The 109,226-nt window shown below is 46.0% G+C and overlaps 3 protein-coding genes across 8 annotated transcripts; 1 reads left to right on the top strand and 2 right to left on the bottom strand.

The window, feature by feature from the left end:
- Window positions 1-2,476: 2,476 nt before the first annotated feature.
- Window positions 2,477-55,510, bottom strand: Nod1 (nucleotide binding oligomerization domain containing 1). 5 transcript variants are annotated; one of them, XM_027429675.2, is made up of 13 exons: window positions 55,344-55,510; window positions 51,962-52,021; window positions 29,207-29,525; window positions 27,782-27,956; window positions 23,108-24,932; window positions 19,817-19,900; window positions 18,648-18,731; window positions 16,973-17,056; window positions 14,215-14,298; window positions 13,389-13,472; window positions 11,291-11,374; window positions 6,244-6,327; window positions 2,477-3,524 (listed from the first exon to the last, which is right to left on the bottom strand). In XM_027429675.2, exons 3-13 carry the CDS (start codon window positions 29,405-29,407, stop codon window positions 3,452-3,454), a joined length of 2,862 nt encoding a protein of 953 aa, XP_027285476.1. In that variant the 5' UTR covers window positions 29,408-29,525; window positions 51,962-52,021; window positions 55,344-55,510; the 3' UTR covers window positions 2,477-3,451. The 5 variants fall into 5 exon arrangements, 4 of the variants coding, with proteins under 4 accessions (XP_027285476.1, XP_027285475.1, XP_027285474.1 ...); XM_027429674.2 differs by lacking the exon at window positions 51,962-52,021; XM_027429673.2 differs by lacking the exons at window positions 51,962-52,021; window positions 55,344-55,510 and adding an exon at window positions 34,104-34,244.
- Window positions 55,511-60,226: 4,716 nt separating this feature from the next.
- Window positions 60,227-70,612, bottom strand: Ggct (gamma-glutamylcyclotransferase). 2 transcript variants are annotated; one of them, XM_027429679.2, is made up of 4 exons: window positions 70,373-70,609; window positions 66,819-66,964; window positions 65,426-65,561; window positions 60,227-64,304 (listed from the first exon to the last, which is right to left on the bottom strand). In XM_027429679.2, exons 1-4 carry the CDS (start codon window positions 70,511-70,513, stop codon window positions 64,155-64,157), a joined length of 573 nt encoding a protein of 190 aa, XP_027285480.1. In that variant the 5' UTR covers window positions 70,514-70,609; the 3' UTR covers window positions 60,227-64,154. The 2 variants fall into 2 exon arrangements, with proteins under 2 accessions (XP_027285480.1, XP_027285481.1); XM_027429680.2 differs by lacking the exon at window positions 65,426-65,561 and having other exon boundaries at window positions 64,247-64,304; window positions 70,373-70,612.
- Window positions 70,613-70,760: 148 nt separating this feature from the next.
- Window positions 70,761-78,521, top strand: Pudp (pseudouridine 5'-phosphatase). The gene is made up of 2 exons (XM_027429681.2): window positions 70,761-70,864; window positions 75,031-78,521. Exon 2 carries the CDS (start codon window positions 75,048-75,050, stop codon window positions 75,735-75,737), a length of 690 nt encoding a protein of 229 aa, XP_027285482.1. The 5' UTR covers window positions 70,761-70,864; window positions 75,031-75,047; the 3' UTR covers window positions 75,738-78,521.
- The last annotated feature ends 30,705 nt before the right edge of the window (window positions 78,522-109,226 follow it).

Raw genomic sequence — 109,226 nt, 5'->3', positions numbered from 1 at the left:
TCATGGCTCTCCCCACTCTGCCACAGCCTGCCCGGTGCAAGTTAAAAAGACAAAAACAAAACAAACAACAAAGAACAGAACATGAGTCTAGGTCTGCACCATAGTGCTGTTTCTCTGCAGTGGAGACATGGCCACCAGCTGTAGTCAGCAAGTCCACACTTGGGCTGCAGCGCCCTTCCGTAACTCTGGTGAGGACTAGCTGCTGTCTTCGTTGGCAGAGCTAGGGTATTTCAGGAAGACTGATGTCCAGCATTATTGGGGAGGGGATGAGAGCATGACTGTCCTGTTTGACTTTGCTGCGAGGCCCAGGAGATGGGAAGTCAGGTTTGTGGGAACTGGTGCCACTGAGTGGGGACCCTGTGCCCGCACTGCTGAGTGCCCTCCGTGACCTCCGTGACCTCCCTCCCTCCTCCTAGCAGTTACCCTCCTCAGTTACAACTCTTAGGTTCTCCTTTTTCAAGGAGGAAATCAAGATTCCAGCAGTCTTATGCCTGGCACACAGTCACCAGGCAGGCTGTGGCTAGAGGGTGCTGCTAGAGGGTCCCTAGAGGTCACTGGCCCCCAGCATAGCCTATTCAGTGAGTTCCAGGCCAATGAGAGACCCTGTCTCAAAAACAAGGTGCATAGCACTTGAAGAACAAGTCCTCAGACTTCTACATTCACACATGCACACATACACAATAAGTATTTTTTTTAAGAGAAAAGTTCCAGAGAACACAACTGTGAAAGATGGGAACTGTGGGTTTTTTTTTTTCCTCCTTAAATCAGCCAGAGCATCCTATGGAAATAGAGTATATTCAAATTCATATAGAAAATTTCCATTGTCATTTATGTTTGAAAGGGAAATAAATTCTGGGGATGAAACCCAAGACTTTGTACCTCCTGGGGAAGTCTTTCCATGCAGCTTAGTCTGGCCTTGAACTCATGGTCCTACCTCAGCCTCTTCAGTGCTAGGATTACAGGGATGAGCCACTGGAAGACCCATTTTCCTTTCCCTGGATTATGTGGTGCCTCTACCTACCTGCAGACTCAAAACCTCTGCTATAAGTAGGGAGCTGCTTTCCTTTTCTGAGAAAGCCGAGCCCTCCTTTTGCCACCAGGAGGACTGAAGAAGGATAGGCTTGAACTCCAAACCCACACACATGCCCAGGCGCTCCAGGTCACAGTTCTGATAGCCACGAGGGCAATAATGAGTACATTTTAGCCTCTCAAGGGTTTCACTTTGGCTGTCAAATAAATCTAGGCTTTGTCCCAGAGAAGTTCTTGTAAGACGTGGTGAGTGTGCAGCCTGTTGCAAGCATCACTGATCTGCAGCATGCCACTGCTTCCTGTACTTCTGGTAGATTCCTCTCAATCTGGCTAGGGGAATGTTGCCACCCCTGAGGGGGAGTATTAAGTGGATACTGTGGCCTGTAGTGGGGAGGGGTGGGAATCCCCACAGTAGTGCTTTTAAGGGAACTGCCCTTATGGGTTTGGCAGCCCCTGCAGTACTACCCCGAACTTCCTCACCTTCACCCTTCCTTTCAAGCTGCCACACAAAACCAAACTCCGGGACCAAAAGATGAAGCCGGAGGGTACCCTGAACTGTCTCTGGCTAATCCTATTGGCTCAGTGCCTCTTGCTTGTGCCTCTTGCCACAAGCTCACCTGGCCTTCCACCCAGCACTGAGCACCTAAAGACAGTAGTAAATCTGGCCTGCAGAACCTGTAACACAAGAAATAAAAGGACCCAGTGACTGATATTGGGGTTCAAGCTTCAAGCTGAAGATCAGAAAAGCAAAGCAGCCAAGCCACTAGCTCTCACCTGTAGCTCAGGCTGAAAGGGCTGATCCACAAACAAGCTCTTCACCAAGCCTCAAACTGCTGCCTCTCCTCAGTGTGGTTGGAGAACTAAAAAGCCTCTCTGAGACCTTGCTTCTATCTTATATACGTCCCTAATGTTGGGATTAAAGGTGTGAGCTATAATTCTCTTTTAGACTGATTCACTCTTGTGTAGATTTGGGTGGCCTTGCACTCACAGAGATCCATCTACCTCTTAATCCTGAGTCCTCCAAGCTTCTGGCTGTTGGGATTAAAGGTGGGTATCACCACTGCCTGATTGCTATAGCTCCAGGCTGACTCTGCTTTTCTGAATCCTCAGTCAAGTTTCAATAAATCATAAACAATACATCACCACAAGAACCTGCTGTATGTTAGTGATGGTGTGACATGGGGTCTGCTCCACCCCTACATGCCCATGTGTCCTGACTCAGGACAGCAACTGGATACTGCCTCCACTTTTCTTGTTCCTTGGTGGATAGTGAAATCTGGGAAGGATCAAGTTGGTGCCACCTCTGGCTTCTGTTTATCTGCCTTCTGTAAAGCATGACACCCCAGAACACCCACTGCAGTGATCCAGGCTGAGGCTGAAGGCTCATAGCTTTCCTTCCAGGCAAAGCCCCTTCAGAAACCCCCAGATTTAGCCATTAGAGACAGTGAGCATTTTCAATATTTTATTAACAAATGAGGTGGCAAAAGAGCATGTTATCTGGCAACATCCCCAACCATCCGGCCCACCATGGTGGTGGGTATGTGCCATGCTTTCTAGTCGAGCTATCAGCCAGTCTGAGTCTGGGCTGTGCTCAGTCACCATCCAACTGCTGAGGGCATGGAGATACTTCCTGCTCACAGGCAAAGGAGAGTTCTGCTTGGGATCTCAGGACCATTGAGGCAAGCCATGCTGCTGTGGAGGATGGGAACTGATTCTCCCTCCTGGAGCAGGTGGAGATAGGTAAAAACTCTGGGTGGGACCTCAGTACTCTTAAGACATAAAGTTCCTCAGAGACTGATTTAGAGGGCGTCCTCTGACTCTCATTTGCAGCCAAGGAGAATCCAGAACTGAAACCAAAGTCTGTGATGAGCCCTTGACAACCAGCTCGGTGTGGGCCCTTTGATGAGCCCTCTCCACAGTGGGCATACCTCAGTAACCACGGCTGTGAGGAAGAAACAGATGTACAGTGTGGGGTTCTGAGGAGAGGAAGGAGGTTTCAAGATAGTTGTGTGGTCACCCGGTGCCTTCTTTCCGAAAAGTTGCTGTCGGCTCTGCCCAAGTCCCCAGCTCTTTCCTGAAGGTGACATTGGTCCCATGAGTCCTTCTTCAGGCAGGCATCTGTGGGAGCTGAAGTTGGTCCCCTGTGCTTCTCATTCCTTCATCTTCAGACATCATTGCGTATATGCAAGGACAGCTCTTCATATAGAAAATACCTTGCTGGTTTTGAGTGGTGATGGTGGCTCCTAAGACACTCTACTCCTGCCGTGTCCCAGCCACAGCTCGGGTGCTGCCAGTGTGAGCATCTGCAGGGGAGGGCTCCTGACAGTCCCCTTGCTGCAGGCCCTGCATAGCATCCGTGTCCCCGCTGACTGCACAGCGCTGTCTGTGGCTGGGGAGCAAAGACTCAGCCCAGGAATGGCCATCAGAAACAGATGATACGCTTCTCGTTTTCAAAGACCTTGGCCTCCTCCTGATTGATTAAGTTTCCATTGAGACTAGCGAAAAGGAGAAAAGGCACATTTTACACAAAGTGTTACAGAATATTGTCCATCCCTTCCCAAGAAGTGACCCCACACGCTGTGTGCCTCATAAGGTTAATACCAGTCTTCTCCAGCTGCCCTTGCTCTATTTACTGGACCTCACTGGGCCCACTAGCAGCTTCTATCAGCCCAAGTTTAGTGACATTTCCAGGTTTCACCTTCCTTCTGAGCCTTCATCGGCTTTTGCTCTCTTGACTTTGTCTTCCCAGAAGCACTGTGTCCTCTCTCATGGACTCTGGTTTTTCTCCTGTCTCTGGTTATGTTCTTGGCCTGCTCTCTCATGCTCTCATCTTTAGTACTGGCCTCCTCCGAGGCGGGGGACCAACTGGGCCCTTAGCTCCTGGCCTCTTTTCTCGCCTCAGTCAGGTGAGCTGGGCAAGCTTCCTCCTGACCTCTTTCTCTGGATGTCTTCATACACTTCACAGTTGCCACAGCAGCCCAGAGTTCCCAGCTCAGTTAAATAGTCCCTCCCTCCTTCCAGCTGTCAGGTCCCCAAGGCCTGCCTCCGTCTTGCTAGTTCTCTCATGAAGTTCTATGTTATTTCCTAAGCAGTGCCGGCATGGCACTCTGACCCTCTGTTGCCCTAATCCCACCAGAGTGCTCTGAGTGGCCGGGGCCTTCTTTGGGCACAGCAGGGTCTTACTGACTGTTCCAGCAGGGGTACTCTGGCCTGGCCACATCCGCTTTCTCTTCACACCCTTCACTAGATTTCTCCTGCTTTCAGTATAAAGGTTGAAGTACACCATCTGACTGCCAGACCTCTCCTGCCTAGGCTCTTCCCATCTCCTCCGCCCCCTCCTGCTCCTCTCCCACAACACCCGAGTCGATGGCACACCAACTTACTGTGGATTGTTTTGAGACAGAGTGTATTAGCTGCTTTTTCTGTTGTGTGACAAAGACAACTTAGGAAGGAAGGAAGGAAGGAAGGAAGGAAGGAAGGAAGGAAGGAAGGGTTTATTTTAACATGCAGTTTGTGGGCAAAAAGACATGGTGACCGGGCATGAGGCAACTTGTCACCTTGCATCTGCAGTCAGGAAGCAGTGAGACATGAGCACTGGCACTCTGCGCTCTCTCTCTCTCTCTCTCTCTCTCTCTCTCTCTCTCTCTCTCTCTCTCTGATTGTGTGTCTGTCTGTCTGTCTGTCTGTCTGTCTGTCTGTCTGTCCATCTGTCTGTCTACCTATTTGTCTATCCTTCAGCCTGAGGTCGCAGCCCATGGGATGGTGCCTCCCACACTTAGCATGTGCCTTCCACACTACTTAACTCAACCAAAACAGACATGCCCAGAGATTTCCCTCGCAGGTGATTGTAGGTCCTTTCAAACTGACAGCCAATATTAATCACCACACAAGGGCCCCTTTATATAGCCCAGGCTGGCCATGACGCTTCTGCCTCAGTTTCCCTGTAGATCAAGCTAGTCTCAAACATCAGGCCATAGTACCCCTTCTGGAATGCTGGGGTTAAATGCATATGCCATGATATCTGGCTATTTGTAGTTCTTGGTGGACACTCTTTCAAACTCTAAGCCTTCATGTGTGCCCTTCTCCAACACGTAGCACTTTCAGACCTACTCCAACTTTTCAATTCCCATCCTTCCTTGGTGGCTTAGTCTAAAGTCTCTTCTTCCTTAGGAAGCCTGCCCTGTGTCCAACCCATTCCTTGCCTTGCCTGATCCTGCAGCTTCCATGGTTACACTTGACTATTTCCCCCTCTGTGCTCCTCCCTGACCTCAGAGTGAGCCCATGAGGACAGTTCATGTGTGTTCACCATTGGATTCTTAGCAGCAGCCCAAGGCTGGCATTCCAGCTCATGTTATTCACTGATGATTGGAGACACAGCACCAGTGCCTGGGAATCTCAGGAGGTAGGCCTGCTCCTAAGGCACTAGTCAGAACTCCTCACAGAAAGCTTGGTCTTAGCACAACTGCCACATTATTCTCTGTTGGGGTGGGCTCTAATCTCAGTGACAGCCTTCTTCATAAATGTTTGGCTATGTGTAAGAGCCACACTCTATGTGATGGTCAACTCAAAAGGATCTAGAATTACCTAAGAGGCAACATTCTCAAACCAGCATTTAAACAAACTCGTCTATGTGCACACCTCAGGCAAGGTGGGTGAGATAGCTCATACTCTGCTGGTACCCTGTCCTTCTTGGTTTCACTTCAAAATAATGCTGGCTGAAGGCCCTGGAATAGTTTGTGATTCAGTGGCATTTCCAAGGCAAAGCCAAGAACACCTTTCAGGAATGGGGAGGTCTATAGCTCAGTAGGTCTTGGGGCTTGAAATTCTTTTCCCCACTCACACGGAAGAAAGTGGTAAATGGTATCCACCCCCTAAACTTGGTGCTTCATTTCCTGGTGAGGCTGCTCCATTAGCCTCAGAGAATCCATGGCACTGTGTCCTCACCAAGAATTTCTTCTGCCCACTGCAAGCTTCCACGGATCACACTGGGAGGGAAACCCTCAGGGCTGGGTTCCAGGACACATTTCCAGAGTTCCCGTGAGTATTCAGACCAGGCAAACAAGAGCTTTAGAGAGCTGGGGTTCCTCCTCCCCACATTGTCCTCACAGGCAAGAAGAAAGTGGAACGGGACTCCATGACCCCATAAAGTGGTCAGTGGCACTTACTCAGGGACCACGAGACTGAGTGCTATGACGTGAGCATGCATGACCTTACCAAATCTCTGTTATGGTGGAGTTCTTCTGCAGTGCCTCAGCCAGCTGGGCTGTCCCCTTGACTGTGATATGATTCTGAATAAGCCTGAAAGGAGAGTACACCTGTGTCAACACAGAAGGCTGGGTCAACCTGGATCCTGTGGGGTCAGACTTAGGTGGCAATAGCATCCCCATACGTCCTCATTGGACTAACAGTGCCTCAGATACATGAGAACAATGAACAGCCCTGAAAATCTTTAATGCTTGTCTTTTACACAGTGGTTGTGATGTATTCATACTCATACATAGCATAATTGTAAACAGATCTCTCTCTCTCTCTATCTCCCCCACCCCATGTGTCCTTCATTGCTGGGATCCCCAACCCAAAAGGATTGGAGACCACCAATCTGAACACCAAGAACATGCAGTCTGCCATCTCCTTCCACATGGTTAGACAAAGGCAGGGCAGAATTTAAGAGTTTTGGTATTTAAGTTTAGAATTTAAAGTCGCTACCAACTTGTCATCAATTCTTTGGGAACCCAAAGGCTTGTAAGATGGTGACAGTTCCTCCCAAAAGTCTAGAAAGGTGGGCAGGGAAAGGGTTCTGCTGTGGCTGTCACTCATGGTACAGTGACACAGCAATGATGAACAGGGCTTCACAAAGGATGTGTGCTGCAGACAAGACATGAGCCAAGTCAAACAAAGTACATGCAAGGCTGGGGAGATAATCACTGCCCAGAGCCCTGGTCTGCAATCTGGAACTCTGGCTTTAAGGCTGGAGATCTGGCCTGGAGCCTGGAGCCCCAGCTTGAAGGCTAGAGCCCTGGTCTGAAGCCTGGAGCCCTGGTCTGTAGCCTGGAGCCCTGGCCTGATGCCTGGAGCCCTGGTCTGAAGGCTGAAACCCAGGCTTGATGCCTGGAGCCCTGGTCTGCAGCCTGGAGCCCTGGCCTGATGCCTAGAGCCCTGGTCTGAAGCCTGGAACCCAAGCCTGATGCCTGGAGCCCTGGCCTAAGGCTGGAACACTGGTCTGTAGCCTGGAGCCCTGCTCTGCAGCCTGGAGCCCTGGCCTGATGCCTGGAGCCCTGGTCTGAAGCCTAGAACCCAAGCCTGATGCCTGGAGCCCTGGCCTAAGGCTGGAACACTGGTCTGTAGCCTGGAGCCTTGGTCTGCAGCCTGGAGCCCTGACCTGATGCCTAGAGCCCTGGTCTGAAGGCTGGAACACTGGTCTGTAGCCTGGAGCCCTAGTCTGATGCCTGGAGCCTTGGTCTGCAGCCTGGAGCCCTGGTCTGAAGCCTGGAGTCCTAGCCTGAAGGCTGGAACACTGGTCTGCAGCCTGGAGCCCTGGGTTACATCCTGTACTCTGTCCTACAACCTGGAACCTGGTTCTGTAGCAATGCTTTCACCCAACCAGAAAATAAATTCAGAAAGAGGTTAGGATGTGTCTACATTGTATCAGGGACTCTCTTCTTCACCAGGCTGTGGGCACATGAAGCTACTGATAACCCCAAGTCTTAGAAATTCTGGATACTAACCCATGAAGAAGCTTCTGCAGGAAGGCAAGGGCTCTGCTAGCAGGGTGGATAAGAGCTTAGAGACAGCAGGAGCCAGCCTCCCCTTACAAAGGTAGTGTAGCAATGTGGTCAGAGGCTTCTCCCATCACCCTGCTGTTTAGCTACAGAGCACTGATGAGCCTCCTGTGTCCCTGTGTCTCACCTGTAGGATGAAATAACTTGTACAAGATTGCTCTGCATGCTTGGTATGTGCCATTTCAGGAAAAGAATGAACATAGTGACCAGAGGGACAAAGCTCTCCTCAACATTGTACTGTGAGATGCATAATAAGCTCTAGGCCAGCCTGAACTATGGGATAAGAGCCTGCTTCAAACAAGCAAACAAAAAACAAAATAAAATAACAAAATATGTGAGAAGAAAACTAGAAGAAGAAGCACACCTAGTGTACTAGAGAGAGCTGGCAGAACTGGGCACATCTGGCTGCCACAGCCCTACCTTCAGTCAGGGCAGCATGGCTGTGCATCAGCTCTCCAGGCCTCTCAGGCTCTGCAACCTGGAGGACCTAGCACCCAGAGATGGAAACAGGGGAAATCTGAAGATTAAAGAGAAAAGGAAGAAAGGAAAAAACTGACTTTTTTTTTTCAGAAATTGACAAAGTGATTCTAAATTCAAATGCAAGGGACTCAGAAGAGCCAAAACTGTCTTGAGAAAGAACGAAATTGATTACAAAAGAACAGTGCATCCAGACATGGTGATGTATGCCTGTAATCTCAACACTTAGGAAACTGATGCAAGAGGATCCTGGGCTTGAGACCAGACTGGTCCACATAAGGAGGTTCTGGTATAAGAATAGACATGCAGAATGACAGGCTAGAATCTGTCTGAACATGTAATCAACTGTTGGACAAGCATGTCGTGAATTTGATGGAGTCTGCACAGCAGATGCTCCTACACAACTGGATGACCACATGAAAATGATGAAAACAGATTTCTGCCTCATACCGTATTCTAAAGTGAAATCAAAATGGGGGGCCTTGGGAGATGGCAAGTAAAATGCTCGATACTCAAGTATGAGGACCCCGTTTACATCCCTGTCACTCATATAAAGAGAGGTTTTCTGGGACTTGAGGGTGCCAGTCTAGCCAAATCAGTGAGCTCTAGGTTCGAGGGAATATTTTGTCTTAAAAAATAAGGTGGAGAATAATTGCGGGGTGTTGGTGGTGCACGCCTTTAATCCTAGCACTTGGGAAGCAGAGGTAGATGGATCTCTGAGTTCAAGACCAGCCTGGTCTACAAGAGCTAGTTCTAGGACAGCCTCCAAAATCATGAAAAACAAAAAAAAAACAAAAAAAACAAAAAAAGTGGAGAATAATCAAGAAAGACACACACACACACACACACACACACACACACACACACACACCTCAAAATGTTCACAACTGTCTACCTAATTTGGGAGGAAAACTAAAGGGAATAACAAAATGTACATTTAAATCTGTGTGACCTTGGGTTAGGCAATATTTGATCAAGTAAAATCTCTCAAACAGCTACAGAAAAGGTAGGCAAATTAGGCTTCATCCAAACCAAAAATGACATCACTATTAGGGAGTGAAAAGTCCAGGGAAGGAGAAGATGCCTGCAAACCTATATACAAAGTGTCTAGTACACAGAATCAGGCATTCTTAGAGCTCAACAATAAGTAGACAAATGACCCAACTTTTAAATGACCCAAGGGTGTGCCTTTGCTTCAAAGGCAGGTGACCAGGAAGAGAGGTGTGGTGATAGTTTGTTTATGATCTAACAAATAAAGGTTGCCTGAAGATCAGAGTGCAAAGCTGGCCACACTAGTTAGCCATAGAGGCCAGGCATATACACCTTTAACCCCTGCACTCAGGAGACAGAAGCAGACAGATCTCTGTGAGTTCAAGGCCACCCTGGGCTATATGAAATTGATTCTGTCTGAAAGAGAAACAGCTCACAGCAAGTTGATCCCAGCATTTGGGTCACACACCTTGGTGAGATACAATACTGTTTGTAGTGGGTAACCCTTAGTGTAGTTTTATAACTGGTCGGTGTGCTGAGAACAAGTGGCTGCTAAGTGCTCAGCCCTAAATAGAGCATACATACTGTCCCTCTGAGGCTTAGGGACCATCTTGGTCAGAGAGAGTGTAAGAGCTGGAAGATGGAGAGTGGTGTTGTCCTCTGTATATGACATGGCTGTTTCACCCATGAACTCATAAGCTATGGCAAGCTTGTGTGGCACAAGACCCACACAAGACTGGACCATCAACATTCCATCGTGGAAGGAAAGGGTCTGAAAAGACCCTACCTCTCCCAAAGAAGCTGATACACAGGCAGCTAAGGGTTGCAGGGGAACAGAGAGTCATATTCCTCAGTGATGCAGCCAGTGTGCCCAACTCAAGTAAGCAACCCTCCACTAGTGTCCTTGACAGGAATCGTAATTAAACACAGAGGGACACACACACACACACATACCATGACACAAAAGGAGGAAGACTTGGGAAGAAGAGGTTCTCTGGGAATGAGAAGGAACAAGAGAGGATAATTGGCACTTTGCTCAAAGAACAATTTATATGTGTATCAAATTAAAAATAAACTACATGAAAAAAAGCAATCAAACAAACAAACCAATAAATGATTCACTTCAAAAAAGGAGAAGCAGCTTTGGGTGGGACTGGGAGAAAGTGACCCTCACAATGCTGCCTTCCATTTTGGAAAGCTGTGTGGCATTTCCCCAGAAAGTTAAACATGCTCACTCCCTATGCTATCAGCAAGTCTGTGCTTAAGTATGTACCCAAACAAGATAAAAGTGCACCCTTGCAAAAACATGTGTGAACACTCATGGAAGCATTAGTCAGAATAGTTAGGAAGAAGAAATGGTCCAATGTCTATCAACTGATGGTGAGCAAATGTCATATCTCCATCCCCTGGAATCCATGTGGCCTTAAAAGGCAAGGTAGTGCCGATTGATGCATGCCTGCCTTGCATGGGCTAACCTTGGAAGCTGTGCTAATGAACACAGATGAATGTCTACATTTATATGAATGCCCACCACAGAGACAAAAGTCAGAATTGTGTCACCAAGGAACAGAGATGGTAGAACAGGGCTTGGGAGACAAGCAGCAAACATGGTCTAGACCCACACAGATGTAGCAGTACAACTTTGTGATATAAAAAACCTCTAAACCTCCTTTTTTGTTTGTTTGTTTGTTTGTTTCTTTTCTTTTCTTTTCTTTTCTTTTCTTTTCTTTTCTTTTCTTTTGAGATAAGGTTTCTCTGTGTAGCCCTGGCTGTCCTGGAACTTACTCTGTAGGTCAGGCTGGTCTCCAACTCAGAGCTATCTGGCTGCCTCTGCCCTTCCTGAGTGCTGGGATTAAAGGCATGCACCAATACTACCCAGCAAAAAAGCAAACAAACAAAAACCTTGACCAAACAAAACTCCTCCAAACTTTCAAAGGTTGAATGCTGTGCTGTGTAGATTTTATCACAAGGACTATCCATGGAAGCAGAGTCCAGGCTCTGGCCCCATGAGTTACCATAAATGCCTCAGCGTCTGGTTGACTTTCAGCATCTCAGCGAAGCACTCTGCGGCCTCATCATTAAGTTCATTTTTTGTCAGCCTAGAAGAAAGGAAATGTTGAGTCAGGAGTGCTGATGGACAGATGTTGTTTGTGAGTTCACAGAGTCTGTTTGGGGCCTTCCCTCCAGCCCTGGATCACATGCTGAGGGCCAGGCTCCCAGTCTACACTGAAACCCTGCATATATCATGGCAGGTAAACTCGTACAAGAGCACTAGCTTCCAGTCAATCCTTTCCTGAGCTCTGTTTCCTGCCTTCATTCCTTCAGTGTAGTTGCCCACCCAGACAGAGCCCTTGGATTTTGTTTGTTTGTTGAGACAGGGTTTTTCTATGTAAGAGTCCTGACTCTCCTAGAACTCACTTTGTAGACCAGATTGACGCGAACTCACTGAGATCCACCTTCCCCTGCCTCTCAAGTGCTTGGATTAAAGGTATGTACTACCACTGTCCTTGGATTTTATAGAAGAGATGGCCCTACAATACAAGGAATCCCAGGTCAGTGTCCAGCCCCTGAACCTCTGAATGCCACTGGCAGCACACTGCCCGGGTCAGGATGGAGACCTGGAAAAGCCCTGCATGATGAACCATTCTCAGCTGTGCTCTGAGGCTACTGTGAAGGACAAGGACTCCATGACAAACTCAGGGAGCCTCTTGATTGCTCTAAACCCAGCAGCCGATGGGACAAAGCACTAAAGCTCCCAGATGTCAACAGCTCTTGCTCCAATGGTTGAAAGAATAAGAAGACTGACCTAGAACTAGCACTGTTTAAAAGATCATTCTTTGCAAGGCAGTTTGGACGCATCTCCCCCAATCTTAAATGTATTTCATTTTAAGATGAAAGTCATCAGACTAGAAATTCACCCTGACGTTGCAAGATGGTCATCAGAGCTAAGAAAAGAGGCATCTGTAATTAGACACAGGGGGATCTTGAGTTTGAGGCCAGCCCAGGTAACTTAATGAGACTATTTCAAAATTTAAAAAAGACTTTAAGGACTGCAAATATGCACAGTTTCAGAGTTCTTGTCCAGCATGCCCAAAGCCCTAAGTTTGAACCTCAGTGCTGAAAAGGAAAAAAGATGAGCAGCAAAGTGTCAGGCTGGTGTTAAACTTGCGATTCTCCGGCTTCAGCCTTTGAGTGCTGGAGCTACAGGTGTTCTCCACTACACTGGACATAACATGGGATTTTCAATAACTATGTGTAATGGCTTCTACTGATAGTCAACTTGCCAGGATCTACAATCACAGAGGAGATAAACCCCTGATGTGGGGAGTTCCTAGATCTGGTTATCTGAGGTAGATGTGGGTGGCATCATCCCAGGGGCCAAAACACCACAGTCAATCAAAAGGAGAAAGCAAATGGAGTATCAGTGCTCATCTCTCTGCTTCCTGACAGTGTGAGCGGATGTTTCGTGTTCCCGCTGCTCTGCCTTCCCCGTCGGGATGAATGGTAGCTTCAAACCGTGAGCCAGAGTAAATGCCTCTCTCCTGGAGATACTTTTGTCAGGCATATTCTCATAGCAGCAAGATAAGTAACTAATATTATGTTAGCAAGCTCTAATGAGCACTGGAGCCAAGAGGATGACACGTGGGGTAAGGCAACTTGCACACAAATAAAGATAAGGAAAAACAAAGGATTAAATGGCCTACCAGAAAGGTGGGAGTGACTAAAAACACCATGGGATAACATCCACTTAATAAATGTAAGGTTTCTACTGACAGGAGGCCATCTAGGGCATGGAAGCCAAATAGTGATGTGTGCACATGGAAAGAGGCAGCTGCATGGCAGTGCAAGAGGGGGCGTGCAAGAGGGGGTGTGGGCACTTTGAATAAGGTGCATGAAAGCTGGGCCTGGGTGAGAGTGTTTGGAGGGGACTTCTGGCACCTTCACGAAACTGAGGGTGACAAAACCTGCTTCATCTCTGTGTTAAACCCGGTGTGTGGAAATGGCTGGGGAAATTTAATTCTCCTTTATAATGGAGAAGCGCTTTTCAGTTTAGATTCCATAACCTTGGGACTAACGACCAGCCCAACCCTTGGAAATAACTCGAAGTGTTACCAGAATATTGTCAGAGTGGTGTTCTGCTTCAGGGCCTGCGCAAGGCTCTTCCCTCCCTCTGGGGAGATGCCATTGAATGCAAGACTAGGAAGACAAACACATGTGATGGATTAATTATTACAGGCACATCCACAGATGGCCTTGCCTCTCACACTCAGTCATCTGGGAAGTTTCTCTCTGGACACAGTCCCAGGCAGGAAGCAGAGTGCTTGGCCCATCAGCAGGTGCCTGGGCTTTGTTGCCTGGGAGTGTGAGGGCAGGCTTATGGCTATTTCTGAAAAGACCAGGTAGAAAACAAAGGCAGAACTCAGGGGTTTTCATATGAGCTGAAGGCCAAGGAATTCTGGTGCTCCCAAAGTGTGCCAGGCTCGTATGTGTGAGGCCATTCATGGGGCAGCTCAGATCATCTGAGTTTCAGAAGCCCATAACAAGACCTGGGACGGTCTCTTTGGCTACAGTCCTGGACCCCCTTTCCATGGTAGAACTGATAAAGACACCAAGGTGCTGGGATCAGGCCAGGGTGCAAATGGAAGGCTGTTCACTATCTGAGAAAGAGGAAGGGGCAGCAAAGGGGATAGTGTCCCTTTGGTTTTATTGGGATTTGAAAATTGCTCCCAGCCCCCTCCTCTGAGGGCACACATCAAGATGGCTGAGGGAGTGCACATGTCCCTGTTGTTCCCTGAGCTAAGTACCTCACTGTATGCCTCACACCCACTGAGAAAAACTTTAGCAAGAGAAGCCATGTGCCAATCAATCTTGCCAGCCACCCCACTCCCAACAGCCCCTCCCTGGGCCCCTGGAGCCCACATCTCAGAAGGCATGTTACCTGAGGTTGGACAGGCTGGGGTGGTCCCTCAATGCCTCGGCGAAGGCCTTTGCCCCTTCATCCCCGATCTGATTGCCCCACATCCTGAAAGCCGAGGCAAGAAATGGACGTTACACAGCCACACCTCTGTCTGATGTCAGCTGCCCCTCTTGATCATTCTTAACAGGCAACTAACTCCCAGAGGGGTGACCTTGGCCCCAGGCTGCAGCTGCACAAACAGCCTGCCCTGGGCTCCCACCTACAGTACAGACAGGCAGATCAGCAGGTTATATGGTATGAGACTAGCCTCTCTGAACTTGGCGAAGGCTCCAGTCTGAGACCCTCAGCCTTCAACTGCCCCCGAAAGGAACTCCTAGGCTACCCTGGCCTGAAAGCAGGGCTGTGCATAGGAGTTGGACTCCCACCCTGGATCAACAGAGGGCAAGCAAAGGGACCACCACTGTAGATGATTTCCGCCTCCCGGGAAGTCAAGGCCTGGGACTGTGGCTGAAACAATACTAGTCATCACCCTGCTTGTATGTGGCGAGGATGGTGCCTGCATCAACCTCTGCCGTTGGGAAGAGGAATGCCAATGCCTCCATCAGATGGACCTATAGGAAACTCTGTAAGGAACTTCCTTGACAGATGATTGATGTGGGAAAACCCAGCCCATTGTGGGCGGTGCCACCCTTGAGCAGGTGGTGCTGGGCTGTCTAAGAAGTGCGCAGGCCGAGCGAGACTTGGGGAGCTGAGGGAGCCAGGAAGCAGCATTTCTCCGTGGTTCAGTTCCTGCCTCCAGGTTCCTGCTTGAGTTCCTGCCCTGACTCCTCTTGATGATAGACCGTGGTGGGAAAATATAAGCCAAACAAGTCCTTCCCTCCGCAAGCTGATTTTGGCCATGGTCTTTATCACAGCAATAGAAAGCAAACTAAGACAGCCAACTGCTGTCTGTGCAGCCTTATATAAACATTAAAATGTCTTGGGCCTCAGTTTCCTTCTCTGTCAAATGGGTTAATGAGGGCATTCTTTGCAGAGTAGTGAAGAAGATGTTGTGATTTCATAGATGTGAGCGCTTAGAATAGCGCCTGGCCCAGAAGGGTGTGCTGTTCCCAGGAGGAAGAGGTCCTCTGTCGCCATGGAGCTGAACAATGTGCCCCGCCCACTGAGCTCTGCAGCAAGATCCAGCCGGTTGCTTTCAGGTGTGGGCTATGAGACCCCAGTTTTCAGTACTTTGCTGAGAAAATGTGTGCACAATACAATTGAGTGGCACCAATTTTGTAATAAAGTGTCAGACTATGACATGAGACTAAGTGAAGAATGAAGATAAAATTCTGTCCACATGGGTTGGTTTCTGCTATGTAAAAGGAGTCATAGGCGGACAGAAGAGAAAGAACTGAAAGGAGTTTACAGGATCTCAATGTCAAAGACAATTCTCTTATTTAAATAGCCCAGGTTGGCCTTGAACTTGATATACAGCAGAGGCTGATCTTGCCTTCACCCTCCAAGTTCCGAGAGTACAGACATGTCCTGCTATATCCAGCTTAAAGGCAATTCTGGGAAGACAATTTTTTACTATTGTTCAAATTCCCCATAGTTTCTCAAGAAAATCGCCTATGTTCTTTTTATACTCCAGGAAAAGTTACAATGCCACAAGGAGCCTTTTAACCACAGGAGACTCCACTCCTACCGTTAGGATGGCTGCTGTTCACAAAACAGAAAAAAAGCAAGGCTGGAGAAGAGGTGGAGAAAATGGAACCCACATGCACTGCTGGTGGGAGTGTAAAATTATGTGCTGCTCTGAGGAGCACTACGTGGGAGAAATCAGCAGAAGGAGTAGAGAGCTGGCTCTGAGGGTCAGACAACCTGGCTTTGATTCCCAGCACCCACATGGCAACTCACAATTATCTATAATGTTAGTTCCTGGGTATCAAAGCCCTTTTTGGCCTCAGTGACACTAGGCACGTGAGTGGTACACAAACATATATGCAGGCAAAGGACACACATCCATAAATTTTTAAATAAAAAATATAATGAACAAAGAAATCAAAAATTGAATCGACCTCCTACTGCAACCCAGTGGGAAGTTTAACCGCATTTGTACAACCCAAGATTCCAGTGACAGAGAAACCAATGAGCAAAATTAAGTGCAGATATCCAGATGAGAGTCAGTCTGAAAGGAAGGGAACTCTCATATGTGACAGCAGGAATGACCCCTGAGGCAGAATGAGCCTTGGGGGTGTCATGTTAAGTGAAATAAGACACCACAAAATAGCCTCTGCCGTGTATTCACTTTGGATTTGGATGCCTAGGAGTGGACAGCCAGAGCCTAGAAGCGCCTTGGACAAAGGTGGTGTAATGACTTTGTACCACTGAACTACATAATTAAACGTGGTAAAGGTGGCTGAGTTTATATCATGTGAATTGTACCATAATTTTTAATATGAAAAAAACCAAAGCTAACCAAGGATCGTAAATTCTTAAAACCAAGACTAACCCTTGGCAGTAGTGAACACACAGAGCTAGCTCCCATGTCCCAATCGCAATGACACTGACTTCAAAATAAGTAATTAAAAGTTTTTGCAGCCCCTATTGTCACTGCCTCTGGGACATTTTTCATGCAGAAGCCATCAGGGTCCAGCCCCAGGGTCCTTCTGGCACACGGATGTTCAGAAGAGCAAGTGCTCACATAGACAGCAGGCTGAATACACCGTGTGTGTGTGTGTGTGTGTGTGTGTGTGTGTGTGTGTGTGTGTCTGTGTAGGGGGTCCCTTCTACTTACCCAACATCAACGATGGAGGTGCTGTTCTTCACAGCCAGAGCCACACACTTTCCCCCCTCACCTGTTATTCTGTTTTTTCCCAGTCTGCAGAGAGAGACATGCATGGTTAGCCTCTGTATAGGGACTCCACAGTAGGCACCCTTCTTCCTGACACCGAGCCCACCCAGGCCTTTTTGCCAGTGTGATCTTGTTCCTGGCACACATATATTCATGTCTGGGGCCTTTATTCAGGGAGGAACCCACAGCCTGGGATCAGCCACCAGTGTCCACCCTAGGAGGTAGCCCATGCTCTCTGCTGGTGGCCAACCATTAGAGCATTTCCTGGGGTTCTCTGGGTGACCCCAGGACCATCCCTCACTTTAGCAGGCTCGAGAATGCTCATATTTATTGACAATGGTCAAGGTAAGTGTTTCCATTACCAGGAGAGCTGGATGATCTTCAGCCTGAAGGGTCACACCTACAATGGTGCCAAGGATCAAGCTCCCTGGGAGAAGAGGATCTTTCTCTGGTTTCCCAAAAAGGACAATAGATACAGCCCTTCCTTTCAGCCAGTAGTTAGGGAGATTAAAGTGCTAATTCCCCAATACCACCAACAGGCTGCTCTTCCACAAGCCGAGCCCCACCCTGGGTCATATTTCCACCACAAAATAAGCACACCTGGTCAGTTGGACCAGTATGGCCATGGTGCTGAGAGAGGCTTTAGGGTAAAGGAAAATGTGGTCCAGGTATTTAGTTTTTCATGTTTTTGCTTTTGCTTTTGTCTTACTTTTTATTGCTGATATAAGACATCATGACCAAGGCAACTTGTAGATGAGTTTATTGGGGCTTATCATTTCAGAGGGTGGGTCCATGGACATCATGACTCACAGCATGCAGGCAGGCTTGGTGCTGGAGCAGTAACTGAGAATTTACCTCTTGATCCATAATCAAGAGGCAAAAAGAGAGATACTGGGAATGATGGGGGCTTTTGAAGCCTCAAAGCCTGCCCCCAGTGTCTTGCTTCCTCCAACAAGGCTGTACCTTCCAATCCTTCACAGATAGTTCTGTCAACTAGGGACCAAGAATTCAAACACATGAGCTCATGGAGGCCATTCTCATTCAAACCACCTGAGCTTTCACTCAGCTCATACATAGTCTAGTGGGAGACAGATACCACACAAATGACAGTACTGTGATGAAAAATCCTAACTGGGAAGATATGAGACATGTCTCAAAAATCAAAATAAGCCCAAAGAAATGAACAAATTATCCTAAGTACTATAAAGCGGAAGGGCAGATTGCTAAGAGTGAGAACATTAGGAGGGCTCTGTTTAATATTCTGGAGTAGCTAATAAGAACTCTAAAGCAGTGGTGGTTCCCGGCCTTCCTAATGCTGTGACCCTTTAACGTAGTTCCTCATGGTGTGGTGACCCCAACCACAAAATTCTTTTCATTGCTACTTCATAACCGTAACTTTGCTACTGTTATAGATCATAATGTAAACACTTGTGTTTTCCAGTTTTTTTTTGGGGGGGGTCACTGTTCTAGAAGAAGCTGACCTTTAACCTGGTCTGAATTTGAAGAAGGAAGAAGTAGCAGTCGTGAAACCTAAGGAAGGGATGAGGTGATCAGGTGATCCAGGTATTTGTAAAAAGGGAAACTTCTAAGAGTCCCCGCCCCTTGCCCACTTACTTACTTAAGGTGCGTGAGGCCTCTGCATTCATCCAGGATTTGGGCCACATACTTGGCTCCAATATCAGTGATCTGGTTGTTGTATAAACTTGGAGAGAAAGCACAGCCAGAGGCCTTTGTAAGTACTAGTGTCACACGAACACCTCCTCCTATAGTGAGAACATGCTGCCTACTAATGTCACTATCTAGGTTGAAAGGGGAACTCAGAGACCAGAGTTTGGGCTCCAAAGCCAGCTCCCTTATTTCCCTTCTGTGCTGAATCCATACACCTGTCACCCCATGGTCACAGGGACTATACGACACCATGCACAGCCCTAGCACACAATGCTCAGTAAGTGCAGGTGGTAGAGATTTAGGTTTTCTAAAGTGTTCTCTATCTATCTATCTATCTATCTATCTATCTATCTATCTATCTATCTATTTTTAACCATTCTGATTGAAAAAATAAGATCAGAAAAGCAGCAAGGCTTCTCTCCGCTATCTGTCATCATACATAGCAGAGAGGATCATAGGACCTGTTGCTTCTGTGTCCCCATGCCCCAGTAGTCCAGGGGTACTCAGCAACTGCTCCAGTGACAAAATCAGCAGCAGCCATGGGGCCTCATGCCCTCACCTCAAACTCCAAAACTCAAAGCTCTTTGTCACTGATTTAGCAACTGACTTGAGTCTGTGAGTGGTTTTCACTTAACCCTCCCTGGCTTGAGTATTCACTTGTTTTTCTGCAGCACTATTGTATTTGAGGAGGGTACTACCTAGAACTCTTCTGGCTGTGCCACTACTATTCAGTGTATATGCTCCTGCCCTAGACTGAGGAACAGATCCAAAGTAGTCAAGTCTAATGTATAAACAGGTATTTTAGCATCTTCAAAACCTATCCCCACATACTCTCTTCATAGCCTCCAAAATAGCTTGCCTGGATTGGGACCCAGTTTTACAAGTAAGGAAGCATTGTGATCTCACTCCAATTCTACCTAGATACCAGTTGAGCCTAGAACAGAACCTGGAGCCATGTGTGGCGGTGCATGCCTGTAAGCCCAACACATGGGAGGCTGAGGCTGGAGCATGCCAGCACTGGCCATGGTTTCTGTCACCAGTGAACCACATGGAAGTCAGTTTTCTGCCACTTAGAACTATGACAAGGTAGTAGGTCCAATATCCTCCAGCAAGACTTACCCCAGGAATGTCACAATTTTGTACTTGGTCAGCTCCTCACACAGCACCTTCACCCCTGTGTCAGTGATCTGATTGACGCTGAGTCTAAAACACACCAGCAAAGACAACTGTCAGTCAGGGCAGAGGAACTTCCAGGAGAGTACTCCGCCCAAGAATTCAGCTGCCTAGAGGCCTCCACCAACAACAAGGCCCAGCCCTGAAGCAAAAGAGTCACAAAGGCTAAGAACCCGGGCACCAGCAGCCAGCTTCTCCAGCTGTCTCCAACATCCTGCATTTGTGTGTTGCTTCTCCACTGTGTGTGCACAGTGTGGGGTCATGGAATCTGAAATGTGAGGGGCTACCTTTAGGGATCACTGCTACTGGGGGTACGCTTGCATTTTAGGAGTGGAGTCAGGCCATGAGACAACTTGTACAGGATGGAAAGTCCCCATTAGAACTGACCTGTCTCAAATGCCGGAGGAGGCCTGACATCCTGCTGCCCGGGGAAATTGCTCTTTTGAAGCAACTCTGGGTTGGAAATCTCAAGAGAAAACTAGTAGCTTTCTGGGAAAGGGTGGTTCTTGGCAGCAAGCCTCTCCCAGTGCAGATGCTGCCTGTGCGGGGCAGGCTGAGAACAGGCATACTGAAGAACAGGAAAATGGGGCCCTGTAGGTCAAGGGCCAGCCACAGACTGCAAATTCTCTAGAAAAATGCCTGAACCAGAAAAATAGGTTTTCATGAGCAAAATGTGCATGTGTGTATATATTTATTGGGTGAACAATATATGCAAAGTTCCAGGGGTAGAACCTAGGGCTAGCAGCATGCTAGGCAAGTCTACCACCAAACTACCAATAGCCTTCTTTTTTTCCTCTCCCACCCCTCCCCATTTCTCTTTCTCTTTCCACCCCTGTACACCCAAGCAATCTCTGTAACAAGCTATGCTGACCTTAAAGAAAGAAAGCAGCTAAGAGACAAGGTGAGAGCAGGAACCCCATGAGGGGACCAGGTTTGTGGAGGGCTGGCAGACTTTCTACACTAAGACCAGCTGGGAAATGGTGAAGACCGTGCTGGGCCCAGTATAACTGCTCAACCCTACAGTGTGAAAGCACCGAGAAGTAACCGACAGGTATGGCTGTGCTCCAATAAACTTTATTTACAAGCACAAGCCACTGGCTAAGTTTGACCCCAAAGCTGACATTCATGGTAATTAAAACGAGAACAGAAAAAGCTTCATTACTAAGCAACATCAAAAAGATGAGGGCAGCCTCACAGGACCCATCCCCTACAGTATCAGACTGGATGTATACACAAGGTACACATTGCACAGCTATCCCTGTTAGGTCTCAAACCCAGGACAAAATGGCTGAGACCAAAGTGGACCCTAGCTGCCAGGTTCTCCCAGCATCCCTCACTCAGTCCCTACCTGTTATAGGGTCCTCCTGGTTGGCATGCTCTACCCCCTACCCTGAACTCTACAGTCCAGGGTCTTGGCTGCTCTTCTTCCAGCTGTCCTTCCTATGTAATTTGGCCATTTTGGTTACACTGGTCCTTTTTACCCTTTTGGCTTCTTGGTCTCCTGATCTTTTGGCTCTTCCCATCCCCTCCTCACATGGCCTGGCTTGATCTTCTGGTCATGTCCACTCTGGACTTTCCCAGATGTCTCTGCCTCAGGCTATGCTTTTCCTCAAATCTACAACAAACCTTCTTCTCTACCAGACCTGGGAGCAGTCATGTCCTCCCTTTTATTTCATGTTTTCCTTCGATCCTGACATGGCAGGTGCTTCCAGTATCTGTGTGTTCTTAGCAACACAATCCTCTGCACTCCCCTCCTCTTTTCTAGCCTGGCACACTCAATCAAGTCCTGCCTAAAGAAATCTAATCTGCCTAAATCATTGGAAACAGCTTTTTTAAACTGTTTGGGGTGTTCAATAGTAGAGTGCTTGTGTGTCATGCATGATATCTCCAATTGGCACTCCCATACTGAAGAAAAAATTAAAAATAGGACATATCCTTCTTGTGATTCCTTCTGGGTATACTAAGTAGTTAGCTGGAGCTATCTTGGGCAGCCATGTTGGCTCAGGATGTAGATGCCAGGTAAAATAAGAGGGAGCCTGGGTTCTGGTCAGACAGACAACATACCATTCTTTGTCTACTCCTAGACTTTGCTCCAGAGAGAGAATGAATATATATATATATATATATATATATATATATATATATATCCAATATTTGATGTTTTCTCCAATTCTTTACTGCAATTAATCCTACCTGATGTCCTCGGGGAATTCAAAGCACTTCTATCTGGTCAGCATAAGCCCTATTTTTGTATAAGCTGCCCTTTCCTTTGCTGGTGTGGAGAATAGCCAGGCAGGGCAAGATCCCACTCTGCTGATGAGTTCGCCCTCACAGAGCTGGCATGAGCAGTGCGGGGTGGACACTGCCAAGGAGAGTGGATGACTTACAGCCCAGAGGACTGGTGCTGGCTTTGGTTCTAGGCTGCCACCTTCAGCTTTGTATACCCCAGTCCACACATGATTTCCACTCTGGCTCCCATGCCTGAGAATGGGCTCCAAATCCCCACTGTTCTGCAGAACTGGATGAGCCAAACTGTGGCAGAATAAAGTGCTGGCAGAGACTAACAAGGTTTGTTTCACACAGGAAATGCTAACAGGAGAAGCACCTAGGCCTCTCTTTTCTACTGTCAAGCAGGAAAACAGCTCAAGACTGCTGGCATGCGGCTACATTTTTCAGGAGAAGCAAAGCAAGTACTTCATAGCCTGCTTTCCCTGGAGCAACACCAGACACCAGGAGCCAAAGGCCAGAGACTGATATTTTTGAGCCTCAGGCTAATCTTCAGGGGATGGTCTTCCCTTGTGGCCACACCACATCTCAGCTATGGGCCCCTGGAGCAATTCATTGACTTCTCTGTGCCTCTGCTTCCTATTGCCTAAATGGGCAATAATGTTCTAAGCCAATAGTGGTCCCTGTCTTATAGGGGAAAGAGCATTGAGCTGGATTACAACCTTAATGCACTTCACCCACTTTCAGTATACACTGGCTATTGCCTTGGTCACACTATGACAATAGCAGCTCTCTCACCTGGGGCTCCCCCACATTACACAGTTACAGAACACCCAGCTGAAGCTAAACTGGTCACCTGACTCACTTTCCTCCATGTCTACCACACCCTATCCCTAGACAGAAGGGTTGAGTCCCTGTGTAATGGGGAGACCCAGAATATTGACCCATGTTACCAGTCCTGTGACCTCCAAGCCTATCTTGTCCTCCTCACCAGGTGCCTGGCAGCCTCACCTGATAACTGTGAGGCGGCTGAAACAAGGCTGAAGCTCCTGCACTCCATAGTCATTGAGGTTGTTGTTGTCCAGATCCAGGGCCAGCTGCCTGTGGAAGTGGTGCAGGACGAAGGACAGGGCGCTGCAGTCGGCAGAGCAAGCATTGCAGAAGGCCAGCTTGAGGTAGTTGGCACTGATGCCTTTGGCGGCTAGGCGCCCCACCTTCTGGCTCTGTGTCTCGTAGATACAGCGCAGCATCCACAGGAATGTGGGCATGGCATGCACCTGACTAAAGCCTCCACTCTGGACCCGGGGCAGACTCTTCAGGTAGGAGCGCAGGCTGGCAAACAGGTGAGCCCACAGGGCCTTGCGCTTCCTCCTCAGGGTAGCCTTGGGCACCAGCTGCTGAAGGAGTTTCTGTCTGGCCTTGGCCAGCAACCCGCACAGAAACAGGTTAGTGAACTGGAAGTGGTCTTTGTTCCTGAAAGGATCAGGGCCCAACCGGCTACCGCCACCCAGGCACTGGAAGGAGAAGAAGGAAGGATAGCAGAACGTGCTTGGTGTCTCCCCGGGAGACGTCCACTCTCGAAAGAACCTCAACAACTCCCGGGTGCCAACTTTGTCATCTGCCACCAGGAAGAAGGCGGTAAAGAAAGATTGGAGTGTGAGATGGAAAAACTCATAGGACTGCTGACCCTGCTCTGGGCCCACGTCGGACAGAGCTCGCAGGAAACCCAGCTGCAGATCCCCCTCCTGCAGCTTCGAAGCCTGCACCTCCTCCTGGCCAAACACAAAGAGGCTCCTGTCGGTGCCTCGGTGCGCCACCTGGCCCAGCGCGTGCAGCGTGCGCCAGCCTGCACGCAGCGTCTCCGCTGGGCTGCGCGTGTTGCGCTGCACCAGGCTGCTGGGCTGCGTCCTGTTCAAGTGCACCTCAGTGACCAGCAGGAAGACATCGGTCAGGGTCACGGCGCAGTCCGGGAGCTGCGAGGAACCCTCAAAGGCCGTGTGGAAATGCTGGAAGCAGCGGAAGATGATCCAGCAGAAGAGCGGCACGGCACACAGGCTGCAGAGGTTGGGATTGGCATCCAACTGCTGCAGCAGATGCTCGTGAGCAGTGCGCTCGGGGAACATCCTGCGGGCATAGGCGCGCAGGTGGCCGGGGGAGAAGCCCCGGAGCAGCACCTTTTTGCGCAGAAGCTGGCGGGGGACTTCCACGCCTGTACGGGCAGTGAGTAGCTTGCCGGCACCCTTGAGCAGCCTCCCGCTTAGGAGGTTGGCCAGTAGGACCAGCGGGTGTGCCGGCTCCCAGGGGCAGCAGCTGTCCGGCACGCGACTCAGGTCGAAGTCCGAGTGCAGCTCATCCAGGCCATCGAAAGTAAAGAGCGCCGTGTGGGGAAAGCGCAGCAGGAAGGAGAACACCTCCTCCGGGTCCTGCTCCGGGTAGCAGAAGTGCTTGAAGAGCAGGTCCTGCAGACACAGCGTGTCGCTCTCCTTGAAGCAGCTGAACATGCGGCAGCGGAAGTGAAAAAAGAACTTGGCTGCCGAGGCCAGCCTGCCGGATGCCCAAAGGCTTTGCAGCCGCTGCAGCAGCATGGACTTGCCCACACCCGCGTCCCCAAACACGAAGACAGTCTCTCCATGCTCGTTGAGGATGCCGGTGCTGTGGTCCAGCAGGCAGTCCAGGCCTCCCAGGCTGCCCAGGTTTTCGTTGTTGAAGTCTACTACCTCCATGAGTGTGTCCATGTAGGTCTCCTCCAGCAGCAGGTCCTCCTTTTGGGCATAGCACATCATGAATTTGGAGTCGCGGCCCAGCTGGTGGCGCAGCTGCTGGGTGTACCTGCTCACTGGAGCCCGGGAGGAATGTTTCCCAGCAACCAGGTGAGGGGACAAGGAGTAGATGCATTAAACAGGGTATTTCAGGACGGAGAGGCAAGCACACAAGCAAACCAACCAACCCACAGCCCAGACACTGAGCCAAGTCAATTTACTCCCGTAACAGGAGCCCCCAGGGCCTAAAAGAGCCAGTGTCCCAGAACTTGAGGGTCAGGCCTTCCCTCCCTCTGCTTGGCTTCAGGTTTAGCCAGTTGGAGGGCCGCAGCCCCCTCCAGGTCAAGTGTCTGGGACAGGCCTCCCTTGTTCCTCTGCACAATGTTGTCATTGAATTCCAGAGACAGAAACCGCTCACACTTGAGGGCCAGGCCAGCCAGCCTTGCTGCCCCTCCGAAGCCCACAGTCCTGTTTGAATAGCAAAGTCAGTCCTCGCTGATAGTCTTGTGTAGGGGGAAATTACCCCAGTCTTTCTTCCGTTCTTGAATAAGGGTCTGACAAAAACTGTATGCCAAAACTTTTGGCTGTAAAATACAAGGCTGGACATTAATCTAATTTACAGAGGATCTGTGCCTGGCCTCAAACATCACAACTAAATACACTGAGTGAATGCAACACAACCTTTGACTCCCAGGGTGAGTACCTTGAGTCATCGACGCTCAGTGTAAGCCCCAAGGGTGAGCCCCAAGCTGTCACAAGGGGCAGAGATACCATGCTCTGTCCCTGTTATCTCCATGCTCCCAGCATACTTGAATGGAAAAGGGGGGCGGGAGGCTTAATGCCAAACAAAAGTGTTCTACATGGTCCTTTAAAATAGTTTTTGAGTTTAAACTATTCAATTAACAAAAGTCAGATGCTCATATGTACCTTCCTAGATTCATTTATAGCTTTTCCCATGAACTTAGTCAGACTGATTGTTCAAAATTTGTAAAGAGGGATGGCTATGGGGGCACACCCTTGTAATCTCCGTACTTGAGAGGCTGAGGCAGGAGGATCAAGCGTTCAAGGCAGCTGTGCAGTGGTGCTGCAGGCCTTTAATCCCAGCACTCGGGAGGCAGAGGCAGGCAGATCTCTGTGAGTTTGAGGCCAGCCTGGTCTCCAGAATGAGATCCAGGACAGCCAGGGCTACACAGAGAAACCCTGTAGAGTTCAAGGCCAACCTGGTCTTACATAGATCCTGCCCCAGAACACAAATCCCCACTAAAAAGGAAATTTAGTGCTAACCATACTTTATAGCTTATTGTGGTTATAACTCATAATAATTTTTATTACAAAATTTTAGTAATTGCATTATGTCCTAGTCGATTAATTTCTAGTAAATTTATAAAATTCAATAAATACTACTCTAGTTCATTCTAGATATCCTCATAACACTCCCAAAGTTTTTGAAGCTGGTTTGTAGCCAGCCTCTGTTCTGTCCCAACTCCAGACATTGACAATTGCTGGTGGGATCCTTTCTTTACAAGTGTGCTTTTTCTGGACATTTCACAGATGTGAAATCCTCCAAGGTGGATCTGTCATGTATGTGTGGCATCTTATAGAGAGAATTATTCTCAAAAGCTAATCATGACTGAAAGAACCAACTGAGAAGTCCTTTGAAAGAACTGCCCACCCTGGGAAAAAATATCCCACAACACACACACACACACACACACACACACACACACACACACACACACACGAAGAAAATTCGAATAGGCAGGAAGGAACAGTGTCAGCAAGAGGCTGACTAAGGACAGTTGGCACCTCCGGGGCTACAGGAGCAAACTCAGCCTTGACACTGCTGGTTGGCCCTTTTTCCCTAAACATTCGCTCTTCTGGGAAGGTCCTTTCTTTCATTTTCCAAACTGTAATGTCTTGCATCTGATATGACCCTGGGCCAATGACAGGGCCAGTCAGCGGACTTAGGGGAAGTGATGGGATCTTGAAGGCTCTGATCTCACCAAGTTTAATTCACTTGATAGTTTCACAATGTAATGGGATTGTTGGGAAACGGCAGAAACTAGGAGGTGGGGCCTACTTGGAAGAGGCAGGTCACAGTGGCATGCCTTTTAACAGTGTGTCTTGTTCTGCTCTCCTAGCTGTCTCTCCCTGCAGGTGGGGAGTAGCTGTTCTCTGCCGTGCACTTCCACCATAATGCTTCAGCCCCACTCAGGCACATAGCAAAGGAGTCAACCAAGCATGGACGCTAAAACAAAGCTTTGCTTTTTTAAAGTTGCTTTGCTAAGACATTTTGTCACAGGATGTAAAGTGACTGAAACACCAGGCCAAAGTGGAGTCTAAAAATTGGAGTGTTGCTGGCATGCTCTCAATATGTTTTTAAAGTATTATTTGTGTATTGGAGGTTGAGCTCACAGCCTATGTGTGCTAGGCAAATACATTACCACTGAGTGACACCTTAGCTCTCCTAGAACAAATTTTAAAAAGAAACAGAAAATACAGTGTCAAAACTGCACTATCGCATGTCAGAGTAAGTAGTAAGCAAGCGCTCAGAAGAAAGGCCTTCCACAATTTCTGGGGCCCCTAAATAAACCATATGAGAGAGCTGGGAGTGTATAACAGTGGTAAGGCACTGGCTTAGCATGCAGAAGGCCCAGGGCTCCACCCCCAGAACCAAAGCAAGCAAAAGGAAACCGACAAGCTCCATGTGCAATCACCTAGGCTGTGCTCTGGTACCAGAGACCATCTCTTCTTTCCAAAATGGAGGGAGCACTGAGGCTTGTTCTGTGAGGTAGAGCCTAAGGCAGCCAAGGTGGTCTTGCTGGCTACACTTTTATAGCCACCTGGGCCATGGTATTACTGCACTTCCAGAGCCGGTGCCTTCCTTCATACCCGTGCCTATAGTCCAGCTGGGGCTGACTCCTACCTGGGTCAGTATTGATGATAGTCTTGCTCTGAATGAGCTGGGAAGGGGAGAAGCCGATCTCTGACAGCCACAGCCTGAGGTCCACATAAGCATCCTCAAGTTGTTGTAGCACATAGAGGAAGAACTCAGACACCTCCTCACCTTTGCTCTGCACCAGGTCAAGAATTTTGCGGACCTATGGATGGCACAAACATTAAGAGCATGAGCTGGTGTGAGGGGCATCTTCCTGTCAAAAGATCCCGGGGTACACTCAGCTCAGGGATGCAGGTGCTAGTACAGAAGTAACAGTCTGGCCACTTGCACACCCAGTGTAAGGGTCAACATAGAATCTGCAAAATGGGCTTCTTTAGCAAGAATTCATTCCCATAGCAATAAGAAAGCAGGAAAAGTTGTCTGTGAGCCTGAAAACAGATCAGATGTGGGAAAAGCCCTCCAGCTCTGCCTTTCCCTCCTAATCTCATGTCACTGTTAAGCCAAGACCAGTGTGCTAGGAGGTAGTCACCCAAGAGACAAGAGGAAGTAGTGAATCTGGCTACCCTGCAGGAGGGTAACAGACTCCCATCAAATTACATGTCCAAAATGGCCTTTTTTATTAAAAATACAGGCAGAGCAATCGGGAGCTGTACATAGTGGTACACACTAAGTCCTAGCACTCAGGGGATTGAGGCAGGAGGGTCAGAGGGTCAACTCAACCTAGACTACAGAGCCAAGAAAGGGTGAGGGTCAATAGAGGAAACCATATCAGTGTGCTGTGCCCTGCCCAGAAGTTCCTTGGGTAACTCTAGCCCCTCCCTGCCTCATCTCAAATAGGCGCTCATTTTTCTATACTGGGACTTAGAGGACTCTTATTTTTCAGATGATACTCCCAAGCTCAGAGAACTGACGGCTGTTCTACTTCCTCATTCATAGGGAAAGTCTTCAGCGGGGTCTCACCTTGGGAAGTAGTCACTTCTAAATTTGGCTTTGTGGGTGGCTACCCTGAGTCTTTGCCTCTGTGCCCTTGGGGTGTTGGGGCGCTGAGTGCCTGCTCTTTCTCATTTAAAGCAGGGAGAGCCAAAGGGGAAGGGTTTGTTGCAGCCTCAAACAGATGTAAACTGGCTGGGCAGGAAGCTCACACGTTGGGCATTGGTGTTTTACCAGGACCCCAGCGTGAGTACACATCTATAAACAATCTTTTCTGTAATACATAAGCTGAGGCATGAAAATGAAAATAATCCAAAGACCCCAGTGTGAATGTACACCTGCAATCAATACTCCCGGCGCTACAGAAGCTGAAGTAGGGATTACAACAACAAAAGTAAAGACCCAGTGCAAAAGTCAGTTCAGTACACCAAATTCTCCCAAGACCTTTGCATGGGTCAGGAGTGGGGAAGAGACACTAGAAACCCAGTCATTAACTGTCAGCACCAATGCCCCTCACTGCACCTTGTCAGGCTGGGTGGGACAAGCATATACGATCTCTGCATCCTCGGCCGAGAAGTAGTCATTCTTCAGCAAATTGTCCACCAGACACTGAGTGTTACGGATGTTGGTGACCAGATGTTCCCTGTTGATCTTCAACAGTTTAATGTGGGAGTGACAGCCCAATGGGATGGCTTCCATCTCATGATGGCCCTGCTTTTCCATAGTTCAAGTAGCCAACAGCTACTTTTCTCAAATTCATCTTTGACCACATGTATCTCCGTGACAGCCAGGCAATCAGGATTCAGAACCACCGTCCAGGATCCTGCCTTTCATTGCTGACCTTGAAGAGATAGAGGACATCGTCAATAAAGCAGACGTCACTGAAGGATTCTCCCTCTCTCCCATCTCCCATTGTCCCTTGCATTTCTCTACATCTAGTAGGAGGGTGTCATGCCAAAGAATTTTATTCCTTGTTGGTGGTGGGATTCCACACCACTAAATATATTAGCCTTTCTGTCACTGCAGCAGAGAATGTCAGGGAGGAAGGATTTAGTCTGCCTCTTGGTTTCAGTCCTTCACTTTGGGGTGGGCATGGCAGAGCAGCTCTGTCTCCTCATTGAGACCAGGGAGGACGGAGTGGAAAAGAGGGAAGAAAGATGGCCACCAGGACCCACTTCAGGACCCATGACTTCAGGAAGTGAGTCTCAAAAGGCATCCAGCTGACAACACCAATATCAAATGGCTGGCCATACTGAGTCTCTGGCATCATCCTTTGAAGGAAGATAAAATACCCTAAATAGATAGCTTCTTCCCTTAGACCTTCACTATCTTTCTGCAAAGCTAACAAAGATATGGATGGTAAAAATGCTTGTGCACACAATTAAGCCCTGAAGAAGCCAGGAGAGTTAAACTCACAGGCATCCTTCAAAGGAAAAGAGATGCTTAACCTGTTGCCCCTGGGATGCTGGGAATGGATGTACCTTACAACTGATGACCTTCTGCCATCTGATGAGCCGGGCTCCACCCATACCTCCCAGAATTTATGTTTTACTTATCCCAGACCCTTTCCCCATAAAACCTTGAGCATAAAGGGCAGAAGACTCATCCTGTTAGGAGATGCCATTTTACATTACAACAGCCTAAGTGACTTCTATGTTGTCTTAGGGCCAGCCACTGTGTTTACCTCAGCCATTCTCCCTTGGCCATTATCTTGAGCATTGTTTCTAAGTCAACAAGAACCAATCTTACAGATGAAGCCAATGTGCTTTGTAAAGAGCTTCAGTGTAAACCCGTCTTGAGCTTGTTGAACTCACAGGGCTGAGCTAATTGTTATCAGAAAACTTTCCCCCCAAATTGTGCTGTGCTTACATATGGCTAAAGTAAATGATCTGCTGTCAGACTTCAGAAGTCCTGGCCCAGCACCAGTACTAAAATCATTCTGCATTGAGATTCATTCTTGTATTTTTGCAGATCATTCCCGAGCCAGCTGTAAAGCCCGAGAGACCCTTCTACACAAAGAGTGTCTCTTTTTTATATATAAACTTTACTACAAAAAATTGCAAAAAAATTACATACTGAATTAACCAGATCCTAAGACTATACATTTAATATATATATATATATATATATATATATATATATATATATTAGCCATTTGGGAAGAAAGCTATGGAACTTCACATCGGGTATTGCTCTTCCATAATCAAACACTTATTATTCTCCACCCCAAACAAAAACTCTGTGACAGAATTAGAAAAACAATTAGCTTTATACCCCTTTCATAACTCGTGTTCGTTTCCTGCATTCAATCTTGTTTGTTGCTTGTTTGTTGAGACATGGTCTCACTATATAGCTCTGACTGCCAGGATTAAAGGTGTACCCAGCCTAGTTTTTAAATGGTATGTAAAGGTGCTGGGAAGACAGCTCCGATGGTAAAGTGCTCACTGTGCAAGCCTGAAGATTCCCTCAGCACACCCTGGAAAGGGCCAGAGATGGAAGCATGTCCCTGCAATCCTAGCACTGGAGAGCCAGACAGGAGGATCCTGAGGGCACCTGGCCAGCCAGTCCGCTGGATTCAGTAGCTACAGGTTCAATGAGACAGTCTCCAAAATAAAAACAAAGGAAAGAAAGAAAAAGAAAAAGGAAAGAATGAAAGTAGACTAACTGAAGAATATCAACCTGTGGCCATCACATAAATGGATGGGCACATATGCACATATCCAATTAATCAATCAACATTAAACACCATCATGAATGACTGGAAATGGTGACAGAAACTCACGGGACTCTCTACTTTTCTTCTTCTAGGACAATGTTTCTCAAATATCAATCATTTGGTCACTGTGTTTCTTTGTCATAGCTAAGGTCCCACCTGTACTTGAACCTTTTGCTTTGAGGAATGTTGGGGCTCCTTAGGAAAGAAGGTGTGTACAAGAGGGGAGAGATGGTGAAATGACAATAAAGATGTATGAAAACACCACAAGGAATCCCACTATTAACTATCTGTTAAAGAATACCTATAATACATGCAATTCTGTGTATAAACATATGTAAACAGTTTTAATCAAATGTTCTCTTCTGGAATAACAATGCTCCCTCAATTAGCCAAAGACCACCTAATGAAATCTCAACACCAAACATTAGAAGGCCTCTTGAGTTATTGGGTATGACTATCTAGGAGACTCCCAAAACATAAAACCCATTGCTGTTGTCCATGGTTACCACCCACCTTCCCCAGAATTGGAAATTAAGTCCAAATTGCTGAGGACACTGTCTACTTCAGAAACAGGGTCCTAAGCTGGAACTGACCTGACCATCCCCTCCCTGAGGATTAGCTTTCATGATACCAGATACCATGATGCCATGCAAGCTTCCAAAGGAAGGAGGCAACCAATAATCTTACCAGCTATGATGCTTATGAGTCACATCAATGACCAACATGGCACAGTAGCCCTAAGGATGCAGAGGTGGCACACATGACTTGGCAGTAACCAACAGGTTTCTAGTTGGACTTAAGATCTGCTCAATAATAGGGAACCATGCCTGGTACTTGAAACCTAAATAACTGCGCAGTGCTAGTAAAATCATGGTTATTTGATAGGGCAAGTGCTTCTGTATATATGTTTGTCTTATTGGTTAATGAATAAAACAGTTTGGCTAATGAGGCAGAAAGATAGGTAGGACTAGGAGACGAGGAGGATTCTGGGGAAGGTAGGCTGAGAGCCCGCCAGAAACAGTCACCATGGAGCCGCCAAAGGAGTAGCAGGCCACGTCCTTTCTCCGGTAAGCCAAGACCACGTGGAAATACATAGATTAATAGAAATGGGTTAATAATTAAGACAGAGCTAGCCAATAAGAAGCTCTAGCCATTGGCCAACAGTCATAATTAATATAACGTCTATGTGCTTATTTGGGGCTGAAGGGGGTGGGGCCTGGTGAGATAAGAAAACTTCACAAAAGTTAATGGAAGAAAGTTTACAACTACTAATTTATTAAACCAGCATAATTTCAACCAACAATTTATAAACATTTCTCTGAATACCCACAGATAAAAGTAGTCTTCACCCTTCATCAGGGAAACTTGTTGCAACAGACGGAAACCACTATAGAAAATCACAACTAATCAAAATGCCAAGTTCTGGAGCCCGGTCCCAGTGCATACATCTACAAAATAGTCCCACACCTAAGGCTCAGGAAACATTTTGGAAGATGGGGCAGACATTCTGTAAGAGCCAGAGGATTAGGAAGTTTTCTAGGAGACTATGTCTCCTAGTAATATCAGGGGCTACACCCATAAAGTGTAGCTCACCAACACGAATGCCTAAATGTGAGCTGAACAAGGAAGACACCAACAAATATGCCAGACTGGAGAAGAAAGGCCTATGAGTCCTCAGCCCTACACAAAGAACTATAGGCAACTGAGGAAGGCTGAGAGTGGGAGAGGGGGTGTTCCCTAGGGAAGAGTACACCAATTTGTTGTTCAGGGCCAAATGGTCAGCCCTGAACACACATACAAGTAGCGTTATAAGGCCTGAACAGGTTATACTTGGGAATATATATGTATATACAAATACATACATGCAATAACCATTAGTGAAAAAAAAAAAGAGTCTCTGAATTTAAAGGAGAGTAAGGAGAAGTATATGGAAAGGTTTGTAATTAAATTATAATCTCAAAAAATTTTTAAATGCTTTAAAATTTTATATTGGATAGAAAAAATAAATAAAGTTGTGAGCATAACTAATTAGCTAAAGGAGTTAAAGGAAAGGAAATGGGGGCAGGCCAAGAACTAGAGCACTGCGTCCGTCTTAAGGCTCTGAGGCTGGTTTCTCTAGGAGGCCTGTGAGAAATGTTGAAGCTGAAGCCCAGAGTGAAAAATTTCTCTTGAAGATAACCACAAGTGTGAGAGAATAGAGAAGGGCCACTCTGTCTCCCTTGGTGAGTCAGCCTGCTGCAGAAGGTTGGGAAAGGAGGTTAAGCAACAACCCTTCACTCCTCCTGTCCTCATTTTCATCACTGGGAGGGCTGTTAACTCTCTGCTTCTCTTTCCTGTGCTCACAGAGATTGCCCCTGGCTTCCCAGACGGTTCCTGTAATGCCCTGCATAGACACCCCACTATTTACCAGGAAAGGGGGAAGCTGTCTCCTGATTCTTGACCACCTAAACAAAGCCATCGGTCACATGACAGCTAGCTGGCGAGCCTGCTTTTGTGTTTTTCCAGAGGGCAATTAACTCACTTTGGCAGGAATTTAAGGAAGGATGGACTTCAAAAAGGAAACAAAGAAACAACGCTGCCTGGTAAACAGAAGCCAGAGTCAGACCCAAGCGCCATGAGACACCTCAGAGAGAGAGTTACCCCGCCAGAAGCTTCAGAGAGCTGCTGTCTCCTGACTCCACAGACAAGTCCTTCATGTCTTACCTGGCAAAGAGTAGGTCCTGTGGTGCAAATGGAAGGCAAGGGGGAAAGAGAAAGTGGCAGGCCCAGGGGAGGAGTAAGGGAAGGGGAGGGTTGGAGAAGGGGAGGGAGAGGGGAAGCTGAAGGGGTGAGGGAGAGGAAAGAAGGAATGACAATGTGTAACACTGGGCTTCTGCGAGCCAGGCTACTCTAGGGGGGGGGGGTCCTGCCTCCACATATGGAGCCCTGAGGATGGGTGTTGAAGGAAGATCCTGTCCAGACAGTCCAAGTAAACAGCCAAAGAAACAATTCAAGGCTGAAGATGTGGCCAGAGAACAAGTTTCCAGGGCTGCAGAATGCAAGATAGAACATCAGATGGAAAAATGAAGATAGAATGGGGGGGGACCACCCTAACCGCATCTTGAATCAGAGGCAGGTGGAGTATGTTGGTGAGAGGAAACCCAGAGAGAGAGAGAGAGAGGGGGGGGAGGAGGGAGGGAGGGGGGGAGGGAAGGAGGGTGTGTGTCTGTGTGAGTGTTTGTGTGTGTGTGTGTGTGTGTGTGTGTGTGTGTGTGTGTGTGTGTGTGTGTGTGTTGGGGGCTGCTAGACTGGCCCTTCCCACCAATTCTTTTTCTGACTTTCTTATTTTTTTAAGACGGGGACCTTTGCTGCATTACTCAGGTTGTCCTGGGACTCTTATGTAGCCCAGGCTGACCTAAACTCACAGTCCTCCTGCCTCAGGGACTTACAGGCCTGCATCACCAAACACAGCTCTTTCTAGCTTCCTGATCTCCTGTGAGACAGGTTTGCCTCCAGACTAGGAGAATCCCCAGTCCTTTTGGAAACAGGACTACATTCCATCTTACTACTCTGAACTTCTGAACTAAATATGCAGTAGATTTGGGGGAGGGTGGTAACTAAAAGGAAAAAAGATTAGGGAACAGAGGGTTTATTTTTTGTTTTTGTTTGTTTGCGTGTTTGTTTCTAAGGCTCCTATGTTTCTTAGGCTGGTCTTGAATCCATGAGGTCAAGTGATTCACTCAGGGTCCTCAGGACCCACACATAACACAGTGCCTAAAAAGGATAATTCTAAAACATGATAGAGTAGGGTTATTAGTATAAAATAAAATATAATCCTCATGGCAGTTCTAGTTCACTATTTTTTAGGATTTTTTACATTTATCTATTTAGTGTGTATGCATGCACCAAGGCGTTTGTGTGGTGGGAGAAGACAACTTGCCCGAATCCATTCTCTTCTACCATATGGGTCTGGGTACAGAAATCCAGTCATCAGACTTGCAGGCAAGCACCTTTACCCCTTGAGCCAACTCACCACCACTGGCAATTTAGATTTTTTAGTAGTCTCATTAATGAAAATAAAAACAAGCAGGTGACCTAATGGGATATTTCAGTTAATTAAATGTATGCAAAGCATTGCTCTAACACATCATCAGTCTAACACTGCAATACAGCTGTCTCCTCTGAGACGAAAACCTTCCATCTCGGAGAGAAGCTCTTAAAGACCCAGGGTGTTAGGAGGTGAAGCAAGATGGTCTCAGTCAGCTGTCCTCAGCCTTCCTAATGCTGTGGCCCTTTAATACAGTTCCTCGTGTTGTGGTGACCCCCAACCATAAAATTATTTTCCTTGCTATTTCATAACTGTAAGTTTGCTACTGCTGTGACTCGTGATATAAATATCTGATATTCAACCCACAGGGGTTTTGACCCACAGGTTGACAACCACTGCTCTAAGTGGAGGCAAAACATTCCAGCCTGCAGGAAAGCTCTTTAAGACCAAGAGGTAAGAATCAGCTGACCTGAACAAGCAGGAGTACATGGACCCCGGACTGAGGTCCAGGAGGCCAGCACGGGACTGATCCAGACCCCTGAACGTGGATGTCAGTGAGGAGGCCTTGGCACTCTATGGGGCCTCTGGTAGTGGATCAGTATTTATCCCTGGTGTAAGAAAGGACTTTGGGAGCCCATTCCACGTGGAGGGATGCTCTTTCAGCCTGGACACATGGGGGAGGGCCTAGGCCCTGCCCAGGATGATATGACAGACTTTAGGGATCCCCCATGGAGGCCCTTATCCTCCCTGGGGAGCAGAGGGTGGACAGGGTGGGGGATTGGTGGGGCGGTGGGGGAGGAGGGGAGGGAGAGGGAGAAGGGATTGACATGTAAAGCAGGCTTGTTTCTAATTTGAACTTAAAAAAGAAGAAGAAGAAGAAAAAGATCAAGAGCTAAACAATTCGGAGCTCCAGGAAGTCCCTGAAACTGACAAGATACACTAGACCCCTCCCTCCCCAAGCATATATGATCTGTTAGGACTGTAAGGACACTATCAGACTAGATAATGCGCAGAAGAGGCTGGGTCCAACTGAGCCCCCTGCAATGACACTTTCCAACCTGTTGGGATGCCTGCAGGCTGTGCAGTGGGTCCAGGTGAGTGTCACCCACGCTGGGGTGGGCTTCAGTGATGCAGATCTCTGAGTCATTTCTGGGCCAACAGTAATCCCTCACCCACCTTCCTCTAAGTAACACCCAGGAAACTCACTTGTTCATCAAGTTGGACTTTGATGCTATCTGTAGCTTGGTCCATCTTTGGTTCCTTATCTGGGGTAAGTAAACGTTTATCCATGTCTCCCCAGAAACAGTGTCACAAGGCACACACTTATGAGGGAATATCTGTGCTCTTACTGTTCACTCTTGAGGCTTTGAAATCTGGTGTGTCTTACACTTAGAGGACATCTAGATTCTGGCCAGCAACACTGAAAGCGTTCACACTGAAAGCGTTCACTGAAAGCATTCAATGACCTCGTGGTAGAGGTGATTTTGCAACTTTGTACACTTGAAATAGAAACCTACTGCCCTTTGTCAGTCAAGGGACTCTGGCCAGCTGGAGTGTGGCAGGCATAGCCCTGGCAGGCCCTGCCTTTCTCCCCCATTTCCTCTGCCTTGCTAAAAACTGTTAGATTACATTCCTGAAGCTAGCCCCAAGGTCTATTCCCTTATTTGTCCACTTTTTCTTCCTGAGGCTGACTACCAAGGTCCAGCTATCAAAGTACTGAAATCCAGCAACCAACCCCCCCACCCGCTTTGACTCACCTAATTAACATGGCCAAATAAATTAAACACCTCATCCTAACATGGTGTTTCCCCTTTTACTTTATAAACTGCCATTTTCCTATGGGTCACATCTGTCTCCTCTCTATCCAGAGGCAGCCCTTTGTCCCACCCCAGGACAAATACCCTTCCCCCCTCCCTTGTTCCTTTACCCTTCTTCCTCTTCCTCCTGTCTTTGTCTCTTATCCCTGCCCTCTGTTTTTCTGGGGCAAATAAATCTCCTTTGCACTAAGAACTTTGTCTTGGGGTGTCTTGAGCTGACTCCTGGGTTCCCTACAGTCAGTGTGCAGCCTGACTACATCTTTGATCCCTGTCAGCTCCTCCTGCTCATGAGCTGCAGTCCTAATTATAACATGTGGCTTGGTCCAAAGTCTACAACACCCATCCCATAAGATCCCACCATTAGGTGTCACTGTCAATGTGATGGCTTTCCCCATCACATTCCTAAATTCCTGCCAGAGATATATGAGAGTCCCTGTTAAGCTGTATTGTGAAGAAAGGGTTCCCATTTTCCTAGACTTTGGAATTAGTGGTTGACTCTGGTTTAGGTTTTTATGCTAAATCAGCTTACTAGGCAATGACACTGTCACAATCCATACCTCAGGGACATTATCCACAGCTAGTGGGAAACTAGTAATGGTGGCCTGCTGTGTGACCTTCATTGTGTGGGTTTTAAGTTAACTAAGAGCAAGTGTTATGATACTGGTCTAACAAAACTCTGGGAACTTCCAAGGACATCTTATAGGACCAGGTTTTATCATAGCAACAACTAATTTTGAGGGGTTTTGGATCTACTAGACGTCATTTATATGGCCACATTGAATTCCAGTAGTTTTAGCTGATAGGGTAGTGCAAGAATTAAGGCATTATGCTGGCCTGCCCATGTCACCTGGCAGAATGCACTCAGGCAGTACCCTGGTCATCCTAGGGTTCCATGATTGTATAGTCTGCACGAAGGTGCAAAAGACTCCTTTAAAAGACAGTCCCTTGACCACTTACACTCTCTTTCCCTGTCTCTTTCCTGCTGTTCTCCTGGGGGCAGACAGGGCTTTTTCCTGTCCTCCTCTTCTCTCTGCTCCCCCACCGTGTGTGTGTGTGTGTGTGTGTGTGTGTGTGTGTGTGTGTGTGTGTGTGTGTGTGTGTGTGTGTGTGTGTATGTGTGTGTGTGTGTATGTGTGTGTGTGTGTATGTGTGTGTGTGTGTGTGTGTGTGTGTGTGTGTGTGTGTGTGTGTGTGTGTGTGTGTGTGTGTGTGTGTGTGTGTGTGTGTGTGTGTGTGTGTGTGTGTGTGTGTGTGTGTGTGTGTGTGTGTGTGTGTGTGTGTGTGTGTGTGTGTGTGTGTGTGTGTGTGTGTGTGTGTGTGTGTGTATGTGTGTGTGTGTGTATGTGTGTGTGTGTGTCTGTGTGTGTGGTGTGTGTGTGTGTGTGTGTGAGTGTGTGTGTGTGTGTGTCTGTGTGTGTGGTGTGTGTGTGTGTGCATCTTTACCTCTGTTCTCTTTCCTTTCCCCTTCCCTCTTCCCTCTCCTTTCTAATAAAACTTGTCACTTAAGCTCTGTCTGCCTGGCATGTTTGTCCCTCTGCCTCGGTCACCCTCTCCCGCCATGGAATCTGCCAAGGTTTCCCTGGCGCTTTATCCTAATAGGTAGATGAGACTTGTGGTCTCATCTGATGTCTTAGTCAAGCTGTTGACAGTTCATGGACTAGTGACAGGTTAAGGGCCCAAAGTTTGTTTGCCTGGTCCCCACCGCCCTGGTGGTGAGCCTCAACTGTCTAAGCGTTAGCGATCAACAGCCTGTGAAAGTCGCTTTAGCAACTTCCCTTTCTAGAAATCGGCCCTCTGAGGAGAATGAGAAGTTCTGACGGGTTTTGGTTTTGTTTCATTCCGTCGAGATTCCTGCTGTTGAATGTGAGAAAGTAGTTGGCAGTTCCCAGAGGAACTGCAAATGACTGAGTCAACACATTGTCTCCAGCCACATAACGCAGCACCAGGCAGCCGCACATGTGAGCGCAATAAAATACAGCATGAGCATCACGAATGAAAGGCTGAGAAAGTCAGGCTCAAAGGAACTGAATGTACTGTGTGGCTTCGTGTGTTTCCTGAAATCAGCTCCGGGACAGCGGGGAGATAGCAGCCATGGAGACAGTGATTGCAAGCAAGAGCCAAGCAAACTCCCGAGGACATAGAAACACTGTGTATCCTGAGTGAGTGATATATGTATCATATGTGTGCACACACGTATGTGTGTGTTTATATAGTGTATATCCATCCGTGGCTTCCACATCCTTGTATTCAATCAACCATGGATCAAGACTATTCAGGAAAATATTGCACCTCACTAAACATGTATGTTTTCATTGTCATCATTTCTTTAATTGAATAGTATATAACTTTTATAGCTCTTCCAGTGCATCAGGCAGCATAGTAATCTAGAGATGATTTGAAGTGTTCAGGAGGATATGTGTGATATGAAGATACTCATCGTGTCTTGCATCAGGAATTTGCACACTGAGATTTTGTTTTCCTTGGAGCATTCTGAGGAATGCCCATCCTTTCTGTGTCTTTATAACTTGTTCACTAAACAAAAAATGCAATACCTAGTCAACGGTAGAAAAATTTGTGGAAGGGGGCTGGAGAGATGTGTCAACAGTTAAGAGCACTGGCTGCTCTTCCAGAGGTCCTGAGTTCAATTCCCAGAAACCACATGGTGGCTCACAACCATCCGTTATGAGATCTGGTGCCCTCTTCTGGCCTGGAGGCATACATGCACATAAAACACTGCTTAAATAAGTAAATAAATATTTTTTTAATTGTGAAAGGAAACAAATAACAACAAGAAGAAGCTTAGAGAACAAAGCAAAGCTGTCATGAGACAGCTTGTTAGAGGATGTCCTCCACCCTCGACATTTGTGTGCACAGGTTGGTACCACACTATTTCCTTGTACCCTCGGAATTACCCCATGTTTCTTTTTTTTTTTTTAATCATGTTTTTATTTGAATTAGAAACAAGATTGAATCACACGACAATCCCAGTTCCCTTCTCCCTCCCGTCCTCCCCTACCACCCCCCCAACTAAAACCCTACCTATCACATAGCCTTTCTTCTAATCTACACCTGACTCAACCTTTCTGCTCCCTCATGACCTCTGCATCCTTCCTCTTCTTCCCTTCTCCTCATGTTTCTCTGAGATGGCAGAAACTGAGTTCTAAACAGTCAGGCTTTCCAGTAGCTGAGTGCTTTGCCTGGCGTGACTGTCCCTTCATGAAGGGCAAAAGAACTGAAGAGTGAGCACTGCAGCTTCAGACTTCTGTGCCCAAGCAATCCTCACACTCAAGAGCCTGAACGATGATGCCAAATGGAGCATGTTTCTTGGTCTGACCCTGTGACCTAAAGAGCTGCAACAGTCTAGATGCCAGTGTCATAACTGACAGGGTTCCACCCTCACTGTGAGGAGCAATGACTGCCAGGGGTGGAAGGCAGCAGGAGAGTCAACTGATGTTACCGCCTTACTCATTTTTTCCTCGGATTTGCTGTATGGGGGACTGGGTAGGCACCAATGATAATAGCTGACAGAGCCAGCTCTTTACTGGGTCCCCAGCTTCACCAACTACTTTACAAATGCTGTGAGAGGCAAAACAAACTTGGTTGAATGCACGACTTCTGGAGACCCACCCCCACCCCCTGGTCTCACCCCACTCACCCACGTTCACACCTTTTGCCAGCAGCAGGGAGATCAGTTAACGGGACCTCATCTGAATGGGCTGCTGGCCAGAGCTTTTCAGGCTGGAGAGGATGAGGCCCACAGAGGTGATGGCTGTTCCCGAGGCTCCCTACAAAGATCCTACACTTAGCAAGTTAGTTGCTCTGTGCCTTGATTTTCCTGAAGTAAGATTCCCTGTCTTAGGGTATTGCAAAAAAATCTTGAGCTAATGCACTGGAAGGGCCTACACAAGGCTGGCATGAAGTCGATCTCCACCGGGCTGGCACAGAAATTGCCAGGAGTAGCCTTCTCAGCTCACCTTTCTTATTATCCCATCCTTACGCCAGCTTCAGGTGACAGTGACTGTGAGGAACACTGCTGAGCATGAGGAGGCCAAGCAGATCTCTACCCTCAGCTTTATAACCTGGCAGCTCAGACAGACTCAGAATGAGGCGTTTACAAGTACAGTGGGAGTGAATAGGAAATGCCCGGAGAATAAAGAAAAAAATGGAACGAAAACATTTGCCAAGAAAATGCATAGAAATGGAGGTTACTACATTCAGTGAAATAAGCCAGACTCAGAGACAAATACTCTACTTTCTCTCACATGCAGAACCTAGATTCAAATCTCTTTCCCTCCTTCCCTCCTTGTGTGTGTACGCGTGTGTGCAAGTAAGTGTGTAAGGCTCACAGATAAGTATTGAAACATGAAAGGGGAAGAAGAGATCTTAATGAGTGGGGAGCAGGTGGCAGACAGGATATACGCGTGTCAGGAAAGCAAGGGAACAGTTTAGGGAGAGGAAGATCAGTAAGTAGAGAACAAGGAGGGGAAGGAGACATACCACATACCAAGTTGCCAAACACTGTGATGTCACCATTACTTTGTATGCTACCTTAAAAGGTGGGGGAGGGGGGAGTCTGGCAAGCCTGATACTCTCCTGAAGGCATCCTTGGTTCTATCACCATGACCACAAAGGTGCAGGGCCCATGCAAGCCTCTGTATCAGAAATTTACAGGGAGATGAGTGTAGGCAGAGCCTCTCTCTTGGGGGCTTTGTATTTGAGACACCCAGAGGAACACAGAGCAATTGAGCAGCCCCCAAATGTCCCCCACACACTCAGACCTGTCACCACTGCTTCAAGTGTCCACAACGAGAGGCCATCCACACAGCTCCCTGAAGCTGGGAAACACTAGTGAAGGCAGCACTTGGTTCTCTACAAAGCCATCGGGTGGTTCCATCCTGCAGAGGCTGCCCTGCCTGCAATGTGACCAGCCCCTCGGAAGCACAGCTAGAATTCAGACCCCATCCCAGTGACTGTGGTTGAGTCAAAAAGAGAAACTTTTTCAAAAAGAAAAAGGAAACCATTTCCCAGTAGCCACACCAGCCTAAGGAACCCACCCTTTCCTTATACACCGCATTGTTGGGAACCGTCAATTTTTTAAAACTCCATGTATTTCCAAATAAACGGCCCCACTTTCTCCAAGTTGGTGTTGCAATACCAGCAGATAAGATTTCAAGTGGATCTGAGTCTTTCCCAGAAAAAAACGTTCTTTAACCACACGACAGATACTAATTAGAGTTATACCCCAAGTTGCTTTTAAGTGGTCAAGTCGTTTCACAGGTATTTCTGTATAGAGGCTGAGCATAAACATAACACAAACAAAAGCAAGGCCAGTGTTAGAATCTGGCCACCCTATCTACTTTAACTTCTGTTCCTAGCTTAAACATGTCTTAAACAGGTTTCTGCTTCTGGCAGACATCTGAGTATCAGTTGCTGACTACAGGCTGTTCCAAGTAGACTGTGAGCCCTGGACTTACTGTGGATGTGAACCAGTCCAGCTGATGTCGACACCCCCTGTCTCTGCAACAGAGTCTGCCAACCAGAAGCTCCTGATGGAATCCCCATTGCCTAAATTCCCTTTTTTTCGATTTTGACTAACATTTCAGCCTTCTTGGGTCCCTAACTTCGTCCCAAAGTCAGCAGGAGGTAGCATGGGAAAGAATACGTCACCCATTTTCCCCGGTTAAAATGCTAAGTCAGAAGGGACTCCCTTGCATGGGGATGCCAATATCTCTCACTCCCTGATGGGGATGCTAGGGAGACAGCAATTCCAGGATTGGAATTTCCAAAAAAAAAAAAAAAAAATGGGGGAATGAAGGGACCAGCTCTCCATTACGGCAGCCATAACAGCCGAACACATGCTTGTCTGACCTTTTCTTAGTCACTAGAGGTTAGATGCCTGCCTCGTGGCAAGGAACCAATCAGAAGTTAGCTGGTGGTGCTATGCTTTATGGCTCTGGGTGTGCTTTACAGACAAGTGCACAGCAATGACATGCAGAGCATAGCAACCACCCTGGGAGGGCCTATGGGCCATAACAACCAATTGACCAATCAACACAGGGCAAATCCTCCAAGCCTGGAGGCACACCAATCCTGAGCCTGTGTGTACCCCTAGACGCTCCCATTACGCTGCCCTACAAGATCTCTATGCAGCCGGTTCGAGCTGTCTTTTCTAGCCATCCGCCATGGTGGGTGGCTAACATGGGGTTAGCTCCTTAAACAACTATAATAAAGCCTCGAACAGTTTGCAACAAGCTTTCGACTCTGCCTGGTGATTGGGGTGACCGCAGTCCTGGGCTGAGATCCTGGGGGCCTGAGCTTCTGGGGTCTTACATTGATAACCAGTGTATAACAGCTGGCTTTTTTTTTTTTCAAGACAGGGTTTCTCTGTGGCTTTTGGAGCCTATCCTGGAACTAGCTCTTGTAGACCAGGCTGGTCTTGAACTCACAAAGATCCGCTTGCCTCTGCCTCCCGAGTGCTGGGATTAAAGGCGTGTGCCACCACTGCCCAGCTTCCAGCTGGCTTTTTAATAACATGGTTTCTGGTCTTTGTAGTTACCCAGCAAACACTTTACAGAATGATTTATCTCCCTGAACCCATGCCTTCCCCTTCTTTTCCAGTATGTTGTAGAACACTGTTCATTGCTGTCTCTGTCAGGGCAGCTGTGATGACTGAGTGAGTTTCAACTTGGGCTTATTTTAAGTGACCTGCAAGATTGGGCTTATTGACCTCCCTCACAGAAGAAACAGAGAGGATGGGCCACTAGCCCCTCACCTGAGATTCCAGCCATGCTCACCTCCCTCCCAGTGGTATGCAGTTCTGCAAAGCTGCTTGTGGTTGCATGGTGTCAAGAGGCGCTGGAGCATAAAGAGTGTGGAGGATTAGCTGAGCTCAGAGGGGACTCCATCTACTCAGCTTTGGGGATGCCACTATTCAGGCTAGGAAGTGGCTGCTTCGGAGTCACCCTTGCTCTATAAGTAAACTCTTACCCACGCTCTGTAAGTAAGCCCAATAAACTCATTGCTTCTCCAAGTTACGATATGGTGGAGCTTTTTCTTTAGTCTGTCACTGGTGCCCTATCTGTCTTCTATGCTATTGTCTTGCTTTGTTTTTCTCCTCCTACCCCTAATGCTGGGATTAAACCAGGAGCCTTGTGCGTGCTTTACCACTGAGACATATTCCCTAGCCCTTAAACCCTACCCCAGAAATGCTGTAATTTGATTTCTCTGAAGCAAATGGACGATGCCAAGACACCTTTCTCATTACTACCCATTATCTGCTCCCCAATCAAATGGTTGCCAATAAAACATTTCTGGTTTAAGGCACATCTTAGAGTGGGGTGCAGTAGCACATGTTTGAAGTCCTAGCACTTGAGAGGCTGAGGCAGGAGGATCACGAGTGCTAGAACAGCCTGGGCTACATAGTGAAAACGCACACGCACACACACGCACACGCACACTAAAATGCAAGCAGCAAATAACATCTGCAGCAAGCTCAGAACTTGATGGGCACAATACGGGCTTGCGAAAGCACTGTGTTCATACAGTCTTGGGCACTGAAAATACTAGTGGAATTTGTTTATTGAATTGAGGTAAGTTAAAACCATCATTCCTTCCTAATTTAAGTAAGTGCCTGCCCATCTCAGACTTGAAATAATCTGGATGGAAAATGTCATTCAGAACACATCAGGTTCAGATACCAGCATGACCAAAACCTCAGACATAACTTACAACATAGATCCATGAATGCTAAGGGTCACAACTGCACTCTCCTTTATGAAACTGTTTCTGTCTCATGCAGGAGTCATTCTGGGGACTTTAACCCCACAGCTTCCTCTCTGAGGAGCTACCAGTGATGAAGACTATTACACTAAGCTACTTGCACAGATTCTCAGGATTAGAGTGATGAATTGAACAGCATGGTTCTCCATCCCTCCAATGGCCAGGCAGTGGCTGGGTTGGCTAATTCATCCTAAGAGCTGGCTAATGGATACCAAAGTCAAGCCTGTTCCTATGCTTCACTCATATGGCAATGTAGAGCACACATGCTCAGCCACTTAAGTGGGTCCTGTCATCTCTGCTGCATGATCCACCAAAATCCACACTTCTCTCTCTCTTACTTTGTTGTCAATCGCTTAATAAAATTAACCTGGAAGAACAGCCCAGTTTGATACTGTTTCTGCCACACCAGGAAATGATTGACAGGATATCTGGAGCGCCCTTGGCAGATGGATAAAGCTACCATAGTTACTGAATGCTTTTAAACTCTATTAGCTCTCATTTACTTTAAGCATCTAAAAGCATTTGATCCCTCAGCATTTCAAAGCAGAGAGAGAAATCAGCCCCAATCCAAAGCATCTCTCTCCCTTTCTCTCTCTCCACATAACCTGAAGCCCAGGCACACAGGCACTGCCATCCTGCCCACAGAGAAAGGAATGCAGACACATCTGATATAAGCATTCCTTGGAATTCAGTGATGACACATAGACATTCTTTCACAACTGCTCAGCTTCTGGGAAGCCCAGTGGATTCCACCACATCTACACAGCCCCGAAGTCCTACACAGAGTTCCTAAGAGCCAGCCACTCTGCTTCTAGAGTAGAGAAGACCATCCATACAACTTCTTAAACATGGAAAGTGAGGCCCTTAGCAGGTCAAAGACTTGTAAACATCAACTAAAACTGGAACCCAGGACTCTTGGCTGTTAGGCAAACACTTTCTCTGTTTGCTTCTGGCTAGAGTAGCAACAACTCTTCCTGTCTTTCAGTAGGGACTGAATGAGAGAAGGTCCAGTCCCCACCTCCATCTGTCCTCCACTAAGTCCATCTCTCCACACTGCAAATTCCCATGGTACTTTATCCCTGGCACTTTCGTGGAAGGTGGTACTTCAAAAAAAGCAAAAAACAAAAAACAAAAAACAAAAAACAAAAACACTAATCAGGAAGTCAACCAGCCGGGTGTTGTCTATCTGGTCTTCCTTCCTTCCTTCCTTCCTTCCTTCCTTCCTTCCTTCCTTCCTTCCTTTCTCCTCAAATTTTATTTATTTTTATTTCATGTGCATTGGTGTTTTGCCTGCATTTATGTCTATATGAGGATGTTGGGTCCCCTGGAACTGGAGTTACAGATAGTTGTGAGCTACCATGTGGGTGCTGGGGATTGAAACTGGGTCCTCTGGAAGAGTGCTAGTGCTCTTAACACTGTCAATAAGGGACACTGATGCATTTGCATAGTCCACAGACTCGCTTCAGAAACAGCACCAAAGAGTTTATCAGCAGATGAGTGCAGATCTGCTGTCAGTCCTTCACATAGCTACCACATTTAAAAAAAAAAAAAAAAAAAAAAAAGGTAACTAGAGAGCCAGGTGTGGTGGCTCAGACCTGTAAACTCACCCTGAGCTACAGAATGAGAAAAAGGAAGGCAGAAGGAAGGGAGGAAGGGAAAACAGAGCTAGAGCACAGAGTCTCAGTTTCTAAAGCATGATGAGTGCAATGGCTGGAGTGGTTAAGAGCACTGGCTGCTCTTCCAGAGGATCTGAGTTCAATTCCCAGCAACCACATGGTGGCTCACAACCATCTATAAAGGATCCAATGCCCTCCTCTGGCAAGCAGAGGAACATGCAGACAGAGCATACATATAAATAAATAAATAAGTCTTTTTTAAAAAAAGAAAGTGAATCACTTGCAACTTAGTGACCACACCCCTTATTAAGATGCTCAACTGCTAACAGACATTGTTCCTATTTGGATGCAGGCCTTGAAAAAGATCATGACTCGAGCTCATGAATGAGGGTCCAGTGGATAAAAAGAATCCTAAGAAGGGGGCTGGAGAAATGGCTTAAAGGTTAAAGGACACTGGCTACTCCTCCAGAGGTCCTGACTTCAATTCCCAGCAACCACATGGTGGCTCACAACCATTTATAGAGGGGTCTGATGCCCTTTTCTGGCATAAAGTACATGCAGACAAAGCACTTGTACATAAAATAAATACATCTTTTTAAAAATTCTAATAAGAAGAACAAATAGAGGAAATCAGATCCTTGGGTTTACCCAGCTCTGGAATTCCTCAAAGGGCGTAAAGAAATGTTCCCCATGAAGGCCAGCAAGATGGCTTGTTGAGTAAAGGCTTGCTGCCAAACTGAAGGCCCAAGTTTGACCCCTGAGTCCTGCATAGGAAAGAATTGAGCCCCACAAATTGTCCTCTAGCCTCCACAAATGCCCCTTTCAAATAAATACATGTGATTTTAATTGGGGGTGGGGTGGGGTGCTATGCACAGGGCAGATTAGCAACCCAGAAGATATCTGAAGGTGGCGTTTAGGATTTACACAGAAAGTGTCTGAGGTGGGTGTATCAGATGAAAGACATTTCTTAGGAACAGCATGTATTAGTCACCACAGAAGCCTAAGGTGAAACTTGGCTGTGAACAAATAAACACACTGCTGACTGCCGGCCAAAGGGCTCCATGAAGTCTGTCTTGTTCTACCTGAACACATGTGCACAGCCAGCAGAATCCAGAACACAAATCTGTCATGGATTTCAGATGGAAAAGACAGGAATGCATGGACTTGGAGGGGTCAATGAGACATTGAGATGACAGAAACACCATCCTAAACTGTCTTCCTCAGAGCCTGCACAGCCTGGACCAGGCCTTGATGAGTGAGCTTCTATCACATGGAGACCTGTTTAACCAGCCACAATACATGCAACGGAGATGGACAGGGTGTTGCGGATGGGGTTCTCCAGTGCAGTGGAGCGTTTCTGTGACCTGGATGTCTGAGTAAAGAATTTCTTCTCTCTCTGTGTCTCTGTCTCTGTCTCTGTCTCTGTCTCTCTCTCTCTCCCTTCCCTTCTTTCTTTTTCTCTTTCTTCCTTCCATCTTTTCTCTTTCTTTCTTTCTTTCTTTCTTTCTTTCTTTCTTTCTTTCTTTATTTCAAATCTGGATTCTGTGGAGGTAGTTCAGGAATGGAGCCCACACTTAGCACCTAAGAGGTCCTGGTTTCAACCCACAGCACTAAAAACAAAAGGGTAAAACATAACCAATGAGGTACCTCCCACAGTATGCAAATTCCCTAGAAGCTGAATTTTGGTTTTACAAAGATAAAACAGGTGGGGAAAGCACCTCTTTCAGCCAGAGGTGGCAGAACAGACGCATGAAACTGCCTTATATGCATGGGACAGCTAGTATTTTGTGCCTGCAATCTCTAATCCCAGTCCCAACCTCAGTCTACTTTGAGGAGTCTTTTGTTCCTGATTCCAGGAGCCAGGATGGATCAGAATCTCTCATACACTATCCATTGAGACTCCTGATGAAGGATGCTCAGTGCCTAGAAGAGCCCCACCCATTCATACTCATCTGTCTCCAGAAACTGTTCAGAGTTAGGGACTTCGGGCTGGGCACACTTGACACTGAACCCGCCTCCACTGTGTCCCGAATTGAGGATCCTTTATTCAGAGATTGAAAACACTGACTACATTCAGAACTGTTTCACGCTCTAGCACAGGCTTGCTCCCCCCACCCCTTCCTGTTTTTCTTCAGTACTGAGGATGGAGTAGCACAAGCTTTCTAAATTCATCGTGTAATCATTGATATAGTTTAACCATTTGCCTCCCAAAATGCTTGTGTTAGAAACTGGTTCTCAAGGTTATAGTTAGTGGTGTATGGAGGTGGGACCTTTGAAGGAGGCTGGGTTATGGGGATCCCATCCTCAGGATGGGCCACCACTAGATGTCCCCAAGAAGCCCATATGTTAAAGTTTTAGTCACCAACTTATTGCTCCTGGGAAATGGTGGACCCTTTAGTAGGTGGAAGGGCATTTCACCACAGTATCAAGTCATTGAAAGGAATAGTAGGACCCCAGCCACTGGTTTCACTCCAGCCACCCTGATGCCACCACTGTGTCTCATCATAGGTACAAAGACAACAGGGCCAACCAAACATGGTTACAACACCTCTGAAACCATGAGCCAAAGCAAAACCTTTTTTCCTTTTAAGTTGTTCATCTCTGGCATTTTATCACAAGAATAGAAAACTATCACAGTGGGTTTTCAAGGGAGTGGGTCAGATATCATGAGTGGGTCTGCTACGGAAGCAAGATTTTGCCCTCTCATGAGGCCCTCTGTCTCTTTCTGACCATCCTTCCTATGATCTGCTTATAGATTAATAATAGTACGGTGGTCTGAAAGAAAACGGCTCCCAAAGGGAGTGGCACTATTGGGAGGTGTGGCTTTGTTGGAGTAGGTGTGGTCTTGTTGGAGGAAGTGTGTCCCTGTGGGGACAGGCTTTGAGGTTTCTTATGCTCAAGCCATGCTCAGTATCTCAGTACACTTCCTGTTGCCTGCATATCAAGATGTAAGACTCTCAGTTCCTTTTCCAGCATCATGTCTGCCTGCATGACACCACATTGTACCGTGATGATAATGGAGTGACTCTCTGAATTGTAAGCCACCCCATTCAAATGTTTTTCCTTTGTAAGAGTTGCATGGTCACATGTTTCTTTACAGCAATAGAAACCCTAAGACAACAAGGTAAAGATGGAAATTGTTCAGCAGCTCTCTATTGCATGTTAGAATAAAATCCCATCCTTACTCAGCCCAGGAGTCCCTGCTCAGCCTGAACTTGGCTCGATCTCTAGCTCCTCTCATTCCCTTCTTGCTCAGGCTTTACGAAGACAGTCACTTACTGTTACATACCCAGTTCCTTCCCACCTCTGAGCTTCAGACATGCTGTCCCGTGACTCTCAAATCTCGCCCCTGTGTACATCCCCACATCTTACTGAAAGGCTCCCTAGAGAGGAGAGCCTCTAAACCTGGAATGCTCTGGTCTATCTCAGGAGGAGTTGTCATTTCTCCTTACAGTGTCCGGTACATTTTATAATTATGCATTTTCTTGTATGCTTACATTCTGCCCCACTAAGGACTGAACGTCCGTGTTTCCACTCATGAGTCAAAGTGCTAACCCCCAGCATGACAGCTTTGGAGAGGATGGGTAATGGTTAGGTTTAAATGATACCCTGGGAATGAAGCCCCCATGGTGAGACTAGTAGATTTATAAGAAGAGACAAAAGAATACTATCTTGTTTTCTCCATCTGTCCCACAAGGACACAAGTGACCATCTATAAACCAGGTAGAGAGAACTAACTAACCCTGACCCTGCTAGAGGCCCAATCTCATACTCCTTGTCTCTAGGAAATAAATAAATAGAAAAAAAGAAACAAATACCTGATGTTTAGAACACAGACTCTAAAATCTATCTGTTTGCCATCCAGATAACTACCATGAGTTTGTATACTCCATTAGCCATGCACTCTATAGATCCCAGACTGGCCTCAAAGCTGCTGTCTTCCAGGCTTCACTTCATAGTGCTGGGATGTAAAGCAAGCACTACCAAACCCAGGTAATACAATGCTTGAGTCTTTTATGTTTTCAATTTGGGTTTTGAAGTGTCAGGACTTGAACCCAGGACCTTGTGAACTCTGGTCACACACTCTACCACTGTGTTATACCCCCGATTCCCAAGTATTAATACACCTCTGCTCCCAGTGAGATCTTCTGATAATAGGTGCTGAATTAAAGTGTTGAAGAACTGAAACTCCAAAGAGCGTGGAAGAACCAGGAGTTACAGTTTTATACTAGTCTTCCTTCAAGGCTGAGGAGCCAGCAAAGCACTTCAGACCCCTGGAAATGTCCACTTCATTATTAGATACGCTCAAGCACCTCCCACTTACTCTTGACATTCACCCTACCCCACACAAACCTCTGGGAAGGTTGCCAGATATCGGTGCAGAAGAGAAACAAGCCATTGGGATGCAAAGGATAGCGGAGTGAATAAAACCACAAAAGCTGGGGTTCTCTTAAAACTATTTAAACTCTGTCACTTTTCCCAGAGTCCCATCCTGGTAGGGTTTCTGTGCTCCCCACCCACACACCCACACACCTGCCTGCCATAAAGGCATACTTTACTGCATTCAGGAGACATTATCACAAAATAAACAATATAATATACTCTAATAAAGTGAAGTCTATACCAGTTACAAGGCTTTTGTTTTTTTTTTTCTCTCAGTTACAGCCCAAGCAGTGGTTGGGGTTTAAGTCATCTCAGGGGCACAAGAGGAAGTTCCTACTTCCACTCCTTAAACTGGCAGAAACACTGCTCTGCAGGGCAACATGCACACACCTGCCCTTAATTACAGGTAGAAGCCTGGAGAGGTGGGCAGGGCCAGCAGAGAGGGCGGGGTCCCACTGAACATCCAGGCAGAATTTAAGAACCCAGGCTTGCTGGGCTGGCTTCAAATCCTGAGTGGAGAACTGTTGACTTGGGGTTAGTCCTTTAACCTCATGGGACTTCAGCTACCCCACCTGGAAGATGGGAGCTACAGCTAGGGGCTTGGGGGCTGTTGGGAAGACTCAGTGAGAGGAAAAGCAAGCAAGCAAGCAAGCAAGCAAGCAAGCAAACAAACAAACAAAACCCCAGCACATCATGCATCCCATAGCTCTGTCTGTCACACAGCAAGTCTGTGGACCTGTTCTTCCAAATCTGGAATCTGCCTATCATCCTCACTTCATTTCATCACACCTTGCGTCAACCCTGGTCTTCTAGATGAGCGCTGACCCCTATTTTACAGATGCCAGAGCCCAGGCCAAGGTCACACGAAGAGATGGTAAAACCAGCCCTGGAACCACAGCTGCCATCATTATTACCATCACCACAGTAATCACCACTTACTGGAAGCTAGGTGAGGTGCACGGTGCTTCACAGATTAGCTCATCATTGGCTCAAAACACCCTGTTTGGAAAGAATGTCCTAGGTTACAAAGGAAGGCATCACCTTTAAGAAACAAAGTAATGGTGTGCCCCCCACCCCCAACTCTGAGTCCAAAGCCCAAGGTTTCTTCTACATCCATCTGCTATCTGCTTTACAGAGATCAAGAGCCTGCACTTGAAGCCTCAGGAAGCAAACCTGGTGGCATGTTTTTGAAATCTCCATTGTACCTGGCATGGTGATGCCTGCTTTAGACCCTAACACTCTAGAGGCAGAGGCAAGAGGATCCATATGAGTTTGAAGCCAGCCTGGTCTACATAGTGAGTTTCAGGACTGCCGAGGCTATTAGTGAGACCTTGCCTCAAAAAATAACAATGAAATAAAATTTAAAACTCCATTGTTAAATGGAGCCAGGAAGGCCCTCTCAAGGGAGGATCTGCTGTCCTGAGGTATTCAGAGACTGCAAGTCCCCAAGGGAAAGCCTAGCCTTTTACCTACTTCCTTCCAGAAAGTTTGCTCTGTGGGTCACAGGAGGAAAAAAGTGGGATTTTGTTAACATAAAGCACAGAAGTTTCTTGGCCATTGCATATGTAATCTTTGGGGAGTTAGAAATGACTCACATATTGTCCCCAAGAAAATTTACCTTCTCACAACTCTCCTGCCACTGAGGAAGTTTCTTCATTAATACGTGACTGTCTTCGGTGGTGGCACATAGCTGTGAAAGCATCCATGGAGTCATTAACTACTACCCCACCCCCAACGTCTTCCAACCCTAACCTATGTGGTGGGGACGATACAACAGAAAAGCAAGGGACAGCTCCAGTCTAAAACAAATATGTAGCAGGACCCGGGCCTGCAACCCCAGCTACTCAGGAGGGAAAAGTGGTAGGACCCATAAGCTGGGCTACAGGCAGAGTTAACGGACAGCCTGGACAACTTAGTGAGACCCTGACTGAAGATTTTAAGAGTAAGAAGAGGACAGGGTTATCGGGCAACGGCAGAGCTCTTGCTTAGTATTCACAAAGTCTTAGGTTCAGTCCCCAGTACGGCAGTAGTAATGATGATGATGATGGACCAAGACCTAGTGCGAATCACGTACGTGCTCACTGGGCCATTTCCTGGGCTTTGTCTTCAACCATTTACTACTCCTTTAAAATATATTTTCCTATAATTCTGAGGAAAATAACTTGTTTGCAAAAACAAATTCTAAAGTGAGTTTATGGCTTAGCCTGTTGGTTTTAAGGAAGCAGGGTACTTCATTGCCTCGTTGGCTATAAAGACGTGCATCTCTTTCTAGTTACTCTCTTCCATCAGAGGCCTGGATAGCGCTCCATCAGATAACAGCCTGTTCTCCATGGGTTGGCAGGAGACTAACTGGGGAGGGTGGAGCCTCCTGCTGTGACTGACTCCATATAGGACTCTGCCCACAGTTTGGTGCCTGCCAATTTCAGATGAAATTCAAGTCTAAGTAAGCATTGAAGCCAGGAAGTCTTGTGTTGGCCAGTGTCCCAGCACTTCCTGAAATCCATCAGCTAATTGAAAAGACAGCAACTACTCCCTCTCACTACAGAGTCAAGTTTAGGTGAAACACCTGCCCTCCATGAGCCTCCACAGACATGCTCACAACCTGTAGACATCTCGAAAAGCAGGCTGCTGCAGGGCATGCAAGTACATAGGAGCTCTCCTAACTCCATCTTGCCCAAAATCCTCCCAAAGAAAAATGTAGAAGAAACTGTCACGTACAGTGACTGACACTTGTCCGCCATGCCTTCACAGTTTATGTTTTGAATGTCTTATCCAAACAGTGCTGCTGCTTGCTGTTAACCCTGGCAGTGACAGTCCCAACAGAGTGGGCAGCTGGGTGGCCATTTTAAATGGGAGGCAGGCATCAGTAAGGACAGGTTGTGGAATTCTCTTATTCAGATCCCTGGCTGTCCTTGGTCTTTGATGAAAGACTCCAGACCAACAGTCAAGAGCAAAACAAGAACACCGAGGCTGTTGCCAGCAAGAGAGCCATGTGTGCTGCATCAGTTTTAAGTCCTGCTGACAGCCCAGCTTTCTTGAAAGTGACTGTTTAAAAAATATATATATATATGGTGTAGAAACACAGGAGAGTGAGGCTTTAAGGAACACAGTTTCTGAACAAATACTCCATCATAGTGGCTACACTAAAAAGAGATAATTGTGGCACATAAATTACCACTACTCTATCGTCCAGTAATGGAGCCCCTGCTATGGACCATATAATGTACCTTATCCAGCTGTTAGCTTCACTCTGTCCAGACTTTATCAGTAAGAAAAGAGAGGCTTGGAGGGGCCATTTTCAACTTGCTGATCACATCATTCAAGTGGGAAGAATCAAAGGTAGGAGTCAGGTTTACTGGGTCTCTATTCTACAAAAACAAAACCTACTCTTTCAGCCTTCGAAAGGGCCCAATTCCACCTCTAGGCCGAGGGTTTTAAATCTGCCTCTCCCCTGGCCAGCATGTATGAGGATGACTGTCCATTTTTCCAGTGGCTCCTGGATCACAACAGATGTGAACAGGGGGACTCCCCTCTCCAACAGACTTTCTGGATATTAACCCTGAACACTTCGGGTATTCTTTTTTTGTTGTTTTGTTTTGTTTTTCGAGACAGGGTTTCTCTGTGGGTTTGGAGGCTGTCCTGGAACTAGCTCTTGTAGACCAGGCTGGTCTCAAACTCACAGAGATCCACCTGCCTCTGCCTCCCAAGTGCTGGGCACTCCGGGTCTTCTTAATGTCTAAAGTAGGAAGGTTGCTTTCAAGCACTCAGACTCTGTCCTGCAGGCATACCTTTGGCTTTACCCTTAAAAGCCACCCTGCCAAGCAAGCATTGTCCTGCTTCCTTCTTTTGTGTTTCATGAAACAAGGAAAAGTCCTCCCTCGACCTCAGGACCTTAGGAGGTCCCTGGAAGCCTTGGCCTGTCTGTAGGCTGCACTCCGGGAAGTCCCAGTCAGCAGGCACTTTCTTTTGGCAACTACTCTTTGGTCTCTGGCTCCTAACACTCCATGCACATTGGAATCACCCCTGCAACTCTGAAGCAATAGCCTAGAAATTCCCACAGAATCGGTCTGTGGAATGGTCTGGTCATCTGGATCTGGTCCACATTTGACGATACTAAGTTGCAGGCTGGCGGGCTGAGCGTGCGGGCCTTAGATCACAGTAGGATCTTCGATTCCACTGGCTGTGAAGTGCTTGCCTCCGAACAGGCTGCATCTGAAACTCGGGGGCTTCTCCGCCCGGTTTCAGCCAGAGCTTTCGGCAGCAGCTTTTCATTTCCTCAGCTGGTCCGGAGAGCCTGCCCGCACCAACCCCCGTGACTTACCAAGTTGACAGACAGGACTTTGGCTCCGGCGGCCCGGGAGCGCGGTGGCCAGCGGTGTGGGGATCCAGGGACTAGGGTCGCGGATCCGGTGGGACAGCAGGAGCTGGAGGGCAGGGTGGACCCTGCGGCTCGCGCGGTCCGGGAACGGGAACTGGCGGGAACCACGGCTCCTCCGCCTTGCGGAGCCCGGGCTCGGGTGGGCTCCCGGGAGAGGATGGGGCGGAGCGGGCGGACGAGGCGGGGACGGGCTCCCTTTCACTCTTCCCCGGCCAGAGCCGCCGCCGCCGCCGCCGCCACTGGGCTGCACGAGCCGCCCCTGCGGAGCGGTAGTGGGCAGGTCTCCGAGTTCGCCCTGGGGTGGCACACTGGGAACTCGTCGTGCCAGCTCTGCCACGGCCGCGGAGAGCCAAGGCCCGCCCCCCACCCCACGAAAGTGCCACCCAAAGCCTGTAACCTCAACCAATGCCCGGACCCGGGAGGGAAGGCTTGTTAAACGGAGTCTGCGCCTCTCAAGAAGCTGTCCACTAAGCAAACTTCAGTTTGATCTACTTTCAGGGACCGAGGCTTTCTTCCCGTCTGTGGTTAAGTCTTCTTCTCTCGATCGTGAACGTTTCAGAGCCTTTTCATTTACTGTAACCACGTGAAGGAATTAACTTGCTAATACATTTTCGGAATAAATGTTTTTAAACGTTATTGACAATTAATCAAAAGTGCCTTCAGGTGTGTGGCCACATACTAGTCATGGATAAGAAAACTCGCATGAAGGCTGCCCTCCAAGAAAAGCAAAACTGAAACTGCAAGCTCGGTGGGCCACAGTGTGTAAGGGCCAAACTCACCCCTGCCCATTGTCAGTATTTAGTCTATCGTTTCCGTTTTTTCTTTTTTTGAGACAGCTGTTCCTTACTTGTTATTTTGGACTTTTTATTTTGGGATAATTGTATATTAATAAAGAATTGGAAGAACTAATGCACAGACCCATGCACCCTTAACCCAATTTCCTCCAACCCTGTGGGGTTATGGTACCAAACGCTACGGTAAGCAGAAAATAGATGGTAATACAGTCAAGATACAGAACAGGTCTGCCTGAAGCATCCCTTTATGTCATTCCACCTCTGTTCAGCATCTGGCAACTGCAAACCAGTTCCCATTTCTGCAATTTTTCAAGACTTAAACACATGGGATCGTGCATCAGGTTACCCTCTGAGATAGCATTTTAAATTTTGTATTGCATTTCTCTCTGTGTGTTTAAGTGTGTGAATACAGGCATGCCATGGTGCACATGGGAAGGTCACAGAACAACTTGCAGGAGTTGGTATTCTCTCTCCACTGTGTGGGTTTGGGGAGCGGATTGAACGCAAACTTGGTAGCAGGCACCTTTACCCCACTGAGCCATCTCACCAGCTCTGGATAGCAGTTGGCTGCTGTTTTGTTTCCATTTAGTAAAATCCTGAAAGGATTCGTGTAGACCATTGCTTCTATCAATAGTTACTTCCCTTTTATTATTACTGTTGGGCAGCATCCCAAGACATGAGTTCCTGTCGCTTTTTAAAAACACTGCTCACCTGTTCATAGACAACTGGGCAATTTTCAGCCTCAGAAACTTTGAGGAAACTACTCTGCTCATTTCTATACAAGCTTGTGTGTAAGCTGAAGTCTTCATTTCTGCAGGTCAAGTTCTCAAAAGCCTGCTGGGCTGTCTTCTGTAATAGCTGAAACATTTAACATTTCCACCATCGACCTGCCGAGGGTCTGCTTCACAGCTCTTTACCAGCCTCTGGTGCTGTTCTGTTTCATCCTGGCCACTTGGCCAGTTGTGTTGTCCTGGTGAGACATCGCTGTGGTTTCAGCTTGCCGATGATGCTGGACTTCTTGCATGTGCCTACTTGCCTTCTGTATATTCCCTTGAGGAAAACATGTCTCTGTGTCTCTTGTTCATTTTCTAAGTGTTGTGTGTTGAGAGTGTCTATGTATGGCTTGAAAACACTTTCTCCCATTCTTTGACTTTTCTTTCTTCCTCTTCCTTCTCTGCTTCCATCCCTCCCTCTGACAGGCTGTCCTGAAACTCTTTGCCCAAAATTACCTTGGACATCTAGTCTTCTTCCCAACAGCTGGGATTGCAAACGTATACCACCATGGTCAGACACCATAGACCAAACCCAGGCCATGCCAGGCAAAGACTGTTAGCAGCTGAGCTACACGCCTCAGACCCCTCGCTTGCCCTTTCATTTTGTGGGGTCCAGCTTACTCACTCTCCCTTTGATCATCCATGCTTTTGGCCAAATCTCAACTCTGCCAACTCCTAGATATTTAAAATTAGCAGTTACAACTTTTTCTAATAGTGTTACAGGTTTGGGATTCTATTGTTTGTTTCTTTTCCTTAACAGGATCTTGTGATATAGCCCAGACTAGCCTCACACTGCCGCCCCCACCCCCCAAATTCTGGGGTTATAGTCTGTGCCACCATGGCTGCCCAGTTCACAGCAGACATTTATTCTTAGACTCTAAAATCTTCCCTCTCCTTAGAAACAACAATTTTAATATGGGTCTCCCACATGGATATTTCCTTCAGGTCTTCCAACACAGGACTATTCCCATTTAATTTCCATTCACTTATGTCCACTTTTATTCCTTCACAAGTGTAATGTAGTCTTCACCACACACCCTGCTCACAGTTGTCTTAGATTTACGCTTAAGCATCTTCATGTTTTTTTGCTTCTTTTTTGCTATTATTTTGAAACAGAAGCTCATTGTATGGTCCCTGTGGGCTTTGAACTCACAATCTTTCCACCTCAGTCTCCCAAATGCAGTGATTATAGGCACATACCGCTGTGCACTGCTAGTATTTTCATTTTTTGGAAAGCAATTGTATACGTGATTGGTCAGAATTACAATATTGCAGCTCAAGTGGGAAATGGTGGTGATGACTTTAAAAGGTAAACATAGAATTACCATATGATCCATTATTCTGCTCCTAGGTATAAATCCGAAATAATTGAAAAGTGTCAGTCAAAAATATGTGCACAAAAATGTTTTTAAAATATGTGTACATAAATGCTCTTGGAAGAAATATTCCTAATAGTTGGGAATGAGAACAGTTCAAGTGTCCGTGATGAGATGAAGGCTAAACAAATTGTATGCATACAACTTGTGGTATTCATTCATCAAAAAGGGATGGGATTCAGATGCCTGTTACCGTGAGAGTAAAGCTTGAGGACACTGCACTGGAGGAAATAAACAAACTTGCACCTGTATGATTCCATTTATATGAAATATACATGTTAATTAAATCCACAAACACAGAGAACAGACTGGAGGTTGACAAGGGAGGGAGAAGCAGGCAGCAAACTTTTGTACCTGGTTTCACTTGGGGGTGACATAAATGTTTTGGAACTGGAGATGGTTATAACACTAAATGTATAAAATGCCAACTGTCCACTTAAAATGGCTACCTTATGAAAATACAGCTAAAATCTGTGATATTTTTTAAATTTGCTTTTTAATGTGTATGAGTGTTTTGCCTGCATGTATGTATGCATACTGCATGCATACCTGGTACCTGTGGAGGACATCAGATCCTGAGCCACCAGTGATGTGGGTACTGGGAACAGAAGCTGAGTTCTTTGGAAGAGCATCCAGTGCTCTTAACCACTTGAACCCTCTCTGGCCCCCGGTGTTTGTGTTTTTGTTTTGTTCCTTTTGCTATACTGGGGATCAGATGCAGGGCCACACACCTGGTAGGTAAGCTGTCACCTCCTGAGCTACAGCCCCAGGAAGTCTTGTATTTTTACTTTCAGTGCTTATGTGCTCATCTCTAGTATACAGGAATTCAATGGACTTTTTGTATTTTATCTTGTATCCCCTGATCCAGTCGGACTTACTTCATTGATTGTAGAGATTTAAAAAAAAAAGGAAAGAAAAACCTCCCTTGGTATGTTCTATTTGGACAATTATGTCAACCATGTATAAATAGGGATGGTTCAATTTACTGTTTTAAAAATTATATCTAAAGTAAGTGTGTGTGTGTGTGTGTGTGTGTGTGTGTGTGTGTGTGTGTGTGTTTACAAAAGAATTCAGAGAAAAACCTGAAGGAGTCAGTTTTCTCCTTTTACCATGTGGGTCCTAGGGATGAAACTCAGGTCATCAGGCTTGGCAGCAAGTCTTTACCTGCAGAGACATCTCACTGGCTGAATTTACTGTTTGTACTCTTTCTTTCTGCCTTACTGCACAGTCTGTAACTTGTAATGGTGTTGAATGAGTAGGGAGAGCGTGTATCTTTCTTATTCCCAATTTTAGGGGGAAGCATTCATTGTAGCGTTACCAACAGTGATTTTCATAAACCCTGTAAAATTTAGCTCCCTTTTTGTATTTTTCTGAGTGTTTTGTTTGTGAATGGGTGTTGGCATGTGCCAAATGCTCTTCCTGCATCAGCTGATATGTGGCTTTTGGTTTTTTTAACCGATATGTGGCTTGACAGATTTGCAAATACCACATCATCAAGACATCTCTGGAATGTCTCACAACTCTTAGATATGGACGAATCCTATTAACTCCTGATTCCCTAAGCATGTTTTGTTTTGTTTTTTGAAATCCAACACTCATCATGAATATTCACCTGTGGGCTTTTTTTTTTTTTTTTTTTTTTTTTTTGGTATTATCTTTGTTGGTTTGGGTACCAAGCTAATACTTCATAAAAATGAATTAGGTAAGATTAGCAACAGTTGTTTCCTTTGCTTCACACTTACCTTGTCTGAGACTAGCAAGATTCTTGTTTGCTTTGGCTCACATCTGCATCCCACAGCTTTGTCCACCATTCCCTTTCAAACTGCTTCACTCCTTACAGTGGAAGTTTCTTGTAAACAGCAAGAGGCTAGACATATTTTAAATACATTTTTCCAATTTCTTTTAATTAACATACTTAAGTTTACTTTTACATGTTTAAGTGTTTGCCTACATGTATATATCTATACCACATGTATGCTGGGTGCTGAGGAGGCCAGGAGAGGGTATTGGATCTCCTGAAACTGGAGTTACAGGTGGTTGTGAGCCGTTGTGTGGGTGCTGGGAACCAAATCCAGGTCTTCTGAAAGAGCAGTGAGCACTTTTAACCACAGACTCTTCGGCAGCTCCAATGGCACACTTAGAACACTTGCACTTAATATGATGATTGCTATGCTGAAACATAACTCTGCCATTCCAGTTTTGCTTTTTAGTTGAAACTGGCTGAATTCATGATCCTCCTGTCTCAGCCTTTCAAGTATTGGTGTTTTCTTTTTTAAATTTTAAGTTTTCTTTTTAAGTAAGTCCTTTCTGCATTTGTTTTATTGGTTGCCTACTGGTGTATTTTACACATTCAAATACAGAACTGGTATCTGCTTTCCTCTAACCACGCTGTCTTTAGGACCTTGGCAGTTAGCATTACAACTTTTGCTCCATTGTCAAGTGTTAAGTAGGAGATTGAGAAGGGAAGCCTATTGCATTTATCCCAGGTTTTCTCACTAGGACCCTTTTATTTTATGATGCTCAACACTTCCTTTTATTATTTCTTTTCTGTTTATTATTTAGGGCAGGGTGGCTAATGATTTTATTTATTTTGGCTTTGCCTTCTCTCTTACTTTGCCCTCATTCTCAGAGATTCTGGGGGTGTTCTGGTTTTGCTTTGTTGTCTTCATGAAGAGTGCTTTCTTCTGGCCTCCACCATTTCTGATGGGTGGAGCAATCATCAACATGGCTTTTTCTCTGAAAGTGTTACTTCTCATTATGTTCAAGAATTGATTTTCCAAACTTTGACCCTGGGATTGTTTTTGGTGTGTATTTCTTTGGGCTTGCTTAAGACCCACTCAGCTTCTTTGCCCTTCGCAAAAGTCAGCCTGCCTTTTTCCTGCAAATTAACGCTTCTGTTAGGAGTCAACTGGGCTCCAAAATCTCTTGGCTTTTTGGTTTTGCCTCCAACCTGGTGTGTGTGTGTATATATATATATATATATTATATATATATATATATATATATATATATATTTTCTCTCACATTGGCAGCTAGTGTTCATCACCCAGTTCATTCATTCTTTCCTTTGTCCCCATCATTCTGCTGGGGGACATAGACAGATTTTTTTAGATAGTTTTAAAGTTTTAGCTCTATTTTTAATCTAAAACCACCATTTGAGTCTTTTTTTAATGCACATGGATATTTTGTCATGGGTTTTGGGTCCCCTGGTGCTGGAGTTACAGTCGTTGTGAGCTGCCATGTGGGTGCTGGGATTGAATCGGATCCCTTGAAAGTGCAGTCAGTGCTCTTAGCTACTGAGCCATATTTCCAGCCCCCCATTTGGGTCTTTCTATTCTCTGCTTTACTGAGGCTTTCTGTTTTCACTGGCTTCCAGCATGATCCCATTGCTTGCTGTGGCATTTCAATGGTGGCTGTTCAGTCATGGTAAGTGAAGGCATTCTGATGAAGAAGGCACTTTGGCTTGGTGATATACATTTGTTGATGGGCATTGTAAATGGTCACAGGGAGTGGTCTATATTAACCCCAGCTGGTGGCAGAATCAAACTCGTGACCTCCCCTTGTGAGCACCGCACCCTAACCAGCTGAACTAGCTCACTACCACCAATGGCATACTATGCCTGGAGTACATGAAAATCCAGGTTCTCCTCTGAGCCTCTGTTGGCATGGTAGAAGTTAGAGTCTACACTGTTTCTTTATGGCCTAACTGGCGTGTTTGAGCTCTAGACGTTTTACACTGCCAGGCTGTCCCTTTTTTGGTATTATCACTAAAGCAGGCTGTGTGGTTGTGTTCAAGCAATTCTCTTTGGTACTTCTGGGGTACTGTCTTTCTTAGATATAAGCCTGAGCTGTATTAAGCAAAAGAAAGCTCAAGAGAATTTAGTGCTCTGGGGCCTTGGGTCTTAAAGCCCTACTGAAGTCTTTGCCATCTCCCCTCTCAGTTTTGCCCGTTTGTTGCATAAATAATACGTAGAGATTTTAGTTGCACTTAACGGGAGAAACAGAGAAAAGCACACCTACTCCATCTTCCCAGAAATCAGTCCATATATCCCTATTTTAAATTGGTGTGGGCTTTGTCGTTTTTTTTTTTTGTTTTTTTGAGATGAGGCAACACTATACTGACCAGACTGGACTCAAGCAATCCTTCCACCTCAGCCCAGGACTATACTGAGTGCTAGCACACAGATCCATGCCTAGTTAAGTAGCTGTTATAAAAATAACTATACAATCTTCATTTGTGTGTGTATGTTCATAGGGGGGAGGGTGTGCACAGAGGCCAGAGGACAACCTCAGCTGTCATTCCTTGGGAGATGGTCTCTCAGCAGCCTGGGGACTCTCCAAGCAGGTTAGGATGGATGGCTAGGGAGCCCTAGAGACCCACCTGTCTCTGCTTTTCCAGCACTAAGATTGCAAGCTTACAACACCATGCCCAGCTTTCTTTTCTTTTTCTTTTTTTACTGGGGTCTAGGAACTGAACTTGGGTCCTCATGCTTGTGTGGTAAGCAGTTCACCACCTGACCTATTTCTCCAGCTCTAAGTTCCTGTTTTCTCTGCTTTCACTGGTGGGAACAACTGGGGCTAGCAAGTGGGAGCCAAGTTAGTTCTTCCTAAAGGTTCTGGTATCTTATCTTACTCTGAACAGGATGCTCCCAGGCTATTTGTATAATTCCAAGGCCATTTCTTCCCAGTATTTGCTCTTTCAGCTCACAATTCATCTTTCTTTTTCTCTGGGAAAGGGGCTGGCACACTTTGTAGATTCTATAATCTAGGTCCTAACTGTAATTTTTTTCTTAGCTTTTCCAAGAGTTGTTTTGTTGAAAGGCCAAAACCACTGGTTTAAATACAAAACAAAACTGAATCCCCTGCCACACATGATAGCACACACCTGGAACTTTAGATCTAGGAAGGCTGAAAGGCAAGACAATCCTAAATGCAAGGCCATCCAGGACTAAAGCAAGCTTATGTCTCAAAAAAACAAAAGAACCTCCCAAACTTGATGTGATTGCCAATACTAAATGCTAGGCTCTGTCCAAAGCTTGCCACATATTTATGCATGAGCCCTTCAGAATAAGCTGCAGATACAGGTGTTCTGATCATCCCTGTTGGAATAGGCAAGGCAAATAAGGTACAGAGTCTCAAAGAAGCTCAAGTCTCACAATTGGACAGTGGTGACTCAGCTAGGCCTGGTGGCACAGGACTGTAATCCCAACTACAGGAGAAGCTGAGGCAAGAGGGACACAGGTTCAAGGCCAGCGTGGCTCCGGATCCACAGCACCACTTAAGGCCAACTCCATGAGGCTGGGGCAGCTCTGTGCAGTATGAGCTGTGCAGAGGGAGGTGGAGCACTTGCTGGGAAACTGTGGACACACTCACCCTTTGAAGGGCACTGTATCAGCTTTCTGCTTCTCAAAATCTTATCACCAACTCTCTACAGTTGCTTACTCTTAGAAGCTGATCACAAACAAGCAGAAAGCAGACCAAGGGCAGCAATGCGCACTGGGCTGCAAACCTACCCTGTGCCACAGAGCACACTGAGATGCTTCCATGTGACTCGGGATAGAAATGTGTCCGCAGGAGAACCCACAGCCATCACAGCTTACACACTCCAGGACCTCCTGACCCCTTTTAATTGTCTAATTCCTATCTCCATTCCAGTTCTTTTTTACAGCAGAAAATATGGAATCACCTACGAGAGAAGCCCCTTCACAGCACTGTTGAAAATCAATAGGTTAAAAACAGGAAGGTCCCAGATTCCTGCTCGAAAACACTAAAAACACTTCATCCTGCAAACAGAAAGATCCTCAGATCCTGTTATGTTCTGTACAGTTTCGATTCCCCCTTTTTGATGATTTCTTCCATTTCGTCTGAGATCTTTCCTTTATAGTCATTTGGTTCTATTGCTTTTAACTTCTCTTGATACTCCAGTGGCAAACCGTTTTCTTTCGCACCCATGCAGATAACCTACAAATGGTTAAAACAAGGAAGCCCTTTTAGTTAGGAACATGCTTTAGTGTACCATAGCTTTGTCTGTACTGTCAAGGCCCATGACATTGGCTTTAGATGACTAAAGAATTGGTACACTTTAAAACAACTCAGGCACAGCCAGCTGTTCCTCACTCTGAGTGTGGCTGCAGAAGGGATCTCAAAGCATCTTGAAGCATTGTCAGAGTGTTGGTTCTACTCAACAGCATGACTCAAAATGTTTTAATATTAAGACAAAATGCACTGTTATGGTATAAAATTTATATGGTGTTTTAAGAAAAATTACATTAAAAAAAAAAAAAAAAAAAAAAGGCCAAGCTTTAAGCAGCAGTGCCACTGTCCACTTTTGCTCAGACCCCCAGACCCTAACCAGGCTGATCTCTGGACACCACAACAGAGACTCAGCACCTGTACCACCCTCTATGGCAGCCAGGTTCCATGGGCCACACACGGCACCTAGCCTCAGGTTTCTACCAAGGGGCATCCGGCCTCATCCCACTTGGGTCATGTGCTTTGGAGGTTGGATTCCCTGACTCCCAAAAGGTCTAGTGGCCTTCCCATTTAGGGCAGAAAATACTTCAGCGGCAGAAAATACATTCCTCTCCACAAAAGAAAAAAACAAAAACAAACAAAAAAAAAATGAATCTGTTCTATGAGATAATGTTTGCTGAAGGAAAAAAAAAAAAAAAAAGTATATAGACTCTAGTTCCAGGACAGCCTCCAAAGCCACAGAGAAACCCTGTCTTGAAAAAACCAATCATACATATATAATAGATATTATTATTATTATTGGTTTTTCGAGACAGGGTTTCTCTGTGGCTTTGGAAGCTGTCCTGGAACTAGCTCTTGTAGACCAGGCTGGTCTCGAACTCACAGAGATCCGCCTGCCTCTGCTTCCCGAGTGCTGGGATTAAAGGCGTGTACCACCAACGCCCAGCTATAATAGATATTATAAATCTATTAAGATCCATTTTATTTAAAACATTTTGATTAAAATGTTCACGTGGAAATTTAAATTCCTAAAAGCTTTCTAAAAATGAAATGCTCTCTAATTTAGCCCAGTGAAATTAAAATGATTCAGCACAGCCCAGGTAGCTCACCTTCTTATACTGTGGGGATGGGGGAGCACTTTCATAATTCGTCATCAGGTAACTTCGGCAGGTTATTTCTTTCCCTTCCTGAGTTGAAACTTTAATTTCTATTACAACATACACTCCACTTTTAACTCCTTCTTGCCTGAAACCAAACAAACCACATTTTAGCCACATGGGATCTGGGAGAATGGCTTATACGGTAAGATGTTTTACTCAAGGTGAAGTATAAGATTAACCACATATTTGTGTTGACACGTTTGCTCACTAAGTGCCACCATGTCAAAATACACTTAGCATTTTTTTTTAGCACTATGTAGCCCTGTCTGGCCTGGAACCCACTGTGTAGACCAGGTTAGGTTCAAGCACACAAAGATCCACCTGCTTCTGTCTCCTGAGTGTTGAGATTAAAAGTACGCCCAGCCTTGTTTTTGTGTGATACCACATCTGGCATGCTTAGTGTTTTAATGTTACAGTTGGCTTTTGGATCCACAGATTCAACTTTGGACTGAAAGTATTTTTTACAATGTGGGTCTTAACTGAATACATACAAATTTTTTTTTCCTGGTCATTATTACCTTAAAAGGAAATCTGTTACAGTAAAATACACTGATATTGGATTAAGCAGTGAAGTGACCCAGAGATGATGCTGCAATACAGGTGGGTAGGTCACGTACAACCATCAGTTTACAGAAGGGACTTCACATGTGCAGATTCTGGTGTGCTTAGAGGCCAAAGCAATACCCTGCCAATACAGGGGAACAACTGTGCTTGTGAACTTCTAGCAGATCTGTGTGTTTTTACTGTCTGAAAACATGATTCAATATGCTTATTTTTACCTTTGTGCCCCTGAAGCAGAATTCTGACAGCAAGAGAACACCCGAAGGGAAAGCAGAGGGCCTGCTTACTCTAGCGGGAGCCAAATACAGCACGCCGGACACTACGTTCTTTCCAAGGCCAGCTCTTCCCTGCAAGTTTGCTGTCTCACAACTCTGAGAATTTTAGTTCTACTGTGTTATTCAATGCCTTTACAAATTATTATTACTCGTTCAACTGCAACCTCAAAGAATTTAAAAAAAAAAACAGAATCAACTCACTTACAAAATAAAAATATGTAACAATTATAAAAAGCTTCATGACTTTCTGCAATATGAAACTAGAAAGATAATTTTTAATAAAAGACAAACAGAAATAAAAAAAATAAGGGCTCCCATGTTTTTGCCTAAGAGATGTCAAACATCCAGTCAGTAAATGTGACCCTTCTAGATTGATTACTAAACTGGCAGTTTCTAACTGTGTCCTGGCTCTGGAGTATAAAGAATGTATCCACAGTGTATCCACAAATGCACACCCATGTAACCCGCTTAAGTATTATTTTAGCTGATAATTAGAAGCCACCTACTCATCCAGAGAACTTAAATTGCTTTTGTTCATTTTCCATACTACTCCCCACACTTCATCGCCAGGACTTTGAAAAATGGTAGCTATACCTCCATGCCACCTCTCACTTGTTTTGCCTTGGAAATTGCCAAAGTCGAGCTTAAAGTCCTGCAAAGAAAACCAAAGTGATATATGATTAATACTTGTTTTAGTATGAATTTCCCTCCTCAAAATACAAATGATTTGCCTTGATCTCCATGAAAGAAAAATATTCAATAACCTTTGTTTCTGTGTGTACAAAGTTGTGGAACATAAAGATAGAAAGACCAAGACCCAAACTTTAAGGACTATAGATTCTTTCTTATTTTCCTTTAAAAATGAAGCTTCTTCTGAACATAGAGGCATCTAAACAAAAAACCAAAAAAAAAAAAAAAACCAAAACAAAACAAAAAAACTTAAGGAAACCTAATATACCATACAATAGCTTTAGCTTTCATTTTTGTAAATGATTCCTCAGTCTATTTAAATGCATATACATTTTCATTTACACACTCTGGGTGATGGTTTCATAGGGATTATAATATGCTTTTATGTCTGTAGAGTATCTAACCTGCAAATCACTGTATTTACCCTAAATAAGCTGGCTTAGGGTTGATGAGCATTAATCTTCATGAACTGTACCAATTTATTTCCAGTAATCTAAAAGCAGCTAATACTGATTATTTATTGTGTGCTATATGCACTAGCTATAATAATCCCCATTACTTCACGTGGACCAGTGTTTTACTCAATTTACAGCAGAAAAATTACAGCGTAGAAGGATTAAATCACTTCCCTAAGGTCTTACAATAACAAGCAACAGAGACCCCTTTCTAATTTAGCTTCTACTACCACTGATGGGCAACCAGGGAGCGAGAGTACTTGCCTTGTGTAGTCTAAGATGTCCTTCCATCTCTTCAGAGCACACAGGATGGATTAAATGACAGTGCTGTAGCTCTTTCTGGCTTATATCATCCCTGCCACCCATGTTTACTCAAAAACCTTGTTTAATAATTCAGGAAAAATGCTGGTCCAAGTAACCAGGACCTTCAAGCAGCATACGGGGTAATTCAGCATCAGCAGATCTGATCAAAGATACAATCCACACCAGAGGCTGGCAGCCTATTGCTAAACACAGCAGGCAATTGCATTCCCTGTCTGGTTCCGTGGCTCACTGCTTGTATGTGATACAAGTAGCCATCTCTCCAGATTAGCCTTTTCTTCTAATTTGAGGTTGACCTGATCTTCTCACCTCTTTACCAACTACCCCTCTACTCCCCATCTTGAAATGTCAAGGTTTCTTGGGGTTCAAGCTTAGGCCCTTTTTTAATTTAGTCATGTGCCCAGGACAGCCTCATCACCTCCAGCAGCTTCTAATACCATCGGAGGCTTTGGCCACCTTTAAAATCAGCCCACATCTCTATTGTGAGACTTGAAAGCACTCAGAACGGGGCCCAATACACAGTAAGTGTCTAACAAATGTTCACTGATATTTTTTTGTTCATGTGATTGTCTAGGAAGCATCTTAAACTCGATTATGTTCAAAGTTAGCTAATAATTTTTACCTCCCAAATCTGATTCTTCTCTGTAAACATTACCATCATCATCTGCCTGGTTGTGCAAAACTTGAGTCATACACAATCATCAAGGTTTAATGATGTTATCTTCTAGGCATTGGTCAGAGCCATCTACCTTCCCTGACACCACCCTATTAGATCATGGAGGCATTATCTTTGATATGAATGTGGCAAAATCTTAAGTAGGCCTCCAATATCCACACTTGCTCCACTTTGCATAGTAACCAGAATGAGCTTTCAAGGATGTAAATCCCATCATTTGCTTTGAAACTCACGGCCTGCAAGAGATTGTCCAAAGGTCTCTTTGGTCACATTAAGATTCCATACTTTCTTGTCTTCCCAGCCCTCATGCTACACCTCCCTTACAGACTCCAGCCCCTTTGACGGGAACAACCACTTCCTCTTTCCTTGGGTTCTTTGAATAAGTATTCCTTCGATTTTTTGTTGTTTTGTTCCTTACCTCTCCATTCAGGTCTCAGCTTGAAAGTTGCATTCAGGAAGGCTTTCCTGAGCACTTTGAGCAGGTCCTCTGGTCATATATTCTATTGCACCTTGCATGTCCTCTTTTAAAGCTAACCCACAGCTATAATTTATTATTTATGAGGTGTTTCTTTCCTGTGCTCTGACTAAGCATTTGAACTACCTTCCTACACTCATGAGGAACATGACTTCCAGTTTTAAAACTTTAAAGGCTAGAAGCTGGTTATCAGACAGTCTTGCAGTAAGGGCATGGATACATGGTGAGGCTTAGCCAATCAGTACACCCAGAGAGGCTCCCCAAGAGAGCTAGTGTTCAAGATCACCAGGGACTCCACTCTGTGTTTCAGAAACTGCAGGGCTGTGGCACAGCAGCAGACAGGAGCCAGCTCCGCATGTATTTACTAGTTCAGGAAAGGTGCAGCCCATCTCCCAAGGTTGGGCTGGTTCTCTCCTTCGATGCTTGTGGTGTACACACACACACACACACACACACACACACACACACACACACACACACACACACAGCATCTCCCAGGGCTGGGCTGGTCCTCCTTCGATGCAGGTTGTACACACACACCTACACACACACACACACACACACACACACACACAGCATCTCCCAGGGCTGGGCTGGTCCTCCTTCGATGCAGGTTGTATACACACACCTACACACACACACACACACACACACACACACACACACACACACACAGCATCTCCCAGGGCTGGGCTGGTCCTCCTTCGATGCAGGTTGTACACACACACCTACACACACTAGGCCTGCCTGTTTACTCAGTTCTGTACTCCAGTCTTTCAGGTGATTCCATGAGCTCTGTAACAGCCTTCCAACACCCCACCCCACCCCCAGCAAATCCCTTCTCTTTCTTAAACCAGCACCATGGTTTCTGTTGCCTGAAACCAAGAACTCTGACAAGGTTAGCAAAGATATGAGTGTTTGGCTCAAGTTGTCAAGGGCACTACACACAATCGGATTGTACACTGGTCGGTCCTCCAAGTAGCAAGGCTGCTCAGTCATCTTTGTAACCCCAGCACTGAGTCCCAGAAGAATACACATTAAATAAGCAAGTGAACTGTGGTCAAGAGCCACAGTTCACCAGAGTTAAAGTTTATCTTTAAGTTAGGGATACTCTCCTGAGGGAGCACAGCCATCTCTATGGAAGACACGACTCCAGGCCCTGATCCAAGTCTCAAGACCAGGACCACTCAGATCCGGGGGAAAAGACAGACACACAGCATTTCACAGAACTGTGGGACAAGTCCTGTGACAAAGGTATGCACAGTCTGGAAAACAGCTAGTCCTCAACTAAAAAAGCACCCTTTTTTAGGCTTCCTACAAGATGCTCGAGGTCGGTGGGAAAGGGCAGCCAGTGGAGGGCTGCGAACCCGGATGGTAGCCCAAGGGTCCCGGCAGGGGTCGCACCTGGCCGGCTCTCCCGGGATCGGGCACAACGGCACTGACCTGCAGGCGCGCCACGCAGCAGAACACGGCCGAGGGGTTTCGCAGGTGAATCCTCTCGGTCAGCAGGTTGCTGCCATAGGCGAAATACAGGAACGTCTCCCCCTCCTGGCCCGCATGGTCCTCACAGCCGGAGCTCGCCATGTCTGCTTGTCCACGCCAGCAGCGCCGAGCGAGCACTGGAGAGCGGGCCAGCGCCGCGGCAGGAGCAGCGCGCCGGCACCCACGCGCCAGCGCAGAGCAGCGGGCGGAGCTGAGGAGAGAGCGCGCTGCCGATTGGCTGCCGTCTTGCTGGCGTGGGCCGACTACTGTGATTGGTCCGTCTGCACCGTCCCCCGCCCACTGAGGCCGCCTTCCCATTGGATGCACTCCTCGGATGTCCGGCCCCCTGCCTGAGGCTACGCTGATTGGCGGACCTAACGGGCAGCGCTTCCGTCTTCTCCCCGCCTGGCAGCCCTTGGTTTGCTCGCTCGGTAGGCTCCGTGCTCGCCGCAGGTAAGACAAGGCCTCACGCTGCTGTCCGGCCTAGCCTGGAACTCGCGGCAGTCCTCCTGCCTCAGCCTCCCCCGGAGCGGGGACCACTGGCAAGTCCAACAAGTTTTCTGCTCTGGATGCCTGGGGCGCCCTTTCCCGGGTTCGACATGGCATCCGTTAGACACTTGACTCTGTTCATCTTTGCTCGCTGTTTTCTCTTTTTAAAAACGAATCGCACAAAACCTTTGTGTTTTTAATGTTGGGATGAAGATAGGAGTGCAAACTGAAGGCCTAGAAAAATGACTACCATTGGCCCTCAGATATTGATCTAAATACAACTATACACGGACAAGTGCCAAACGTTTGAAGCCAGGTCAAAACTAGGAAATGAGCAATACCTCTTAGAAGAACATGCTCCAGAAAGGGAGACTCCCAATACAAACAAGGTCATTCCTAAAAGACTGCCCACTAGACAAAATGAGAACAATTTGAGCATCAAAACAACTGGAAACTAAAATGATTGTTAGCATTAAATGTGTGTTATTCCCCCCGGGAAGTAGGCCAAATTAAAACAGAAAAGAAAGCTATTTTGCTACGCTATCACTGGTGAACATTTCATCACCTTTGCTCTTAAAAAGTGGTTATTTAAGAAAATAGTGTTTATTTTGTCTTTCTAGTACCGGCTGTATTTTTGAAAAACCTTATAGCATGAGCAGATGAAAAAGCAGTTGTTTGTAAAACCTGTACCAGCTAAATGCAGGAAAGGGGGCAGAACATCACCATTCAGTCTCTGATGAAACAAACCTTGTCAGGAGCTTCAGTGAAACCCCTTGTTGGGAACCACAGGGATGTTTGTAAGGTATCAGTTCCCTCCCCGAAATCACTGTTAGTCTGGGGGAGGGGAGCCAGTACCACTTGTGAGACCTGAACTCTCACCTGATGGCAAGTAAGTCTGGTAACGAATAAAGAAAGAATACCCTGACATGGTCTTCTGATATGAAGTAACACGAAACTCTAGCTTCTGTGAATTACAATTTGCAAAGGTCTTAGACCTCAACATAAGCCTGTTATTTCATCCTGTCTCGGAAACCATTCACATGGAATAAAAAATAGAAACAATCAGGAACACCTAGAACCTATCTCTTAAATTATTGTGGTTAAAAAGAAAAGATAAGGCTGTGCCTCTAAATGGATGGATCATCGGACAAAGGCACTTGCTACCAAGCCTGCAGATATGAGTTAGAGCTCCAGGTCCAATGCCTACGGGTTCCTCTGACCTACCCAACCACATGCACTCACATATACACACAAAATCAGTAGCCATACATGTAACAAAACGTGTTTTCAGAAAGGCAGGACTGAAGGGGAGGGCTGTTCTAGCTTTAGATGATGACTAAATGTGACGATTAGTCTTTGCTTGATTCTGATTTAGTAACTGAAATAGAAATATATCGTAGGACAACTGCACTTGAATTTGGATTGTGGTATTTGTTATTAAATGGATAATGGTTGTGTGCTCATGCAGGAAAATGGGTTTAATATGCATACAGACATTTAGGCTGACATTTGTTATCTATATTTTAAAATAATTCAGAAAAAATACAAGGAGCTAAATGTTAATGGTAACGATTTGTATATGTCACTCATTATACTGTTCTTTTCTTTATATTTGACCATAATCTTAAGAGGGGAAGAAAACAAAAAAAGAAAAGATGGGAGGAAAGAACTTGGCACCAGTGTGCCTTGACAAGCAATGCCGTTGTTGTATAATCTGTAAGTAGGAGATTGCTGTTTTCGCACTCCAACCATCAAGGCAGAACAGGAAATGGACTTGGTCATCTCAGAGAGTGAGTTGCTTGTCAGCACACATTTTCTAAATTATCCCAAGTTCTTAAGGTCTGTGCTTCGGAACACTGCAATTTAAGGCTCTGTTTTAAAGATTTGCTTGTAACCACATAAAATGGGGGTTTGGGTTTTCTTGTTTGTTGTTTTTTGAGACAGTTTTGCAATGTTGTCTAGTGTTGGGGGCCATGTAAGAGGAACAGCAAGCAGCTTTGGAACTCATAGGATATGGCTCAGTGGTCAGCCTTGGAGAGGCAGAGCCCCGAAGACTGTGTGTCCTGAGGACCTCATGCTGTTATTGAGCACAACTCTGCTTATTGCCATAGCAGTCACCATGTTCCTCATAAGAGTTGTATGGAAACTCTCAGGGGGTTTCTAGCCCCTCACTGGGCAGTGTTACTGGTACTTACAATAATAGCGATTGACTTTTTCCAAGCATTGCTCCTGGAGCAGATTAATGATTCAACCACCACCCTTAGAAAGAATTTAGAGATGTAGACTGTTAGTAAAGGTAGGTTAAGATGTTTTTGTTATTGGCTTTGATGTAGAAAATCTTGGGAACAATCTAAGTTTAGAAAGGCACACTTTTAATAGTTGAGCAAGGGACAAGACTATTACTAGCTGACAAGATGTTCTTGCTAGAAATGGCTTGGTGATCAAAGGCAATGATGAATTTCTTGTACCCATTTTTGCCCTCAGCTTCCTGGGATGGTTTAATAAAAAATTGTTGATGAGTGGAAGTGTACTCTGAGGATTTAAAGTATAAATGACTGTTTTTTAAATATATATATAAAAGTTTAGATTTGTGATTCTTTTATAAGATTACCTTTTGAGATAAATAATAAAATGATGGATCCTTTCTTTGTATTTGCAAAATGCAGCCAGCTAGTAAAAGAATTGGCTGAGAACCTTGCCTACACTTTGTTAATCTATAACAAATGTATGTGAGACCTTGGGGATAGTTTGTTTTTCACCTGTAATAAGTAAAATGTTTAATCATAAGGAAAATGAGAAAAATGCTGGGTTTTTTATTTTTTTTCTTGTATTCATTGTAATCATTTAAAAAGTAGAATGCAACCACATTGTAATTTTTATATTGCTTGAAAGATTTTGCTGGGGTAGATAAGCTATATAAAGATATATAGAAGGAAGGAAGTGATATAAGGCGAACAACTGGGCAAAAGAAGGAGGAAAACATCAGGGTAGAAGAATAGAACCCAGAAAGAACAGAGTAGTAGCAACAGGAAGAGAAAAATAAAATGAAGTAAGCTTTGCACCTCAGAAAAGTTCCCGTGTGTCTATGTATCTGTCCAGTAGTTCACCTACTCTGTATCTGACCTGCTGAAGGCAGCAGTCTAGACTGACTTGAAACTCTCCATCTGGCCTTAATATCCTAAGTACTGGGTTTACAATCCAGTTCCAGCAGACCCAACAATTTAATTAATTTAAAGGTTATTTCTTTTCTCTTCCTATACATCTTTCAGATGGCTTAATTTCGTGACTGTTATTTATTCTCCACACTATTTTTTTTTTTTTGTGAAAAAAAATCTGAAGTGAAGCATTAATGTTACCTTGAATTCTGAAAGTCTTGCTTATTTATGTATTTAGCCATCTCATGGAGAATGTGGTGTCCAAAGTAGTATTGGCCAGCAAGGGGCAGTAAGTAGCAGGGTTAGTTCTGGGTTTTGTATTTGTTTTGTCCATTTCAACCAAACCCAAGTTAATACTAGTTAACATTCATCTAACCCTCATGTTAACTGTGAGTCCATGGCCTAAATTCTTTCATTTACTAAGTGACTTATCTCTGCGAAAAGCTCTGTACAGAAGGTACTGTTATTCTGTTGTGGGCATGCAGGCTGTAGTTAGCAAAATGACTGTGGCAGATTCCACCGCTCCTGGATGCTGCCTCCCATACTGCCCACCCTGCAACACTCTAGCTAGAATAGTTATATCTACTTTATAGATATAACGTGTAATGTAATAGGATTCTCTAGATATAATAGTTCATAATAACCACTTCCAGATACACCCTATGTTACAATCAAAGGTGTTTTGAAACAACTTTAGGCTTCAGTCACCTGATGATAATGATAACAAGGCCAGATGCCGTCTTTTAATCCAGTTGTCTTTCAGGTTTTTTGATTGTGTCATAAATTTTTTGAGCTTGCACAAATTCAATTCTCTATATACTAATCTGTGTGACTATACATTAAAGACATAATAAATAGCATATGTCACATACAGGTACTATTTCTTAATTTATTAGCATATGATAAATAAAATACATTATATAATTGCCACAAAATATACAATTAAAAATAAATGAACCCCTCCATCCACCCCAGGTTGAGAAGGAGGCACCATGGAGCTACCCCCACCACGACCTGTCACCCACCTCATTTTTGACATGGATGGACTACTTCTAGACACCGAGCAGCTGTACTCGGTGGTGTTTCAGGAGCTGTGTGGTCGCTACGGGAAGATGTATAGCTGGGAGGTCAAGTCCCTCGTGATGGGGAAGAAGGCTCTGGAAGCCGCACAGATCATCGTCGACTTCCTGCAGCTGCCCCTGTCCAGGGAGGAGCTGGTGGAGGAGAGCCAGGCCAAGCTGGCAGACCTGTTCCCCACGGCTGCCCTCATGCCGGGGGCTGAGAAACTGATCCAGCATCTCCGAAAGCATAGTATTCCCTTTGCCTTGGCCACCAGCTCAGGCTCCTCGTCCTTTGAAATGAAGACCTGCAGGCACAAGGAATTCTTCGGGTTGTTCAACCACATCGTGCTGGGAGATGATCCTGAGGTCAACAGTGGGAAGCCAGCCCCAGACATATTCCTCTCCTGTGCACGGAGGTTCAATCCCACTCCTGCCCCAGACATGTGCCTCGTCTTTGAAGATGCTCCCAATGGAGTGGAGGCAGCTCTCGCAGCTGGGATGCAGGTTGTCATGGTTCCCGATGAAAACCTGAGTCGAGACTTAACAAGAAAGGCCACAGTGGTGCTGCATTCCCTGGAGGACTTCAAGCCTGAGCTGTTTGGTCTGCCTGCCTACGAGTGACAGGAGGCAGCCCTGGTGCTGCCATGGGCTGTGTGACATCCCTGGGGGTTCACATGGCTTCATTGGGGTCACATAGGTGGTGGTGGGGGGCGTCTTGTTCAGGATCCATGCCACTAAGAAGGAAGGGGAAGGCAATGTATGGTACTACCTTGAGCCTGCTTATACATTGCAGCCTTGTGAATGTGGCCATCCCCATCTGTACGCCTCAGCTCTCTCTCTGAAGTATGGTTGGGTCAGTAGATAAGGGAGACGGCTCAGGACACAGCTTGAGTACAGTCATGTAATAAAGTGATGTCTATGAAGGAAATGAACATGCACATACAAACACACAGCATTGTGTGACTTTACCGTGCCAATATATACCATACATATATTAGTATATATGTAAATGCATAATGTTCCAGAATGGAATCGTATTTGTGTTTGTTTCCTTATAATCTTTGTGAATGTTGGCCTTTGGAAATTGTAAACACACACACACACACACACACACACACACACACACACACACACACACATATGTCATTATATATGTATATGTGTATGTATAGATCCTGTGTGTATGTGTAATAGATCATGTGTATGATAGAACACTCCATTGCCTTCAGGGTGGACATTAATGTTGCAGTACCAACTGATGGGTAAATCCACTCTCTTTCCCCTTCTGACCTTAATGGCAGATTAGCCTAATGATGGATGAGCATCAAGAAATATCCTTTCTCTCCAGCCTTACCATCATCAGATACCTCTCTGACCTTGGACTCCATGCCTGACTGAGCTCCATTTCTAGGAGATCCCTCTGTCTTAGTGTGTGTCTGCATATCTTTTTTATCTACTCCCTCATCTATGTTGGGGTGTTTTCTACCTCAAGGGAAAAAATAGAATTTCATTTTTCTTGATGTAACAAATTTATTTCAACATTGCTGATTACATGTCTGGTCTGCTGTTCATTCCTCTTCAAAAGAGTTCTGATGTTTTGCTAGCACCCTTACAGTGATGATTTAGTTGTGTAATAGTTTAACAAGAGTCATGATTTTACCTTTAAATAAAATATCCTCCAACCATCATAAAATAAGTAAGTGAACTATTTTAACTGTCATATGAATTGTGATATTTATCCATTGGCCAGTTTCAAGGCACTGTAGGTCAAGGTTAAATATATATAGAAGAGAATGGAGAGTTGCATTGCAGGTAATAGCAGATCAAGAATAAATTCCATCTTTAGCTGTCCTTGTCATGCCTTACTAGGTCATCATTAGCTGCACACCAGGAGCTTGTACTAGAAGCCTAAAAAATGACCTTTTTTCCATCACTGGTACTTAAATTTTAGTAAGAGCTGGGATCCAGTTCTTTAAAAAAATTATTTAAATCATGTTTCCATTTTGTGAGAATCAGTTAATTATACTTAAATTCGATGCATATCTTTGAGAGAGATAGGGCCTCTGTTGACCCAGATGGACTTAAGGTGTAAAAGCCAACCAGAGACAGTCACTGTGTAGTAGTTAGTCTCAAGTCAGTGAGGAATAAAGACACAGACAAAGAAGTGAATGAAGCAAAGGCAGGTTATCAAGAAAATTTGAGAAAGCTCCTGAGTGGGAGAGACCCAAAGGAGGATAAAATGGATGATCTGCCTGCATAGAGCCTTTTTTTTTTTTTTTTTTTTTTTTTTTCGAGACAGGGTTTCTCTGTCTAGCTTTGGAGCCTATCCTGGCACTCACTCGAACTCACAGAGATCCGCCAGCCTCTGCCTCCCGAGTGCTGGGGTTAAAGGTGTGCGCCACCAACGCCCGGCACGTGGAGCCTTTTTATAGGACTTGGGGCAGAAGCTAGACAAAGACTGAGGTAATTTCTGTTAAGGTAGTTTAATTCTATAGGTATATTGTAGACCTAGCTAGTGGGGTACCCACCCACTTTGGGCATTACACTCTGGCCCAGCCAAAGGTGTCCACTTGCTGCTTGCCAAATTGGAGGAGTCACATTGAAGCCCCATTCTGTCTCTTTAATTTATTGGTTAGCTGCTGACCCAGGCTCACTTGCTGGTGATACCAACCTTAGCAGGTATGGCTGGTCTCTGACCATGGCAGGAATCTTGCTCCTCTTTGTTCTCAATGTTGAGGTAGCTGCTTTGAAATTTAACTGCCAACCTATTTTTCTTTCCTGCCTACGGAGAGCTACCTGCTGCCTAGAGCACATTTCATCAAGTCCCAAGACAGAAGAGGTGAATGAGTGAGGGTCAACAGTGTTGTTGGCAGCACTTCCCCGAGACAGCACCACTTCCATTGGGATACTTCAGATCTCCTGTGCAGCAGAGATCAGCTGACTGAGGACTGTGTATAAGTTTCTTTACAAATTGATGGGCAATGTCCTTCTGGATGCTGTGAATATGTTTCTCTTATTGGCTGATGAATAAAGCTGTTTCGGCCAGTGGACAGACAGGATGTAGCCAAGCAGGAAGTATTGGCAAAGCTACCAGACTAGGAGAATTCTGGGAAGAAGGAATGCAAAGAGTAAGTCTCAAGGGAGACACCGTGTAGCTGCTGAGGAAGAAAGAGACCCGGGCATCATCAGTAAGCCAAGACCACATGGAGGTACACAGAGTAATGGAAATGGGTTGATAATTTAGAGAGATCTAGCCAATAAGAAGCCTGAGCCACTGGCCAAATAGTTTATATTAATATAAGCGTCTGTGTGTTTATTTGGGACTGAAAGGTCTCAGGACCAAGCAGGTCAGAAACTTCTATCAATAACAAATCACAATAAAGACCAACTATATAGAAGCAAGAATCTTTCTGCTGTTTTAATTTAAATAAGTAAAAATTGAGTTTACTGATTTTCATACTTGAGCAGGCCAGCTTGCTCTTCTACTTTGCCTGCTATTACTATGATCATTTTTTGTTTTTGTTTTAGAAACGGGGTTCTTCTCCATAGTCCGGGAACTCTCTCTGTAGTCCAGGCTGGCCTTGAACTCAGGAGATTTATTTTTACTCTCTCTCTCTCTCTCTCTCTCTCTCTCTCTCTCTCTCTCTCTCTCTCTCTCTGTGTGTGTGTGTGTGTGTGTGTGTGTGTGTGTGTACACGTGAATTTGAGTACCTTTGGAGGTCAAAAGAAGGCATCAGATCCCCTGGGGCTAAAGTTGAGGTGGTTGTGAGTGCCCTACATGGGCATTGGGAACTCAGCTGGGGTCCTCTGCAAAAACACTCTGTGCTTTTAACTGTTGAGCCATCTCTCCAACCCAAAGACCTTGTCTTTAAGAACAAACCAGAACAAGTGGAGTGTTTTAGGTAGGGATGTGACCTGAGTTCTATTTCATCTGAGTGATTCTAGATACTGATGGGAGATTCAATAGTTCAGAGACAAAGCAACTACTGCAAAATTTACTGAACTTTGTTTGCATTTTTGTGGTGCAGTAGATTGAATTCAGAGCTTCACGTATGCTAGGAAAGTGCTCTACCACTAACCTGCATTATGACCCAAGTTTTGGCAACCTAAGATGCTACCTTGGACCAGGGTAGAAGGAGTGAAGCTGCAGAGGAAAGGGGCCCGTGTGCGATGCTTTCATATGGTTAAGCAGACCACACCTGCTGGGCAGTTTTCTGAGAATCCATGCTTGGTACACTCTCACTGCAATCATTCTTGATTTTTCTTCTGGAGAAGGAAGTGATGATCAGTGAACTAAGGATCTGGTTTTCCTCCAGTTATTTGAACCAGAATCTAAGTGATTCAGCCTCAACCCTGAGTTGGTGGAGGAGACACAGGGATGAAGAGAGAAAGATGATCATGCAGCAAATAATAGGAAAAAAGATGGCAACCAAAGCAGAGAAGGCAGGTACAGAAAACAGCATGGGCACACTGCAGTGACACCCCAGCTGTCGCTGAGAATAAGCAGGTTCCGCCCTCTAGTTCAAAGACTCTTGTCTTACCCTCAAGCCACACTATTAATGAAATATCGGGTATAAATGTATTTTATTTGAGACATGGTCAAACTTGCTATGTAGCCTAGGCTAGCCTTGAATTTGCAGTCCTCTTGCCTCAGCTTCGCAGATGCTGGGATTACAGGTGTGGGCAGCCACACCAATAGTTCTTACTGTAGTTTGGGAAAGTAGCTCGTTTAATCTCACATCAGTAATTTAGGGTGTGCCTTAAAGACCTCTACCTCCCACAGTTAAGTGCTCTGCTGGGCGGGTCTGCTTTACTTCAAATAATTAGACATGCCACGCACCTGTAATCTCAGCACTCACAGATTGAAACAAAGGGATTATGAGTTCACAGCCCAGGCTACACAGTGAGACCCAATCTCAAATAACAGAAAAATAAGAGGGCTGGAGCGATGGATGGCTCAGCAGTTAAAAAGTACTTGTTGCTTTTCCAGAGAAGTTCAGTTCCCATCATTCCTGTAGGATGGTTCACAAGTACCTGTAACTTCAGCTCCCAGGCATCTGACACCCTCGTCTGGCCTCCTTGGACACCCAATTTCATATAGCATATACTCACACAGAAATACACACAAAAAAATCTTTCAAAAAACAACAACATCTGGTCTTGGAGATCACTCAGTTGGTAGAGTGCTCAAACATGAGAACCTGGTTTTTTGATACCTAGCACCCATAAAAAAAAAAAAAAAAAAAGCAAAACTCCAAGCTAGGAGGCATGCACTGATAAATCTCTGGGACAGCAGAGAAAGATGGATACTGGGAGCTGGCCAAAAAGCCAGCAAGGCCCTGGTCCCAGTGAGTGACTGTGTCTCAGAAAGCAAGGTAGACAACAAGAGAATGACACCCATGGATGACTTCTGGCCTCCTTATGAGAACACACACACAAGCACTCTTCCACACGGAGACACACGTCCCTGCTCCCTCCCCACTCCACATATTAAAAACAAAACAAAACAGTGTAAACATATAAATGGTGTGGAGACCAGAAAAATTGTCAGCATTTCTGTAATGTCCCAGGTTACAGTGTGAAATGAGCATGGGCTTCCCAACACCACAAGGAAGTGGAGTAAGGTATACTGAGAGAGAATTCCATTTGCTGCCTAAAAGCCAGAAGCAGCACCCTCCAAGTCAGCTTCCTCCTTCTCACCCATGAGCCACTAGTGTCCCACTCTGCTTTTCCCTATCTCCTCCTGTCTCTCTGGAGCAGTCCCCAGCCTTTCCCTGTAGGCCAGGAACAGCTTCCCTGCCAGTGCCTTCTCCAATTCTGCTTACTGAGGGAAGGAAAGGGGCCCAGGATGGGGGTTGGGGGAGGAATCATGGGAGGGAATAGGAAAGTGGGTTTGGAAAATGGTGAGTGGTTCCGTTTCTTTTTTCTTTCTTTCTTTTTTTTTCTTTCTTTTTTTTTTTTTTTTTTTTGGTTTTTCGAGACAGGGTTTCTCTGTGTAGCTTTGGAGCCTATCCTGGCACTCGCTCTGGAGACCAGGCTGGCCTCGAACTCATAGAGATCCACCTGCCTCTGCCTCCCGAGTGCTGGGATTAAAGGCGTGCGCCACCAATGCCCGGCAAGTGGTTCCGTTTCTACAAAGCACAAGATTCCTACTAGGGAAGGAGGGGCAGGACTGGAAGGGTATTAGCATAGTTTATGGAAGGACCTTGAATTTTGCACTAAAAACAAAGAAGCTCTTTGGGAGTCACAGGAGAGTCATTGTCTTATTGCAAACAGACAGAGTCCCTTATATGCCTCTGGAAAATCATTCTTGATGCTATGTTCAAGATGGCCTTGGAGAGGATAGGCTCGGGAGGTGGCAAGTTGCTGGATACAGGTTCATTACAACAGCCAAAGTCAAGCAAGCCTGAGCCTGAGTGGTGGCTATAAAATGGGCTGAAATGGAGTAAGGAGGACATGTTACTCAACATTGATTTTATCATATCCCACCTTTCTGTAACATCATGTGGAAGCATCTTTGTTTTATTACTTTACCAAACTTGGGCTCTTGTGTAAGCCCGTTATTATCTGATTCTATTCTGTCTGCCCAGCTGATTTTCCAGTAGATGGTAAACTCTTTGGAGCCAGGGACCACACCTTGGAGCCCTTACCACAGCATAGATGAATACTAAATAGTTGCTGATTAATTGGCCCAGAGTCAAAAAGCTCTGAGACCTTATTCTCTCTCTGGGAGTTGGAAATTGGAATTTTTCCAATTTCCCTGGGACTTATGGAGAAACAATTGTCCTTTAGTTCTAAGCTAAGATTTAAAGATTTATACTAACACTTCTACATATTCTAAGCAAACTTTATCAAACATAATGGTATTGGTGTTAACATCTTTTGGCTTATGGTTTGGAAGGAAGTGAAACAGAATATAGGTGAAGTCTTGATATGGGGTTAGGGGAAGAATATGTTAAAATTATAGTGGGGGGAGGCAAGGTCATTTTATATGTAAAAGAGTTGGCTGAATAAGCCTGGTGACCTAAGTTTACTAACTAAGACCCACAGTGAGAGAACAGAACCTGAAAATTGTCTTTTGGCCTTCACCACACACCACACATGCCACGGAAGCACGCATCTCCATCTACACACACACACACACACACACACACTCACACATCAATAAAATAAAGATTTCATTGTTAAAATTCTAGCAAGCAGCAGTTTCTTAGGATGTTTGATAGGTAATCTGTACTCCTGTTTTGTCTGGTCCAGCCAGTTTATCTGGTCCGTGCTTGAAAGGAGTGTGGATTGAGGAAAGAAATTGTTAAGAAACAGAAGATAGAGTCAGAAGGGCATCCAGTAAATACTGTGATCAGCCCTAAATTTATTGCTCAAATTTCTTATATACCCAATCAAAAGGGGGGAGGCAAAAGACTTCCTTACCAAGATAACAAAGAAGCAAGCAAGCTCAATTACCAAAACATCAAGTAACCACACCCTAAACCAAATATTCTGTTGTCAAGGCAAGACACACAGTGGCCACACCTTAGGCCGAAATATCCTGTTGTCTAGGCAAGATGTATAGCAGCTACACCTTAGGCCAAGCTTACTGTGGTTTAAACTTGAAGGAGCAACAATAGACTTGAACTCTCTGACCTTGTGTCAGGATGGGAAGGAGTCATTTCTATGGGCTTCTACACTGTTGTAAGAGTGATTCTGACTGATAGTTCTAATGTGTACTTAGTAAACCAATCCTAGAGTGTCTCCATAACTGTTCTTTGGGAAGCCGTGTGATGGGGAATGTCTTTCCGTATATGTTTCTCTTATTGGTTGATGAATAAAACATCGATTGGTCAGTAAACAGGAAGTATAGGTGGGACTACAAGACGAGGAGAATTCGGGGGAGAGAAAATGGAGAGAAGCCACGGGAGAGATGCCACGTAGCTAATGAAAGAGTAACATTGTGGAGCATTCTCTGGTAAGCCAAAACTACATGGAGATACACAATTTGATAGAAATTGAAGCCTGAGTCATCGTCCAAACGTTTTATAATTGCTGTAAGTCTCTGTGTGTTTATTTGGGGCTAAACGGCTGTGGGACCCGATTGTGGGTGGGGAGGTGAAAGGTTCAGGCTTTGATGCTGATCATCTCTATCTCCTTAAGAGACAGACCCCGCCCCCTGACAACAGTCGGGGCATGCGCAAGAAAACATGCTACATGTCACCCATCAACCCACGAGGACTCTGGGCGTGCTTGGAACCTCAGTGCACACGCGCAGTCTTCCCTTTAAAAGCTCCAACTTTCCTGCTTCTCTCTCTCTCTGCTTCCTCTCTACTCTCTCTGTTTCTTCTTGGCTCTCTCTCACCTACACGCTCTCTCTGCCTTTCTATGGCGACCCCTGTTCCTCTTCTCTCTTAGTCTCCCTACTCTGCCGGGCCATATAATAAACTAGTGCTTGAAGTTCCTGCTGTCAGTCTTGATAACGACTTTTAATTAATAATTAAATCCTCTCAGAGATATATGCACTTTAGTTGACTATTTAAAAAGCAATAACACAACAACAACAACCAAAAAAACCCCTTAGGGTATTTTCTAATTTTCTAATCTTTCCAGTATAGCTGAGCCAGTGTTGGTGGCCATTTTTTTTTTCGTTAGATTATTTTCTGCCTTCACAGGAACACACCTTGTGGTCATAGGGCTACCAAAAGACAGCTCGGCCTTTCTGGTTGTTACCATTTTATTGGCGGAGAAGCCCACAGACACCATATTGAATAGCTAAGTAGCAGAACAAATGGCTCACAAAATGACCAATGACTGGTGGGAGAAACAGGCGAATTCTGTGTGTTGGGAAGAAACTGGCTTATATGCATTATTTGGAAGCCTCCTGAAAGCAACATCTTTTATGCACATAAGCTGGGCCTAGGTAATTCCAGCCTTTGGGAATCAGAGGCAAGAATGTGGGATTTGTGGCAACTTCCAGCCAGCCTGACATCCTGAGCTACATATGGAGATCTTGTCTTAAAAATAAAACAAAACCACACAGCTGTTTTATTTACTTTGTAATACTTCACAGCAGCATAGATAAACCTTCTTATGATTCAAGAATTTCACTTATGAGGTATATCTCCAAACAGATTGAAAACAAAATATGTGTATGCAAATCTTCAGAGCAGCTCCATTCAGAATAGTCAGAGGTCCACAGGACTATGGAGGATTAATAAACTAGGCATTTTCATATAGGAATATTATTTAGCCAGGAAATGAAATGAAGTAATCATAAATGATACAGTGTTGACAAACATATTGTTATTTACAAGAAGAAGAAAAAGAAAGTCACTTATTGTGATTCCAAATATGAGCTATCCAGATAGGTAAATCCACAGAAAGAGAAAGCTGGTTAGGAATCACCAAAGACCAGGAGAAGGAGGTATTCCATTAACAATTTAGGGAGTGTGAACTTCCATTTTAGGGTCATAAAAATGTTTGGGAACTGGAAAGCAAAGATAGTTGTATGATGTGGGAGTATTAACTGACATGGAACTGTTTATTTTAAAATAGCTAATATCATGCCATGTAAATTTCATCTCAATAAAGACAAACAACAGGACTCCCCTTAGCATTTGTGAGAATGCAGTCGGGGAGAATACTTGTGGGAACTTGAACACTGAGATCCTTTGATTTCAAGGGGGATGAAGTATTTAAAGGACTTGGCATGATCCGTGGAGAAGTTACTCTATTCCTATGTACAGCAAATGAGAGGTTCTTAGTTTTGAAATGGATGGTTCTAGAAGCTTTATCCCAACCCTGGAAGTCCTGGATGGGCATTGTTGGAAGAATCAGTCATTGCCAATGTGTTTGACTCATGGTTGGCTGGAGTTGAAAATGTAGAGGCCATAGACACAGAGGTCAGAATACAGGCTGTATTTTCTGGGGATTTGTATTGTTCGTGGCCATGTGAAGACATATGAGTCATGGCCATGTGAAGGCATGTGAGTGTGCACGGCAAGGAGGCCTGTGGAGCCCATTTAGTTGCAAAGGTCTCAAACCTCCTTGCTCCAGAACCATTCTGATCTGAGAAACCAGTTACCAGCAGGGTAGAAAATGCTTTTCTGGGAGATACACCTTCCTTGAGTCACTCAGGTTGAGTATTTGGGTCATGAAGAGTCATTCACTAGAATCCCAAATTATTTGAAAAGTTGAAACCTGCACTAATGTGTTAGGTGGGAAGGGAAGATTACAAATCTCTGCCCTCTTCTGCTCTGGCTTGCCCAGGCTCTGCCAGTGGGAGGGAACATTTTCTTACAAGGCTGACTCAGAAGTGTTGATGGTTTTGCTAGTTGCATGCCTCATCGACAGTTTGAAACTGTAGCACTATGTACAAAATGCTCCTCAACTTCTGTTTGACACAGTAACAGCTCCAGCCTTGCAAAAATAAGATCTGATCCCAAGACCAAGAACCAGTGACTGAACTGTATGGACTTGGGTTTTCCATGCTCCCCACTTTTCTTTCTTTATTCCATTGTATTTCTTTTATGATTGTCAAATCATTTACAAGGGGAATAGAGCAGGTTGGACAGCTTTGGTGATACCCCTAATTAGCATGGGACACACCTAGTTAACATCGGACACACATGGGCAATGCAGGCAGGTCTTGCCAGGCCAGTTGGACCTTGAAACATGGCAGAGTGCTTTCATTAAAAGAGTTCAGTGAGTGCAGATATTGATCCCCCCTTCTTGCTGCAAATAAGAGTTCCTTCTGAATTCCAATCACAAGCGCTTGTTGGCTTAGCAAGCTCGGCTCCCTTGTGTAAAGGTAATTTTCTGTGCTGTCAAGCAGTTAAGAATTTTCTCAGCTTACTTAATCACTAGTGAATTGATAGTGACAAATTAGATTATTGCTCTTTGCTGTTTCAAGTCCTTCTGCCTTTTTGAATTAGTGTGTACAGGGTCTGATGGTCCCCAGAACCATTCCAAAGTGAACCAAGAACTGAGACTGAAGAGACCAGCTCCCCACTTTGGCAGCCATAACAGCCTAACAGTGCTTGTCTGACCTTGCCCTGGTCACTAGAAGGTCAGATGCCTGCCTCATGGCAAGGAGCCAATCAGAAGTTAGCTGGTGGTGCTATGCTTTACGGCTCTGGGTGTGCTTTACAGACAAGTGCACAGCAATGATGCGCAGAGCATAGCAACCACCCTGGGAGGGCCTATGGGCCATAACAACCAGTTGACCAATCAACACAGGGCAAACTCTCCAAGCCTGGAGGCACACCAATCCTGAGCCTGTGCGTACCCCTAGACACTCCCCTTACGCTGCCCTATAAGATCTATTGTCCCGTGTTTTCTCTGTGTCTTCCCTTAGCCATCTGCCATGGTGGATGGATGAAAGGCCCAAGCTAACATGGGGTTAGCTCGTTAAACAACTACAATAAAGATAAAGCCTCGTGCTGTTTGCATCAAGTTTTTGCCTCCACCTGGTGATTGGGGTCGCCGAGGTCCTGGGCCAAGATCCTGGGGGCCTGAGCTTCTGGGGTCTTTCATTGGGACTTGAGCCACTGGGGTCTTTCAGTGGGATCCCCTTAACGCTGTGTTATACTGGACCCATTCCTTTACTTTTGTATTAAAGAATTGGAAGTTTCCATTAACACACTTTCTTCTCCTGTTGCATCAGAAGCCCAAGAGAACAAATGTCATTATCCACTCAAATGCACACAATTCAATACACATGTACGGAATGCGTCTACAGGCCACTCCAAAAGCCGAGTGTTTCCTATATGCTACCCCTGAAGGACTCAGCACTCACCTTCCATCCCAGGCCTTGGAAACGGGCAGTGTAATTACTGAGCAGGCATTCAGTAACTGGTTGCCAAGTAATCAAATAGTCCAGTGAGTGAAAAGCTCAATGGATGAATAGACTCTATTGTGTGATGTAGAAAAGGCACCATTTTGCAGGGCAGTTTCAGTTCCCTGATTTACAAACAGAACAGTCAGCACAGAAAAGTCAAGCTAGGAAGAAGTGAGGAGTTGGCATTCTGCAGAGCAACACAGCCAGGCAGTTTCTAGAAAGCCAGTGTGGAACAGAGGAGCCTGGCTGTACGGCATCTTTAAAGGAGCGGGGGGAGAGGGCAGCTTGGTCTGGTTCCTTCTCTGTGTGTTTCTGAACCCTGTTCTAGTCTGAGAAGTCAGAAGACGGATGGCTGAGTCAGGGTGACTCCCAGGGCTCTTCTGCTAGCGGCCTGTGGGTATGGTGTTGGGGACAATGCCTCCCCTTATTGCAGAATGCTTGCTGGGGATGCAGCCACATTAAGTTGCCGATTTCTCTCCTGTGGTGATCTTTCCTACTGCAACTCTCTAGCTGCTGCAGATCACTTCTGATAGCGGGGAGAACTTCTCCCTTGGGCGCCAGGGCCATCATCTGCCTGAACTTGCTGTCAGCAATTTGCTCCCAAAGGGGTCCCTGGGCTGCCTCAGACAATTCTGTCTCAGTATCTCCCATGTGGGACCTAATCTCATCACACAGCCTCTGATCTAGCTTCATTGGCAGCTGTAAGATCTGAGGTTGGATTTGCCACAGATTTGGTGAGCACAAAGAAGCCCTCAGTCCCGACAATGTTCGCTGACAAGTCCCTTTCCCATTCTGCACGGATCTTCCAATCCCTTGCCTGCCTTGCCACACGGCCTCATTGTCAGCAAGTGACAAACCTCACATTGAATTTCACAGAGCTAACAGACAGCATTTGGCACTTTCCCTTCTTTCCCTCCTGTATCATGCCTGCTGTTACTTGTTCTCTGATGTCCTTACACTTCAGGAAAGATGATGTATTCGTTATCCATTGCTGTATAATAAATTAGTTCCCGCTCCTCCACTGCTGGTGGGAGTGCCAACTTGTACAGCCACTTTGGAAATCTGTATGGTGACTCCTCAAGAAAATGGGAATCAGTCTACCACAAGATCCAGCCATTCCACTCTTAGGCATCTACCCAAAGGATGTACATTCATACAACAAGGACATCTGTTCAACTATGTTCATAGCAACACTATTTGTAATAGCCAGAAACTGGAAACAACCTAGATGCCCCTCAGCTGAAGAATGGATAGAGAAAATGTGGTACATTTACACAATGGAGTACTACTCAGCAGAAAAAAAAAACAATGGAATATTGAAATTTGCAGGCAAATGGATGGAACTCGAAGAAACCATTCTGAGTGAGGTAACCCAACCACAAAAAGAGAAACATGATATGTACTCACTCATATGTGGATTTTAGACATAGATTAAGGATTACCAGCCTACAATCCACACTGCCAGAGAAACTAGTAAACAAGGAGGACCCTAAGAGAGACATGCATGGTCCCCTGGAGAAGGGGAGAGGGTCAAGATCCCCTGAGCAAACTGAGAGCATGGGAAGGTGGGGGAGGGAGCTATGAGAGTGAGAAGGAAGAAGAGGAAGGATGCAGGGGTCATGAGGGAGCAGAAAGGTTGAGTCAGGGGAAGAATAGAAGAAAGGACATGTGATAGGTAGGGTTTTAGTTGGGGGGTGGTAGGGGAGGAAGGGAGGGAGAAGGGACCTGGGATTGTCTTGTAAAACAATCTTGTTTCTAATTCAAATAAAAAAATGATTCAAAAATAAATTAGTTCCCAAATGAACAGCTTAAAAGACTAAGCATTTGGGGGGTGTGGCTGGAGGATGACACAATGGTTAAGAGTGCACGCTGCTCTTCCAAAGAACTGGAGTTCAGTTCCCAGCACCTGCCTTGTGCATGTCATACTCACCTGTAAACTCCAGCTCCAGAGGATCCAATGCCCTCTTCTGGCATCCATGGCCGTGCGCCCATGTGCACACCCTCCCCACTAATAATAATAATAATAATAATAATAATAATAATAATAATAATAATAATAATAAATCTATTTAGAAGACAGAGCTTTCATGACCTCACAGCTCCACTGAGATGACAATTTGAAAGTCATTTACTGGGCAGCTCTGGCTCAGCGCCTTTCATGGGATCACAGACAAGGTGTCACTGGGTCACTATCATTTGCAGACTCTTTTCCAAGGTGGCACACTCAAAGGGCTGTCGGCATGAGGCCCTCATTACTTGAGCTTCTCCAGAGAGTTCCTTGGATGTTCTCTTCTCTCTCCTCCAAATTCTATTAATTGAAGGGAGTGACTAAATGCCACCTGCCCTTAGAAGGAGAGGAATTAGAATCTATCTCTGGAATAAAAGTATACCAAAGAATTTGTGGATGTCTTTTAGATCTACCACAGAAGGACTGCCTTTCCTTTTCAGAGCTAGCCTGAATCCATCCTTCCCTCTCCAACTGGGCTCATCAATGATACTTTCTTATTTTCTCAATAGTGAGTTCAGTTCATGAAGCATTCCCCATGTCTTCCTACCATATATTTTATGCAGCCAACCTCAACTCTACAGCAAATCTATATGGTGGGGCAAGGTGAGTAGGGCTTAGAAGTTTGAGGTGTTCGGTGTCACACGAATAATAAGAGAAAAGTTTCTATTAAACACACTCCTAGCTGGGCATGTAGCCACATCTGTCTTCCCAGCTTTTGGGAAGCTGAGGCAGGAGGATCATCAATTTAAGAGCAGCCTGAGCTACATAGTGAGACTGTCTCAAACAACACAACACAACACAACACAACACAACACAACAAAGCCGGAAGTAACCAGCCCAGCCCTACTCTGCAGCCATGCCTCTCCACTAATTTATTCTACGTGGCCTCATACATACCTTCCACTTCCAACCTCCCCATCATCCTTTCCCATTAGCTCTCTGTCTCTCTCATTTTTCGAGACAGGGTTTCTCTGTGCAACATTCCTGGCTGTCCTAGAACTCACTTTGTAGACCAGGCTGGCCTCGAACTCACAGAGACCCACCTACCTCTGCCTCCCAAGTGCTGGGATTAAAGGCGAGCGCCACCACCGCATCCATTTCTTCTTAACCTCATCACAAGCTCCATCACTTTACCCTCCCTACATTTCTTCCAAGGTGGTCTACAAATCATGCCTCCTTCTGTACCTCTTACTGCGGCAACCCACAGCCCTAAGTCCCGCATGAACCTGCCTACCAAGATGGAGTAAGGTCCTTTTTTAAGGCCCTGTAACTTCTGGCTCTCATGTTTGCTGCTTCCTTTTCTGACCACATTCTGCTGAATTCCATCAATTCCAAGTTAGACTATGTTTTTATGATTTCTGAAATGGGGGTGTTTTCAAGTCAGCTAAAGACACTTTAAATTTGATAAAAATAACATTGCTTGTTCCTTGTTGCATTTTATCACAGCTCAGTTCCTCTTCATGGAGCTTTTTAGTCTCATGCCATGAAATCCCTGTATTCGATAGTTTTATGTCATTCTGACACATCTAGAGTCATCAGAGAGGATCGAGCTTCAATTGAGAAAATGTCTCCATAAAATCTGGCTGTAAGGCATTTTCTTAATTAGTGGTTGATGGGGTAGGGCCCAGACCATTGTAGATGGTACCACCCCTGGACTGGTGGCCCTGGGTTCTATAAGAAAGCAGGTTGAAGCCAGGTGTTGGTGGCGCACACCTTTAATCCCAGCACTCGCGAGGCAGAGGCAGATGGATCTCTGTGTGTTTGAGGCCAGCCTGGTTTCCAGAGCGAGTGCCAGGATAGGCTCCAAAGCTACACAGAGAAACCCTGTCTCGGAAAAAAAAAACAAAACAAAAACAACAACAACAACAACAAAACCAACAAAAAAGAAAGCAGGTTGAGTAAGCCAGTAAGCAGCACCCCTCCATGCCTCTGCATCAGCTCCTGCCTCCAGGTTTCTGCCCTGTGTGAGTTCCTGTCCTGACTTCCTTCAATGGTGGGCTACAATATGGAAGTGTAGCCAGATAAACCCTTTCCTTCCCAGCTTGCTTGGTCACAATGATAGCAATCTTAATTAGGACAATTCCTGTGGAAGGTTCTAACAAGTCTGCTTATTCTTCTCCTTTGACATTGAAGGGACCAGCTCCCCATTTCAGCAGCCATGACATCGTACTTGCCTGACTTTGCCTTGGTCACTAAGAGGTCAGATGCCTGCCTCGTGGCAAGGAACCAATCAGAAGTTAGCTGGTGGTGCTATGCTTTACGGCTCTGGGTGTGCTTTACAGACAAGTGCACAGCAATGATGCGCAGAGCATAGCAACCACCCTGGGAGGGCCGATGGGCCATAACAACCAGTTGACCAATCAACACAGGGCAAACCCTCCAAGCCTGGAGGCACACCAATCCTGAGCCTGTGCATACCCCTAGACACTCCCCTTACGCTGCCCTATAAGATCTCTATGCAGCTGGTTCGAGCTGTCTTCCCTTAGCCATCCGCCATGGTGGATGGATGAAAGGCCCGAGCTAACATGTGGTTAGCTCGTTAAACAACTTCAATAAAGCCTCTTGCGTGTTGCATCAACTGGACTGGATATTGAATTCTTGGGTGAGCGTCCAGGTTGGAGATTCCTCAATCTGAGGGTCTTTCAACATCTCCTCTCAGCTATCCTCAGATATCCTCAGATGGTAGTATGGACAGAATTGTGACGGGCTTCTGGGTCATGCACCTTCCACAGTCTTCCTGTCTGCTCCAGCCTTCATCGTTCCTTGCTTACCTGTATCACAATCCTGTATGGTCCACCTCTTCTAAATCAGTCTCCCCACTTTGCCTCATCTTTCGCGTTGGCATCACCTTTGGAAGGAATGTTTCAGATATGGTTCAGTTTAAAATACAGTTGACACTAACCTATGAAGGACATCCATCAGATATAGATTATCACTGGCTTCGTCACTGTTCTATTGCTGTGGGAGACACCACGACCAAGGCAGCTTATAAAAGCAGGCATCTAATTGGGGGCTGGCTTACAGTTTTCGAGGGCAGTCCATGGTCATCATGGTGGGCAGCATGGCAGCATGCAGGCAAGCAGGCAAGCAGGCATGGCATTAGAGCAGTAGCTGAGAGCTTGCATCTTATCAGCAATTTGGAGGCAGAGAAATAATAAGACTGGGCCTTGTATGGACACTTTTGAAACCTCCCCAACAAGGCTACACCTCCTAATCCTTCCCAAAACAATTCCATCAATTGGCCAGGTGTTCAAATATAAGAGCCTACAGGGGGCCATTCTCATTCAAACCACCACAGTCAGCAAACAAGCAAAGCAGTTACAAAGTGAAGACCTTAACAGTGGTACAATAAAATGTTGTTTGGGGCCTGGGGAGGTGGCGCAGTTGGTAAAGTGTTTGCCACCTGAGCTCAGGTTCCCCTTATCCTGGGCATAGCTGGGATGTCATGCACACATTCCTGGCCTAGTGTTTTTAATTCAGTTATCATCCACTGCCTGCTGGCTTGAGATGAATCCCTTAGTAGCATTTTTAGCAGCAGGACAATCAGACCATGGCGGTGTCTTCACAGCGTGAGGTGTCATAAATACAATTTTAAAAGACGCTTGGACTCATTTCACACTCAGCATCCTAATTAGCCTAGACTCAGCTGGAGGAAGAGTCTAATGTCTCTTTTATTCCTGGCATTCCAGTAATTCTTTTGAGGCTTTTGTAACTCTTAGGACTAGTACAATTGTGGGCTACAGTTCCGTTAAGACAGACAAACGTGACCAGCTCTGGTATTGGATGCCTTTAATAGCTTCAGTCTGGAGACAGCTAGGTATCTGTGAATTCAAGGGCAGCTTGGTCCACATGGCACGTTCCAGGTCAGCCAAGGCTATTAAGTAAGATGCTGTCTCCAAATAAACAAACAAAAACAAAAACATTAGAAGGTCACACCAGTCAAATACATTAGCTGGAAAAATTGCAGCTGCTTTAATTGCTTGAGATAGGTGAATTGTGGAGTGCAAAGGGTTTTTAGGAAAGAAAAGGGACAAAAAGGACCATGGCAATCAGTTCATTATCTATTGCTTTGACCCATACAAAAGGGAGTTTAGAAGAGATGAAGAAGGGTGGCAAATAATAAAATGTAAGCTCAAAGCAGGATTCTTAATCTGAAAGTCCTGGGTAGAAACCATGTATACCTCATGTCATCTACATTCATAAATATCAGTGGCTTTCTGTTTCCAGAGCAGAGTGCATCTAACAACTGTTCACTAAACCAAGTCTTCAGCATAACTGGGTGTCCAGGCTGTAGAATCCTTAGAAACTTTGCAATGGTGTCATGAGCTTCTGAGTTACCTATATCTTACATATAGCCATCTGTAAGTAACCCCAATAAATATGGTTCACCAGGCTGGGCTTGGGTAGAATCATTTCTCTGGTCTCTTGATACTTGTCTGAGGTGAACAGGTACATGTCCAGTCTCTCCCAGAAAAATAACAAAGATTTTCAAAGATCATCCTTATTCTGAGCTCTCATTATAGACTTGCAAAAATTAATTCATATGCCTTTGTATGTACATACTTAAACTGTTAGACCCCCAGAAAACTCAAGTATCCGGGGTCCCAGGCCACGACTGTGGTCACCCCAATCACCAGGCAGATTCGAGAGCTTGCTGCAAACTGCACAAGGCTTTATTGTAATTTAACGAGCTAACCCCATGTTAGCTCGGGTCTTTCACCCACCCGCCATGGCAGATGGCTAGCAAAAGACGGCTCCTAGGGCCTCCCAAGAGATCTTATAGGGCAGCGTAAGGGGAGTGTCTAGGGGTACACACAGGCTCACGATTGGTGTGCCTCCAGGCTTAGGGGTTTGCCCTGTGTTGATTGGTCAACTGGTTGTTATGGCCCATAGGCCCTCCCAGTGTGGTTGCTATGCTTTGTGCGTCATTGCTGTGTGCTTGTCTGTAAAGCACACCCAGGGTCGTAAAGCATAGCACCACCAGCTAACTTCTGATTGGTTCCTTGTCACGAGGCAGGCATCTGACTTTCTAGTGACTAACTTCTGATGGGTTCCTTGTCACAAGGCAGGCATCTGACCTCTAAGTGACCAAGGCAAGTTTATGGCAAGCATGTGTTCGGCTGTTATGTCTGCCGAAAGGGGAGCTGCTCCCTTCAAAACATACACATTAAATTAAATAAATCAATAGCTTTCACCCTAGGTTTAAAAACACTCCTTATGCCAGATGTGGTTGCACACATCTGTAATCCCAGCTACTTAGGAGCTCAAGGCAGAAGAAACGCAAATTCAAGGTCTGCCTGGGGCTGCACAGTGAGGTCAAGGCCTAAGCAAGTCAGCCAGAGACAAAATGGGATGAGCACCCTCTACACAGTGGCTGCCCTTCCAAAGTTCTGGGGAGACATTTATTTGATGGTTAATATTTTGGATTTAAGAAACCCATGGATACCGGTTGTGGTGGCGCATGCTGGTAGGATTTGCTGAAGGAGGCAGAGGCAGGAGGATCACAAGTTCGAGGCCAGCCTGGGCTACACATTTAGCCGGGTGTTGGTGGCACACGCCTTTAATCCCAGCACTCGGGAGGCAGAGGCAGGAGGATCTCTGTGAGTTCGAGGACAGCCTGGTCTCCAGAGTGAGTGCCAAGACAGGCTCCAAAGCTACACAGAGAAACCCTGTCTCTAAAAACCAAAACAAACAAGCAAACAAAAAAACAAAAAAACCAAGAAACCCACGGAATGAAATGAGCTCTAAGCTAGGTAAACACACACAGATTGGAGGACTTGATACCTAATCCTAAAAATGCTGGAATATTCTAGAAACCGAGGCACAACTCACAGAAGAATCCAACCAGACCTACAGTCTGTAACAGATGTACAATGTCAATTCAGGGAGAAGTCACTCTGCACAGTGAAAGAAGGACAGCTCTTTACTGAAGTGCCCACTGGCAGGGACTAAAGCCCAAGTAACAGTCATTGCTGAACAGATGTTACTAACTTATATACCGTAAGCTTATGCATTCCACAAACACCAGCTTCCATAAATTTCCTGTGGGTCCTGGCCCCATGTTACATTTTGAACAATTGAAGCAGAGCCAGGAGTCTGCGAGTCTGGCTGCTTAAGCAGATAGGATATTTCACAGCAAAGATACTATATTACAGACTTATTTTAAGTGTTGTTCTTTTTGAATAGTGGTTACTGAGGGTCAGCTTGCTCATCTTTCCTGATGAGAGTGTAGAGGACTTAATGGCAGATCTGGACTTGATGGTGGTTGTGACCCTACATTGCCCTGGAGATGACTGTTAGAACCACGTTCATTGGGTCTAGGCCTAGTAGCTTGTTAATCCTAGTGAACATTTGCATCCTAGCATGGAAAGTTTCACTTATCTCTAACAGGCATGGTTAACATACTACTTACCTTTGTTGTGTTTGGGTGGACAAAATTCTAAGCTAAATTCTGCTTTGTGTGACTTAATGTTTCCTAAGCAAACATATTGGCAAATCCTTTGTGACATCAGTTCTATTACTTTGAGTTTCCTCTACATTTTGAGTTTTGTCACCTCGCCAGGAGCCCTGGAGGCCGGGAGGCAGCAGGACCCCTCAGCCAGGGTGTTTAGAACCTCCCCACTCTTGGTCGTCTGCATTCCACTTTCAGCTTCCACAAACAAGATTGCTTTAAACACGTCCTGTGTCTTAGGGGTTCTAGTGCTGTGATGAAACACCATCACCAAACACAACCTGGGGAGAAAAGGGTTTATTTTGCTAGCACTTCCACTCCATTACAGAAGGAATTCAGGGTAGGGACTCAAGCAGGACAGGAACATGGAGTCAGGAGCTGAGGCAGAGGGCATGGAGAAAAGCGGATTACTGACTTGCTTCTCATGGTTTGTTCAGCCTGTTTTGTTACAGAACCCAGGACCACCAGCTCAGGGGTGGCACTGTCCACAGTGAGCTGGCCCTCTCACTTCAGTCACACACACACACACACACACACACACACACACACACACACACTGCCCTACAGGCCTGCTAACAGCTTGATCTTATGGAGAAATTTTCTCAATTGAGGCTCCCTCCTCTGATGACTCTAGCTTGTGTCAAATTGAGATGAAACTAGCCAGCACATCATATAAATGGACTTATGTGATAATTGTCTTTTTGTAAGTGACTTCTGAACCATGGCATACATATGTCCTCAAGGCTCTTTCTGTGTATTGTGTAATAATATTCCCTTTCCTTTTATGACTGAGTAATAGTTCACTTGATAACATATGCCCTGTTCTTCAGCTGTGAAGGGACATTTGAGTTTCTGCCCCCTGCCGGCTCATGTGACTGGTGCTTCCATGAAGTAAGGGGTTGTGTTCGGCAAGGTCCAATCAGCAAACTGTGTAGGCCTCAAGCCACTTCTACCCACGCCCAGCCCATGGTTGTCAGGTGACAACCTTCCAGAGTTCCTAGCTAGTACTTTGATTTTTCTCCCTGGACTCAAATCAGCAGCCCACATTTCAAAAAAGGGCATGGGGCTAGCCTCGGCTCAGGTCTCAGCTGGCCTGAGATAGCAGGCAACACCCCTTTCCACTCACAAGAGCCTCATATGGCTTTGATGGACAGAGGACTTGGGGCAGAGCCGCATCAGCTAAAGAAAACACTAGACAAAGATGTTTGACCTCTGCAGAGTGCGAGGCAGTTTCCCCAGGTTATCCTGATAGACTGCATGCGTTACTTTTCTTGTTGCCGTGAATAACAGATAAAGTGCACAAAACTTAATATGCAGTGAGTACACTAATATGCACTGGACACCTGTGTAAAACCATTCCAAAGGCGATAAGGACATTTTCCAAACCCACCAAGGTCCTTCTGCCTCTTCCCGCCCCTCTTCTCCCATCTCCCCATCTCACTCCCCTGCTGGAGGCAACCACTGTTCTGTGTTCAGCATCACAGATGAGTCCATGTTTAGATGCTTCCCTGTAAGTCCTGAACACCCCCGAATGATATTTAGTCCTACCAAAAGGATGGGAAATCAGAGGTAACGTCGTTGTAGCAAAGTATACAAGGAAACATGTCAGAAGTCTGTTGGGGTGTGGGGGGGATCTGGGAGGATCCGGAGCTCCAGGCCAGCCTGAGCTACAGAGCAAGATCCTGTATCAAAAATCAATCAATGCTGGTCTCATCAAAAGGGGAGAATACATCAGACACAGAGTGTGACTCAGTGGTACAGAGCTTTCATTGCATGCCAGAGACCCTAGGTTCAACTTCTAGCGCTGCCCAAGTAAGCCACAGAGGAGACTACACATGAGGGGAGTTTATCTAAGCTTTGCCACTTTCTTTTTCTTTCTTGCCTAAGAGCATCCCTAGGAGCTGGTCAAACTAAACCATGTTATACACCATTATTTCCACCAGGGGGCAGAATTTCACTAACAGGCGCTGGCGGTCTTTCCTCTCACCGAGTATGCTTCTCCCGTTTACATCACTGTTAACAGAGTTGGCAGAGAGCAAAGTTTCATGTAGGTTGTTGTTGCTTGTTTTAGTTTGTTTTGTTTTTGAGGACACAGCTCTTTCCACTTATATTTGTCTGTAGCATTCCACAGTCTCCTGAAAACGAGACCCAAGCTCTGGCACCATGTGTACCTTCCATTTGTCTTTCTAGTGATGAGCCTCTGTTGGTTACAGTCCTTGGGCTGGCTCAAAATTTGAAAATAGGAGACTTTGGGTGAGTCTGATCAGTGCCACTCACTGGTTATGAGACTGGCTGTTTAGCCTCACGACACCTCACTTTTCTCATCTGTAGAGCCAGGGCTGTTGTGGGGTGTGACTAGCTGAGTACCACACCAGTATGTAAAGCCAAGGTTAGTTCTTAGGGAGCAGCTGGCTTATAAACTCCTCCGTTGGTCTTCAGGCGTCTCCCGTTCAATGGGCAAGAGTAAACCTTACATTATTATAACCATATAGGGAGAGAAAATAACTGATGGTGGTTATTTCTAGGATGAGAAGTGAGTATTACATTTTTCATTCTTCCCAAATTCTCTTCCGCATGCGTTGTTTTGTTTTTGCGATACTGGAGACTGAGCCTCAGGAGCGCTGGTCAAGTGCTCCAGCACTGAGCCACACTGACAGCCACTAAGCATTGTTAAATAACCACAAAGAAGCAATGAAATATAATGACAGCTTATTGGTCTTAACTCTCGACAGTTCCCCTAAATACCAAAATGCTTTCACCCTTGTTCAGGAGCATCCGAGGCCAAGCTGTAGCCCATCTACTTGGGGATCTTTAACAGTAAACATGTCACCTTGTATGTAATGTAGCAGGCAGTTGGCATTGATTTCCTAAAGAGACTCACGAAGGTAGCTGCTTCCATTTCAGATCTGAGTTATCTGAACCCTCTCCGCTGAACTCCCCCTGGCTGGGTTTGGGCAGGTTTTAGAAAGCCCTTCACCAGAGTGCCCAGAACTCCTGACAGGAAGAGTGGAAGTGCATTCTTGAGTTGAGATAAAATATTTAGACGGCACAACGCTGCGGCAAAAGGAAAATGAAACGCACTGTGAGTTGGCTGCATGTTAGTTCTCCGTGAACCCCGAGTGAGCTTTCCTGCGGTGATACAAGCAAACTTCTAACACTGCCCAGAAGCCTTGTGCTTTGCCCAGGGTCTCAGGAATTTCTCACCTGCCTATCCTGAACTCTGATCTGCAGTGCACTGCCTCCTGAGCTCTTCAGCTACTCCAGAGCCTTCTGATGATGGTGCTGGGATATTGCTATTGTTTGGCTACTGTGGTCATCACTTCATTGGTGAAGCTGTCCAGTCCTTTTCCAGGGAGGACAGGCCATGCTTGATATACTTGGTGTTTCTTCCACAAAACAAAAACCAAAATGGATGGCATCAGCCCTGACCAGCTGACCTGGTTTAGTTCTTTCCTCAAAAACTACTATTTATTATTTTATAGTCCCAGAGCCTTATGGGTGCAGGCAATCACCTTAGTACTGAGTGTCTCCAGGAGAACTCTTTTTTTCCCCCCAGGGAAATCTGAATGGGAATCCAAAGATGATTGCAGCCAAGCCCCTGAGGTAGAGTTCAAGAAGTATTCTGACCTTCCCAGAACCGAATTCTTCCCTTAGCCCTGTAACATATCCTAGATTCTTCATGGCTCAAGTGGTCCAATCACCTAGACTCCTAACTAGGTCTTCAAAGTGTCTAGGCCATGTTGGGATCCAGAGCCCATGGGCAGGGGGACAAGGATTGCTCTGTGGTTGCTGTGTGTTTCAGGATGTGGGGAAGGTTCAGGGAGGAAGAAAAGCAGGCAGCTCGTATGTGTTTGGTCAGGGTGGGTTTCCATCCCTCAAACTGGGACTTTAGTGAAATGGTGGCAGAGCCAGGCTATGCCCCCTTCGCTTCTGCTCCTGAGCACCTGAGCCCTCACAGGGATGCAGAGGTGGGCTCCTCTCAGCCACCATGTGGTGGGATACGGTGGGAGGCTACTGCCTGTGGCCCCTCTGTCCAGATTACTCAGACTTGGAGTCTACATTTTGCATACATACTGCTTGCTATCCCTAGGAACCCCATAACTGCTCCCCTGTCATTTAGGCTACAGATGAACACATGAAGGAAAATCAAACCGTGCACCTCTCACTCACACAGGCAGTACTATGGTTTGGATGTCCAAGACTCATCCTGAAATTGTCATTGCTACTGCTGGTATGAGATAGCTCGAGAGTCCCCGGCTCTGGGGGTCCGACGGACAAGCAGTAGGGAAAGGCAGAGAATGGAGATTTAATGAATGAGGGCACATTGGTTAGAACAGAGAGGGGGCTCAAGTCTATCATCAAGGGGTTCACAAGAGAAGGGAGAGGTTCGGGCATTGTCCTGGCTAGTTTTATGTCAACTTGACCCAAGCTAGAGTCATCTGGGAGGAAAGAACCTCAATTGAGAAAATGCCTCCGTAAGCTCCTGGAGCAATTTCTTAAGTAACAATTGGTGAGGGAGGACTCAACCCATGATGGATGGTGCTCCCTCTGAGCTGGTGGTCCTGGATTCTATAAGAAAACAGGCCAAGCAATCTCTGAAGAACAAGCCAGTAAATAGCAATCCTTCATGACCTCTGCATCAGTTCCTGCTTCCAGGTTCTTCCCTGAGGTCCTGCCCTGACTTCCCTGGATGACTGACTGCGATATGGAACTGTAAACAAAGCAAACCTTTTCCTCCCTAGGTTGCTATTGGCCATGGTGTTTTATCACTGCAATGAAAACCCTAGCTAGGACAGGCATGCGTGGCTGGTATCTTTACCAGGCCAGGGTCTGGCTGGTCTATCTCAGTCTTGTTCTGCAAGGGGTCCTGAGAAGTCATTCTCCTGTTATCACTTGAGGGAGGTAGTGAGAGTCCCATGACTTGACTACTCTTGTTCCGCTCACAGCCTCACCACTGGGGGCAGGTGCCCCCACTCACAGGTGTGGTAACTTTCCCTGTGAGACTCACTGTAGTTTGGAGGCGCTTCAGTCCCTTGTCAAAGATGTTTGTCACTCAAGCCTGTCGTTCCTGGAACCCAAGGTCAACTGCAGAAGAAAATTACCAGGAAGAAAAACATTAGAGGCAAAAATAGAGGAAGAGAGGGGTAAAATGGTGTAGTGAAGGTTGTGGCATGGCCACCGTCACTGTGGTGTCATCAAGAAGGGTGCATGCCGGTGGATGGATGCATGAATGGATGCCATTGTTGTGGGATTGGTTTAATTATTTTGGGAGTGGCCTTCTTAAGGTGGTGAACTGGGTCACACAGGCACACACGCCTTCCCTGTGATATTATCAGGAGTAATGTAGTCAGGAATCTCTATCCCAGAGCTGGCCCTCAACCTCAGACATTGCAGTGTCCAGAAAGGTAATGAATGTCACCACTCATTATCAATTCCCCACTCCCGGGTGGTTTGTTACAGCAGCAAACCAATGGACTAAGACACCCAGTACCTATGAGGCTCTAGTCGCTCACAGAGTGTTTCAGCTAAGTAGCTAAGGCTGGCTAGACTCACACCTAAACCCCTGTGCTTAGCCTATGCTTTACTGCCTAGCCATGCTCCAGCCCCGCTGAGCCATGCTCCAGTCCCGCTGAGCCATGCTCCAGTCCTGCCACAGGTTTCAATAATGTAGGCATCAAAGTGAGACGATTTGGTCCCAGCCTCTACTAGTCTGATGAGTCAGAGCAGCCAAAGGGAAGTTAAACTTGGCCAAGGATCTGTGAGACCTTGTGGCAGGTATTTGTGAGGGGGCAATCCACCCTTGGCCCTGACTGTGCCTGGATGCTGGAGATGACAAGATTGCAAATCCCCGCCTGCTCCTTGCCTGGGCCATTTGTCAGGTTGTGCTCACAAGTGAACAGCTTTGATGGCACCATATCCCCCACCGTGGATAACGAGCAAGCTTATTCACTGTTTATTACGAAATGATACATTTGCCAAATTAGTTGTGAGAGCACATGCCTATAGTCCCAGCACTTAAGAGGCAGAAGCTAGAGGCCATCCTAGCTTATAGAGTGAGTTCAAGGCCAACTGAATGTTATCATCTGTAGGTCTTGGTCAGGCTCGTTTTCTCTGCCACTAAAAGGATTCCAAAGGTAGGAGAACCTCAAGGGCAACAGGTAGCACCCTGAGAATCTTGGACACAGCAGATAGAAGGCAACCAGAGAAGAAGAGCTGATTAGGGATGAGGAAGGGTGACGGGGAAAGTACTTCTGTGTATGTTTATCTTATTGATTGTTAAATAAAATACTGTTTGGCCAATGAGACAGCAAGTTAGACGGGACTAGGAGTCAAAGAGGATTCTGGGAAATGTAGTAGAGAAGTGCTGATCCAGGCAGGAAGTGACATAGCAAGAAGACTCATATTTAAGCAAAGGAGAAACAGGAAGGACCCTTTTTCCTGTTCGTTTCCTCCAGCAGCAGGATGTGAGCCACCCACAAAGAGGGATGCCAATAAGGCATCCGATAAGATAAGTCTTGTAAAATATATAGATTTATGATAGTTAAGACTGAGCTAACAGATGAGACTCCTAGTCATTGGCCAAGCAGCTTTGAACCTAATATAAGTTTCTGTGTATTCATTTGGGCCTAACTCAGGTGGGCGGCTGGCATAAAGCTCACCCGTGGCGGTGGGGCTCAGGCGGCTTTTGGCAGGAAGATTTATCGAAACAGAAGTGAGGAAACACTTGCAGTAGGATTCAAGGAGAGAACCCCCCCCACCCCCACCCAGCAGAATCCATGACTCTACTTGAGGGCTGGGGTTTTTAAGGGTCTTTCTACTCTCACTTAGGGTTGGCTGGTTTAAACAAAGACAGTGAGACTGACAGGTCCCCCACTGTGGGGTAAACATGTCCTGATCTAGCCTTGAACTTGTAAAACTGGTCAGGCATCTTGGGAGAAAAGGCATGTAGGCCTTTGTCTCTGGCCAAAAGTTTGTCGTGTTTTTTTTTTTTTTTTTTTTTTTTTTTTATCTATTGTGGCTCCTCCCTTTCTGTCTGGCTATAACAGATCTTCTAAGTCCTGGTCCCTCAGTGGGACACAGTGAAACACTATCTCCAAAAACTCAACAAGACCCTTCCAAGGAAGTTAAGGCCAAGCTGGGATGAGGCCCTCACTTCATCTAGCAACTAACACTGCAATCCACACCAATACCTGTCTCTGAGTTGGCCTGTGTCTACTCCACCCTTGTCTGCATCTACTCCACCCTTATCTGAATCTACTCCACCCTCATCCTGCACGACTACAACGACGATGACAACAGAGGATAAGTTCTACGTCCTCATTAAAGCAGATGATATCAATGTTGAATCTTTCTAGCCTGGCTTGTTTGAACCAGCTGAAACAGAAACCTCTAGAATGGACAGAGCACAGCTCCTCAACATCATTACAGAATTCACAAAATAATTGAATCGTTTTCATGATGCACATATGTCATGTTGAAGCAGTAATTTTGGAAGCCGTATTACTTTCTTCTTGGAAAATGACTTAGAAGCATGGGTCTCATATTTTACACTTTCTAAGGACACGAGGTGAAAAGCACAAAAGCCTGCCAGACACTGACTCAGCGTCTCCATCCATCTCTCTACCACAACAGCCAGGGGTGTTGGCACATTTTCACAGGACAAGAGGCCAGCGTCCCAGGATGCTGGGGGCTTTGGCCTGCAAAGCAGCGATGAAGCTATTCCTTACAGGGCAGTGGGGCCTGATGAGGCTGTGCTGCCCCAATGTGCTGGTTGTGTAAAACAAAACTGTGGAAGCCTGCTGTGTTCATTACATTTCTGCTCACTGTGACTAATTGCTGGGGAAGGATTTATTTTGACTCAGTTTGGGGAAGACAGTCAATGATGATGGGGAAAACATGGCAGGAGGTGTGCCAGCATATTTGAGATCACAAGGCAGCTGGAGAAGTAACATTATTAGTCAGGAAGGGTAGAGGGAGGGAGGGAAGAGGCAGGGTATGGGGAGGAGAGGAGGGAGGGAGAGTGAGGTAGAATGGACCATAACCCCTGCCCCTAAGATCAGCCTCACAGTGAGCAATTTCCTCCAACTATGCCCTACCTTCTAAATGTGACACACACCCCCATAACAGCTCCACATGCTGGGGACCATGTGTTCAAACATTTCACAGTCAAGCAATAGCACTTACCAATATTCCCCCCTCTCCATCCCCTCTCTTTATGCCCAACACGGTACACAGCTAAATCATTTCCCCATAGTTTTCAGTTTTCCAGTGAATGTTTATGGGGGGATACACATATGGGCACTGGTATATAAATACGTATACGGTTGTGGAGGCTAGAGAGGCGGGCTGGCAGGATGGAATCCCACTACACCTCCTATAAGCTCCTTGTCTCTCTCTGCTCTCTGCTCCCTGGCTACGTGAGGTAAACAGCAGTTATTAAATTCTGCTGCCCAGTAGCCCCAAAACAATGAACTAGCCCCTAGCATGATCTCTGAGACTAAATCAAAATGAACCCTCCCTCATTTGTCTCTCTGAGGTATTTTTATTACAGCAATGAAAACTGACTAGCACAGTGACCCAGTCAAACTGACAGATAAAGAGTAACTGTCACACAATATGACAGTTGGCAGGGAGACAAGTGGGCAGCAGTCTGTGGGGAGAGCCTGAGGTGGTATGTCCTGCTGTCTCACCTTCCTCTCCTCACCCAGAAGGTGGGCATGGAGAGTGAGACTCGTTAGCTTAGGGGGAAGGCCAGAGACTCGCCAAGAACTCAGCCCTGCATCCTCAGGCCACACACCCACCTGAGCCTCATGCCACTTTCCTCCTCTTTAGCTGCGACAGCACAGTGCTCTCACCTCTGCTCCTCACATCTCTGATTTGTGGCCAGAGTTCCTAGGGAGTACCTGGCTCTGTTTTGGTCCAAACCTTCTAGAGCCAGTCTGCCAGAATTCACCAACTCTGAATCCCCCCTTTACTTCAATTCCTTGTTACGCCTCCCGAGCTGCCCCTGTGTGGTTTGTTTCCCTAGAAGTCTCACCCATATGAGGTACAGTCCGAGTGTGGAGGATCTGACTAGGGGCTGCATCGTGGAGTGTGAGGGTGGAATGGACTAGATACGATGCTGACAATCAGACTCTTTGTGGATGGACTTGGACCTGGATATGGGAAGCATCCCGCTTTCCCAGCCCTGGCACCACCTAGGTGCTGGTTCACAGGGAACTGCTCCCCTCTGCTGGACAAAGTGAAATCTACTTTCCACAAGTTAACAGACCTTCAGTTAGAGTAGGAAAAGTCCAGAGGCAGGCAGGTCCTGGTTCCCTGGTTGTTCAGGCGTTAAGATTGAGGCCAGAGAGGAGAAGGATATCATTTAAGGCTTCATGAAAGTTGGAGGGGGGAGTCTGGGGCTAGAAATGGAATCCCGTCCCTTCCACACAAGGGGCTGGGTAGCATCCCTTAGGATTCCTCATGTGTGGCAGGCTTAGGATCCCAGGCCTGGGTGCCCGAGAAGGTAGCACACTCCTTCTTAGCCTGCAGGACTGACTGGGAGGAGGGACACAGAGGTTCTGGCCACTTACCTCCTACTGGGGATAGAAAAAAGTTGGCACTTCTGACCCAGCTGAGTGCTCTACCCAGGACCAGCAGTCAGCCCACCCCCTGAGGACAACTGTCCCCAGAAAGCTATCTGCAGATAGGTCTTTTGTTAAGTCCAGTTACCTTGTCACCTCCTCCCCTCTCTGTGTCTTACATGCAGTGGTAGCTCCAACATCACACATGGTTACAGGGGGCGATACAGCAGTCACCAGACTGCTCCCATGGTAGCCTGACATGGTTTTCTTTCCACTCATGTCAGCAGTTTCCAGAGCTCATTGGAAAGAGGAGGGAACATGCTTTGCTTCACAGTGTCATCAAGGAACCCAGGTCCTGCCATCTGTAATACATGGTGTCCAGAGGCGTCTGGGTATGAGGATGGAAACAGCAGTACCAGAAGAAGCATGGAGGCTGGCACATGGCAGTTTTTGTGGGCCAGGTTGGGAAGTGGTGAATTGCACCCAGTCATGTTCGAACTCAAGCATCAAGAAGGCTCACCTAGCTAATTATTGATCTGGTGGGTGAATTAGCACCACAATAATGTATCTTACAGATCTCCTATTGCAGAGTTTCAGTGATGGAGGACCGCCCTGCCGTGTCATGAGGCCCAAGATGGAAGTTTGCCCTTGGTGTGCCAACTGCAGCCCCCTGATGATGTCTCAATGCAAGGGACACCAAGAGCCAGGAGACTATTGTTTTGCCAACTTTGGTTTAAGAACCTCCTCCCACCCCCACCCCTGCCACCATGGTTTTGCTAAGCCTTCCTTAGACTGTGTGCTGGGTTCCCACCCCGCTGTGTCTCCCTCTTTCCTTCACCCATGCCCAGGCTGCACTGTGATCTGGCGGCTCTCTTGTCCAACCTGTTTCCCTCCCTATTTCCTTTCACATAGGAGCAGCCCCAACACAAACGTCTGTCACAGCACCTGCACATGGAGAAGTCATTGTCACACAGGAGACACAGCCAGGTATTCTGGATCCTCTGACTCTGGTTGGGGTCATCTAGGACAGTAGCAAAGTTGCACATAAGACGTACTTAGACAAGATGTCCTGGTTAAACACAGAAATCCCTGATTTCCTATTTTCACCCATTGGAAACTCCAAAAGACACACTAGAGGGGGTCATGAGAAAAATTAACATGCAGACTAAAAAGAACAGGAAAAACAAAATGAAAGGTGCAACTCAGAGGCAGCATCTATGAGGCAGAGCAGGAGAATGGCCAACTTAGGCAGTGCTTAGATTGCTGAGGATTCCTGGAAAGAAGAAAGTGGACAGCAGAGGGAGCAAGCACCTGGAGATCCAGCCCCAGCTGAAGGAAACATAGAGGGGAGAAAGCCTTGCGGAGGCTTCCAGCACCACGGGGCTGAGAAAAGAGATTCTCGAGCAGCAAGAGGAGGATGCAGGGTAAGACCCATCAGTCACAGTGATGCCCCAGTAACGATGGAGATGCTTCGGTCCCAGGGTCAGCTGAGGGCTTCTCTGCCAGCAACAAAGGAGTGCTGGAAGGGGGGGTCTTCCTTAAGAGGTGGCATAGGCTAGAGATCTTTTATTAATTATTCGTTTAAATTTGAGACATGGTCTCACATAGGCCAGGTAGCCTTCAGGTCTTCCTTTCTCAGTCTCCTGAGTGCTGGTGTTACAGGAGTGTATCACATACCTAGTTTTATTCAGTACTGGGAATGCTAGGGTTCTGTGCATGCTAGGTGTCCTAGTTAGGTTTTTGTTGCTGTTATAAAAACAATGATCAAAAACAACTGAGCTATATCTCCAGACCCTGACTTACAGGTGTGTGCTACCAAACTCAAGTACCTGAGAGCTAGGGCACCTGGAGAGGCATGTGTTAAAGACTGGAAAGGCTTCCCTGTCAGACAGAGTCCATTCTCAAGGCAGCACCAGGATTCCAGAAACTCAGAGCCCAAAGAGGAGATGCAAATAAAGGGAAGACACCCTGTGGTTTGGACATGAAGTGTCCTCTGAAAAAGGCCAATATATTGAAGTCCTGGTCTCTGACAAAAAGCCGTGTTCAGGGATGGCTTTTGTTACTAGGTCAGGAAGGTTCTGACTTCACGAGTGAGGTAATCCATCAATAGACTCTACATTTGATGCTATCATTGGGTAGGCTCTGGCTGGAGGAAGTAGCTAACCACCTCATGCCTTTGAAGGATGTATCTTTTCCTTTCTCCCCTTCTCTAAGTCATTCTCTTTGATTCCTGACTGCCATGAAAGTGAACAGCCTTTTATTCCACACACTCCTGACACTAGGATGCTCAGCCTCACCCCAGACCCAGGTAACCATGGACCAAAACCTCAGAAACAGCGAGCCAAAGGAATCTTCCTTTTGTTAAATCATTTCTCTTGGATGTTTTCCACAGTGACAAAACATTCAGCTGAATACATTCAAACGAGACTGAAGCACCAGGGATTCTCCTACTGCTATGGTGACATAGGGTGAGGGGTCAGCAAGACAGGAGATGCTAACCATTCACGGTTGCCATCTGCTTTCCAGGCACCATTTGAGACATGCATATGAATGTGCCAGCTGCCTTGGAGACATATAGGAAGGCTGATGGTCAGTGGTCCTCTTTACAGGTGACTTGGTCAATGGCTGGTAATACTTTTTTGATGTGGACAGCAAGTGCCTCCCAGACCCAGACAATGCTAGACACCTTCTGTCATAGGAGGGAATTCTGTTTTACAACCAGCCTAAAGGCAGGGATGGAAAGAAACAAGCCACCCCTAAAGACATGTCAAGAAAATGGGAAAAGCAGCCACCCCCCCAAATAGATCACACTTAAATACCCCCCTCCATGAAGTTGTTAAACCTGCTGCTTTCTGAGTTGGAGCTCAGAGCTTCCCGTCTTCTTTCCATTGTCCTTCTCTGAGCGTCATCCCAAATTCTCATCTGTTTGCCCTGATGCTCTGGGCATTCCTTCCTTGTGGTGCGTCCTCTTTGCCTGCCCATGCAGCTGCTAGAAGGCTTCCATTGCTGAGCTGCCTGCTTCTGAAGCCCCCTTCCTTTCTCTTCCCACTGCTTTCCTCCCGGCAGCTAACTGTCCTGTTGCTTTTCTCTTAACCCTACAGTGGAACGGGGCTTGAGTTTCTTTCTGGCTCCTTTCTTAAGTCCTTTTATTTGCAAGACTTAGAACCTGTAAGAGGGACTCTGTTTCCTTGGCTGACAAAGGCAGTTTTAAATGCAACTCTTTGGAGAGAGAGAGAGAGAGAGAGAGAGAGAGAGAGAGAGAGAGAGAGAGAGAGAGAGATTATTGCAACTGCTTTGACTTCAACCAAAGTCTGGCTCAGGAGCTTCTCATCTCTATTCCTCTGAACTCTCCTCCATCCTAGGACTGCTCCAAAAAGCTATTCTTTTCTCCTGGATAAACCCAACTTTATTGAGCTCTTGGCTCTTCTACTCCATATCAGCTCCCACTATCTGTCAACCTCCAGGTCTCTGTCTGTTATTGGAATTAAATGGTCTGCCCAGTACATAAAAGCTAACATTCAGGAGTTGGCAGGGAAGAATTGTGTTCATTCATGGGGGTGGGACAGCTTTAGAAGACAAAGGTGAAGCCAATGACTGAGTTAAGGTGGCCCTAAACCATTGAGGCTAGTGAGTGGGTTAAGACACTCCTAGCACCACTGAAACTTGTGAGTGGCTCAATTTTCTTCTATCACTACCCAAACTGATGAATGGGCCAAGGTTCTTCTATCACCACTGACACTGGTAAATGGATTAACTCCTAGCACGAGCAAGTCTTTGTCATTGTTTCTGTTTTTGACTCACTTCCCTATAACTCATTCTCAAATAATTAACCAATAATAGGCAAATTGTCAAAAGACATCAGTCACACAACCTAACCAGCCACCTGTCTTTAGAACAGAATCAAAACTACATCAAGAGACTTGATGACCACATGAATTAATGATCATCTCAGTCTACCTGTATATAACTGCAATTAGACTCTCCAGGAACCCCACACAAGCTTTTGCATCTGTGGCTCTGACAAGATGGAATCTGGATGCAAGCCCCCCACCTTCCACCTGCTGGCTGGCTGCCTGCAAAGCCCTTTCTTCTCCTGGCACTCTTTCACTTGAGCCAGTGCCCTCGCTGGCTGACAGTGGAACTGGGCTTTTCAGTTACAGAGAGGCTAACCCTCAAAGCTCTATCTGGGGGTTGTAGAAAACACAGTCATGTATAAGAGGGATAGGAAGAAAGGCGAGGCCGTGGACAGGAAGGTATG

This window comes from Cricetulus griseus, chromosome 8 (assembly GCF_003668045.3).
Source record: "Cricetulus griseus strain 17A/GY chromosome 8, alternate assembly CriGri-PICRH-1.0, whole genome shotgun sequence".
Taxonomy (NCBI): Eukaryota; Metazoa; Chordata; class Mammalia; order Rodentia; family Cricetidae; genus Cricetulus; species Cricetulus griseus.
The sequence above is the reverse complement of the archived record's forward strand: the minus strand, read 5'-3'. Positions and strand labels throughout refer to the sequence as shown.

Excerpts from the sequence above, each read along its gene's own strand:
- Nod1 (XM_027429675.2), bottom strand. The coding sequence starts at position 29,407 with ATGGAAAAGCAGGGCCATCATGAGATGGAAGCCATCCCATTGGGCTGT. Across the intron at positions 27,957-29,206 it reads GTCCCACCCAGCCTGACAAG|GTCCGCAAAATTCTTGACCT; the intron begins GTGCAGTGAGGG and ends TGCCATCCATAG. Across the intron at positions 13,473-14,214 it reads CCCAGCCTGTCCAACCTCAG|TCTTGCATTCAATGGCATCT; the intron begins GTAACATGCCTT and ends TTGTCTTCCTAG.
- Ggct (XM_027429679.2), bottom strand. The coding sequence starts at position 70,513 with ATGGCGAGCTCCGGCTGTGAGGACCATGCGGGCCAGGAGGGGGAGACG. Across the intron at positions 66,965-70,372 it reads GCTGCGTGGCGCGCCTGCAG|GACTTTAAGCTCGACTTTGG; the intron begins GTCAGTGCCGTT and ends TTTTCTTTGCAG. Across the intron at positions 65,562-66,818 it reads AATTTAAGTTCTCTGGATGA|GCAAGAAGGAGTTAAAAGTG; the intron begins GTAGGTGGCTTC and ends GTTTGGTTTCAG.
- Pudp (XM_027429681.2), top strand. The coding sequence starts at position 75,048 with ATGGAGCTACCCCCACCACGACCTGTCACCCACCTCATTTTTGACATG.